The sequence below is a fragment of the Chlamydotis macqueenii genome, chromosome 6 (assembly GCF_036417535.1).
Source record: "Chlamydotis macqueenii isolate bChlMac1 chromosome 6, bChlMac1.mat, whole genome shotgun sequence".
Classification (NCBI taxonomy): Eukaryota; Metazoa; Chordata; class Aves; order Otidiformes; family Otididae; genus Chlamydotis; species Chlamydotis macqueenii.
This window is the reverse complement of record NC_141561.1, coordinates 24,181,477-24,321,945: the sequence shown is the minus strand read 5'-3', so window position 1 is coordinate 24,321,945 and position 140,469 is coordinate 24,181,477. Positions and strand designations below refer to the sequence as shown.

The following is a 140,469-nucleotide window of genomic DNA, read 5'->3' as shown; positions in this document are numbered from 1 at the left end:
TCATTTTGCCAATGGCCATATATCACAGAGCGTTGCTGGTTGGGACCTGCAGATTGCTGTCTACAAGCAGAGCACCTTTGATACGGAGGCAGCGAGGATGGGAACACCCCATGGGACCACAAATACAGCTCTTGTAGCCTTCCTCGCTGAGGCTGTCCCACACAGTCTGGCTGCATTTTCACGTGATTAGCACCGAGCTAACTGCTCCAGAGCAATCTGCGTTTTAAGGAGAAACAGCTTTGGCAGGCCATCAACTTTCCTCTGTTTGTTGTTGCTGCATAGTTTATGTTACTACCATATTACCAAATGAATACTTCGTATTACAAATTTAATATTGGAAATGTTTTCTCTGCATTTTATGGACTTTATTTGTGCTTTATTTTCACACAATTATCTTACTTTTGTCTCTAGAGAATTAATAGTATTATTATCAAGGGTAAACAAGCCTGGAATTAATCTGATTGAATGTTTAATTATTAGTTACTATATTTTTAGATTACATAGCAGCGTTGTAGAATGCCATTTTAGAAGCTAGCACACAGAAATACACAGTAAACTGGGACAGTGGGATTACTCTGAAACCTCATCAGTGAGGTTTGTCAGCAGCAGCATCAGCCATTGCGTGGTGCGAGGCTTAGTTTAAATTGCAGTTGCTCTAATCAAGGGAGCAGGCACACCACTTGGACAGGAAGCTGAAAAAATAATAAAAATTTTAAAGCTGAGCTGAGAGGACCCACCTGGGTAATTTCGTACTGAGCACAGCTCAGGCCTCCCAGCCTTCCCCTTTGGCAGCAGCTGTTGTCTGGAAGATTACACCGAGCGACTGCTATGAAAAGGAATAAAAAGGGAACTGAAAGAAGATTACTGCACATGTGTTTAGTATCATCTATGTGAACGCAATGGAGTATTTCTGTGGCTTGAAAGCTGATAGGGTTGGGTTTCCCCTTGAGCGTACCTGGCTGCAGAAATCCTGAACAATATAGGTGAGATTTTGACCTCTCTGAAGTTCACGAATACACTACAGTTGGTGTCAGTGAGAAGGAGGGAGTGAGACTCCAATTTTTGCCTAGACCTTACTTTCTGCCTGCCCTGGGAGCGAGGGCAGGGATCTGGCTATGTCAAAAATCCTCTTGGCATGTGGCACTCGTGCAAGTTGGGCAGCTGCAGCCCTGCCGCCTGCCTCGCTCTGCAGCCATGAATTTAGGAAAGGCCTGTGCTGAGGAGCCCTGCGTCAGCGAGATGGACCCAGCATGACACACAGCAGTGCTGAGGTCTGCTTTGAACCCTGAGGATGACCTGAAGATGTTCAGTGCATGCCTGTGAGCAATCCCTTCCTAGGAGGAGAGTGATGGAGCACAAGTGAAGCAGGGCTTTCTTCATGGTGTAGGGCTCTGCAGTAGGGGAGGGGACACATGATAATCTTTTGAGATCATTTCCAGGCTTCCAAATTTGTGTGTGGTGAAACTCTGATGCTCAGCATTGTGTAGGCATCAAAATCAATAGCAGGGCAGCACCATCCTGTTAAAGACAGGCTCGCTGGGGTAGTGCTGTCTTGCAGGGTCAAGCTGTCTGCATTATTCCAGAGTGAGGAGGGAGCTGGAGCTACGTCCACAGGTCTAGCAAGGTTGGAAATATTCAGTTTCTACTGCCTTTACTCAGAAGAAAAAGATTACTTTTGTATTTCTCTTTTTCTCTTCTTCTTTAAACTTGAAGAGTGACAGTAATAGTGGAGCTAAAGGGTGACTAAACATTGAATGCAAGTTGTTTAATTTAAGTTAGAGTTTATAACTTCCCAGCAAGTTCCAGACAAATTGTTCCTAAAAAGTCTTTATTAAACATTGCTTATTGTTGTCCACATTTGAAATTTAGTTTGCATAAAGATTTAGGGGTAGTGCTAAATAATTACGTGGCAGGATAATCTATTCTTATATATGGTTATAATCATTTAAAAAAAAATCTATCCATGGAGTAGTTCAGGAACAACTATTCTTCAGCAGCTATTTTGAGTCAACTCAATGCATAGTCTATTAGAGTTACGACTTCTGCTGCAGAGTAATGAATCATATTTGCAGTCAGGAAGTCACTAATGTAATTGTCACTAAATATAACGAATACAGGGCTATTTAAAGGATTTGGGGATTGTCTGATATTCTGGAAGACACTATTTCTCTGGAGAGGATGGGTAGAAGCCTCTTATTCCCGCTGTTTTCAGTGGTTTAATACAGAAGAAAGAGAGCCATCAGGGTTTGTGCAACAGGATATTGTGGCACTTTTGCAATTCCTATATAAAGTGAAAATGGGGCTCCTTAAACTGGAAAATTTACTTGTAAGCTAGATATAAAAGTATAGCAGAATTCCTCTGCATATTAAAGCCTAGTTTATCAGTTTTAAAACCATTCCCTTTGATTATTTATTCAGAGTCCTGTATTAACACAGGACTAACCTCCTTGTTGCAAATCAAAGCAGAGGCTCTGAAAATACTCTGATTGTTGCAGACAATTTCCCTGGTGCTTCATTTGACAAAAAGATGGATTAGTACAAACTCCAGAGCGTTATTATTACCACCTACATGAAAGATTGTTTCTTTTATTTGTATTAATTACTGATTAGTGCTTTCTGTATCTTCAGCTCTTTCAGATGTTTTGAATGAGATGTATTGTGCTCTATAGTTTCTTATCTAAAGGGAGTCCTGACAGAAAACTGGTATCTCAGCCACCGTGCACGAGGAAGTCATTGATGTGCTCAAATGCTGTACTTCAGGGAAAACCCTGGTGAGATTCTTGAAGAGGTAAAAATAAGTTCACATATAATACTGCAGACAGCTAATTTTCCACCCAACAATAATGTCGTGAGTAAATACGCTGATTTATTTTAAATTGGAGCGCAGAAGGAAGAAGGAGCTTAGTGTGTGGGGCTCGTTGGGCGCCCAGAGCTTGCAGGATCCCCAGCTCTGGAAGAAGAGCAGGGCAGCCCCTCTCCAGACGGCTGTCCAACCCAGCAGGGCTGCCCGAACAGCTCCTCCGAGCAAGCTGGCATTGCCAACATCGTCTGCCTGCGGTCATGCTCAGGGGCTTCTGTTTATTTGGAAAGAAACACAAGCGATTTGCTCCTACCCCATTGGATTTGTGTGCTAACTGGGACCGAGAGCGTGTGGGAGATGACCTAGCTGAAGGCTTTGTAGACAGTGTGGCTTCTTACTGCCCAGTCAGACATTATGGGTCAGACAACAACCCTTGGGCTTGCAGCTGCTGATACGGCTCGCAGTCATTACAGCGTCGTCGTTGCAACAATCTCAGCCAGGAGGGCCTGCTCATACAAATCCTCTTGGTCTTGCCGTTCAGGATGAGCATGGGTCTTTTCTTGGCTGGGAAAAGACACTGGGAGAAGCAGCAGTTACAGAGGTGGGTGGAGGAGGTTGTGCTTAAGAACCTTAAAATGTTATGGAGCCCCTCGCTTAGCCTGTGGAGATCTCAAACCAAAAGAACCCAAGGCAGGTTGCCAAGAGTTAGGGCTGCACTTCAGCATCCTTTCTGAGAAAAAAAAAAGAGGCTTCCCGAGGTTCAGGCATCTCACTTTCATACATTCTGAGCATAAAAATGATCACAACATCTTGGATGTGAGGAAGTGAGGCAATTATTTAAGGTATCAATTAACGTGTGACCAATATTTTGTCAGATGACCGCATGAAATTCAGTGGTGAGCCTTTCATGGCCTGGATTTTGTTAAAAAGGGTAGTTTTAAAATAGCTTGTGGTACGTCGTCAGCTGATCTGTCATTTTCCATAATTCATGAGCACTGGGGCAAGATTAAACAATGGAGTCTTGAGTGAGAACTCATTAATTTCCTCCATGTTTTTAGAAATGTCAGAGGTGTAAAGCTGAGAATAATAAAAGTCAAACTCCTTAGATATATCTACTGTGCTAGGAAGAATATTACTCTGAGCATCTCTGATAGTATACTGTGTCTTAGTGTGCATGTGTCTTTAATTGGTATGCAAGGAGTTTATCTGTTTTACTGCCTGCACTTATCAGAAAAGATATAAAATGGGATGGTGATAATGGCTGCCTTCAAAGAAAAAGATATGTTCTTTCAAGGGTGTAAGTGCAATAAATCTTTCTAGTTTAAGGGCTCAGTGGAAGCAGAAAGATTCTGTTCTGCTGACAACTGAATGCGAGGAACTTTCCCAGGGGAAAACAAATCATGTTTCTCTATTCAAAATATAGTAAAAAGTCACTGAAATGTGATACACCAGAATGTATATTACAGTAGTTCCTACGACTCCTTTACCAATTAAGACAACTTACATACTAATATGTTTCTCAAACAGTTAATATAAGGTATCTGGCACTGAATACACTTAGAATGCACTTGTGAATGACTCCCACGGTAATCTGCAGTTCAAATTAAAAGAAAAAAAAAAAGACTAAAAACAAGCAGTTGGCTTTAGGTATTTTTTAAACTATACCACAGAAATTAATTTGCCTGGAATAAAAGAGACAATGCTGAGTTCGTTGCTATTCCAGAACCATTCTGCACGTCTATGAAAAGCAGATATACTACAGGCACCTACCAGGTCTTGAAGGGATCTCTTCTGAGTTAAAAAGAAATCAGTATATTTACTTTAGAAAACCCACATTATTCATAAGAATCAAATGTTGTGCCTCACTGTTACAGAGAAACAAAACAGACAAGGCTGTTTTAAATTGATCTGTCAGTGTGCTGCTTTCCAGTGCTCACTTTGTTCATGCAGCCAGCAACTGATGTTAGCATGAATTTAAATAATTCCTCTTGCATTGAATAATGACCAGGAAAGTTGAGTAATGGTATCTAGGAAATATCCTAACTTTTGAGGAGCTGCCTCTTATCTAGGACTGTTTGTTTCCTCCCCATCTCCCCCCACCCCACCCCTAATTGCAGGGAGGTGCTCCGTGCAGCATATGACTAAGCATAATACAATTTGATTTGTGTAGCAGTGTTCTCCAAAGAACAAATCTGTAAAATTACAACATGTGAAAGCTTAACACAATGATATAAAATGGCAGTGGCACGGTTCATATCTTAAACTGACAAACTGATGGTGATTATTGCAAGGACAATGCCCTGTGTATGTCAAACGATTTGCGAATAATTTATGTCACCTTATCCTCCATTATTGTTTTTGCAGAGGACATAAACTGTGTCACTAGTATTAAACTGTTGGCAAAAAAAGCCTACTTCAGCTTTTTCCTAGCTGAGAATGCAAAGACATCTGCACAGAGACAAACATGCATATGGCCATCATTTGTCCAACATCTTACACATTGTGAAGGTTTTTTACTTGAAATGCCAACCTATGTGGCAGATGATGTATGTGTTTCTTCAGTCTTGTGATTACCAGCACAGAGCTGCTCTGCAGTGCTCTTCACCTCATCAGTTCCACAAGCTGCACTCCAAGGTGTGTGAAACATTTGCAGGGAGATGGCATCTGACATGCAGCAAGGCAAAAGCATTCTGGTGTGAATATTTGACTCCAGATTTTGTTCAAATCGGGGTCAGATTCTGACCTGGAGAAATTAGTGTGGCTAGAGATTTAGCACTACAAAATAGCAATTTGAAAACGGGAATGAATATATTTTAAAAATGGGGATGCAGAGGCAAGTGTTGCTGTCTCCTGAGTGACTCCCAAGGGACTGTAAAGGAGCGGGGAAGGGGGAAGGCTCTGTAAATGACCTGGGCTTTATTCTTTTGGCAATAAGCAGGGGATAAGGCAATCTTAGTCATTTCTGTTTGTTAAGTTGCATCATCTCAACTGCTGAGTTCTTTGTTTAGGTTTGATGGTTCATTTATTACTACCAAGAAATGCCTTTGAAGGGTGATTTTCAGAGGCCGTTGTGGTTAAAAAAGCAGCAAAGAATGTGATGTGGTGGTTGGAGTGTGGAGCTGGGAAACCAGCCTCCAGCTTCCTGCTCTAGATTTTGCCCTGCTCACATTTGGGACAAATTACTTGCAACTGCTGTGGCTTGACTTACTCTTCTGTCAGGCAGGTTTTTCTGTCTGACTCATCTACTTGGCTAAGTTTGCCAAGGATTTCATAATCTTTGGCTAGAAATCACTCATTTGATTGCAGATGGGTGACTTTTCAAATGGGATGCATCAAACAACTTCTGTTGGTTCCAGTGTAAGAGATGGCTGCAATTCACTGTGGTGAGTAGGACAATATAATGAGAAATTCTGCTGATTTAAGGACCGAAAGGGAACTACATTCTCTTGTTGCTACCAGTTTTTCCCCTTTTGGAAGCCTCATTTAAGCATTTTGCACTTTCAGCCCCCTCAGTAGTAAGGAATCTGCTCCTTGCCCTTCCAGGCTTTTCTCAGCCAACTTCTCAGTAAATCACAGTTTATGACTAAACTGATAATTTCATTATTATTATACAAAACTGCCTAAGAAATTCGAGGGAAGTGCATTATCCAAATAAGTTTTAAGCTTACTTTCCATGTTTCCAATGCTGAATTTCTTCAAACTTAAAAAAAACACCAGCACTAATTACCTTGTTATTGAAATTGTTTGTGATTAGTAAATTAGAAAAGCAGATTTTAGGCATCATAGTTTATGGAAAGAGTTTCCTGTGGCAGTAGCATTTGGACTCACTAGAGATACACAGAGCAGAAGGCTTGCAGGATGCTTCTCTCCGCCTAAACAAATCCTAGAAAGCATGCTGGTTTCTCTATTCACACTAAGGTGGTTTTACTGGCACAAGGAATCTCTTTTGAAGCAGAGGGAGGAATGCAGTCCACGCATGTGAAAGCCTTTCCTAAGGGTGAGCTCCTTCCTTTTTCCAGTGCAGGACAACCCTGAAGCGGCAGCAAAGGCAGAGGGATCACAAAAGGATGTCAGGGAGAAGAGGCAGCAGGACGGGCCCCAGGAAGATCCACTGAACCAAATGAAAGTGCCAAACGAAAGCGCCAGATGAAACAGGTCTGCAGGGGCTGTCCTGTGTGTGTCAAAAGCATTTCCATCAGATGACAGGCAGTGTTTTCCACAGCAGTGTTTTTAGGCTTTGCTAGAAGTGTGCTTTGGCATAAGAGCAAGACCTTTGCACTCACGCTTGCATGTAATACACAAGTCACAGTCAGGTCTGTGATCTTTACACATACATGCAGAAACCTACCTGCCTTTTACAAAGCATTATAACCTACAACAAAATATGCTGGAGATAAGTTTATTTACGTAGATAAAAACATCCCCTTCCCATAATGCCGCCAAACTACTGATCTTCATCAAATGGCTCCTTTAAACATGCCACAACACAGACTTCAAGCTGCAAATGAAAAGAGATCGTGGAGATAGGCAGTAATCTCAGCTATATAACTTCTTGGCTAGGAGGCATCGTAGATCAAGATGCTATGTGCATTTCTGAGGGAAGGAGCTGACAGAAACTGCAAAGGAATTTTAGAGAGGAATGCACAGGAATCGAGCTAGAAACAGCAGCAGACCTAAAGGAAAGATTTTATTGTCCTGACAAGAAAAGAAAGAGGGCAGCTCTTAATCCAACAGTCCAGGTGATAACATCTAGGATAATTTTCACAAGATAATCTCAGGCAATACTGCTGTGCATTAGTGACAGAAGTGTTGGTCTTGGCAGTGAGAGACTGGTATGACCAGCAACAGATAGCTTCGAAGTCTAGAAAACCTGGCCAAAATTGTAGCTAAAAGTAGAGAGAGAGGGGTCACCAGCCATGAGAGGCTGACAGAGACGACTTGAGATGCATGACTAGGGATGTGGACTTGCTGCTGACAAATCTTTGGCAGGAAGAAGTGTTAGAACGTGTAAAATAATGCTGAGAGAAGGCAAACTTGGAAGAAAAAGATGCCCTGGGTCATCCTGCAGTTTGACTGGACCAGCTGGGTGATAGCTAGTCTTCTTTCCAACTCCACAGAATTTGTCATGGCTAAGCTGCACTGGTTCTTTCTGTGGCACCTGCTGCAAGGGTCATTCAGCTACCCTCTGACGGCTGCCTGCTTAGCCTAGGAAGACAGTCTTCTGTTTGCCACAAGCCGTTTGCTGCTGCTTTTATTTCTATGAACGATCATCCTTGTCATGCTTGTTTCAAATCCTTGTCACTGAACTGAGGTCACAAACCCTAGATGACTGATGATTTGAGCAGTGCTTGTAGGGAAGGTGACCACCATGCCCTACATCCTCAAGATCTCTAATTTTTTTCTTAAATGCAGACTAAACTTACTTTTAGGTATTAATAAAAAAAAATCTAGATGAAAGAGCATTTGTGTGACATAAAGCTTACTTACAAAAATGTCTTTATTGACAAACTGGGTTACTGTCAATATTAAGCCAAATAGGAGAGGCATGAGTTCATGTTGACCTCTTGTGTCAGCTCACTATTTCAAGTCAGCCTCTGGGCACACTGCCTCAGCAGACAGGAGTTACTCTGGCTGCCACAGATGTAAGTGGGGCAGTCCGTCTGTGTCAACAGTGAGAAGCTCTTCACCTCAACTAGCACCAAATTTGAAGTCTGCAGCAATAGACGGGAACGGGTGATGCTCTCTATGGAAAAAGCCTGTGCCTTCTTTCCAGCAACTGAATTTCAAAAGGTCTCTAAAACTCTCGCTATTTTTTCTATTTTTTCTTATAAGCCTCAATAAGCAAACAAAACTGTCCCCAAAGTTGTTGCTTGCTTTCAGTGTTGGCGTGTCTCTCTTGAGCTGAGTTCTTTGACCACATTCCAGGCTAACAGTCATTTTTCATATCTCATTTATGAATCCAGAAAATAGTGTTTCTGTGGCCATTGCTACGCAGTCAGCTCCTCAGCTCCTCACAATGGTCTTGAAGGGAGAGGACGTGGTATGTCACAGTGACTTGGTGGCTTAGGGTTATAAGAGCCCACACAGACCTTATTTCAATGTGTAGGCCAACCCTTTTTGTATTTACATGTGAAATACTGCTGATCAGGCAGCTGGAATTTGTGGGCTCTTTAAATCCCATAGGTGACTAATGGCCCCAGTATGGATTCAGTTACCTGGGTGTAAACTTAATTCAGTTGATTTTGTTTCCTGCACCCCTATTATTACCTTCACACAATGGTGTTTTGCCAGGCTGGTAACTGTTCCTATGGCAAAACCTTCCAGCCCAGACAAGTCCTAGAAGGTTAAAGTCATTTCAACGTTTCTTTCGAGGCAATTACACAATAGGTCTTGAGCTCCCTGCCAAATGCTACTTTTTTTACAAAGTTGGCAATGAGGATGTGAGCCAAGCATTGCAAACGTGTGATGCAGATAAGTGTATGTTAGCAGTTAGTGAATGACAGCAGAGAGATCAGCCAGGAAAGTTTCAAACTACATCAGGTATAGCCCGACTTTGCTAATACTTTCTACTTCCAACTCCTACTTTTATCCTAAGATCAGATAACAAGTAGCACTTTTTCTTTGTAACAATTCATTAATCAGAGAAATGATCCTTGCTAGTGTTTAGATGTTTTACTTAATTTGGTACTTCTGGCCTGCTGCCCCAGTAGTGCCAAAATTATTATTTCTCACCCAGCAGGTGATAAATAACAACTTCAGTCATGATTAATACCATGAATTTCTCAACCTGACTAATGCAAAAAACTTCAAACCTGCAGAACAAGTGGGTGCTAATTGTTGTGAGAGCCATTGGAGCTGCACTCTGCTTGTAAAGAAAGTAAGCCACAGGAAATGAAGCGTTTTCTAGCAGCACAGCTGATCCTAAGAGGCATCATTAAGTGCAGCTCAGCAGCATTCTCCATGTGCAGGGCTGTGCTAAGCTCTTTTATTCCACATCACTGAGCTTTAAGTACGTTTGAAAAGCAGGAGATCACCAGGTTATTTTTCTTTCCTTGGGGAGGAAGAGGGGAAATAAAATAAAAGGCAGAGAAAATGGCAGATTACTATCTCATTAGCACCACTCAATACTATAATTTTTACTAACTGATACATGAAGAGTGCTAGATCCTAGCAAAAGCTGCTACCACCAAAGATCTTTCACATAATGTCTGTCTTGAAATCTCATCACAACATCATAAAATGCAGGATCAGAGATTCCCCAATCAAGGAGAGGGTCAGGAAAACCAGGGGCTCAGGAAGGGTTGTCAGCTGGGAACAATGATCCAATACTATAAATCAGCTGTGGCTGAAATCCTGGCTACTTTCAAATCACAAGCTGGTTTGCTAGAGCCTGTGGTGCAGCATGATGGTTGCTTCATTTTCTGTGGCGTAGGGTACACAGGAGCCACAGTTTAGCTCTGTGTCAGTGCTGTGCTGCTCAGGCAAATGAGACCTCCACAATGCCTGGGATCAGCACGATGCGTTTCTGATAGGAGCAGACACCAGAATCCAGCAAGGACACAATCAGGTAACTGTGGTCTGTGCTGAGCAGATCAGTCCCTTCCACGACCCCAAAGCAGCATCTCAGGAATGGAAAAGCAGTCTTGTTTTCACTGGGACTTTCCCAATTGTTTTAGCTCCATCAGGTAAGGAAAGCATCTGCTACTTCCCAACTAGCATTTAGTTCAACTTGAGCATCTCCATATGAAGCTATTAATTTGTGGAACAAAAAGACTACAAGAAGCAAACCACCATGGGCAAGTTTATACATTGTTCAGACTCAGGAATGTCTATCCACTTGTAGTTATGAGAGCTTTTATGACTTTGTGTACTGTGTTTTGGCTGAGTGACTCCTGCAGTTCCTGATGGGGCATATTCAGAGGATGTATATTAAGCCATGGTGCAGTTGCTCCTGACATTCTGTTTGTCTTAATTTTGGGAAACTTAAGTTCCAGGTGTTTGCTTTCCTCACTCAAAATAGCCTCTGTGAGCTTGGGACTTTTGAGCTTGAAAAGCTAGGAAAGAAAATCATGATCCAAGCTGTCCTGCTGGATGAAACAGACCATAGGCCTTCCTGGCCTGATTCCTGCTGCTGGTGCAGCAGTTGTGCTTCAGTCATGGGAGATCTACAAAAACACACTCCCCAAGAGTAAAATTCTCACAGACTGCACTTCCACGGTGCTGTCTACTAGAGGGCCACTCAGGCTAATACAAAGCCCTCTTTACTTGGCCGTAGATAAGGCAGGTTGGTTGTCTTGCTCAACTCCCTTGCTAGAAAGATTATTGGGTTTGGGTTGGTTTTGGGTTTGGCTTTTTCCTCCCTTAACTGGTTTTATTGCTGGTTTTGTTTCAACTTTTCATTATTTTTCTTGAACTGCGCACGGCCTTTCAGCATCAGGACTGCGCTTCCCAAAGTTTAAACCTGGCGTACAAGCTTTGGTCTCGGTGCTCAGCTCAGTCTGCTCTGCAGCACTAGTCACGCTAGCTCTGTCATTTAAAGAAAAGCATAATGGTTTCTTGTATTTTTGAAGCACAAACTATGTCCTTTGTCTATGATTTTAATAACTATTTTCAACACTGGTAGCAAAGCCAAGATTTTCCTTGTAGTTTTAAGTTTAGGTACCACCAAGAATGAGGTGCAGCCTGAACTACAAACCAGCCCTGTGGCAAACATGCCCTATAGAAAACAGGCTCTTCAGTCAAGGAAGTATAGAATGATTTTTCCCATTTAAATTTTGTTCTACTAATTAAGTTATCAAAGTCACACTCAAGGAACGAGGGGTGGTTAAACTTGCAGAAACTATTCAGTTTAGCTTCCAGAGCTCAGTCTCTGCTTGTCCTCTCACTTCAATATTGAAAACTCCACGTAATTTGCCTGTCTCTGTATCCTTAAGTGCAGTCTGAGTAGCTCAGGTGGATTTACACAAACTTTGTTTGTAACAGATCAGTATCTTTTGCCGAACCACTTCCACAGCATTTGAGTATATTTTCTAGATGAGAAATTCAAAGTGGCTTAATGCATATGGCTACCTCAGTGGTTTGGGGTTTTTATCCTCTGAAGTTAAAAAGCTTGCTATATGTTACCACACAAAATTTGCAAGAACTATCTGTTCAGCATTCAAAGCGTTGTATTACCAGTGCTTGCTCTGCCTCACGGAAACCTTGCCAGAACAGAAGAACATGGTTTCATCCAATGCTGTTTCAAAGCAATTGCTAAAACTTGGTAACAAGCTGAATAATGGCCACCACAGCCCTAAAAAAAAAAAAAAAGGAGAAATACATGCCCACTCCACTTTTCAGGCTGCGTATAAGTTAATGCCTGTGCATAGGTGGGTTTGGAAATCCATTATGTAAATTACTCCTGTAGTTCAGTCTGCTGGTAGCAGAACTGCCAAAACCACAAAAACTAGGTTAAAATCTTTACTCATGAATGGTGCTCTGTAAATAGCAGGCAGTAAAAGGCAAGTTAAAGATTAAGATACTTCAGTTTTCACAGAGGATTTTCCCATCACTGTGACACTGCTAGCTTTAGAGACTATTAGAAAGTGTTTTTTGCTCAAAGTAGTGTATATCATAATATTATTTCCAAGCTAAGAAAAGCCCTGTAACAAATTCTTTTCCAGTTTTTTCCAGAAGTTGCACTAATGCAGAAAAGGAGGTTCAAAAGCAATATCTGGGTTCTCAGCTACTGATTGCTTTGAGAGCAGTGAAGACTTGATGGGTTTCAGTTTGAAAAGGAACTCAACATACACATGTGAAATTTTAAGACTGAAATGCAGGATAAGGGCAATTTTCCTCTCCTGGCAAGAGTGATTTGATAAGAGGCCAAGACCCCCTCATGCACTGACACCGGTATCAGTTTGACTCCAGTAGGACTGCTGTATCAAAAAGCAGGAAGTAGGAACTCAGCTCCATTTCCCAGGTGAGCTAACAGTGGTCCCCCACAGCAGGAATGAGTAAGCAGGGTGGTTCATGAGCCACAGAGTCAAGAGACCCAGCCAGTCCAAGGTACACAGCTGCTTTCTGCTCAGTTTCTAAGAGAGAACGAAATGGCAGCCAAAAATCTCATGACCATGACATAACCAGTTCAAGCCACTAAGTACTTTGACACTGAGGAGTACAGTCAAAAGAATTCTATTTCACAGTAAGAAAATACCACAGTTCTAACATGCCAGACAGCCTGAGCTGGTTCCCAGTATGGACTTACCAAATGCACTTGGGACTGGTTTTGCCACCAGCACATTCCTGAGGTTGCCGGCTCTTTTGGAAAAGTGTCAAGTACAACTGATAAAGCAGAACACAGTGGTGCCATTTAATGTGTTCAAAGAAATACTAGTCAGATCGAGTCCTGGCCTACACACAGGTACCATCCCTGGAAAAGTTACACACCACAATGATATTTCTTTGTTTACTGCTGTATTATTGTGCCTATGTGGGTGACAGGACAATTTAGAGGCAAAAAGGACCAAGGCATGCCACCCACAGGCTCATACCAAGTCCTTTTGCTACGAGAACCACCCCAGCAAGTACAAAGTTCAGAAGGAATGTTAACACACTGGAATTGGAAATGGTGAGACAGATGCTTACCTAGCAAATTCATTTCTTAAACAAAGAGGAAGAAAAGCTGAGGATTAAAACTGGGAAATCATAGGAAGAAAAAAAATGTAAATCCAAAAATTAAAAATGAACAAGAAATAAAAGTAGAGGGAAGACACACATAGTAGAAGTAATGACAGCCAGAAGCTACTTTGACACAAAATCAGAACTGACTGAATAAAATCACATAATTTGTGTGCTGCAGAGTATCAAGACTTTTTGTCACTCAATTCTTGAATTAATTTTGGCTGAGGCAAGCGAACTTAAGATCTCTAATGAGTCCTTTCATTCCCAGCTTAACTAACTAGTTAACCATGCAACTGTCTTCTAGGTGTCCTGCCAACAGGACATTAACTACATAGACATTAACCCCATAGACATAAAACTTAGTAAGAAAGGCATTTAGAAAGTTCAGAGATAAACATTTAATGTATTTTACTTTTTTAAATACAGATACAATGTATTTCCAAGGACACTTTAGAGTAAATGGCATACAGGCTATTAAAATGGAAGCGCCCATGCAGTCATTTCAGGTTAAATGTGCACCGTATATTCTACAACACAAAAACTGCATTTAAGAGGTTTTTTCCTTGCTCCAGAGTGATTTGGCAGCTTCAAAAAGCTAAAATACATTTCCATTCTCAAAATCAATAACAACAAAACCCAAAACTGAAATGCAATCCACGCCAACCACCGAACAACACGCTTATCTCAGTAGGGATCTCTTAGCAGATCGGGCTGCAGCAGTTGCAGAGCTGTCTTTATCATGGCCCTCAAAGTACTGCTGCTCTATCCGCCGACAAAAGGCTGTGAGATTACTGTAGTTCTTCACTTTTTCAGAGAGTTCATCAGTGGTTAGCTGAGTAGTAAGGATTGTGAACAGATGTCCAAATACCAGAGCGTCTAATTCAGTTGGTCTGTAAAAACAAATAAAAAAACAACAGGGATTTTAGAAGGCAAGTCCTGATCAAGAAAAACCCTGCTGTTCTCAGTAACTTTTAGATTAGCCATGCAATCTAAGAATTGGGAAGAAATCAGGCAACACTGAACTTACCACATGCACAAAAAATATGTATACAGTGTATAAGCATACTGCTAGTTCTCAGTATGACATCTTTTTTTTTTTTTCATAGAATCATAGAATCACATGGTTGGATGGGACCTATAAGATCATCTAGTCCAACCGTCTTCCCACTACCATTGCTGCCACAGCTACTAAACCATATCCTGTAGCTTCTCATCAAGCCGCCTCTTGAACACTGCCAGGGACGGAGACTCCACCACCTCCCTGGGCAGGCCGTTCCAGTGCCTTACCACTCTTTGAGAGAAAAAGTTTTTCCTCAAGTCCAATCTAAACCTCCTCTGGTACAACTTGTGGCCATTTCCTCGGGTCCTGCTTGTTGCCTGGAAGAAGAGGCCAAACCCCTGTTCATCACAACCTGCCTTCAGGAAGCTATAGAGTGCAATGAGGTCTCCCCTGAGCCTCCTCTTCTGCAGACTAAACAATCCCAACTCTCTCAGCCGCTCCTCATAAGACTTGTGCTCCAGACCCCTCACCAGCTTTGTTGCCCTTCTCTGGACACGTTCCAGGGCTTCAATGTCTTTTTCTGCTTTTGGTAGCTTGGAAATGTGGAAATAACACTTCTTAGAAGGGGCAGAGTTACTGATCCAATACCAAACCAAACCTTTTAGTTCTGTAACCAGGGCAAATGCTTATCAGGTCTTTGGGGTTTTTTCCTTTTCCCCTGCAGACCTATATATAAAAAAAAAAAAAACCAACAACCCAGCTCTCATCTCACAAAGAAGAAAAAAAAAAAAGAGGAAGAGGAAAAAAAGCATAAAATTCCTCTTTTCCTTTTGTCCTTTTCAATAGTCAGGAACTATTCAACCAGGAGGAAAAGGAGATCCAGGGTGAAAGCAGCTGGAACCATCTCTTTTTTGAAAGGGGACTACACAGAAGAAAACAGATATTTTGCAAAACAGTGGATGTTGAATGTTTTCAGTCCTACCTTATTTTAGGTACAAAGCCTTCTGAATTGTCATCCTAGACCTTTGCATATAAGTAGCCCATGTGCAAATAATATTATTTTTTTTCAAACATATTAATAACTTAAGAGTCCTTCTTTACTAGTGTTCAAGATAAACAGCGTGAGGGTTTCCTAACTGATAATTTTTTTTGCCTTGTATTCGTGGATCCCTAAGAACTCTCGAGTGGAGATGAGGACCATTGTATAACAAACTTAAATCTGTCAGCAACAGTCTGCCTTTCTTATTTACCTCCTACAGACTCCCAGAAGTCACTGACTGAAAAATACTGGACTAAGAATATATACTTTCTTAGTAATATTTCAGATAGCTAAAAAGCTCAAAGGTTGAAACTGTACCAGAGAAGTCTGGTTAACAAACAACAAAAACAAGATCCCCAAGCTACAACTCTTTACAAACACAGAAAAGAAATTCAGGAGATACTATGTTTAAGAATGGTTTTTGAAGATGCAATTCAAACTTGTCTTCTATAATGCATATTTCTGTATCCACTCAATTTACGCTACCCACCTAGTCTCAACTTGGAAAAGATTAAAGGGCAAAGACACATGTAGAAAAGTAACCAAGACCATCTGCTGTCTTTTGAAGACATCTCCCTGTCCAAATGTAGTTAACTGAAGTGCAGATCTGAGCATTTCTAGTCTGGTCTATGCACAGGAGAGAAGAGGCAGCTAGTGTGATGTTATTTAAATCTGTATCATTTCAAAAATATTGAATTACTGGAGAGAGAGAAAAAAAAAAAAGGCATTTTGCAATTGGAAGAAACAGGTGAAAGCAGAGGACATCGCATGAAGGCCAAGTTGTTCCTTTTTTCTTCCCTGGGAATGTGAATCTTAGCTTTCACTTTGCAATTGATCCCTTGTCAATACAAGACCAGCTTCTCCCCCAGTTCCTACAACTCACAGGCATCTTCACGCAAATTCAGTTCATTCGGAGCTGCCCCCAGTGTTAAGAGGCACAAGAGAAGCTGTCCTGGTCAGGACAGCATGAAAATGTATTCACTCCCCTGTACCCAGTACAGAATGTTACCCAAGAAATACAAGTAAAGCTTTAAATGTATAATTTTTTAATGAGAAACTAACTGTATAAAGGTGTACATTTGCAGCCTACGTAAGTTGTGGTAGACTCTGTAGAGAAGACAAGCAGGAGTAAAACTAAATCGTAAATAGAAAAAAAAAAAAAAAACAGAAACTTATAGAAACTTTCCTTTTCAAGCTTTTAATTACATATTTCTGAAATTTCATGTTTATATTCCAGTCACACATTTGTATTTCTGCAACTAATCACACAGCATTAAAATAAAACAGGAGTTTTCCATATATATATGTGGATATATATCTATATCTCACAGTCCTGGATGTAATACTTCAGTAGAGTAACTTACTGCTTATTGAAGAAATATGGTTGTGTTCCTAATCTCTGGGAGAGAGCCTGACAACACTGATCTACATCTTCAAGCACCTATCAAAACACACAAGAGATAAAAGATCCAGACTGTCAGGAAATAGCAACATCGCAAAAAATAACCTCCTTATTGTATTTGCACTGATGCTGGGAACAAGAAACACACAATGTTGGAACATCAAAAGTCAGTAAAACCTACACAGTAGGCAGGTAGCTATGTGTTACTTACCTAATATTTGATGTAAGGCAATTCTGAGTGAGTGGTTCCCATAACATTATAATTCAGCTTAATGAAAGGTACTAACTTATACCTCAGAACTGCTTTGCTTTTTTTTCAGACCTCTGACAAGGGAGCCGCAAGGTGTGCCTATTAACATCATATAGGAAGTGATGGCTGTAACTGACATCCTATTTTCAGAACTTCGGTCTAAACTAACAACACCAGAGATGTACACTCATGGTAAAATATCCTCCTCCCACCCGACCAGGTTATACAAAATTTAAGATTTATTGCTGCTGAAGGCAAGTACCTGACTCCAGACAGCATTTTGAGTACAGAATATGTCTTTACTACTTCTGTTTCAAGATAGTTAAAAAAAAAAAAAAGAAAAAAGAAGGCAGAGTAAAGAAATAAAATTCCCTTTTCATCCTGACCTGTTCAAGCGTCTTGCCAGCCCATCCAATGGCTTTCATCTTTCGTCTCACCTCCCATTGCTTCTGATAGGACAAAATGCGGTTAAGAGGCCACGGGTAAGGGGAGCCATACCTCGGGTGAGTAATCTTTGTTTAAAAAGAGTAAGGTACATCGTTAGAAGAAAATACAGATACCTCTATGCACAAAATAACTAATATTCACATATTTCTAACAGAAAGAGAACTGTAAAAGAGAAAGTGAGTTGTGTGATATGCTGTAATTATTTGCACAGAATTTAGTTTGAAAGCAGAACCATTTAAAACTATTACTTCAGAAACGTACGCAAAACCTGTATGTATTTTGCAGTCAGCTACCTCCAGTAATGACACAGCTTTCCTAAAATGTATATGCAAGCAAAATTAAAGTGAAAAGACTGTATCACTAATGGTATAAACCTCAATGTTTCATTTATGAGTAGGGACTTCCAATTGTGAGCAAAAGCGTTTTCTCATTAAATTTTAATCAAGATAAATACTGCAGAACCACTCACCTCCTCTACTGTAACATCATCACACCATTGGAGATAGAGCTAGGAACAGAGAGAATACTTACTAAAACTTCCAAATAAAGCAAAATACAGAGACAATCATTTCTCACTAGTAGAATTTTCTTTTCTATAGTAGATTAAATTTCCATTTAATTTCTTCTGTTAGACTGCTGAATGTAGAAAAGAAATTAAAACTGAAAGGCAAAAGCCCAGTTGCTAGTCCTTACTTTGCCAGCACCAGAAGCAAGCTGAGACCAAAGGCCCACTGCCATTGCCCACGCTGAACACAACTCAGTGCACAGGTTACCAACCCTCAGCCACCTGCTGCTTGCCAGCATTTCCAACATTGTTCCCACACTGGAACTGTGCCATGTTAACTGTCCACAGACACAAACCACAGGGGATCCCAGCCTCCCACTAGGCACATCAGCATGCATGCTGTGGAAGGTGACAGCAGGGTGCCTGGCCAGCTGTGGGGTGGGGTAGCATCCCAGGAGCCAATGGCATTTTCCTTCTGCAGAAATCAGTTATTTCTACAGCTATGCGACACACTTCAGGTAGGTCTGGAGAATCATACCTATGGCTTGTGTCTACAGCAACATTTCAGCAAGCACTCCAAAGGGTACAAAGAATTTATTCCTGCCTCCTTTCACCTCGAAAGTTGATGACCTATTCTAAGAACAAGCAATATTTCCAATATAGGGAAAAATCCTAAAGCTTTCTTGCCTATAGTCACTTATGTAAGTGTGTGGAATTACTATGGTTTGCTGTACCTCTGCTGTCAAGAGCATATTATTGACTAATTCCATGTAGGCTTTCATCTCAGCTTTTTGGACTTCATCTAACCCATCACTGAGAGAATGGCCCTAATGGGGAAAAGAGAAAAAAAAAATTAGACAGACACATGTAAGAAAGGATATTGGAATATTCAGCAATGCCTGACCCAAGGACCTCTGAAGTCAATGAGCTTTGGCTCAGATCCTGATCTCTTACATAGTTCAATAACAAATTATATATGCAATTTTTAAATACAGTGTCCTTTAGAATTAAAAAGAAATCATTGTAACGTAACATAGCTAATCTACAAGAAATGCAGACTATCATCAGTTATAGATGAACACAGTTTGAACATACAGCCTCCTGGTTACTGTTATCTTTATGGCAAGAAGTAAACAAAAATTTACATCTGTCATACCACTTTATCAACTGCTCAGTGAAAAGACAGTATTTTTCAAAATATAGAGGAGGGTTGTGGGGGGAAGCAAAGGCAAATTTGAACAGTATCTGATCCTTTAGCATTCAAGAGCTCTGAGACCCAGAGACAGAGCATGTAGAAAAAGAGTCTCAGAAAGTGGCACTGGTATGCAGCATAGAACTTACTTCCAGAATTTAAGTAAATATCAAAAAAAAAAATTTCCACCTCAACAAACTCCTACTCCAGGATATCTTTATTTTAAAATGGCACTAGATTTCTACACTGTTTTAACAAACTAACTAACATTCCAGAAGAGCACACCAAATCAGCACAATGCTAAGCAGGATTAACGTGCTATTCAGTAACTGATGGAAACAGCGTACTGTTATTACCTTGGCTTTTACAAACTGGACTATGGGCCCCAGTTCAGATACAACTTGATTTCCCACATGAATAAAGGGTACTTTGCCTGTAAAATGAGAAAAAATATTTAGTACAAGGTTTTTATACATGTAAAACATAATTTCAAATTTTCAAAGCAATTAAACATTGCAAGTACACCTGAACATCAGTGGTTTTTCTTCAAATGAGCACAGGCAATGCTCTAACATCATAGCTCACCCAGCGAACATATGCACTAACAAACCTCTTCCTCAAGATCTTCCTCCTCCTGAATCTCTTCTACATGCAATACTTGCAATTGTGTATTTCAAAGTTACTGAGTGAGATCTATTGACTTGTATTTTAATAATGCATTTTGCTTTGCTGAACAGACTTAATTCAATGTGTCTCTGAAGTACAGCTGGGAAATCCCAGGAGAGCAGACAAGCCCTTGGCTAGTTTTACGATACAACATGTTTCCACCCTCCCTTCTAACTCACTGTTGGGGAAAGGGCTGCTGAAAGGACGACGGGAGATGCGGCACTGTGCCCAGAAAAGCAAGCAGGGGGAAGTGTAAATGCACACTCAGCAAGGCGGGGTCTTCACTCCCCCTCCTCCAGTCCTTCAGATTTCCAACGACTGGGCCAGCCACCTGCCATTGGCTGCCCCAATCTTCACCCTCCAGTTGTGACCTGGCATTTTTAAGTCCTCACCATCCTGGTGTCAGGAATAGGTTCTCAGTTTGAGACCCGCAGCTTCATGATCTGGGGAGCTGGGAGGGGGGAAAAGCTGCTTCATCATCATGGAAGCAAAATGGCGTTAAAGCTTAATACTAGTGAGGCTCAACATTCACTCTATGAAGCTGAGCCCTGAGTGTCCAGCATGAAGCAGGGCTAAAAACAGCCAGTCCTCAAAGGGAGACTGGGAAATGACTGTCACTGGTGGGACTTGTGGAGTGTGAAGGGCTCCCAAGTCTGTAAGCACCACCTTCTCTGATTGTTAAGTTTTCTTACATGCAGATCTGAGCCAAAGCTTTAAGGCAGGCAGATACAAGAGGAAGCCCTGTTAAACACAGCAAACCACAAAGCATGGCAGAAGTTGCCTTATGCTCCTTTTTCCCAGCTCTCACACATGAAGCTGAGGGCTCCTACTCCAATCCACCCCAAGCACATTGGTCATTCTGAAAATCTTCATCCAAATGCAACTGACAAACATCAACCTTACATTTAACACTAAATCTTTTTGGATTACTTACATGATTGAAATCATTCATAAAACGGAGAGAAATGGTGGATGGTTTGTGTTACTGAGAGCGTCCTCACGCCCAAAGCCTGCCCTGTGCAGCGGGGCACAGCACACTCACCTTCCTGCCTCTCGCTGCAGGCAAACTCTGCTTGTGATGGACAGCCCAAAGCGCAAGATCAGTACCTGCCTGACTCCAAATATCTTGCTAGCAATACATTCACTCTTTTCACTAAAACACAAAAAACCTACTGTTGAGCCTAGCACAAAAACAGTTCATGCTAACAGCAGATTCAGTCATGCTTTTTATCATGAGATTCACTTCTCACTGGCTCGATCAGCCTAAGGGTAATAAATGAAGTGCATCACATCAATAAAGGCTTCATCTGCATTCACACTGTTGTGGAAGGAAACACAGACCTCCTCGAGCTGCAGAATTCAGTGGTTTCAGTCAGACTGTACTTCACACACCAAGACAATCCTTTGGTATTCTGCTTTTGACTCCCTCAGAATGGGTTTTGTCATTATGATGACTATGAGACAAATAACCATCCCCCCAAAACAATGAGATGCAGATCTGTCTGCTGCTGCTGTGAGACAGGGGGAGGTGGGGAGGGAGAAGGGAGCAAATGAAAACCTGCTCTGAATTATCATTAATCAAAATATTCTAAAGAAAGGAAATTGGGAAAGTAAATAAACACAAGGACTTCAGGAGTAAGGGCAAAAAGAACACATGTATGTCTACCTACATTTAAAACTGAAGCAGTATAATTTTCCCTCTTGTGCTCCTTGTTTTCAGCAGAAGGAAGGAAGGGTTCAGATCCACATTATAACATCAGATGCCAGCAAATATGGACATGGAGTGCAGGTGGCAAAGAAGAGAGAGTATGCAAGCGTCACCAGTCCTACTCCTGTGTGTGCAAGATGCTCCCCTGTGCATGGATTCAGCATTTCAAAGGTACCTTTATTTACTAACAAATAATTTATATACCTCCATATTTTGCTGCATTTTCACTGCTGCCCAGCAACTATTTGTCTGGTTTGTTTTTGTTTTTTTTTTTTTTTTAATAGCATCATTCCAGCTGCTTTGACTGAAATATCAGTAGCAGCGCCAGAATCCATACAGTTGGCAGACATATATTAACAGGCATGTGGCAGGCATCAGCCAAAGCCGAGTAATAGGTAAATAAGTAACTTCTCACACGACAAAAATCTGAGGAGTGCGAGGATTACCAGACACTTGCACCCAGCAGTTCTCTCTGATTTTTACGAAACCCTCTAGAGTCGGCCTCTGAAGGTTTTTAGGCAACTCGTCACCTCCAGCAGAAGGCAGACTCTGTACCCTTCTAATAATTTATTGTTTGTGGGTTTGGATTTTTTTCCAGACAGTCTCATGGATCAGAGGAAGATTTAAAATCACCTGTCACCCTTAACAGTGACAATGTACTCTTTCAGTCTTCTCCTGTATCCACCTCCTCGCAATCATCTTCCAGACAGGGTAACAAAAGTACTCTTGCAGTGCTGTCTCACCTCAGCACTGGGAAAATATAACAGCATTCACTGGAATATTCCCTGGATGCAGAACAAAGCCACTTTTGGAAACACAAGTCTTTCTGCTTCAGGACACAACAACTCTCAGGCATTTTAGAGAAGGTTTCTGCCAGACGCTTGAACTGTCTGAATGCTATATATAGGTACGGCAGTCGCAGGCGCGGTTACACATGGTGCCAACGTTACTTTGCATTCGATTGTTTTAATTGTTTAGAGGAGAAACTGCAGTGGAAAGGAGGGGGAAGGCAACCCACACACAGCAGCACTGACCGACTGTTATCTGCAAGACAAGGCGCAGTTGCCATGGTATCAAAATGGAGGTGTAACGTAGTAATCTAAATGAAGGCCACACTTACCAGATGGGGACATGTACTCGGCATTTGCCCTGCAAACCACCCGGATTGGCAGATTGCACATTTGCAAAAAGGCCTGGAAACAAAAGAGTAGCATTTTAAAAGCATTAATACACCAGTGACAAATAAGCATGTTCTTCTCAAGACATTTGACTACGTTTTAGCTAGCTCTTTGCACACATTTATGAAGCATAGCTCCTTGCATCCTGCTTTTAGGACGAAAGAAGGGTAGGTTAAAGAAAAATACAGTTTTCCAACTTCTTTAGACAACTGTTTATCATCCAGTCATTGACTAGAATTCTTCTAATGAAATTTCACCTACTTTTACTGTTTTTCTTCAAGACGAGCAAAGCAGCAGATTCTGACAGAGACAATTAGTGCTGTGGCTGTACAAAATTAAGTGACATTTTGCCCCTTCTGAAAATCACAGTACTTCTGGCTAAAGCTGGCTAACCAAGTTCACACTGTGTAACAGAGGAACACCTCACACATTATATTCACAGAGCACCTTCACACATTATATTCACAACAGCTGCCAAAGTTCTGCTCTGTGATGCTGTCAGAGCACAAGTCTGCTTTGGGAGGAAGTATTTATTATCTGTAATTTATGTGAATCATGGAGAGCGTGATTGATTCACTGTTTCTTTCTATCTGTAACCTTAGATTCAAAGCGTTCTCAGTAGGATACTGATTTTTGTCAGCACCTGCCATCACCACAAAATACTTAGTGTGTTTCTGTTGAAATAGCCAAGCATCAAGAAAAATACTTGCAATTTGGACAGAACATGGCAAATAAGGAACTTCTTAAACCTCTAGAGTCTCTCGCAACTCAGCCCAAGTCCTACAATTCATTTTGTCTTTGCAATTAGACAGATCAGAATTCCAGATTCCAAAATTACACTTATTTATTATTTTACCACACAGCAGCTTGAGTTTAAAAAAGCCTACATCAAGAAGGCTACCACCATGAAGAAAATGCTGCTGTAACTTGGCACTTTCTAGATGAGCCTCCTCCTACTCTACAGATTGCCAGCTCTGGCAGTAAGCTGCACCCTCACACCTTTAGATGCTCAGACCCTAATCGTAGACATCACAGTAACCCAAATCCTAACCTTGAGATTGCTCATCTCTGCACTAAACGAGGCCATAAGGCATGAACTAACACTGGCATCAGTCCTGTTCCTAACTCTGTGGCTTCTGTAGTACCCATCAAGTACACAAAAATAACCCAAACAGCCCCTCTCCTTTCCCTTGCACTCTTCAAGTCCTTTATTCCCAAACTCTAATCCAAGCGCTGATACTAACTGTATCCAGGGAAAAAAAAAAGCCAAAAGCTTTGGTCCTTTTCCAACCAAATCCAAGAACTGCACAGTTCATTATGACACTTGGCTCTTGCAGGTTTAGACAACTCAAACCCAAATCCCAATTTAAAGCAAGCAACTATGGTCACAAGCTGCTAGGCAAGATCTTGATTACAGCTGATGAGAGCTCCAGAACTGTAGAGGCTCTGCAAAACTCACCACAAACCTGAGTTTCTACAGCTTTTTATTTCCTCAGCCTAACTCTAGTTTAAAGCTCTGCCTGGGAGCCAATTCTTATACCTACACATGCAGATATACAGATAGAACGGGATAAAGAGAGGGTACTAGTCATGGTGAACATCAGCCAAATACTGGAAGTCCTGCACTACTTAGCAATAAACTGGCCTCTCGAATGCCAAAACCTCGTCCTAACCAGAACCTCTACCACTGCTTAACAGGGCAACTATGACCCAAAGAAAATACAAAGCACTGGCCACATCTGACGCTATTCCACTTTCTAAGTCTGTGCATCCACCAGAGTCCACCAAAAATCAATGCTCCTGCTGTCTTAGCATCCCAAACTCCATGCAAACAGTAATAACCAAAGGGCCAACTCTTAAACAGGAATTTAAGACATTGGTCTGTCTCAGTCCTAGATCTCTCCGTTTGCCTGCTGGTTCTGTAGGATCTAGCAATGTCCAGACTGTTCCAGCTACTGCCATTCGCATCATGTCTTCTGACCCAAACTGGGGCTTCCTTTGCAACTTATTTAGAAACAGCTAAAAGACAAGAATGCAGAGACTTTGGTTTAGATTAAATACATACCTCTACATCATTGCTTTGGTGTAACCCACAAAAAAAACATCACTCTAACTCAACTGGTACAGAGACTTGGTTCTTCTGAAAGCTCTACCAGTAGCTAACAACATCTCCTCAACAGTACTGTGCTGCAGTGGAAGTGACGGCATCAAAAAACAGCTTGAAATAATTTCATCTTTGGGTAGGAGGAGCGGATTGAATTTGTACCATACTACTTAATCCATAGCTGCTGAATTTCATCTCAAAAATACATGAAGTTTTATTTGGTCTAGGCTTATCAAATTAGTTTCCTTCGCAGTAAGGCACTAAATTAACTCTGCAATTCTGCATTAAGCTACAGATTAATTTTGTAAGCGCCATGTACTACTCTCGCTGCAAGGTCAGAAGAAAAAAAGTCTGAACTGCACTGGAGTTAGGGCAACACATGAATAACTGAAAAGCTTGTAAGTGAAGAGACATATTGGAGCAAAATGAGGTGAATTAGAGAACTAGTTTTACTTTGTCATAACAGCGTGTCAAAAATGAGACATGCTGGCACAGAAAACGTAGGTTACATCAGTTGCTTCAGCAACTGTACATCATATTGTACACTGGCTTCTACACAGTATAAGGTTTCCACCAAAAACGCAGTTTGTGACTGTGACAAACATTCCTCAGCATAGAGGCTAAACTATAAATAAATCTTTTCAGTGTAAAGAGTTCAGCCAAGTTTCCATCAAAAATTTGAATCTGACCTTTCTCTCTCTCCTCCTCAATAAACATCCACAGAACAAGGAATATTGACCTCTATTCACATTTGGCAGGAAAATTCTAACTCAGTTTCTGCCCTAGTGCAAAGGGGATGGAGAATACATTGCCATTCTGGCACCTTGGAAATACAGACACACTGGGTCCGTGTGCCTTTTTTGCACTTTGTAAAGAAAAGAGGAGAGAGGAGGTTTAACTAGAATTGAGCTCTAATATGGGAACAAATATTAACTAAATAGAAACTTTCACTACTCTGCATAATAAAGAACAGATTCTAGAAAGCTTAGAAATAAGTCAGTCTACCCTCAGAAAGATCAAAAAAAGAAAAAAAAGAAAAAGGAGGAGACCCTAAAGTAAACACCAAACCAAAAACCTGAGAAAACTTCCCTGGAATTGTCATCTCCAGTTCCGATTAACATTTTGTAGATGGGAGACGAGAACCAAGTTTGAGAAACTGAGGAGTGATTCAAGATTAAAACTGAGCAAATCCATCTGGTTCTGCGTTCACCCCAGCAATCCTCCTGTGAGGCTCAGAAACCCCGACCACCGGAGCTGCCTGTCCAGCAGCACTACAAGGCCTGCTCCAGCAACCCCCTTCAGCACCCATGTGCCAACACCTATTCCACTTCAGCCCTTGTCTATAATTAGGATCAGCTTTAATATGAGTGGTGAAATAGTCATGAAATACAAAAACAAGTGAAAACAGAACCGTGTAAGAGTTGAAGACAAAATCATTTAATGCCATACAATAAACCTAATTTAAATTAAAAAAAAAATTAAAAATTAAAAACTACTATTCCGTCTTTAAAAAGATAGAAGCCCAGGGAATTAAAAGACTGGTATGCTGAACTGTAATTTGCACCCAAAGCATGACCTATTCAATTTTAAGTGCTCCTTAAATATTATTCTGCAGGAAAACGAAGGAAAGCTCCAAAATATGAGAAAAGTTTAATCATTATTGGATCTACACCACTGAACTAATTGAACCTTACCTAGAGAAGTAGGCCAGTATCCATTTCTTGATCCAGTCGACTGGAAAGCCTTCAAGCGGACTAAAAATACATGTCAAATGACAAGAAGAGACGGTACTATCCCAGACTATGAGGGCTCAGCCCAAGAAATAAGCCTTACAATTTGCATTGCTGAGAGTACTTACATTCTTTCATTGATGTGACTGACAGGCTTCGGAAATTATTAGTACTAACACCACAGGTGTTTTTTACTTTTCCAGCACAGTGAATGTATTTCATATTTATGGAAATAATGGTTTCTTTTAGAAAAAGAGATGGACAAGGATCATGACCAATGCATTCTTATAAATAGCCACTGCAAGAAAATCTTTTTTTTCTCATACATTAAATTAGATAAATTAGATTTTAGACAATAACTGATGTTAGACAGTAAGTGGCATGAACTATTCCCAAAATAGTTAAAATTGGCACAGATCAAAGAGTTCCTATAGAGATAATATAGGACAAAGCAGCAGTTTTTGCGAGTCTTTATCTCATTTAACACTTTAGCCCAGTGATCAAGGAAGGATTTGTTCCCTTTCTGACCACTCATGGAGAATGTCAAGAACCAGCACATTTGGTGTGCAGATGGTATCAGACCGCCATGGCTTCCAGCTCTGATAAAAGATGCAGTGGAACACTGATTATTCCAGCTCAGAGCATCTCGTTTCCCTTTGGGTACTTCACATATATAATTTGAGCAGGCAAGTAAACTCTTGCTTTTCTTGTGAGAGAAAGCATCAGCAAATGGGAATGAGCTCAGCTCCTTTGAGTGCTTTTGGAGTGAAGAGTGAGAGATTGAAGGCTGAAACCACTCCAGTGCAGTTCCGCTGAGATTTATGAAGATATCAACACCCCTTCAAAGACACAGCATCAAAAGCTGAGCAATCTGAAAGATCAAGGGCCCTGGCTTATTCTAGTACATCAGAGATTATTGTTAACATCATAAATTTGGCTGATCAACTTAAAAAGGGATTGAAAGGGGCCAACTGAATTCCAAGTGACATATAAGCTAGTTAATCAAACCCTTGTGAAAATTCACCTAAAAATGGTAAGCAAGATGGTAACAGCAAAACCAGAAACAAGACACTTAACTGAGCACAGACTAACCATCACACCTTGCAAAGATGCTTGTAATTCCAAAGAACAGCATTAAATTTCCTGCTCTCTCTTCCTCTGGAAAAAAATGTACTAGCACAGAATGAATAGGGTGACTACTGTAGGCCACAACCTGCATCTCCTCCAGCATCTAGGATTCTCACACAATAATACTACAGCAATTGTAATTCTTCAGAATAGGAAAAAAAATAAAAATTGCTCTCATGTCTGTAGTAAAACCGGTACACATTACTTCACCTAAAGTTTTCTGGTCCAAAGTAACTGTAAAGATGTTCACTGAAAATGTTTTTTGATACTTTGAAAACAACTCTTCTGAACAAACTCTAAGCACGGAAAGGAGAACTGAATTCCTGCTGGAAAGGATAAACTTTTTTTTTATGCTTAACACCACCAAAGAGTTAACTATTTTGATCAATTCATAAAGAGGAGAGACTAATATTCTTATTTACCCTGGCTCATGTTACAGAAGATCAAGATATGACTGCCCAATAGACTTTACACAAATAAAGGAAACTTCATTCAAGCATAAATATACAGAATTCACTACAACTGAAGGACATCAAACCAAAACGCTCAGGCTTTTAAAAGGAATGAGTAATTTCATGGCTCATACTACTTAATGCAGCATAAAACAAGGGTAATGAAATCTTGGATTGAGAAGAACTGAGTTTATTCCCCTGGCATCAGCAGGAGTGCCTCCCTTATCCATATGTTCCACTGATTATTTGCATTTCTGTAATTTTAAAAACAGGGTCCCAATTTCTTGTGCAATATCAGCATTGGTCAATAACTGAAGCAGACGCCTGGAAAACCGTCCAGTTTAGTAACTTATGTTCAATAAAATGTCTGCTTCTCTAAGTTATTTCTGGAACAAAGTGTGTCCTTTCTTTGGACGAGGTCGATGTAAGAAATAGATAGAGGCATTAAAAAATAAAGATTCGGCTTAATAGGGTCTGTCAGCTTCTCTCCCACGCATACTCTCTACCTTTCTTCCCTGCAGGCTAACAGTCTCCCCTCTCCTCCTTTCAGCCTTTCTATCTGTAGCATCACATACTCTTCTGCCACCTGGGAAGGGAGAAATGTGAATAATATATTTTCAGCAATGCTACCTCTCTTCTTCAAGACTGAAAGCATTGAGTCTACAAAGTTGCTACTGCCTCTGTGCACCTTGTTTTTAATGGGAGACCTTGCTGTAGACAGGGAGATACAGACTTCCTGGAATTCCATGAGGAGAAGCAGAGGACAGGGAGGAAAAAAAAGGTGCTACCAGATGAATTATGTTGTTGTATTATGTAATATGTATCATGAATTATTAATCCTTCCCTGCCCTCCCAATATTTACTCTTATAGACTACGGAAGAAAGAGTGCGGCAGTGAGAACAACAAATTGAAGAAAAAGCATGGAAAAGCCTCTTGGTGCCTTTCCTGCCCTACCACGCGTTGATCCACACAGGACTACGGTTTGCATCGCACTGCCTTCTCCTCCCAGAGAGCAGCAGCATGAGCCACTCTGTTTTCAAAGTCAACACCAGTTCCTGTTTTTGCAGAAACAAAGTATTAGTAGCTATGTGAAAAGGGCTGATAGGAAGCTTTGAGGTGACACTTGTTACAAAATTAATCAACAATCTTATGCCCATCATTCATTTCAATCATGGCAGGTGACACCTCCCACCAGAATTAGAGAGTACATTTACAACAACAGCGTTGCTTTAAGGACACAATTAACTTAAGGCTTGTTTTATTTTCTTATAGCCTGTCCAATTTCAAATCCAAAATGTGGGCAGTATGTTAGATTTCAATTATCTAAAAAATAATCAGAGCAATCACCTTTGTGCTGCTTTAGCACAGCTCAAAAGCCCAGAGCCCAGAAAACACAGCCAGCCACGGGGCAACTCACCCCACCCTCCCCTTCCTCCTCTTCTTACACAGCTGACATTCTCATCTCCGCTGCTGCCGCCCTCGAAACAATGCAAGAAAGTGATGCCATTGTGTCTTTCTATGATGACAAGGACGGAAAATGACTGTGCATGAAATACAATGGGAAGGAATAAGAGAAGGAAGGGGGGGACTTTGTACTTATTCCTACAGTTAATTGGCCTAGGTGCCACTTTTACTCTTGCTCTCCCTTCCTCTCTGCTCTCCCCAGCTAAGGAAGGGCTGTTTGGACACCATCAGCTGGAAACATAATACACATCGGGCAGTGAATCGCCCTGTCAGAGCGCCATCACAACACTCTCCTCTTCCCCTCCAGTCCCCTCTCAGAATAATACATATGAGCAAACACATATACTCATTAAAAATGAGTTACAACTTGATGTAAATTATATCCAGATTGCAGTTTCTGAGATCAGAGGCAAGAATGAAATTACTTATGCCAAGACTCAAACAGTTCACAACTTACATCCCCACATGAGGAACGCTATTTTCAGATGGCACACTCCAGGCTTCATTTGAAGAAGATATATTCATGATTAGTTTTTAATAAAGAACAAGCCATTCCAAGCCATCTCTTGTTCAGCAGCACTTCTAAAAGCATTCACACAATACTGTTGTGAAGAAAGAGTGAAAGGCATTTTCTGTTTTCATTTTTACATTATTTCATAAGCATACAAAGGACAGTATGTGATGACAACTAAAGAGTTATTCTCTACTTTATTGCAGGAACACATTTTAAAATTAAAAACCATGAACAAATCTACAGAATAATTCAGTTTTCATATCAAACAGCTGCAGACCCTGTAACTGAAATAGTGTGTCTAAGGTTATAAATGAAAACTGTTCAGTATCATTCTTTGAGTGACAGATTAAATTCCTAATCCAGTTATGGTAATAGCCACATTTGTACTTTAACATAAATTAAGAGCTTAATTATATTTGTGACTATTTTAAACAAAATAACAAATTCCTTTGTACCTGTGAACATAATTTATAGCAAAGCCACGTTCATTCTCCAAAACAATCTATTTTACACTGCAGCACAACTGCAGTTGGTATAATGTAATTCTTGTTGTAGAATGTGGAAAGAGTAAATTCACTGGTAGCACAGAGGTTTTGAAGATAAATGAAGATGCTATTCATTCAGGGGTAATTTCATCTTAGAACTATATGAAAGATGTTTCACTCACAAACAGTACCTGCATGGCTTGGGATTTAAGCATGTTTTCAGCTACAACGCAATGCTGCTAGATTGATTATGTTGATACTGCATTTCTCATCATGAAGAATTCCAGCTTTTATTCTCTTCAAAAAAAAAGAGATTGTCAGATTTTCATTTCAGTATTAAGTCTTTGTTCAAGCCTCAGCAACAAGTTCAAATTTCTGCTATTGTTTTGTCTAGAGAAAAACCAAACCATAATTCATACACACACACACACAAAAAAAGTACAAATCTGTTGAGGGCAATTAATCATGGGTGATTTACACATTTATTTGATTACTTGTTGAAGTAAATAAGCAGTTGGTCTGTGTAACATAATTTTGAATTGCCCAAACATCCTTCTGTCATTCAAGACTAAGAACAGACAATTCTAAAGTGCACTTTCCTGGAATCTATTAAGACCATTTACAAGGACATAAATTGCACAAGCAATTAATACATATCTTAACATAATGAGCTGCAGGCTTTATAACCTCAGGATAGCTATGAGAATTTCCACAATCCCGAACATTTTAGACAGCCTTTTAAGCAAGACTCTGGGACTACCTGCAAAAAGATTTCAGAAGAACCTGTAATAACAGAGGCAGTCTCAACATTCCTCCTCCCTACAAGTTGGAACACTGCACAGAGATGCTCTGCTGCTATTTGAAGCCAGAGGCCTGGCACAGCACAGCTGTATTAACCCCCTCCCTCCTACTCAGCCACGCAACTTCCACCCAGGCACTAACAAAAAGGCTTTACCTGCACCGGGCATCAATAAGGAGACAGGGTGTGGACAGGTTCTCTGCTTCAGACTGAAATATACTCTCCTGTAGTAATTCAGTTTTAATCCATTTAAAACTCCATTTTACCCTCCTTGAAGTTTCGGAGTTGTTTTGTTATTTAAATATACTTCTCTATTCACTTCTGGGTTTTAGTGGCTTTTTTTACTTTGATAAGACCAATAAGCAGGAATGCCGGGTAACGGAAGCTGTACAATAAATAAGCGGAGAATGGTTTTAACCGTGAGTCATGTTACCCAGGAGGTGTGTCTGTTTTCATTAGCTGTAATGGGAACGGGGCTGAACATCTCACAAGAAGAACAGAGCCTTCATTCTACACACAACGTTCTCTTTCCTGTAGCTGGATAATCGTTACTGATTACTATTTTCCCTTAATTTTAATTCCTTTGCAGTGAAAATAAACTTCATTCAATATCAAGATTTTGCAGCCTAAGATCAAATAGGCTTCACTTTCAATAGGTCTGCATAATAGACTACTTCAAGTTAACAAAGGAGTACAAACACCAAGATGCACCTGAGGTAATGCACTAGCTCATTTGAAGTTATGTTGCATTGTCAGCAAATACAAAGAACCTGAACCCAGTAAAAGACAATGGAATTGTTAATTTAGTCTGTTTCCAAGAACAACAATGGGCAGAAGAGGAATTAAAAAACAAACAGCAACAAAAAAACCCTACCAGTATCAGCAGAGAGGTTCCACAAGATGAGAGGGATTTTTTTTTTTTTAATCGGTTCAGTTGCTTTTCAACTCTTGAAGGCAACACCACAGTTAGTTAGCAATTCCTGGAAGACTCTGTCCTCCCCTCTCTTATCTGCCAGGTAGCTATAGTCAGGAGCCCAGAATTCATTGCACAATGAGAGGTCGTAAGTACAGTCATTACTAAAACAGTAAGACTCCACCAACTTCTATGTCCAATCTGCAGCCCTCACTACTCATTAACTCAAACAAAATGCCTGCAACAGGCTGTTACACCTGCACTGAGAGCAACCTCCTCTGCTGTCTGCTTGATCTGCTCTGCTGGCAAGGGGTACACGAAATGCCATCTGTATTGCAGGGTCGCCCACTGTAAACCAGTCAACTTTTATGCTAATTACTTACTATGGCACTGGATTTTATTATTTATTTTATATGTAGCTATCTGCACATATATTCTCTGAGAGCTACTCCAGAGCAGCATTATGAAGCGGTGCTGCAAGGAGATTTGGAGAAAGATCTGAAAGGCCAGTTGTAGCACATTTAAAGTCTCAAAATCCTGGTGCATTTTCACCACATGGAAGTTCAACAAGCCATGAACAAGCTATGTATCTGCCCTGGTGATATTCATGTGCCCCAAATCAGTAACAGGGGGAAAAGGAATGGCAATAGTGGGGAAAATGTCCTAGGTACCAGCTCCTACTTCTCCTCCTACCCCCCATTCCCATTTGTTCTTCAGGAAAAGAACCACATAACGCATCTCTCCTCAAAAAAGAAAAAAAAAACAAAAACAAACAAAAAAAAAAAACCTTACCAGTAAAAAGATAAACAGGCTGTTATCAAAATAGAAAGTAAATTCTCAAACAGAGGAACTCAGCAATTTCTTTATGTAAAATACATCAGTGTATTTAAAGCTTTCTGATCACTAAGCTAGTAATACTTAACTACACATCCTAGTATCATTTCAAAATGAATCAAAGACACCAAGGATAGCTATTCTTTTGCAGTCACAACCATGTTACACAGATTCTTCATAACAGATATAATTCCTCAATACAAAATTGTTCTATAAAGTTTAAGATCAGATATCTACCGGAGCCATATTTATAGTCATGGCTACTATCAACTGTCCAGCTAGAGAATATTGAAGAAAACCAAGCATTTTTAATATATTATAGTTAATTTATCATCTAAGTGACATTTGTAGGATAACAATGGACTGGAAACAGTAAAGCAAAATGATGCATTAGAAAAGGAAATTCTAGGGTTATGTTGTTGTTTCTTTTCTTGTGTATTTTAAATACAAGCTACACATATAAGTATTGTTAGATGGTAAGAAAATTCATGAGAACCACAAAAAAATACAGTTGCTGGAGTAAAAAGGATCACCAAACACTCATCAAATGAGTAACAAAAACACTTATTCACATTACTGTGAGGCATGATATAAAACACACCACCCAAACAAATAAACATTGCCCCATTTATCTGGAGTATCAAAGATAACTGACTCCTCTTTCCAACAAAGGATAAAGGCATCTTCTTGCTGTGACAGAATTTACTATTATGGTATTTCCTAGATTACCAGAAGGAAAAAAGTTAGAGATCCTGGAAGTAGTTACCATGATCAAATGATCCTAACCCTTTTACCGGTAATGTCAGTTACAGTCTCCAAGTGTCCCACTTTGGCTAAATGAGATGTGACCTTTTTGGACAGCCCTCAAAGACTGCTTGCTCTAGCTTCCCTGACCTAGACCACACAAAAAGCAAGAAGCACAGGAACAGTGCAACTCCCCACTATGCAAAGCAGCAGCAAAGTTGCTGTGAAGAACAGGAACCTCATAGACATCCTGCTCACCACCACTTCTGCCAGGCCCTCTCCTCCTTGAGAGGAAAAACATCCTCTCAAGATTTGGGGTACCGAACCGAACAGGTTAATAGAGTTTACACGGACTTCACAGACACAGAGGTGCTCTTAAGTCAATTAGAAATGCAAGTTTGGCAGTTTGATGGACTATTTCAAAAAACCACACTGGATCTTAACTCTGTATACATGATGAAATAGAGAAAACCTATCAGATACATACAGAGGTTTGATGCCCAAAGCACAAAGCAAATATGCCTTGAATTTAGGGCAGTACTCACTTTGAGAATTAAATAACCAGCAAGCATCATGCAAGGTGTTACAAAAGGAACTAGCATAGCAAGCGACAAAAGACAGGAACCACGCACAGTTCCCAGAGCAGACAGACAAGCAGATACTGTACAAGCACAGACCAATATAAATACATGTACAAGCAGTGGTGCTCTATATAGGGCTCCCAAAATCCTCATGCCTTTTAGGCTCTGGCACTTCAATAACAATATAAAGTACATCAGGTGCAGGAAATAATTGACAAAAATAATTCTTAAACTATTCATTTAGCTAAATCAGTTACTTTTGCTAGATAATCATTCAAAAAATAAAATGAAATTAACATCTTTAGTTTAGAAAATATGACATTTTACCTGAACAGCAAGAGAAGATGCATTATCAGAAAGCAAAATTTGTTCCTCTGTTGAAAGAAAAAAAAAAACAAAAAAACAGAATTACAAAAAACAGTGCCCATTTAGCTACTGACCTGTAACTGTAAGCCATTCGGGGTTGCATTTCTTACATGTAAAACAAGAAGCACATAGAATTATTATGCAGCTGGATTAGAAAATCTGTTATATGAATATTAAAAAGAGGAAAAAAAAAAAAAAAGAGTACCAGGAATATTTCTCCTGCAAACATAACTCCATTTATCATAACCAACAACGTACAATAAAAAATGCTCACAACTAAAAACCAAACGCTTGAGTTTTATGCCAATTACTCGTCTTCTAATCAAAGTTAAATAAAACTGCATTTTCGTAACTCCTCTGGCTAAAAAGTAAAAGCATTCAGAAACCTATAAAAGCAGCTTGCAGTTAATATTGCACACTGTGTCTAGGTCTGTCACACAAAAGAAAGATGACAAGTTCACTGCAATAAAAATTCCATGCTTAGAAGACTAGGGCTGCTACCTATTAGTCTTCATTACTTTGCAGTCTTCTGACAACTGTAGCAGGCTGCTGAGCCCCAAATGGGGGCCATAATGTGATCTGATGATATATGAAGAGCTGCTAAAGGGAGCCTGAACCATCCTAGCCTATACATTTTAACAGTTCCTTTTTACTGAGAGCCCACTTTACCACAAGACTTCAAAAATCTGCTGCCTCAGCTATTGGTGCAGTAAATCTGCCAACTGTGCCTGCAACCACATCATTTTACACTGCCTACAGCAGCCAATATAATGAGTCAATAATAAACCAAGGACCTTATAGGCCATGAATAGCTGGTTTATATTGGCAGATGCAAGCGTAGCTAAAACCTCTGACCAGACAAACAACACAAAGGACTCTCTTAACAGTTTCTGTGCTTCCTTGCAGTTAATTATCTTAGTGCATATTTAATGTGTTTTCTAAAAATAAAATAATTATTAATTGCAAAAAAAGAGCATACCCACCCTTCAGTTGCTGATACAATGCAGCGTTTTCAGGCCAAGGCTCTGCGGCTGTGGAAAGAAGATGAATTAATTAAGCAAGCCAAACAACAATGTGCTTGCAGATGCTAACTGAACACAAATGTTACCCAGAGCAGGATATCAAACTGCAAAGGCGCTGATGCAAGATTTAACCTGCCCTAAAAATGTCCCACTGTCACTCTCTTCTCCCGTACTTCTCTCCTGCTCACAGAGGGACAACACAGAGCAGAAACGAAGTCTCAAAATTTAATATTGCAAGAAAAGCTAAAATTCAAGCTACGTTACAGAACGGCCTTCTAATTCTCAAGCAGCTATTTTCCCTCCACCATAAAGACATCCTTGTGCACGTTCCCATCACAATTCTGGCCACTGTCAAGAGCAACTGTGTATTAAAGTACTAAACAAAGAATTCGGGAAAGAACAGAACAAGACACAGAGGAGAGAGGCACAAACCTCCAAACCAAGTGTGAAGAATGCTTTAGGGAAATGGGAAAGCTTTCTGCCTTTCGAAGTTGTGTCCTCACTGGTCCTATATAATACCCACAAAGCCAGGTGCTCTGGCATGTCAGAAGCCCACCCACCAGGACGACTGGGACTACCTATTGCTTTAAATGATGTACTGGTCAACCCTAAAATGGGATTGTCAACGTGCATTAAAACACCTGCATCACCATTTGTTCAAAACAGTTGAATAGTTGTACTAAAAAAAAAAAAAAAAAGCAAGGAAATAAAAGACAATCGCATCTTCCAGTTGAGAACTGTTACACTTAAATCAATCATACACTACTTAAATTTATGGGAAAGTAAAAATAATAATCAGTACTGACTTACTGTTAATGGCAGCACTAAGATAACAGGTCATCACCTTGTTTTGTCTCCATTACATTCCTTGTTAATGTCTGATTAAAAATCTATTTTTAAATAACAATTCAAACCTTGCATTCTACCCAAACTAGCTATTTGTAAACCAAATTAATGTTCTAATCATGTAAATAAAAGCAGTAATGTCTATAAATAACTATGTGTAGTTCAAACAGAAATATACCACCAGCTTCAGCAAGGTCATTCTTTGTGTCTTTCCCCTCAGAACTCCAAGCAAAAAAAAAAAAAAAAAAAAAAAAAAAAAAAAAAAAAAGCACAGTTGTCTAACTATCATTCTTTTTTTGGATACTGATGAAGTATTAACTTTTATAAAGTCCCATAGAACTGTAAAGCTTATAACACTGTACACAGTTCTGCAAAGGTCATTGCCTCCAACATTAAGGCACAGAGCCTATCCAAGCTATACTAGTACGGGCATGAGAAAGCAACTAATCACATTTAAGTGTCATGAAAAAATGTTTTATGTTTTATTGTAGCAGTTACTGGTTTTACACCCCTCCATTAAAGTTTTGCCCTGGAGTAAAAATTCTTGAGGTGGAAACACATTTATTTCTTTAAATAAAAAGAGACCAAAATAGTGTCTGTGGTACTACAGCCTTAACTGTTTAAAATAGTTTATCTAACATACATTTCTCCAGATCCACTGAAGTCTTGCAAGAGCAAATGGAATGAAAAAATTAAGATTGTTATTACTGTACTTCAGCAAACTTATCAGTGCTGGACTCTGAGATACTTACAGAAGTAACTAAGTCACAAAGGCACATTGATCTCTCAAATACCCCAGTCAACCAGTGAAAACATCCTTTTTACGTGCCCAAAATGGTATGGAGAACTTCAAATTGCATGGGCCCATTTCTACTGAAAATTTTTGCCTGACCCCCTTCAGACTGAAATGTCAGACTTGTATCTAACTCTTGGATTCTGGCCCAAACTGGAAGTGGCCTATTTTTACACAAGCCCTGAAATGTTTCAGGCCCACAAAAATCAAGTGAACTTTTCATTTTCCAGCAAAAGAGCTAGGTATATTTCAAGAAATTCAAACATTCCAGTCTGATCTTGGCACTAAGCTATATGCAGCTGTGGAGATATATATATATAAAAACAGCTTCTTGGCACACTGAATCCAAAACTACACCGCCGCTAAGACATGCCATAGCCATGCCATAAACCAAAACACTAGTAGAATATTTTTTGTAACTTGTTTGCCCTTAAATTTTCCTACACATTCTACTGACCACAAGCAGACTTTAATGAACCATATCTGCCGACCCAGATTTCGTTAGTCATGATATGAAGTCTTTATCCCACAGTCTTAGTATAAATAGGGGCACACACCCACCTTAAGGCAAGGAAAGGACAAGGGTAGTTCAAAATCTTTGCATTCATTCATACACAGTTCAGTTGTGTGTTAACGTACGTCTTTTAACAAGGACATGAAACAAGGACAAACAGCCACATGAAAATCTCAGCCTTCATTATTAGTACACCTTAAACTCCGAATTTCAGCAGTTCCAAGAAAATGAACAAATAATAACCCCTGCACTTGACACCTGACGGTCTCCAGAGGGAGGTCACCACTTTGGCTGCGTTTGGATGAGGTGGACACATGCACAGGAGCCTTGAATTCAGGCCTTCAATTGTCTGCATGCAGATCAGATAAAAGATAATTGGTTTTGCTAGCACTGTACAGGCTGGATTTTAAAACAACGAACTTCACACTAAGGCTCACATACTATTACTTAGCCAAAATACTCTGCAGCATGTATTCAGAATTGCATGTAGCAGACCATGTTCCAACGATATCAGAGGTATATCCACAAAGCCTGCACAATTCCCTGAAATCAAAGCATTAAATATCTGCTCACTATCTGTCCCATATCTTACCACTCCTACTCACTCTTTTTCTCCCAAGATGTTTAGAATACAAAATATTTTTTTTCTGATGGAGTAAGAAGTTACTGCTACATGAGAGGCCCAGGTTCGTAAGGTGCAAGTTAAATTCAAATATCAGCTCCCAAGCTGCCTTCAACGAGTTGCAAGGTGAAAACATGCACCTAAGGGAGACCAGAACCCCACTGGGGTAAGAGGAGGGACTGCTGAATGGATGTCACCTGCCTCCACAAGAGGAGAAAGCGCATAACATCTTTAATGTATGGCAATGACTCTTGCCTTATGAATGTAGGTGAAGACATAATTTGTAGAATAATAGGCACTAATATTACACGCTGCTTCAGTTCTGTCATATTCCCAATCCATCAAGTTGATTAATGCTATAATAACTCCTCACAAACTTATCATTTGTACACTAATGAAGTCAAACCTAGTTTATCCTTCGGCAACTATAATCTTCTGGTCTGTAGATGTTCATTTCCCCGCTAACCACAGCTACTGTGCTGGGCACTAGCACAGAGAAAATAAAGAGAAAATTAACAGATGTGATATCAACTCAGTTTCAGAAGCTTTCAACACAGAATCACATTTATGTGTTAGATCCTACGCAACAGACATTTTTACCATTAGCTGCTCGCAGGATGAAATAACTGCCTGGAAGCATGCCCTACAGGAATAGCTTCTCTACGTATCTTAGGAATAAGGAACTATTTCGTTCTTCCTTCTGCCTCCATAATCACAGGAATTACTATTGTGTGGTTTGCAATGGGTCTGCCTCTCAGGCTTGCAGTCTTTAGTAAAAGTTGTTTTCCCACTCTACTGAAACTTTTCCCATGCTTAATGAATTCAAATATTTAGTCTTTCATGTGAATTGTCTGCTGTTGGTTTAGCACAAGCAAACCTCGTAGTCTTTCCCTACTTCTCCCCTACCACACTGCTTGTTTTAATGCCAGTTATAGGAAATAACCATCTGCAGGATCAGTCCTCCCTGTTAGATTTGTCTGAAATGAGCTTTGAGTTCAAAAGTTACTGGGAAGTGAGAATTAAAGGGAGATGGAGACAGAAAGCATCACTGCATAGGCCTTGTTATCCTAGGAGCTGAGAATTCTGCAGATGTAGCATCACAACAACTGGAGAAGTCAAATGGCAAGTAGACAACCTACATAAAATCTTCTTTGGTTTTGTGGATGACTAAAAATGCATGAAAATTTCACTGAGCTCAACGTGTTTGTTAGTAAAAACATTTTACTTATTAACAGTTTAGCATAGAAAATGCAGATTTCAAAGTGTGAACAAGGTTCTTGAGTGTCAAATTAGACTTTTAGAAGAAAATTCTGTGAACTGGTGCGTTGCATGTTCCCAGTGGAGTTTTAATTACTCAGGTTTGTAATTATTTATAAAAACACATTCCTAGACTACTCACATGTCATGTCAGAGAATTACTTAGAAAATACATAATTTCTGCTCTTGCAAAAAAACTTCTCCAAAACACAGAATGAGGCATGCCAGTATTGCATTAGGTGCATTTTTCAGATTTTGTGGTGAAATGTTTTACTCGAGCAACATTAAAGCCAGAGACAGATAGTCAATTAGCATTTTGATTTCAACATTTCCAGCTGTTTCATTTCAATAATAAAAGACTTTATCCACCCAAATACTTTTGGGACAGCAAGAGAGAAGAATGCACATATGCTGTAAGAAGTGATACTTCCAGCACTGGACTCCACTATCAGCAGGGAATCAGGAGCTCACCTGAGGCCTATGCACATCCCAGCTCCAACTAATGCTCTCAAAACAGGACATATTCTACTTGCACAGAGGTGAATTCCAGGTCAAAGAATGAGAGGCTGCACTAATGTTCCTCCAGTGAAGTTTGGGCAAGAGGGAGCACCACATTTCCAAGACACTCTGCAGTGCCTCAGCCCCACCAATTCCTTGTCCAGGCTGCTCAGAGTCTTTTTATGAGTGAACAAAACTCAGTTTCAACTCCCACACTCTGAATTACTGGGAAACTGTTCATCTTGTGTTAGTGCTGCCTGGATGGACGGGGGGGAAACAGACATTTTCATCCACCTTCCCCAAATAGGTTCATGATGATGAAAGAGCTGTAATGAAATAAATGGTTTACAGTTATGCCTTTAATCCTGCTACTTAAAAAAAAATATATATATATAAGATTTTGACTGTGAAAATGAGAGGACATGAAATACTTTGCATGTTAAATTGTGGAATATGCTAAACAACAATTCAGCAGTTTCAGCAGTCTAGTCTGAATGGCCAGTTTCAAGCAGTAGGGTATGTGGCACGGTTTGCCCTGCTAGTCTGCCCCTCATTTAGCACACTTGTCAAGCTGCAGCATTCCTGAGTATCAGGCACAGACAAATGCCAGATACCTCTGGATCCAGGCATCAGGATGTTCCCTCCTCCATGGGAAATTAAGTTATCAACAGGTTAAAAGTTTCTGTAGGAAAACATTCAACTTGAAATTAGCTTGTTCCCAGCTCTTAGCAATATCATAAATTCCAGTGGGGGAAGAATATTTCTGGAAGACAATGCAGATAGAAATAATTTTCTGTTATAAAGCTAGCCTACGCCTAATAAGAATCACAGCTAAAGAAAGAACATCAAATGTTACTATCCTCTTGATTATTTCTCAGGTACTGACACTATACAGGGAGAAGTAAATCAAGTCAATCTCTGTCTCAAATCTCCTATAAACTAAAATTTACTGAATTCTCAGTATGCCAGCAATTTATCATTTGATATCTTCTTTCCACTTCCGTAAATGAAGTACTCAGTTGACTAACAACCTCTTCCATGCAGTTCACTGCATGCTGTTGTGTAGGTGAAGCCAGGACCTGGCCCAGAAACACTTGATCTTCTCACAGTGCAATTTCCTGAAATGTTAAGAAGTTGTTTATGAAAAATAAAGACTACTCTTCCTCTGAAGTCACCACATTTGCATGGATCAGTTTCCATTCTGTTATATTCTTCTTAAACATGTTGATATTAAACTTGCATAAAAAGGAGGAAAGATAAAACACCTGAATTTACCAGCTTGGTTCACATGGCATTAAAGACCTGTTAAAACAGCCAAGAGGCAAGATATCCTCTATTAAAAACAACAAAAAAAAAAAGGTGGCATTCATTTGAATCACTCTATTGCAATATTACAGCTGGAGAGATTAACTTACAAATTGTTTCCACACAGTTTCCTTCAGCCTCTCTCTAGGTACAAATGTGATTAAATTATAACGAGATATCTAAAATTGTTTTCTCACAAGAGTAAACACTAAAAAGAAATTTAGTCTTACATTTGGGCAACATCCACATCCAAGAACACTACTTACAAGTCTCCAAACATTATGCAGCAAACATCGCAACAAACAGCAGGGGAACAGTTGCCCTTTCTGGCTCCCCATGACTGGTGCTATGGAGGAACCTGCTGCTCACTATGTTCCAGATGTAGTAACCCAAAGAAAACCACATGGAAAGCTATCACAGACTCCAGAAGGAAAGAGGAAAGCTGCTTGATGTTAAGATGCACCAAAAAGAAGTAGATGATCACTTCATTCTCTTTTCATAATACAAATCAGTCATATTTTCAAGTAGCAATACATTGTTTAAAAATAAAATGCCGGGAATTTATTTGTTTCTATATCCTTATTACAGTAAATAAGTGGAGTGGTATATTTGATTAACACAGTGAAGCTGCAGCCACTTTGGAACCAAAGCAGTTAAAAATATACATCTCGTACATTAACAGTGATCAATAAAGGAAGTATAAGAAAGTTGTGAATTAGCTTCCTTAAGATCCACTAGTTCAACCCACCCACGCTGAGTACAGATCAATTTCATGTAATTAGCCTGATCCTGTAAACTAACAAGGGCAAAGAAAAAAAATGAAAGCATCAGCAACTCCCTGGCTCTACGACAAAGGACCAAAAAGTGTTTCATAGTGCCTCGCCAAATGAAAACTGACTTTCACACAAGTTACAAAGTATACATTAAATCATGTATCAAATAATTACATCATTTGCTTAAATCCATCCCAGACCTCCTTCGTAGAGATACTGCAACTCAGATAAATCATGACTGTTCAGTAATTATTGATCAAGCAGACTGTCAATGTAAAGACTCCATCTCAGCAACAATTCTCAAACTTGAGTTTCCTGTGGCTGCACCACTAAGAGAGTCAGCGTGTGACATTGCTGCAGCAGCCATTTAGCATGACACAATCTGCATATTCACTGTCCAAGAACGCTATTAATTGCATGTATTTAAGCACTAGTCCAATTCTGTTACTGTCTTTGAGTTGACTTTCCAGAGCATACACATCTGCAGTTCAACCCTCCAGGGCGCTCAGCGGTCTCGCTGCTGGGGAGGCCACGGGAGAGAGATTGCTCCCATCTCCGCACTTGCAGAATCATGCCTCCTGTCAGGAGAGAAGGCCAAAAAATCCAAACAAAATCTGATCCATAAATAAAAAGTTGTTCCTAAATCAACATCTGGATTTCTTCAGAAAAATCAGAGCGTGCCAGATAAATTATCTCAGAAGTTTTATTTATAAAGTCCTGACAAGCTGGAGCTATTTCACTTATTCCTGATATTCAACATAAATGCCCCATCTCAAAGAAGCTCTGTAATTCTTAATTATAGCTTTTTCTAGATCTCTAAATCAATCCCTTCCCTTTGTGCTACATAAGTCCCTTGCCCCTCTTTGGCCCTGAATCAAGAAGTGAAACTTCAAGCACAGGAGTTGTGAAGAGTAGGACAGTGGAGGTATGATACTCAAGAATGCCTTAAGTGCGTTACTGGACTAGGACATTTCTTAGCCATATTATCTACATTTATATACTTTAAATTAGTCCTTTGAAAGCTCTCTTAGATTAAGATCCTCTCTTCCTTGTGGCAACCGGAACTCCTGCTCCCCTAAGGATGTCTGGCAGGCAGTCCGAACATCACTTCTGCAAAGCGCCCCAAGGAGCTCCCTGCTTTCTCAGCAAGTTCACTGATGACACCAAGTTGTGTGGTGCCGTCAACACGCTGGAAGAGAGGGATGCCATCCAGAGGGACCTTGACAGGCTGGAGAGGTGGGCCCGTGCCAACCTCATGAAATTCAACCAGGCCAAGTGCAAGGTCCTGCACCTGGGTCATGGCAATCCCAGGCACAAATACAGGCTGGGCGGGGAATGGATTGAGAGCAGCCCTGAGGAGAAGGACTTGGGAGTGCTGGTGGATGAGAAGCTTAACATGAGCAAGCAATGCACCCTTGCAGAAGGCCAACCTCATCCTGGGCTGCATCAAGAGGAGTGTGGTCAGCACGTCGAGGGAGGTGATTCTACCCCTCTACTCTACCCTGGTGAGACCCCACCTGGAGTACTGTGTCCAGTTCTGGAGCCCCCAGCACAAGAAAGACATGGACCAGTTGGAGAAGGTCCAGAGGAGGGCCACGAAGATGATAAAAGGGCTGGAGCACCTCTCTTATGAGGACAGGCTGAAAGAGTTGGGGCTGTTCAGCCTGGAGAAGAGGAGGCTCCAGGGAGACCTGATAGCGGTCTTCCAATACCTCAAGGGGGCCTACAGGAAAGATGGGGAGAGGCTGTTTAGTACGGCCTGTTGCAATAAGACAAGGAGTAATGTAAAATAGTGGGGGGTAGATTTAGATTGGAAATTAGGAAAAAAATTTTTACAATGCGAGTTATAGAACACTGAAACAGGTTGCCCAGAAAGGTGGTGGAAGCCCCATCCCTGGAAACATTCAAGGCCAGGCTGAATGAGGCTCTGAGCAACCTGATCTAGTCAGGGATGTCCCTGCTCCTTGCAGAGGGGTTGGACTAGATGACTTTTGAAGGTCCCTTCCAACCCTAACCATTCTATGATTCTATGATTCATCTGCAGCACCCCTGCTCTGATCCACAGTAGAGATCCAACACATCTGTCCCACCAGACAGGACCTCAATATCCCACACCTGCTCCAAAAACTGCTCCCCATACACACAACTCCTGCTCACCCAGCCCTGGCCCCTCTGGCCTTTCGTTAAGCCTCCCCTTCGTTCTTTCACTCCTATCTTGCCCACAGCCCTAAGCGCAAGAGGACCAGGAGGTACAAAGTGATGACAACAGAGACTCTGTGCTAGAGGCCAGCAAAGGGGCAAGAAGAGCTGAGATCTCTAGGCAGGAGGCCTCTGCAGAGTAGAAACGCAAACAGTTAGCAATGGTGCAGTCAGCCAGCCCACCACTGCCGTTAGCAATGGGGAAGATGCTGCCCAAAACATTTTGTGGTATTTGTGATAGCACCTCTCAGGCTCTTCCTCACCTCTGAGAAACAGTACCGATTCTCTGCTTCAAAATCTGAAAACATTTATCCTGTTCTCTTAATCATATCCTCACAGACTTCCTCATTTTTTTCCCCAAGGCTTTCAGTGAACACATTCCAATGCATCCAGGGTTTCTCCAAAAACAAACAAACAAACAAACAAGCAAACAAAAAAAAAAGTGCAGCTGGAATCTGAAAGTTCTTGTTAGGAATACAAGCATTATATTGGCTTCAATTTCATTACACAATAACAAGAAGGCAAAACTGTTAAAAATTCCCATCTCTCTGGAAGAGACCAGGTTCGTGCCTAGGACAGTCCAGAGAACAGAGTACCCAAGGATCAGAGAGCAAAAAGGAGTGAGAAAGAGAAGAAAAAGTTGGTTTCTCTCCAAAGTCGTTCTTCTGTGACCTCTTGTGAACTGAACAGCTAGGCTGCTAAACAGCACTCGTATCTGAATCATTCTGCAACGATGAAAGCCCACTTGCAAATCAAACTGGACAATTTCAAAATACATGTTATTTTTAATTTACTTATTTTGTTACTGTTATTTCCAGAGCAATCTTATTTCTGGCATGAGAAAAGAAGATATTACTTTAGCAGAAAACATGTAACAATAAAATGCTGATTAGAGAAAGACTGCTTAGTCTTAATGGAGCCAGAAACAACTATAGAAGCATCCTCTATCATAAACTGTAATTATATTGCTTCTTAAAAAAAGAAATAACAGTATCTCAAAATGAAGTATGTACTGTACTATAATAATTGTGAAAGTCATTTTTCCCTGAACTAAAAAAAAAAAGATTAGATAGGCAATCCACTCAGAGGACTGGTTCAAATCAAGTCATAAAACATATGTGTCTGAGCACCAACTGGCAAGAGCAGCGCTGAGAGACTTGTTTATTGAAACTGACCAAGAGTTAAAGGGATTCCTTTTAGCGTGATTATAAAAAAAAAAAAAAAAAAACCCACAAAAAAAAAACCACACACGCATGTAAAAGAACACTGCAAGAGAAAATTATACAGCCTGACAAATCTGGTATTTTCAAATCACCTCTTTTTGACTTCAAGCACCTCTGCAGCAGGCTTAAACAATCTGTGCGGCAGAAAACCTATTATTAAGCAAAAATAACTACATTTTTTCAACTTAGCCATGCAGGAAATGTTAACATTTACCTATACACGTTCTGATGTACAAAAACCACACTCAGTTTAAATGTTAAGTCTTTATGTGCAGGAACAGTTCAGGTGGTCAGGTTTCATTCCCTATGTATTTGTTCTCATCCAAATTGCAGCGTGTCACAATACATAAAACATGCACGTCAGAGATTTATTTTTGCTCTGGCATGCCACATTGGAGGCAGACTCACTAAGAATGTAAAATATCTGAAGGCAGAAGGGCATCTGTTTTTCACACTGCATTAATTTCCCTTAGTATTAATACTAGCCTAAGACCCTTGGACGTAACTCAACAGCAATAAACAGAAGTAATTTTCCAGAGATGAAAGGACAAACAAGGATATTATTTTCTCTCTTCTGACCACTGATCTAAAACTAATGTTTTGGGGGAAAAAAAGTAAAGCATATTGAGTAATTTAGTGATCAACTAAACATCTTTTAAGCAATCTTTTATAGATTATTTGAGCAGTCAGCTTCTTAAAACTACTAGACTTAGAAAGATTAATGTTCTGGACCACTTGAAAGCTGGCATTCTAATTCTTCTTACAGTACAAACACTCATTTCCTATCCCGTTAATACATGATTGATGCTGAGTTACTCTAAACAAATTCTCTACGATATTATCCAATTAATAGTTTCTACAGTTCAGAAATAGATGATTTAAAATGTGACATAACACGCCTGCAATTCATGACGCTATGGAAATACCTGCTTATTATTCCCTGAGACACAGCATCAACCTCTTTACATTTCTCAATAAGTGAACAGTTGAGTGACATTAAAGGAAGTGTTCTACTCCACATAACTGATTTAGTCATCATTTCATGTTTAATCATTAACGCATTCCAGCAGCAGGCTATGCTCTGCATGTCCAGGTGAATGCACGTTGCACAGAGAGGGTGCTGAATTACTGCAGCAGTGCAAAAGGACTGAGCAACTGATGGTCACAGCACAGGTGAGGCTGGAAGGCACTTCTGGAAGTCCAGGGTCAGCTGCAGCAAGTTGCCCAGGGCCATCTCCAGTTTGGTACCAAGCATCTCCAAGGATGGAGACTCCACAACTGCTCTGAGCAACCTCCTCCAATGTCAAACCATCCTCACAGTGAAAAAAGTTTTTCTTATGTCCAGATGGTATTTTCAGTGTTTAAATTTGTGCCAAAACAGTGAATAGGCACATTAGAAGTGAATGCACAAGATGCAGGAAAGGCAAAGATAGGCAGTACTCTAAAAATATATATATATATATTTCTAACACATACACAAGCAAGTCAGCATGTAAAAGAAAGTTACGATCCTCTTCTCTACTAAAACTCTCCCCTCAGCTTTTAAAACATTTCTAGAAAATTAACTATGCTGGGATAATTGTCTCCAAACACCTGCATGCAAAGACCCATGCCTTATAGCAATTACATATTAGAGCAGCTAACATGTAATGCACGTTCATTGCAACTGCCATAACAAAGTGACCGTCTTCACGAACAAGACCCTCCACAAAAAGCCAATCAAATTCCATTTTTATGGGCATGGAAAAAATTCTCCATCATTCTTAGATTTCCACCCATATGTAACAGAAAGGCAGTATTCACAACCACAGATATGGGGACAAGACACTATTAAAACAAGTTACATTGTTAAGTGGTATTTTTTCCTTGCAGATACACCATTTTTCTTCTTCACAAATATTCCTGCATTTGCAGGACATTTGTATCTTCTTGGTACCAGAATGAAATATTCTCTGTGACTGTGCAATGTCTGAGGAAATCCAGAAGTGTGGTGGTGGGTATTGGCAAAGATCTAAGATTTTTTTTTTTTCCCCTTCTCTAGAAAAATCTTCCATATGAACAAATTGAGTGATTTCGCCATTACTTCGTTTCAATCTGGGAATGGTACATAATACAGATGAGCTATGAAGGCCACAACCCACTGGCAAAGGTATTTTTTATTTTCAAGGCAGATAACTGCTTTTGACACTAATTTGCTTTTGGGAAAGCAAAGACAATGCCATAATTTTGTTTTAAAGAATGATTCAGTGGACAGGTCTGCAACGAGGATTTGTACTGTACCTTGAGTCACAGCAAGTAGCTGCGTATCCAGCAGAAGCACAAGATTAATAAAATAAGCACCAACCACTTCTGCTCTAGAGAAATAGAGGAGCATTGCCAGTATTTCTCTATTAGATCTCTAAATATTACTCTACCTAGAAAAAGAAAATGAGCATCACTTAACCTATGACTGACAGGTAAAAGATGAGGTGCTACTGTTTTAAGCTTATTAAATTGTAGGAGAGTCCAGAAATACTTGAGCAGTTGTGATGCCCTCAAAGCACCACCTTAATAGTACAACTGTTAATAGGAGAGTCTGAGACTAGTGTAAACAGCATCCACCTACCCAGAAGGGAAGGCAAGAATCTCTCCAGGAACAGAGGAAGAACACTTCAGCAAAGAGGGAAAGAGCCAGTTGTTGCAGAACTTTGTCTTCTTGTTTCCAGTTTTTCAAATATTGCATTTTCCTTCCACTATATTTAATTTGTATCTGTCATTGCTGTATTCCACAACAATTTGCTTGTTTAGTAGGACGCTGTTGCCAAAAAAAAACCCCAGCATTTTCAGTAAGAAAGCAGTGAGATGCCTACCTACAGTATAGTTTTGAGTTTGTATTTGTAATTCCAGAAAAAAGTATCAGCAAGCTGTCACTCTAAAATATGCATAAAGGTCACAGAGCAGAGGAATGCAGCAGCATCAACACCTACTCACATATGTCATCACCCTTGTGTTTCACAATAGATATAAAATCTACTAAAGAGATCATAAAGGCTACTAAATGGCATGAAGCAATGCTGATCATGACTGTATTCTCCACATACTGAGGACCCAGGGCTCTGGTCCTTAGAACATAAGCATGGCTTGTGCTAACATCCTTGAATTAACAAATGCCAACTCAACAGTGCAGCACAACTTTCAAGCTTGTCTATGGGTACCTCTGCGTGGCCAGAGTCAAGATTCACCATCTTCACTTTACCTACCAGTCAGGGACAAGCCTGCCCTGGAAACTCTACATTCATAGTAGAGAATCCAACTCAGACTCTTACATTAGAGCCTCTACCAAGTTGCAGAAGATGCAGCTCCTGGGACAAAACACCAGCTTCCTCCTGAATAGGACAGTAGCAATTAAGATGCTGTTTGCTTGCAGTATTTATTGCTTGTGAGCTTGCATAGCAGCAAGGAATCAGGAACTGAGAATAAGTAAGGAGAAACTGGCCAATGCACTGATTTTCAGTGGGCAACATGTACTTTGAACTTCCCAGCCAGGAATTATCTGAGGTGCGTGTTTTCTTTTTCCCTGGGAGCAGATTAAGTTAGTTACTTAGCAGATCTTTGCTAAGTAACTCCACAGTGGCACACACTTCTGGTTTATGACAGGGCTCACATCCAGTTCACGCGGCCCAGCTGCAGCAGATCACAAGAGCACCAGCAAGCAGCAAAGGCACCGTTACATTTCTCAGCTTCACAAGGGCAACCTAGGAAACACGGCACGCGCCGTGGGGAGCGGGGAGAGGACGGCACCGCGCTGAGCTCTCCCGCAGAGCAGGACTCAGCTCCAGCTGCTGAAGTCATAAACACGATGCACTCTTCTGGACTACTGAAGAAAAGTAAACAGTTTTAAAGACAGAAAAGTGATTAAATGGAAGTAAAGATGTGCCCTGGCATAGCTAGGAGGTAGGGACCCCACAAGGGAGGGGCCCTGGTGACCGCCGTGCCCTGCGGGGAGCCGGGCAGGGTGACCGGCCGCACCCGGGAGCGCCAGGCGGGCGACGCGAAGGGAAACGCGCCCGCGGCCAGGCTCTGCACAGCGCCCCGACTCCGCCGGCAGCCTTCCACAGCCGCCCCGAGGCACGCGTGGCCGGCTCCCTCCCGCGGCGCCCCAGCCCCGTCCCCAGGGGTCACCCGGGGGACCGGGACCGCGAGGGCTCGGCTCCGCCGCCAGCCTCAGGCCGCCACCCCGAGCGCGGTGCTTGAGACGAAGTGGGGCCCAGCCTGGCCCTGCCTGCAGCGGCCCGCCCGCTCCCCCGCCCCTCACCGGCCAGCTGGGTCACGAAGGCCTCCGCCACCAGCGACATGTCGCGGAGGGTGGACCGCGGCAGGCCGAGGGCACGCACAGGAACCGGGCGCCGCGCCGCCGGGCCAGCAACTGCATCCGGGGCCCGGGGCGGGGCCTCGCTGCAGGTCAGCGGGGCGGGGAGCCGGGACCGGCCGCCTGCGGGTGTTGGGAGCGGAGCTTTGAACCGCTGACAGCGCTTGGCGGGCGGAGGAGGGAAACCGCTGAAAGATATTTACGAATAAAGCAGTATTTTGGCATATGTGTGCCTCGGTCTCCTCAGTTATCCCACTCTGAGGAAGAAGTTGAACTTTTGTCCCATGGAACCGTTACTGAGGTACAGCTGCGTGCTTGGCCATGGTGCAGAACTGAACTTAGAAATAAAATCACAAGGACCATGAAAATGAAATTCCAGTCTGAAATGGTAGCCAAACACACTGGCCAATATCGTGACAGATGAGAAGGTTTATTGTGATTCTGTGCTTGCAATGGGTCCCTGGGGTGACTGCAGGTACTGTTCGGGCCAGCGAGCAAGGTGAAGGCCATGCTCAGGGAACTCACAACGGGCGCCAGACCCTTCAGCACTGTGAACATGGCTGGCTTCTGAAATACTGCTAACAGTTCGGCTTTATTCTAGGAGAAATAAAAGCATATACAGACGGATAATCTCAGGCATTTTGCAGCTCTTTCTTGGCAATATAGTATGTGTGTACAACTTAGGCTGTGGTCCTGCAGAGAGGATCTGAGGGCAAGGCTGCACTGGATCAGTAGAGAAATATTAAAAAAAAACACCACCTTTAAAAATACTGTGGGTCAGACAAAGTCCACTGTCATGAGAATTTCTACTGTTGGAAAGCAAGCAAGCTTACCATGCTCTGAATGACATGTAGAGGAAATATCTTAAGGAGCCAAAAGATTCAAGTTCAGAGTATTTTACATTTCTTTTTCATTAAACAATCCCAACAGGTGGGTTTTAGAGTTGAGGGGGGTGTGTTTGTTTTTAAATTCAGTGTAAAAAGAGCTATTGGGAATGCTGTAACCAGCTCTAGGGTCTCCCAAGAAAGGTGACCCAAGCCACCCTCAGTTCCTCTACCACTCCCCCATGTGGGACTCTGATACCTGTGAGGGTTTAATCTCATTAGTTCTCTGAAGATAACAAATAACTAAATATGGCTTAGAGCCTGAAAGCAGGGGAAAAAAAAAAAACAAACAAAAAAAAGGTCAACCTCTAACTGCCTGAAAGTGCCACACTAATTCCAAGTTAGAATTCTTCCCTGATACAAACATGAACAAAAATGTTAGTTCTGGCTATACAGCTTTGGAATATATTACTCCCCTGAATTGGTTCAGAACAGCATACCAGTTGGACCATTAATTTTTTAACCTTTAAAACACAAATGATGGAGGAGAGGAGACAAGGTGGCCATAAAATGATCTGAATCTGAGAGGAGGCTGTGCTGAGAACACTAGGTGCTGTCTTTACTGACCATACTGAGTATCTTCTTTCAACATCCTGGTACCAAAATGCTTCCTGAAGTTATAACATTTAGTTATAACATTAAGTTATAACTAAAGGCACTCAGTAAAGGGTACACCTGCCTTGACTTTATACCAAATTAAGATTCCAAAAGACAAATTCTGCATTTTGAGATGTACCTCTTGCCTTTAAACAACCATTAATTTCTTAGCTGTAATTCCATAATATAAAGACCACCCAAAGTTTGGAAAAATGCAAGAAAATTACGTTATGCATACAATAGGTACATTGCAGAGAAGATAGTGGATATGTGAAAGACTTGTTCCATTATTCTACAGTGCCAATGGGTCCTCATTTCTTTAGCCACGCTTTAGTAAGAATTACAAATATTTCATTTTATCAAATAGACTTAATCTATTGTGAAGGACAGGTAACACTATTTCACTCTTGTGAGGTAAGATCTTAAATCTCATAAGTAGTACAAGATATGTAACAAATATAGAAATGTATTAACATTTGCAAAGTATGTGAAAGTCCTCTGGTGACACTTACTACTTAATCACTACACATCATTACTAAATATATGCTTCACATCGTAGCGGAAGCATGCTATTAGAGCAGTAGCAAAAGCAGAAGAGCCAGTAAATACATTGGAACAACAGACTGAGCACTGAAAACAGTGGTGTGGAAGAGGACTGATTATTTTTAAATGCTAATGAAAGCTACATTTCTAGTTACAGTTGTAAGTTGAATAGCACCAAAATTACAAACTCTGAGCAGTCTTGAGAAGCTGAGTGGCTTTGTATTCAGAGATTACAACAGTCTAAATTAAGCTGATGTGTCCTATTTGAGTCTTTTCATCACCAACAGTACTTAGAAGGCTAAAAACACAAGGCATGATTCAAATGTTGCCCTGATAAGGCTGAGCATGAACTAGGTATAAGCTAGGGCAAATCCACATTAGCACCCAATTAAAGAGGAAGGTTTCTCTGTAGAGCTCAGTTTGATAAAAAGAGCTCATCTCCAGAAATGGAGGTGAACGATGCAAACTAAGTCAGGGAACAAAAATCAGGAAGTAATCCAGCAACAGCAAGTATCAGCAAATACATACCAGCAAAAAAAAAAACCTATTGACAAATCCAAACAGTTAGCCAAAACAGGAAGAAAAACAAGTGGAGCACAGCCCACGCCTGCAACATGTGGCAGGACAGATGCTAGATTCCCTTCTTTGGGACAGGAGATCAGGGCAATGGTTTTGGTTTCTGCATTCCCAGTCCTCCTTCCTGCTCACACTGAAGGGAGTGTTTTAGCAGAGTATCTTGTAGTATATCCTCCAGGGAGATCTCCAGTGATGACAGATAGTAGCAATGAAACCAACTCCATCACCACCTTCACCTTTATTCGATACGCCTCTCTCCTCCCTGAGCTCTTTGAGGAAAGGCATCACTCTTGTGTGCCTGGCTTCCTGCAGGGCCTGCATGCAAATCATTTCTTCAGCTGGCCACACCATTAAACTTATTTCTGATAATTCTTGCTCCACACCATGGAAAGCTCCCCAGCTTCCACTGATTTTAAAGGCATAACAGCAGATCCCAAGGTGCTAGTACCTCTGATTTCAGTGCAGGAAGAAGGATGCATTTCCAGATAGGATTTCAAGGGAAATCAAAAGTCAAAATTAGGCTGTCCCTTGGGCTTTGCTTTTCAGAACATCAACCAAAGTAGATTTAGCAGAACCATTACCCCTTAATAAGGGTCTCACCTTACATAGACATGCCCAAAAGATGGAGTACAGTTTTCTCACAGCCCACCTCTTTATGTGGGCTGCCTTTACCAGCTAAGGTATTAGTTGCTAGGGTTAAACTGTCTGCTGGGGAGACAGGACTAGGTCATATATACATACACTCCATTGTAAATAGAATGGAATTTGAATAGGATTAATCTTCTGCCTAGAAAAAAAAATACTGTTCTTATTAGTTCTCTTTATACTATATAGACAGGGTTTTTTTTAACATGTAAGTTTCATTTGTATTGTTGTTTTGTTCCATGTTAATATTGAATAAAATGTATGGCTAGCAACAGTGCATACCTATAGCTGCAGTATAAGACCTTTGCAGATAGAATATTTTTACAAGAGGAACTGGCAAATGGCAATTAAAGACTTTTGGTCTCCTGCATTTTTTTTTTTAAGCTGTTTGCTTTTTAACACATGCACTACTGCTGGCCCTTCAAATTACAGTCCAGCTGTCCAAGTGTATGACAGGACATAAGACTAAACAAATAACCAGAAAGCAGAAGCATTTGAATGAGTTTCTCCAAATCTGAGTTTTGCTATGTATCACATGCAGTTCTCAAGTTGATGAAGCACGTTGTAGGCTACGTCCAATTTAAGGTGGATGGATACAATGTTACTGTGTGCCAAACACTGATGGCAAACGTTCCTCTTTGGAGCACTGTTGAGGTGGTAGGGGACACTGTTCTGTGTTGTAATATTACCTTTCTTCATCCCAAGACAACTAGCTGGGGCCACATGCTTGACAAACTTTGTCAGAGCACTTTCTCAGCACACAACTGGGGAGCTCTGCCCAAACTGCAGCTCTCCATTTCCATGAAGCAGGTCTTTAACAAGTCAGGACTTTCCAAGACACAGGAGGAGTGCTGACAGTCATAGATTCAATTAGGAATCTGAAAGAGAACTGCACAGAAATTTCACTGACAAGTGAAACCTCTGAAGACTGCTTGCGTGGCACAGCTGGTGTTTGAGAATAGGCTAAGTGCTAGCAAGAGGCAGCAAACAAACCAGCACTGAAACGCCTTCCCCTTGCCTGGCTTGTGGCCAGGCTGCCCCTCTGGTGTAGCTTAGGGCATCCTGGGGGCTGCTTGGCATTATGCTGCCTGTCAGTGTCTTTAAAAAGCCATTATGGCTGCTGAGAGTCTCTGCAAAGAAGAAAGACTTGAGTAAGTCCTTCCCTGCCAACATATTCAGCGCTGGGCAGCAGCAGGAGGGTGTTTCTAGCAAGACTTCATGCCAGAGGTTCTCTGTACACTAAGCAGTCTGGCAAAGTACACAGAGCAACAGAAACAGATGGATCTGGACTACTGTGACTGAATGGATCTCATAGGGCATTCAGTATATCTTTAATGAAAGTCCTTGGCTATCAGCCACTTCCTGCAATCCACTGTTCTTCAGTGTGAGAAATGGTGCCAAAATTGCCCAAGTATGAGTCAAGTTGCAAGTTTTTCAGTCACACACCAAGTACTGTGAGTTTACTAAGGAGGTACTCATTTTATATGAGAACCTGAACCCAAAATTGAGGGCAAACTTCCCCCTTTGCAGCTCCCGTGCACTTCCTTGGGAAGCTGGCATGTATATCTTGTGGTAGCATCCATGACTGAGTAAGAACTGCAGGTGTTTTTATGGGAGTTCAGGTGTACCTTAAAATAGATTTTCACACTATGATAAAACTAATTGCATGTGTTAACAGTATTCTCTTATTTTCATAATCAGGCAGGTACAAATTTTGGTCTAATAGTTGTGTAAACAAGATAAGGTATGATTTCTAGAAACACAATTCTATAAAAATGCAATAGTCAGAGCATTAACACTAACTACTTTGTACTTATGGAAGATACTGCATACTTAATTGACAAATCAATTAATGCTGATGCATTTCCAAGAACCCACATGAGGATAGAAAGAGTTTTCATTGAGTTTTAAGAGGCACAGGAATAACATTTCTGAAAGCAAGCAGGGGATCTCAAACTGTGTATGAAAACCATTAGAGGAATAATTTTCTCTTCCCTTTCTCACTTACCTCCTTTCTTGTCTTCTTTTATTCAGCAGGGTCAGATTTTCAGGGGTGCCAAGTCTATTTTAGCACATCTGTCATCCTTGCAGCTGCACTGAGCAGGCATCAAAGCAGCTGTGCAGAAATTATAACTTCACTGTTTTACTCACTGGAGACATTACCAGCCCCCAGGCTCTTGCGTATCCCTTGTCACTCACAGAAGCTGCTGAGGAAGATTTCCCCATGCTCTGAAATAGCTAAGGTCTTCAATTCAGACCTTGGTCTTTCCAGCTTTACCTTAGCTTTCGCGTAGGGGCTCTGCAGGTCAGAGCCTCTACAGCCACAGCCTATCCCACTGCTCTCAGACTAGGGCATCAAGCACATCCATAGATCAGAGTCCAACTAAACAGGAACCATAGCTAAGCAAAGACAGCAACTGCCCTGGGCTGAGGTTTAAATAGATCCCCTGGGCCAATGGGCAGGGTGTGGTGGGGGTTCCAGGTGTGGCTGGTCAGGCCCATCAGTGCCCCCAGGACCCTATCAGTGTCTCAGCTGCACGTGGAGCACACTTCCCCATCCAAGCGGTGGATTTAAAGCAATAGGTTTCACATAACTTACGCTATATGGGACCAGGATTTGGCTTTTGAGCAAAATCTCTGATCGAGGGGCCTGCGAGCAGGAGCTCCCAGAAGGGAGAGCAGAGCTTCAATGCGCCTTTGCCCTAGTTTCCCTGCCCGTGCTACCTCACAGGTCTGCACTGCCTTCTTCTATCCTCCCTGCCAAGCTGACTCTACCTTTGGCTCCCCTGGATCCAACCTGTGTTAATAGACTGCTTCCATACTTGTCTATCTTTTTTTAATCCCTAGTTGACCAGACACCAACAAACCTTTTTTTAAATCATGCATCAGGGCTGCATTGTCAAAATGGCATGAATGTCAAAGCGGTCATCGTGGTTCCAACTTGAAGTAGTGATGGCTGTAAAGGTTCATCCTGATATTTGTATAGCTCATGCTGCCACAAAATCCTGGTCCCTCTTGTTAATGAAAGTAACAATAATTGCTCACATTTTGACTGTAGGTACTGGTTAGGCAAGTCTTCTCAAACCCTAAAGATGTTATCTGGAAAATTAAGGAGCTGCAATTGAACTTAGTTTCTGGACAAGTGTGGTAAATACTGAGGAGGTTTATTAATTCATCAAAGCTCCTTGTGAGATGGTCTAAATCCTTCTCTGGAGGCCGGCATAGAAAGAATTAACTTTCTCCTTCTTCCTGTAGAAATGATCAGAACTGCCTACCCTGCATGGAGGGAAAAGGCAGCTGTAATGAATTATTTATCTGTAGCACACTGTAAGAGGGATGTGCTGTGATTAATTGTAGAGCTGGGGAGGAAATGGTTTCCTTGTCCCAAAAGATTTTTGAGATTAAAAATATGTTGCTATTCCACACTGGGACAAAACCAAAACCCCTTTAAAAGATCTTAGAAGTAGAGAGCCAAACCCACCTACAAAAAAACATCATCAGTCGTATGTGTAGGACTCTCTTGCAACATGGAAGCCCAACAGAACATTTTAACAACTAAGAATAAAGTTTGTTAGAGAATTCATGGGATCCAAACCATCCCATTCAACCTCCATATCCTTGAGGAGCGCTCTAGGGAGGAGAGCAACACGCTGGAGCGGGGACATGAACCTTGATAATCTCATGTGAATGCTGTAAGCCAGGATGGGGCTCAGCTCTTGGCTACTTATGCTGTCCATCTCACTTCAGCAGAAGAGTCATGACTGGTTCTACATGATTACTTGGTCCTCAGAGAAGCAATCCATTGTTTATACTGACTTTTCTGGTTTTACAGGTAAATGCTGCAGAGCTGAATAACCTTTTATAAACTTTTTGCCTCCAGATGGGAAACCTCCTTTTTTGAAAAGCTTACATGAAAGTCACTTTTTATTTTCTAATCATTTCCCCCACGTGTCTCATAAATAAGAAGCTTTTCTCTAGTTTTTATTGTCAACACTTCCAGTTTAAACACATAGCCTGGCCATAAAGGAGTGCCCTGCTATATTTTTAAGGGAAGATGAGAATTGAATCACTAGATATGACATAGCAGAAACTTCAGAAGTTGAATCTCCTCCATCTAAAATCGTTGTCTTGTTCCATAAAAGGAATAAGAAAAGCTTTGCCATATCTTCATTACAGCTGTAGAAGTTCATACTTGACATAGTTTCTCCCCAGGGTACAACTGTGGCAAGGAAAATAATTATGCTGACGGAAATAACTTGAATGTATATAGATTAAAAACATACGGTCTTTTTAGTAGTGGGTATGAGGTGGTGAGGCTGGGTACCTCCTGAGATTTGTGAGGAGATGTGGCAGATCAGATTGATTCTTTTCCTGGCACCAGTAGAAGGATGTGAGAAAATCACCAGGTGTCTCTTTTGGTCTTTTTTGAGACCAAGCAGCCAGAAATACAAAGCAGTGCAGCAATGATTTCAGAACATTTTGCAAATAATATGCACTTTGAAGCTTTCTGAACACTGGGACATGGAAAAGAAATGCCTGATTGAGAAATATTTTGAGCCACATGAGCCAGATTCAGTTTCAACGAGTGTGCAGAAAGCCTAGTCCAGCTAGCAGCCATGTGTAAGTGTGACATCCCCAATCCATTACCTCCTCTCAATTCCCTGAAGGCTGGCAAAAGTTACAAGAGTAATGTTGTTAGGATCTGAAGCCTTCTTAGTCAGATGTTCAGAATTAAATGTGTTTCGTAAAATGAATGCCTGGGCTTGCCAATATATCTCAGCTCTGGTACAGAAGACTTAGACTGATGAGTCAGATGGCCAGTCAGTCTGACCTGTCAGCGTAGTCGAGTGCAGACAGGACCAATGCAGAACAAGCCCAGAGAATGACAAACCCAGCAAATGTGAGCAATTGGTGGCACTGCTTGTATGTCCTGTGGCCACCAGTGAGGCTCAGGCTAGCCCGCGACTCATGAAGGCTTTAGGAAACAAACTGCAGACTGGCAGTGACCACAGATCTGGGTGTCCGTGTCTGGATGTGCTCGCTGCTGGCAACATCCAGATATACTATCCCCTTTTTATTAAACACAGTGGATTAAAATCTTCAGAAGAAGAAACCAGAGCCTTACTCTTCCAGTTCTTCAATGTGCACGCCTCTGAAAGCACGACTGTCTGCGTCTGGGGTGGGTGAGCTCTGCTGCAGGCCTTGGAGCACAGGTGACAGACACAACAGCATCATAGATGACACTGACAACATGCAGACAGGATGTAATGCTTTTTTCTTTTTTTTTTTTCTTTTTACATGTATGATTAGCCCCAGAGTTGTGATAGTCCTTTTCTCATGTAGCTCTTGCTGTACCAATTCACACCTGTGAAATCCCAAATCAGATTACCAAATCTATTTGATTTGGTACTACATTTGAAAAGCAACCAGAAGCACCAGGTGGTCCGTTTCTTAAGTGAGACGTGACATTAAGAGTGTTCAACAGTCCTGTCCCATTTTTTTTGAACTGTCTGCCTGGTCACATTAAAATGAAAGTCACAGTGCTCACAATGCTGGTTACCACTACAAAATTTTACAAAATCTCAGACCTATTATAAGACATCGCTCTGTTGTGTGCACTGTGTTTTGGGGTCTAGTCTCTCCGCGTGAGAAAACGAGTATGATAACTCATTGGTGTTATGTACCTACCACACTTCTACTCAACTGAATTTCTAAAGGGAAGGAGAGATGGGTTTTACTGATAGGCTTTTCACACTGTTTGATAATTATCATTGGATTTGATGCACTTGGATGTTGAAGAAAATGTCACCCTGCATAAATAGTATAATTATAAATCCATGAATGTGTGGGTTTTAAAAGTAATTATTCCAATATCTATGCATAACATGTGGATCTGATACTAGAGATTGCCAGGATTAGAAACTCTATCCATTATGTGAACAGTAACTGGGCAAAATCTGATCTGAGTACTCATTAAAAACTGTAGTGAGATTTTTATCTATTTTCAAATGCCACTCTAAAATTTATTGTGCTTAATCTGGTTTGCTTGTTAAAGGGACATAAAAAGGGACATTAGGAATGTAGACTTAGTGTAGCACAACCATTAAGATGAAGAGTAATGGCTGGGAAGCCTTCGGTCTCAGGTTCTCCCGTTATACTAATGTCACAAAAATCGTATTACTAGGATGCAGGCATTTTTCATAGGCTGTATGGGCTGAAGGAACAGTTCCTTTCACCCAGCAGAAGCAGCTCTCCCAATCCACTGAATTCACAGGCGGGTGCAATTTTATGCACACCCACAGAAGCGTGGATCAATGCATTGCAAAGCTCTCTGTTCTCTGTCCAAGGGCACAAGCACCCAGGTTAGGTGTGTCCCCACACTGGTGGGTGAGGGGGTCTTACTCTAAGGACAGCGTCATGGCCCAGACTGCTTGAGTTAGACCTGTTACGCATTTTCATAATGCATGATATGCCATCCTGGTTAAAAATGCCTCGATTTCCAGAATAAACTGAAATTTCTTGTGGTTTATTACTTGTAACACTCTGTGTTCTGATGAAATGTAGTAAAAAGATCTATTTTCCAGGTGGTGGGGAGTCTGATAGGCTGGTAGGGAAGGAACTGACTGTATTTGTTTGTGTATTTGTTTGTTTGCTTAAACTGCTGGTTCTCAATCTGCTAATCACCAGGGGCTGTTGTTGCCTTTTGAGGAACCAAAAACACAAGAAAAACAAAATTGTTTATTAAAAGCTCTTTGTGAGCCAGTGGTCTAATTTTTTTCAGTATAAAGGAAGCCTCATCGTGCTTACAAATTGTTCTCAGGACTGTATCTCTATCTGAGATTTTAGCACTCTACGCAGGCGTAAGTTTAAGTCAAGGGAGATTCACATGTTACACAGCTGAGAGTTGCTTTGTTCACTTGGCTGGAGCTCAAAAATAGCAAATGTTTTCTGGATAAAACTAAAATACAATAAGACACTGACTCCAGGAAGTATCTTTTCCTATATATTGTCCAGAATTATTTGGGGGGCATTTTAGAGATATGGTTGGGGAGGGCGGTGAATAACAGACATTGTTATGATAGGGAGCAGAATTATTTGTCATTTGGGTCACCTTCCTTTCTTTCTTTCAACAGGGTGCCTTTCCCTGGCCAAAGACTCCTCTGGTTCACTCACATTAGGCAAACTAATGAAAAATCATGGTTGAGATTGAGTGAGTCCCATATACATACTTGTAGCCATTTATCGCCAATAGAAAGGAATGCATTTCCCCTAAATGTCCGTCACCTCTTAATGATAAACTGGTAACAACCGTGTCTTATTTGGGGTTTCTCCCCATACCTCTTTCTCCTTGCCTGTGAGGGATTTGCAAGTGGTTTTGGGATTTCCTTGGAATTTAGGCTAACAGAGCAGTGCAGGACAAATCATAAGTATGATTTATTAGCTGTTAGAGACAAGTGTTTGGAACTACAAGGAGGTCTTTCCATTTTGTAATTTTGCCTACAAAGATTTTTCTTAAAAGAGGTACTAGTCTGTCTCCTCTACTAATAACCTGTACCGTTTTATGCGTCAACCACCGTTCCAGGTTTTACCAATAAACAGAGGAAATGGCACACTTTTAAAAGGAGATTAAAATGTGGTGATTGGGTTGCATATTTTTGTTTTCTGGCTTACTGCTGTGTTCTTTCGTCCTCAAAATAAACCTGTATATGCAGCTGACACCATAAACTGGAGTCACTGTTGTACCTGCAGCTAGTAACATACTCATCCTGTTCCGCATGGGGAGCCAGATACTCAAGCAAGCCTAGGTACTTGCCTAAACTTGGTTTTCAAAGAGGTGTGATTTTCTGTTATCACTTACCTATCCAAAGGATATGAAATCTCTACATTCACATATACCACTTAGGACCAGTAATTTTACAACCTTTTTCTCCTTGGAAGCCTTCCAAATCAATATTTTTGTTATGTTTCAGGCAAAATGGGAACATATAAAAAAATTATTTTGTTCATATCCCTTTGCAGCCTGTGGCCTTTTGAGCAATAGTCAGTAGGCAAAAACTAATATATGACTGAAATAGAATGGTCTTTCTGTGGTTTCTAATGACTTTGAGGGAAGATAAGGCCAGGAAATAGTATTTTCATAATTTGTGATAAATTATATGATGGTGCGTATACTGAGGCAAGTCTGGAACATTTTGTTCCAATTGCAGTGAGAACTGCAGCCGGTGCTCTTGCCTCTCTCTGCCTAACCTCAAACCTGTTTCCAACACTTAGGCATCAAATTGAACATGTGTGAGACACAACTCTTGGGATTAATGTTAAATGAGTGAATCTTAGACCTTATCTATCATTTATTTGTCTCATGTGTGCACCCATGTATATCACAGGCATTTTTATTTAATTATTCAGGAACTGGCACGTGACTTGCATTATCTCCTTCCTCTGGGTATCTTGCTGACAGAATGGTGCAAAGGAGCAATATCTAATCCTCATACAGCTGAAACTGTTTGTGAAGAAAGATCCTATTAAACTAGCCCTGTCATGTGAGCAGAAATCACACTTAATGCTAAGTACTGGTTCTTAAGACAGAATATAGTTGTGTTCATACCAGTAAATTGATTCAGACTGCCATAAAAAAGTTGTAAGGTTTCATCTTAATTTGCAAGTAAATCTCTATATATTCAGGCTGTGTCACTTTGATGGATACAGAACTGTGCACTGCTACAAGGCCAGCACAAGTATTTATTTATTCAGGAAAATATACGGCATGAAAACATTCATTATAAAAGACTTAGTGTGCTCTAACGGCCTAATCCAGCACCACTGAAATCAATGAGAATCTTTCTTTCCATGTTGGTAGCACAGGAACATGCCAGCAGTGTGGAAAACGTTCCTCTGGCCTGAAGTGCCTAGCACAAATGTCCAAATCATTAGGAAAATAAAAGGCTGACAAACCAGCGACCCTATAGACATGTGACAAATTTGGAGGCAACTGAAAACACAGCTGTTTTCTAAAGTTCATATGTGAACCATATGCTCTTAGAAAGATGCATTTTTCTGGCTACATGTCTACGCTTATTTAAAAAAAAAAAAAAAAAAAAAAACAAGGAGTACTAACAGGACACTTGGTAAAAATGTACCTTAATAGCAGCTGAAAAGAGTTGGTTAGTAGTGACCTGCCTTTAATATTCAGCTTGCAAAACAAATTTGATTTACTTGAATTTTCATGAACTTTAACAGATTTTGCTTTATTCTGCTTTAAATAGCATCTTCTCAAAAACAGGTGGCAGAAATATTATTTCCTATTTTTTAATGAATGATGAGCCTGCGGTATAAACGCTTGTTGGTGTCATTACTTTAATAAGGAACTGCAAACAACATATTTTGCTTGCAACTAGTTTCACATGAGTACTTTGGTCCTGAGAAGTTTTCCGTGATAACCCATGTAGTATTCAGCTGGCGGGACGTGAACCATAACACCATATACAGAACAAAAACATCCCTGTGTGCACGCACAACTGCGAGCCTCTAGCTTTATTGTAGTTTCCAGGTACAGTCGGGATGTGTAACCCAACACTTCTGTGTTGGGAGGTCCCCTCCCTCAGATGCTCGCTGCGGGGGCACCCGTTTCCTTGCCAAAAAGGCCTCCTGCCCCTGCTCAGCCATGGGCCTGCTGCCGCAGTATCATCCCAGGGTGCCTGCCCAGCTTCGGAAGCACGCCTTTTCCTAGGGCTCCCACCTGGGAGCCTCAGCTGAAGCAGCCATCAGCGGTGGCTGCCCAGCCCCTCGGCAGAACAGAAGTCTTAATGAGAAAGCCTGTATGCAGAGGGCACCTTGGGGAAAGGAAGGTATTACAGAGAACACGTGTTCCCTACACTGCTGACTTTCTGACCCGAGACATCATCTTCTCTCTGTGTTTCTTTTGCCCAGCAAACATCCAGCAAAAACCAGCAGCTGCTGGTGTCTGGGGCTGACTTCCAGTCAGGGACCCAGTGTTCACAAGGTCCCCTGAGATCCATCTGCCCTTGTGCTATGATTTGTTCTTCACCCCAAAATCCAGTACCCAGGTGAAATCCAGAGCAAAGGGAAAGTTGTCCAAAATAGTTTTGTGCCATCAATAAATAAGACTACATTCCTGTAAATCCAGAAGTCCTCACTCTCTGCATTGCTGTTATGCTTTCCTAGTCACATGCCAGATGCAGGAAGAGAGCTCCTTTGTCCCCTTTGATACTGTTATTTTACCTCCAGGAAAGATGAAATCGGGAGAAGTGAGGTTCACTGGTGAATTTTGCACTTGTGTGAGGTAATCAGTCATTGTCACTCATTCTGAACAAGTACTCCAAGTAAAAGACCCAGGAATCTTCTTGGTCTTTTGCTGTCAGAAGTCTGTGGCCAAACCCAAACGTCCTTCTGCACTTCAACAGCTCTTGAGGTTTTGCACATGGTAAGATTTGTTGAAAAGTGATATATTACGATGCATTTCTTTAACCATAAGGTACGATGAAGCCTGGGAGAGCTGGACGATCTGAGAGTCTGGCCCTAGACGCTGTAGGAGGATTCATGTTGTCCTGTCCTTACCCAGGTACACACAAGAGGCGCTGGGAGCCAGCAGACCGGGTGCTACCCTGTCCCGGGCAGCCCCCAGCCCTGCAAATCTGTGCTCTGCAAGGAAAATCCCAGCACCCTCACAGTTTCAGTGGGAGGGAGCCTTTCTCCTAAGACTTCATTTCTTTTAAAACCTTCCCGCATGGTTACTAAATAGATTTGGGACTAAATCAGCCACATCAGGAAAAGGAACTGGAACTAATAAGGAATAAATACAAGCATTAAATAGCCTCTTCTTTTGCAGCAATGTTGCGAAGGGTAGGGCAGAAGACAAGGGCACTTTTTTTCCAAAGGGGATCATGGGCGCATATTGGTAGCGGTGAGCCATCCCTGCCCCTTCCCGTGAGAGGAAGTTTTCCTTGCTCCCCTCTGCTCTGCCTTCTGGGGGTTTCTCCCCATCTCCTGCATGACCTCTGCCCCCCTCCCAACGGCCTCGAGCAGACACCAACCCTCTCGTTACCCCGTCAATCTATCTTTTTAAATATAAAAGGAAGAAGGGGTCGGGAGCTGGGGGTAGCCCCCGCCTTGCACCCACGGCCCCGCAGATCTCGGGGGGCTGGCAGAGCCCCTCTCCCCGGAGAAGCGGCAGTCCCGTCAGCTCCCAGCCGCGCCAGCGCGCTGCCTCGGCCCAGCCCCAAACTGAGCTGCAGCAGCTTTCCCTGAATCCTCAGAAATAAAACTGCAAATAAGTTGCAATAGGGAAAAAAAAAAAAAAAAAAAAACAAGCGGAGGTACATCGCCGCTGTCCCACGTGAAACGAAACCCGGGTGCCCCGCCGGCGGCAGCTTCCAGCCCAGCCCCGACGTCGCCGGTAGGCTCCTCCGTGGGGGGCGGCGGGGGCCTCATGCGGGGCGGCCCGGGGCACCCGTGGGCGCGGCGGCGGGGACGGCCAGCGCCTCCCGCTCCCGCTTCTTCTGCTTCATGCGACGGTTCTGGAACCAGACCTTCACCTGGGCGTCGCGGAGGCGCAGGGAGCGGGCCACCTCGAGGCGGCGGGCCCGCGACAGGTACCGGCTGAAGTGGAACTCCTTCTCCAGCTCCGTCAGCTGCCGGGTGCTGAAGCTGGTGCGTGCGGGGCAGGCGGGAGCTTCCCCCCCGCAGGGCGCCGCGCCGCCTGCAACGCAGAGAAAAAAAAAAAACACCGCGCTTCAGCGGGGGCGGGGGTCAGGGCAGAGGGGAGCCGGGATGGGAGCAGCCCCCGCCCGCGCCCCGCCGCCCCACTCACTTCTCCCGGGCGGGCTCCGCTTCGCTCGCATCCACTCGAAGGTGCGGGGCGCCGCCGAGGCCGTCGCGGGGGCCGGGGAGCCGGGCGCGGAGGCGGCACCGGGGCAGGACGAGAGGCGCCGCAGCCCCCCGCCGCCCGCGCCGGGGCAGGGGGGGCCGGGCTCCGCCGGCGGCGGGCAGCCGCTCCCGGGGACGATGGACGTGGCGTAGCCCGGCGGCCCGGCTCGGCGGGGCGGCCGGTAGCCGGAGTCCGGTGCTGCGTGGGGAGCGGTCGCGTACCCCACCGGCCCCGCGCAGGCAGGTGCGGGGGGGAGCGCGGCGCTGGCCGCGGTGCCCAGCGCCAGGAGGGCGCCGTCCACCCCCCGAGTGTAGGGGGGCTGCGGGGCTCCACGGCACAGCGCCGGCGGGAGGGCGAGGGGGAAGTACCCCAGGTCCATAACCCGCAAAGCAGCACCACTCCCCACACCTGACCCGCGCCCCGCCAGGGCAATATTGCCCTAATATAGGGCCGGGAGCGGGGCGGCACGTCCCGCCCCCAGGCCAATGGGAGCCTGGCGAGGGGGAGCCCGCACCGAGGGTCCCGGGCGCGGCCGGCTCCCCTGCCCACGCTCGGCTGCCCTGGGCTGGCGCGGAGCTGCGGGTGGGCCGTCTCCCCGAGCCTTCCCGGGACACCCCGTCCCAGGACAGGGCCGCTCGGTGCGGACTGGCCGGAGCCGCCCCGCAGCTGGCAGCCGCTCGCCGGGATTTCGGAGGGTGGGTGGGCCGAGCTCCCGTCCCAGGGCACCTCTGGTCCCTCCGCTCGCCCCGCTGCCGGCCAGGCCCCCGGCGGCCCCCACGGGAGCCCATGCAGCCCGAGGGAGCAGCCGGGGGCGCGGCGGGCTGCGCGGGCACCCCCAAGCTGTCCGCACCCGGGAGGGGGGTGCTGCACCTCGCGGCTCTTAACGGCCTCGCTCCGTCACGTAAGTGCTCTGCAGCCTCTCGAAAGTGAATCCCCGGGCTCAGCCCGTTAATGGGCTTTCATTTTTCCCTCGGCGATTTGCCGTTGTTTCCTGAGCATCTGCAGCTGTCGGAGAGTGCAGCAGGTTACACTGCCCGGCCAAACCCTCCAACTCTCTCTTGCTTTTCATCCCCCTGAAATGGCAGGGAACAGGAACAAGCGTGGAGGATCTGACACCTGACTCCAAAAGTGATTGTCTTTCCCTAAATGGCTCCAAGTGGCACTTGACCATCCAGTTTGAGCTGCATATGTGCTTGATTTGGATAGTGATGGGTTTCATCCAACTTGTCAACTGACAACCACATGTCAGTGAAGGTCAGAAGAGCAAAAGGGTGTGCTGGGCAGAGCATGCGTGGGCTTTGGTGACCTGGGACTGGACAGACAAGGAGCACGAAGAAAGGGCTACATCATGCCGCTTCGAATTAGACATGTAACCTTCTGAGTCTTAGGAGGTGGATGTGGACTGACCTGGGAAATGCGAGGATGGTAGCTTATAAAAAAAAATATTTTATTTCTGAATAAAAGCATGAAATTGAAATGCCTTCATCCATCATGGAGTACCTTCCACTCAACAGCCCAAAGAGCTCTACAAGCTCCTGTCCAAAGGGCTGCTTGCTGTGGTCAGGAAGAGGCCACAAATTTTGCAAGGATCCGACATGGTGCTAACCACCCAAGCACAACCAGGATCCTGAGAGAAGGAGAATCCCACTGGGTCTTTCATGGATTTCAGAGGGGTGGACTGGTGGCAGGGAAGAGACACAGGTGGGGAGACACATTTCACTGACTCAGCCTCAACTCTTTCACATAGAGACTTGTGCTCTGTGGCTCAGCCCCAGCTGCCCCACCATTACGCCCAGCTGACGGTTCAGAGCAGGCCTGGTTTTCTTTCCTGCATAGGCCGAGAGGACACATCCCTGGGACAGGCAGACACAAGCCCAGACACAGGAGCACTTCCCTGCACAAGGGCTCTGACCAGTGACGTGGCCTTCTATCATCCCCACTTGCTCCTCAGCCCATCCAGCCCATCCGCTATAAAGCAACAGAGCAAGGCTGGCTATACAGATTACTGCTTTAGCGTAATTAGGACTCGGAGTCTACAGACAGACCAGTTGCTGTAAGGGCAGGGACCTGAAGTTAGGTGTTCTCCAGACACAGTCGTGTTCACTGGTCTGAGCTGTGCTACCCTGCTGCACTAATAATGGGGTATCACCTACATTTCCATTTGCAGAGGATGCAGGTATGAATTAGAACAGTTTAAATCGAATACACCTTGTCAGGAAACCTACATTTTGAGGGAGGGGTTAAAGAGTTAAATTCTGGATGATAAAAACTTGCTCAGCACACCCATGGCAATCAGAGCAGTTTGGAAAATGTCTTCTGACAAAACAGAAGCCTGGGAACACCAGGCTTTCTCTTTACCAGAGAAAGGCTGTCCACACAGGAGAGCACCTGTGCTCTTCAGTCTCCCTTGCTGTAAAAACTCCTGCCCGCAGTGAAGCAAACAGCACTGGCTCTGGGGGAGGGCTGCTGCTTTACGCGAGTCTTCTGTTTGCAGAACACAACTGGTTTAATTACACTTAAAGCTGTGTTTTAAAAGCTAGAAGAGCTGTCCGTGGTCATAGCAACATACGCTCTTTCCATTCACCCAGCTGGATTCTGTCACAAACTTTCTTGTTTGTTACCTGTTTGTTTTTGCAGGACTGATCAAGGATGAGGAAAGCAGAAATCGGTGGCTAAACACAGGCAAAGCCTCTCTTGCTGCTCTGGCTTTTGAGGGGGGTGCAATTTTCTATGCTCTTGAATTTCACAGTGCTCAGAAATATCTAAGTCCCAGTGACATGAAGTTGAGCCACTGCAGCTGTCTTTTTGGAAGAGGTCTAATGGGAAAGAGTCCCTGAAAGTCAAAAGAGGAAAAAGAAAAGTGGGTTAAAAAGAAGAGTGTGAGGAACACGATGCTGTCAAAGGCAATTTGAGAATGGCTGGGAGGTTTAGGGACGTCTGTGTGAGCAGGGCAGTGATGGTACAAACAAGGGGAGCTGCTGGGGCAGAAACCTCTGCGAGAACAATGGACCAAACTAGCCCCTGAGCCACCACACTTCTGGAAATGTGTGGGCCACAGCAAAGCCTGAGACAGCCACTGTGAAATTAAGACGTGATGAAGGAACAAGCCCAGCCAAAAAGCCCCAAGCCCTGTTGGGTACAGACCCTTACCAGCGGTGCCCTGGGGAGGCTGCCTGAGCTGCGCCTGTGGTGAAGGCAATGGCAGCCCTGAGCCACAGGGACCACTTTGAGGTTGGGGTGTGTTGCCTTTCTTCTCTGGAGCAAGCCGCCACTCTCTGTGCTTGTCACAATGACTAACACACTGGAGATTCAACAGATCCCTCTCCAGCCCTCATGAAAGTGATGCAGAAGGTCTGGTTCAAGCATGACTTTGTCCTTGCCCCTCTGCTGTCACAACACTTGCCAGCCGGGGTGAGCTGGTTCCCAGCGGTGCACAAGGATGTGCATCCACGGTGTGGAGACAGCCAGGGTGTTGGGTGGGCATCCCACAGAGGGGTGAGCAGCACAGGGGATTTAAGCAGTGGCCCTGTTAACACAAGCAAACCATTAAAGGCCCTTGGGAGGAAAGCTATCAAAGAAGAAGGAGGAGAAGCTCTGGGGAGTTTATTTTGTAAAGTGTGAATAAATCCAGGGATGTACAGAGACCTCAGGGCAAAGAAGGGGAATAGTCCTGCCGCTCGGGGGGAGCCAGGCTCAGCTCCGGCACAAGTACAGCCCTTCCAGGTGGGCAGGGCACTTCATGCTCTTCCTGAGGAAGGTGTGTTTCCTTCTGCCATTGGTATTTCCCTGCTAACCACTGGGGCAGTTTCACCAGGCCTGGGACAGGGACCTCTGCTCTCCCAGTACGTGGGATTAATTACAAAGATCCTCTGCATGAACACAGATAAGAGGAAAGCCTCTCCTGTTTTCTGTAAGGATTTCCTGGGAAGAGTGATTCCACACAGGCCCCTGTGCCATGTAATGCCCCGTTTCCTATCCTGTGGATGTGAATTTAGTAGGAAGGAAAAATTACACGTCGGTAACCAAAAGGTATCAAGGTAAGCCATACTGTGTGCAAAACAGAGATGTCAAAGGGTTTGAAGCCAAGATTTCAGCCTCACCTAGTCCTTCTTGCTCCCAAAGATCCTAAAAGGTCGCCCAGGTTCCTTGGAAGAAAGATCAAGGCTACACACCTCACTCAGCATGGGGTTGTCTACCCTCTCCCAAAACTTCTGCTGTTGCAAGAAAAACTGCACATCAGCAAATAAAGAAAAAATGAACCCAAGTGTTCAAATTGTACATTCAGGAGTATTTTTACCCGGAGGACTTCCATCCTGCCTGGTATATATCCCATGCTAATTTCATTCAGCTTTGTGCTTATGGTCATCGCAACTGAGCCTTGCTAGGGTTCATCCCAGAGGAGTTCAGGGAGCTCTGGGACCCTGGGCTCTAAAGGTGGAGACAAATGCCCACCTCTGCTCCAGAGCAGCATCTGCAGAGGTTTGGGTATGTGCAGACACAGACACCTCGCTCCGTCCCGTTTTGCATCTCAGCCTTTGTGACCAAAGGGGCTCGATCCTGTCCTGCCACATTACTCCATGGCTCTGGGGCTCCAGGACTGCACTGTGTTTTTGTTGGCAGGGGTGTCTGGTCGAGTCCCAGCTGGCTCAGGCCAGAGCAGAAGTAGGAGGAACCGCTGTTGAGTGAAAAGTGCTCATCATGTGATTGATGACCCTTAATAGAGCCAGCCCCCTCCCTCCCCCACCAGCCCCGCTCCCAGCGAGGACCACCGCATACCCACTGCCACTGCCACACAGGAATGGAGAGCCGTTGCCTGTTCAGGGATTAACCTGACGCTCAGTCCCTGGAAAATGACTGTGGCCAACAGAGCTCTGGTCCAGCCCGTCTCATGCCTTTTAAAAGCAGAAATAGCCAGTTCATCAATATATACCATCACGTGGCACCCAGCCAACCACCACAGCCCTAACTGCCCCCACAGCACCAGCCCCTTTGTGCTGCCCGTCTGGCTCCAGCTTTTGTTCCCAAGCAGATCTACGGTGGCCGTGCCGGACGCCTGGGCCTCTCCACTGTGTAGCACGCTGCGCCTTGGCCGGGCTACCATTGTGTGCAGCCGCTGGGCACACACGGCAGGCTGGCACGTAGAAGGATGGCATCGCAACCCGCAGCTCCTTCCCTCCCTCCCCAGCCGACAGCTGTCAGTGAGGCACCCTCCCAGTGGTAGCCCAGCAGCCCCATCCCCTTTACTCTCTTTCTTCCCTTCTGTGCCTGGACCTCTCTGCAAGCTGTTTCATAGGGCTTCCCATGGGGCTGGAGGGGCGCAGAGACCCCAGTGGTGGATCCTGCCTTCATACCTCTTGCCATGGAGCTCCAGTGACCCAGCTGGTCCCCAAGAAAGTCAGGGGGCTTCTAGTTGGTGCTGGTGGGCTCCCTCTTTCTTAGCCAGCCTCCTCCCTGCCTGTCCTTTCCTGCTGGGTGTGCAGCCAGCTGCCTCCTCTTCGTCGCCTGCAGCCCCCGAGTGACCCAGGCATGGTCCCATGGTGGCAGCCACGTGGGGTGCCCCAGAGTCCCTCCCCAGCCTTCCCAGGGACCAGGGCTGGGGGGCTGCAGCCCTCTGCCCAGGGAGCACTTGCTAATGGAGCAGGAGGCATTTGACTTTGCTTTTCCAGCCCCACACAAGTGGCACCTGCAAGACGGTGGCATCCCTGGAAGCCTCTGGTTGTGTCTGCCTAGGTTCCCCTGCCCAGGTGCTGCTCACCAGGTCCTAGACAGAGGGATATGGATGAGACGCCCCTCAAAAGAAAGAAGGTGCAAAGGGGCAGCTCAGCCCTGCGCTGACTGCACCTAGCTAACACAAAGGTCCATCTCCTTTTCGCAGCGGGGAAGCTGCTACAGGCCCATTAAAAGATGGGTTACTGCAAGTGCCAGACCAACAAGTGGAGATCCAAAACCCACTAATCTGAAGAGAACCTGTATGGCCTCCCTGGAGCTCGGTGCACCCCTGATGCCTATCAGCTGGTGCTGTTGGCAGCTCCCCATCCAAATCACCGCTGCAGCACTGCTGGCATTTAGAGGCCCTGTCTCAGTGACCCTGTTATGGGTCTGGAGCAGATGGAGGGAGCAGAGAAGAAGGGAAGGGGTGCTATGGCTCCTATTTGCAAAGAAAGGCGAGGCTGGGAGCACCGAGGGCTGGCCTTGGCTGAGGAGCTGTGTTTTAAATGGGTGACCAGAGTTCAGCACATCAGATGCCGTTGCAAAGGAGCTGAGTTCCTACTGAGTGTGAAAGGGAGTTGTTTATAATTTATGCATTTTAAATGATGGGCCAAGAAAAAGTCTGGCTTGTGCCAAAGTGTCTCTCTCCTCTAGATTGCTGATGCTTGTACAAACATTGTAAAAATGCCAGCGGTCTTGCTAAAGTAGCATTACTTCTAATAATTAGGTTATCATCACGGACTTCTGTCGCATTACAAACGAGACGCCTCTGCCAGAGCCACGGAGAAGAAAGTGAATTTATTTACAAGATTTCCCCTCGCACATGCTCCTCCTCCTCCTCTCCCAGTGGAAACCAAGTCTGTAAAGCGCATCTTTCTGCAATACGAAAATAATTCAGGGCAGTGTGCCTCCGTAACACCGTGTTTGTGGTCAGGGTTCCTCTGAAACCCCCTTCTTCCTCAGATCTGGGAAAGGGCCATCTATAAATGGCCTTTTCTTTCTCAACAGATGTAATGAAGGACTAATAGTGTAAGTCAGAGCAGACACTGTTTGAAGAACAGCCTACAGAGCATGAAGGTGGAAAACACCTGGGAAAAGCACATGGGGTTAGAGCAGGGATGGCCCTGAAGAAATGGTGGTGCCTTGCTGTTTCACAGGCAGAAGCAGGTGATGCGAAATGCATTGTGTTTTCAAGAACACACAAAAAACCTACGTGGACAATTTCAGTCGTGGGTACATTGATTACAGAAAGTTTTGGAAATACACACATATATATATATTTACGGAATATTATAGAAGTATAATTCCCAAGTGGTGTTTAGCTTTGCTTTTTGCATTGTTTGCATGTTTTGTTTACTCCTGGATGGAGCTTCTAAGACACAACTTGTGTGAAAACTTCCACAGAAAACAATTTTAAGGCTCAACATGGTTAAAATATGTCTCCGAACAAAGTAGTTTATTCTGTTCTGTTTTGTTTACAGATCTACAACACATATATCCAAATTTGCTTGGGTAAAAGTGAAATTTAACAAAAGATACACTTCTCAACGTAACACAACATTGTTAAAATCGCACAGAGGGGAAAATAAAACCCTAAGCAATATTTTGAATCGTCACTGTCCAGCCAAACACAAATACCAGGGGGAAAGGAAGAAAGTAGGGAGGAGAAGGAAAAGAAGAAGAAAAGAAAGAAAGAAAACTTGTCTGTGTTGAGCAGAATTGGAGGAGTTAAAATATTTCTCACAATAGGAATGCCAGGTCCTGTCATTAGAGGATGGAGTAGAAGCTACAGTGTTTGTCAAACTGGGAAGTGTCACGGTTTGGGGGGGGATACAGAAGTTCGGATTAATCTTTAACTCGACACTTCTAGAAACAGGTAAGAATAGTCTTCTCGGAGCGACATGTACCCTTAGGAAGAGACTTTAATAACAACGTTTACAAAAGAAGTATCTCTGTAAATCCAGTGAGGGATTCAACACAGCCGTTTTACTACAGAGGAGGAAACACGAGGGTTCAGAACATCGTTCTTTTTTTTTTTTTCTCCTTTTTTTCCTCTCTTTTAATTTTTTTTTTTTTTATTTCTTCCCCGTGTTAGCTGTCCCGTTGGTGGCAGGGAGAGGCGGCAGTGCCGCTCCACCGCGGGCAGAAGGGACCGGACCGTCCTCGCCAGGCTTCCCCTCGGCTGTGTCCATCTGATTGTCAATTTTCTCTCATAGTTTATTTTTATGAAAAACAAGAGCAAAAGCCCGGGCTTCCAAAGATGTCTAAAAAATTGATTTATGGTTAGTATAAAGACAACAGTATAAATAACAAAGGAGGCGGCAGCTGCTGCGCAGATTGCTATGGAGACCCTAATGAAATTAGCACTATCAGAGGGTTTCTAATTTTTTGTTTGCGTTATAAGCTTCTAATTTCTTTCCTATTTCAGATAGCCAGAATGTAATTTAAAAAAAAAAAAGAAAGAAAGAAAAGAGAATAGCCACCGAAATAATAATAATAACAATAATAATAATAATAATAATGTGCGATAGATACCCAGTCAATAAATAAACGTTAACCTCACCGAGGTTTTTGTGTGCCGGAGCCGATCTGCAGCAGGACGGCCAAAGCCCCCTTTGCAGATCGCCTCCTGGGAGCGGCCCCCTCGGCCCAGCCGGGCCAGCGAGGGGCTCGGGAGGGGCCAGCCGCTCAGAAATAAATACTTTAAAAATACTTTCGATAATTTTTTTTTTTCAAAAGTGTAACGGCTCTTTGTGTGATGTCACAGTTTGTTTTACTCTAGTAATGACTTACGTCTTGCTGTCTTAATTAATCCTTACATAAACTACAAACACCAGCCACTGGTACAACTGTTCAAGACTACTCTCTCAACTAGCTCAGACCGAACATACTAAGTAGGTGAAATGCAAAGTCACCACGGACCTGATTCGCTCTCCCAAAGTATCGGTGAAGAAACTCTACGAATACCCACATAAATACATTAAGACGAGGATAAATAATCGGTGATATAAAAAAAAAAAAAAGTTCTCGCTTAAAATAATAAATACGTATCGTTTAGTCCGATGCGATCCATGCGCTACGGAAGAATCCGTAACTAAACTTCTCTGGAACGAGCTCAGGCGCGGGCGAGTCCCCGCCGCTCCCGGCGGGTCCCAAGCACCTCGAAGGGCCGCGCTGCTCACGCCACGGCATCTCTGCGGCTTACCTGCGGGCACGGCGGGCCGGGGGGCCCTCGGGTTGCAGTGCGCTGCCCTGCCACGCTCACCGCAGCTGGAGAAGAAAGGCTGCTGCTGGCGGCCGTGCCCTCGGGGCTGCGGAGAGCGGAGGGAGCTGCTGGGGGAGACACGTCCACTAACACGGTCGGCACTCGGGAGCGCGGCGCGACTGTCCCGCCAGAAAAGTGAGGTAATAGAGAGGGGAGCGGGCCCCGCCGGCCGCCGCCCCCGCTACAGATGCGTGAGCTTGGGGGCCTCCTGCATCCGTCCCTGAGAGGTGTGGTGGGAGGAGAGGTCCGTGTAGGTGGGATGGGGGTCGCACGGTCCGTGGTGGTGGGTGCCGGGGATCTGGGCGGCGCAGCTGTAGTCCACGCTGGCGGAGGAGGGGTGCGGCAGGTGCCCCAGGTTGAACATGGGGCCCGAGGCCGGCATCGAGTCCACGAAGTTGCCCCCGACGTAGACGGGGCTGCCCTGCAGGCCGGCGTTGCCGAAGCTTCCGCCGCTGCCGCCCCCACCGCTCTGCATGGGGTGGGGGTCGTACTCCGCGCCCGCGTAGCGCTTCTGCGGCGGCAGGCAGCTGCTGAGCGGCGCCGTGTAGGCGGCCAGCCCGTACATGTTCTGCTGGGGTTTGGCAAAGGAGGTGGGCGAGGGCGCGTCGTAGCCGAGGCTGCTGACGCTGGGGAGCTGGCTGGAGTACCCGACGTGGTTCGGGCCGCTCAGGGGGGGGCTGCGGTCCGGGGACTGTCCGACGGGGGAGTGCATGATGCCTTTGGCTTTCTGGTCCTTTTTGTACTTCATCCGGCGGTTCTGGAACCAGATCTTGATTTGCCGCTCGGTCAGGTTGAGCAGGTTGGCCATCTCCACCCGGCGCGGCCGGCACAGGTACCGGTTGAAGTGGAACTCCTTCTCCAGCTCCACCAGCTGCGCGCTGGTGTAGGCTGTGCGCACCCGCTTGGAGGCCGGGCCGGGGGGGCTCTTGTCCTCGCAGCTCTCTCCTGCGGGGAACAGGCACGGACAGCCGTTGGTTCCCCCTCCCAGAAAGCCCCCACCGGGTCCTCCGGAGCCCCGCAGCGCCCTCCCGCTCTGACGGCGCCCGGGGAGCGGGCCCAGGGGGCGGCCTCCCACCCGACATATCCCACCCCACCCCCCTCCCGCAGCTGCCTCTCTCTCAAGGGCCCCCGGCAGACCCGCTGTCGGGACCCGTCGGGGCCGCGCCTGCCGCCACTGGGCGGGCGGGGGGAGCAGGGCGGGACCCCCCAGCATGCCCCAGCTGCAGCGCCCGGCGGGGCTGGGAGCGGGGTGGGGGTGGTGGCAGCTGGAGGACTAGAGGACAAGGCGCAGGGTCGGGGGGCTCAGTCTGACTCAGCCTGGTTCCCCGGGCGGGCACTGGGCCAGGACAGGGGGTGGAGGGGGGTAGGATGTCGGGCTACCTGAGGGGGCGCAGGTGCTTTTCTGCTTGGAGTTCTGCCGGGACTCCTTCATCCAGGGGAATATCTGCTTGCTGAGGGTGGCGGTGGCCGAGCCCGAAGAGTTAGGGCCTCCCTTGGCTTTCTTCGGAGGGGGCGCGCTGGGAGGGGGGTTGGGCGGGGAGGAGGGCGGCAGCGCCGGGGGCTGCTGCTCGCCGATACCCGGGGGCTGGCTGCCCCCGGGGCCACCCCCACCCGTCCGCATGCAGCTGCCGCTCAGCTCGCTGCCCTTGTGGGCCGGGCCGCGGCCAGGCGCCGAGCCCTGGACGGAGCAGGCGGAGCCGGGGTACTCGCCGTCCAGGCCGGCCTGGCCATAGGGCTGGTGGGCCGCGCCGTAGGGGTAGGCGTCGGCCTTGCTGTAGGTGTAGCCCCCGAAGAGCCCCGCGTTGTCGTAATACGCAGCTTTCTGCATCCTCCGCTCTGCGATCGCCGAGGCCGGCAGCCCCCGCTCAAATAACATTGACCGCCGCCCTCACGTCGTCGGCCCGGGCCACTCGCAGCCACCTGGGGAGGGGGACAGTGGGGACACAAAAGAGACCTTCAGTGGGGGGGCACTGGCTGGAGGAAGCTGGGTCGGCCCTGGCACCCCCTGCATCCCAGCTCCCCCAGCCTCGGGTGGGCCCAGGGGCAGTGGGCTCCGAGTGGAGGCACCAGGGATAGACCAGGAGACACCAGGGAAGGACCAGGAGACATCAAGGAAGGAGCAGGGGACGTCAAGAAAGGACCAAGGAACATCAGAGAAGAACCAGAGAGCATAAAGAAAGTGCAGGGGACACCAAAGAAGGACCAAGGAACACAAGTGAAGGAGCAGGGGACACCAGAAAAGGAGCAGAGTCACCAGGGAGAGAGTAAGGCACACCGGGGAAGGACCCGGGGACAGCAGGGAAGGAGCCACCCGAAAGCGGTGGTGCTGGAGGGAAGAGGGACACATTGGCCTCCCAGAGGCCCCTTTTTTGAGGCATTTTGGGGAATGTATTTCGGCCGAGAGCCCCGCGGCGCCCCTGGCCCACCCGCCACGCGTGCGCACGGCCGCGCAGGGCTGACATGATGGATTGACCCCGGGCTGCGGCCGGGCAGCGGCAGAAAAAATCCCGTCCCCTTTGTAAACCCGGCCTCCTTCTTCCCCCAGATTCCTCCGGAGTTAAAGTATAACCGGCGCCATTCACTCCCCCCACTTTGCACTATAAAAGAAGTCGCAGGTCAGCTCCCCTATTTTAATTCTGTGATGAATTAAATTCCCTCACCCGACGTTTCTCGTCCCTTTTATTTGTCCCGAGTAGAAAGAACCTGAGACACTGGAGATCATTTTTAGGGGGTTCTCTTCTCTTTCCTGCAAACTCCTGGCGCTCCCCCCTCACCCCCCTGCCTACCCGATCAGGCTGCTCAGACCGAAAGCACACGGGCAGCCCGGCTCCCCTTCGGGCAGGGGGCTGTTATCTTGCCGCACCCCAAACTGCTCTCCACCTCTTGCAAGATGGAAACCCTTCTGCAATTCTGTTGCGACCTTTTAATATTCCCTGTTCTTATTTTTGTTGTCGGAGAGGGGTTTTCTCTGACATTTTTAGTAATTTTGTAAATTAGCACATACTTTGCCTAATAGTATAAGTCTGTAATTCAACGTATCTTAAAAGTTCATTGTATTTCTTTGGAGTTTAAGCCTATTAGCATACCGAAGAAGAGCAGCTAGACATTTTTGAACGGTGTCCGATTATTACCATCCTCCAGCCTTAAGCGATATTACCAGGATACTGCTCTTTCTCCTGCAGCAGTTGGTACCGCCAAGTACCGCCACTCTGCTCCTTCAAATTCACCGGGAGGCACGGCCGTCTAACTCGGAATAACCTCAGCGAGCTGCCGGCCGCGGCCGCTCTCGGCGGTTTATCCCCTGTCACAAACCGCCGGGGTCCTTTTCTTCCCTGAACAAAAGCTCGGGGTGATCTGCGAAGCTGATGGAAATGGGAAAAGAGCTATTTTCCTCTCCTGTAAATTTTTAGTTAAAAAAAAAAAATGTCTATGGAAATGGACGGTGACGATGCAGATGAGTTTTAATACGCTGTGATAATCTTAACGAGTCTTGAAAGTATTTCTGGGCAAAATAACTCTTTCACTCGTTTTCCACTTCTGTCATCCACATTTTTTGGAACAGTCGGGACTGAGGACTTTTGTTAGCACAACACTGCCTTAAGCGCGGGCTTTTATGTGCCTTGTAAAATATAGTTCCCAAAAGAATACGCAGAATCTTAAGAAAGAATATTGCTGTTAAGCTGTTAAAAGCCTTATTTCTTTTCTGAAATACCAACTGCTTGTGAACTCTGCTTGAACCTAAAAAGGAGGCTATGGGCCATAAATCACATGGACAATGCTCAACTGTTTGGTGGCTCATCTTTAGATCTTAAAAAGAGAGCGAAAGAGAGAAAAAGAAAGAGGGAGAGGGCGAGGGAGGGACCTTTCCAGGTTTTGATTTTCCACGAGTGCGAGGCCCGGGGTGATGTTTTTATAGGTAACACCAAAGCAAGGGCTCAACACTTGGTGGTTTGGCCAGAAACAGCCTTCAGGAGGGAAAAAAAAAAAAAAAAAAAAGAAGAAGTGACATCCAAATGGTGAGGCCGAGCCGTGGGAGGTGGGCTCGGAGGCACCGAGGGTAGGAAACCGCAAAGTATCCGTGCCTGTGTTTCAGATTTCCCTTCCTCCTCGCCAGAAAGGCTAGCCTTGCCTGACCTGTTAGGCGTTATGCGCGATAATGGGGCTCTTTGTCCCGCCACGGGTTCCAGCGCTTTTGGAGGTTACCGACCCTCTCAGGGCTCTGCCCGGGAAGAAATCGGGAGCCCACGCGTGTGCATGGAGCGCCGCCGGCCCACGTGGACACCAACCCGGCACTGCAGACCGCTTCCTCCCGACACTTCCATATTAAGCAGCTCTCTACTAAAACTTCCACTACACTTAATTCTGCCGGGGATCAATATCTAATATGATACCGAATAAATAAGAGGCGGTGAGAGCGGCCGGCGGAGCGGTTATTAAAGCAGCCGGAGCTCTCAGGGTGCATATGAATGCACCTGTCACTGCGGTTTGTAACAAAATTTATGACTGCCAGCGCCGTGGCAGTGAGCGCTCCGGCCAGGAATGAAAAGGAAAACACTTCCCAAGCCCCGGCACTTTCAGAAGTGCAAAGCAGCCGGCGCGTAGGAGGGAGCCCGGCAGAGGCATCCCCCGCTCGGCGCGTTTCCCGGCCGCCGGCTCGGGCCAGCCCCGTATATAAGGGAAGGCTGGAACCGCCGCCGGACCCGGCCGCCGCGCCGGGCCGCGGGGAACCCCTGTCCCGTGGACCCTCTGCCCGGGCGGGGGGCGGGCGGCCGGGCACCCACCGCCGGGACTGCGCCTGGGCGAGGCGTGGGGGAGGTCTCGCCTTTTAGGGGCAGCTGAGAGCACCCAGGGGGGCCCGCGGATAGAGGAGCGACGGGGCAGAGGGGCTGGCTCCGGCATGGAGCGGTGGCCGCCGTGGAGCCTCTTAAACCAGCTACGCCCCCCCGCCCCACAACCCGGGGAGCCACCCGTTCCCCCCGGCTGGATCCAGGGCTTGGCTGTTCCTTAGCCAAGGGGCTCGGCTCCCTCTGACTGCGGAGCTTTCCGCGGGACTTTCCGCGGGCTACTGTTTGCTTGGGCGGCGGTAGGGCCCGGGCTTTGCTCCCTGCGCTGGGGCAGCGAGAGACGGGTGGAAAAGGAAATTCATAGAACTCACCACACTTATGTTTTTTCTTGATTTGTGACTTTAACTGTGTGGGGAGGGTCTTCAGATTCCTTTGGATAATCCTTGGGCACGGACCTGCAACAGAAGTGAGAACTCTCAGCGGAAACTGCTTTGTTTTGGACTTTCTTCCTTAGGACTTTGTTAATAAATGCACCTCTCGTCGGCAGCCCCTCACCGTGTCCCTCCGTCTGCGTCGGATCTTTTGCCAGACAAAGGGCAGATGCTTCTCTTCATTTGTTAATAGCGCTTTGAGAAAGGCGGGGAACAAAGAAGCGAGCGAAATACTCCGGCTGCGAGTTGGGCCCGGGCAGGGCGGCCTGCCGCAGCCGCTCCGCCGGGCCCCGCGCACCAGCCGCGGCGCCGCGCCTGCCTCTCCCTGCGCCCAGCCTGGGCCGAGGCGCGGAGAAGGAGTGCACGGGGGGACGGGACGGCCACTGCAGCGAAGCTGCCGTTACCCCCGTCGATCACGGCCACCGCTCCCGCCTCCCGCGCTGACGGCCCGCGGAGCGCTCCGCGGGATCAGAGCTAGGTCGGGTCTCTCCCTTCCTCCCTCCAGCCCCCGGTTCGACAGAGACAAAGATAAGCGAAGAAACCCCAGCGCTGAAAATAAGCCGCAAGTATTTGCGGCTCGAAATGAGCGTTTTGCGTTTGGCTGTGTAACTTGTCAACTCGGGACTTTAAGAACTTAAGAGTGCCAGAGAATCCCCCCCAAAGAAGCCCAGGTCATTATAAAGACGATATCTAGCCACCATAAGCCTTTGAAATGACCTTTGGCTTATATAGCAATAACTCACCACTTAATGAACAACCAACGGAAGCGCCTCCAATATCTCACAACACCAACAGACCTTACAACTTTCCACCAAGTCTTCTCTCTCCCTACCTAAACCCAGTAGGATGCAACGTTCCCCTTCTAAATCGCCTTAATTTATGCTGGCAAACTGGAGTTAGGGAAGTGGAGCTTCATGATTACACATGATGCTCGCTCAGGTCCTCGGCCCAGGCCTGTCCCAGTAATGTCTTATATAATGTATTCACGTGGGCGTACGTCAACTTTAAGCGGGTTTTTTTTTTCTTTTTTTTTTTTTTTTTTTTTAAAGACAGTTCATTAGAAATAGCACTTTACAGGGTGTATGAAGGCAACGTAAGTTGGGTTGCACCTTAGCCCCTGAGCGAAGAGATCACAGTATTGCAAACCGAGTCATTGTTAGCCGCTGTTGATTAACACGGTAAGTTTTCATTTTGTGCCTAATTAATTATCGACTTCTCATTCCTTTCCGAAGCAGCTCCTCAGCCTCACAAGCGACAGCCTTCTTGCTCTAGACAGGCTTTACTTCGCGGGAGCTTGGCGAAACGCCGAGATTTCTGTGGCCACAGAGACAGCCCCGCCACCCCAAGTTTGCGCTGCTGAGAGGGGAGTCTCGGCACGGTGGGGTCATGCTCAGCTCCCAGCACTGCTTCTGCAGAGCCCACCTTGGAGGAAAGGCCACCACAGCTAAACCCCGGGAAATCTTTAGAATTATCCAGGCATGGGCCCAATATAGGTATTATTGAAATTTTAGGTGAAGTTATAAGTGAGTGCTTCCATCGAGCCAAATGAAATGCTGCTTGCAGTAATTGGATTCAGCTGACTAACTTGGCAGGCCAGGAGCTTGGAGGCATACAGCTAAGAAAAATGTTCACTGCCTTTAACGTCTGATCGAGTAGAGTAACACGAAAGAAAAAGTAGAAAAAAAAGATCTACCACCCCAACTTTCTCCCCATCCCCTTGCCTCCCTGTCCCGCGGAGCACCCGGAGCAGCCCTCCACCCGCTCCTGCTCACCAGCGCAAAGCCAGGCTTTACGCGGGGGGTCTCTGGCAAACGCAGCCGAGGGCTCGGCTGGGCTCCGGGCAGGCCACCAGCTGGTGGAAACGGGCGCTCCTGGGAGAACCAAGCTGGTTTGCGGGAAGGAGCAGAGCTGCAAATGGGTGCGCGGCCCCTTCCACCCCCTCAGTCCGCCCAGGGGCACCCGTCTCCCCCCCGCCCCAGGCGCCTTCCCACCGCCTTATTGATCAAACCGCACAAACGCGGGGCGAGAAACTTCTCGGTAGATTAATATCAAACAGCGTGTGTAACTCGAAGGCATGAGCGTACCGGTAAAATCAGGGCTAAAACAACTAGGGGAGGAAAATAGCAGCCACTGAGGAGCACGAGTGCACGGCCAGGGAAGAGGCACGAGAGAGCACTTGGCAGGAATATTTGAGAGACCCTTCTATGTAGGGGTTACTTTAGCGATGAGCCTGTTTTAAACGGCCCTTTACAAACCAACACGGCTACCCCCTGCCCGGCTACCCACGGCAACGCGCTAACGGGATGCTCAATCTTACTTTGGCAATGGGAGCATCCAGCAAAGTTGTCTCTCCCTCGTTTCTTGGCTTGTTTGTAACTCCTTTCCTGAAACCACCACAAACTGGGAATAGCATAGGGATAAACGTCGTCCCCTACCCTTTGGGAAGGAGTCCACTTTTTTTTTCATTTAAAGAGCATAATAAAAAGAAGATGCAGCTTAAAGATGCAGTTCAAGGCGGTGGAGACCACTCCATGCATTTGCAGCCGCTGTGGGCAGAGATGGCAAACAAATTCCAGATGAGTAAAGGCGATAATGCAGCCCCTGTGGTTAAAGGTCCCATTTTGTCATGCAGTTGCTTACCTGTGTGTCAATTTATCATAAACCTGGGCTCCTCACTTTTCAGGATTTGCGCTTGCAGTTCTTAGAATATATCCTTCACCCTTTGTCTGCAGACAATACTCTCCTAAACCTGGTCTTGCGGTTTTACAGACATTTCCATACACCAGAATTCCCGATAGAACGAAAACAGGCTCAGGCTCAACTACCAATAATAGAGAGCGAGTGGAAATTGGAATTTGTTTGGCTTAAAAAAAAAAAAAAAAAAAAAAAACAACACACAGCCCTTTAGCCATCAGCCTCCTGGAACCAAAGGCAACAATTGGCCCGCTCGTGTTTTGTTTTGGTTTTAAACCGTGCGGCCATTGATGAATTTGGGGAGCGAGCTGGAGAACCCCCTCTATAATCAGAAATACAGGCACTGCCTTAAAACCCAGGCACATCGGCCCACGTGATGGCCGGAGCAGCTCGCCGGGGCCACGGCGGGCGCGCTCCCTGCGGATCCCGCGGCACCGGCCGCCCCCCGCGCTCCGAGCACCAGCCGGCCCGCCCGCCCCGCCGAGCCCACTCGCCTCCAACGGAGCTCCGCGCCGGCGGCGCCCGCACTTACACGCCCCGCGGGGCCAGCGGAGCCGGGAAAAAGGTGAATTCCGCGGGGTGATCCCAGGGCACCGAAATTCCCGGCGGAGAACGAGGAGGTATTTGGGGCCGGCTGCAGCCGGGGGCAGCTCCGCAGCAGCGCTGCAAGGCGCTGGGGCTCACCGGCGTGCTCGCATCTTTGTTTTCTCCTTCTCCGTACCGGGAAGATGCGGGGCAGCGGGGACTACCCCTGTCTGGAGGCTAAAGAAGCCTTGGGGAAAAAAAAAAAAACAACAAAAAAAAAACAACAACCACCAAACCCTGATGACATTTGTGCGTGTGTGTGTCTGCCCTCAGCCTGCCTCTTCTCTCTGTGTGTATGAAGAGACATAGAGCAGACTCGATGTGTATCCGTCATGTGTGCCCACAAAGCTCCCCAACAATTCCAGTTCGCCAAAAAAAAAAAAAATAGCTCCTCCGTTTGATTTTTCTAACATATCTGTAGCTATAAATACACCACACCTAATCTAACATCTGCTGTGATTTCATTACCATCCAAAGCACGGGGATGTGACAGTAATGTATTACCTTGCAATACTAACCGTAAGTGCATTGTAACATTTATCTAAATTACATTGCTTTTCCTGACTTTGCAAACCAGTTATAAAAAGATTGGAGTCCAGTGATGGAAACATAAGTTCAGTGTAAATTATTGTGTACGGCTTCGGATTTATAATACTATATTTCTTCGAAATTATGCACTTAAACCTCGCCTCAAGTAAGAGGTAACGGTTCTTTATATCCTTTTCTGTCAACCATATATTTCGACGTCCGGGCGGTTTTGCAGAACCCCCCGCGCTCGCGTGTCCGTGTGTACACACAGCAACCCCTACACGCACAGCGTGTCCTGCGTGCTTGTGTACACATACACAAAGCCGAACACAACTCTGGCCGCTGTTTAGACATTTTGGATGACGGAGAGGTCTTGGGCTTCCTACACAAAAGTGCGAGGGAAAAGTTGGGCACTGGTGGAGCAAAGACGCGAGGAAGATTCGGAAGCAAACGCCTTTTTGGAGGGCAGCTTGGAAACCTCTGGGAAAAAAAAAAAAAAATCCCACAGCTCTCGGTTTTCTTTTCAGAGTCTACGGCTTGGGGAAGGAAAAAAAAAAAAAAAAAAAAAAAAAAAGACTACATTTAACGTGAAAATGGAGGACGGCTGAAAGAAAGGAGCACCTTCGCCACCGCCACCCTAAATAAGACATCGTAAAGGGGACTGAAAAAGTCTTAAGGAAATGTTAATCCTTTGGCTGGTGGGACTCCAGCTTTGCGTGAATTTGTCTCCAGTAAAGGATCTAAGACTTCTTCAATCGGAGCATATGTTCATAGAGCAATAAAACAGAAAGATTTACAGTCCCCGCCCGCCCCCCAGCAGCCTCGCACCCTTTCAGGAATTACTTATGATGATTTATAACAACAACTCCGGCAATTGTCAAACTGATAAAATAGCCCGGGCTATATGCGGGAATAAACGCTGTTATGAAAGGGCTGCGATTTATGTTCGGGTCCATTTTACTGCGTGGCTTGGTGGAGTTTGGTTTCTTTTCCGGGCCAACAGGCTAACATAAAACTTCATTGATAAAAACGTAGGAGTTCTCCTGAAGTAGCAAATCTATTCCTTGGTCACTACCAAAGCACATAAACATTTGTCATCTTTGAATAATTGAATTAATGTGTTATTGTTTGAATGTATAATTCATAACATAGGAAACTTTGTCTCTGTCCTGCCACCGAAACGGAAGTAATAAAAAGCTACAATCTAGGGTTTTTTAGAAATTACTCCAGCAAGGGATAATAAAGAATATCCTGTTTGCAGAAAGTATTTCCAGCTGACTCTGGGGTTTCACGGCGAAACCTCAGTCCGTATTCCGCGGAGTTTACGGAGAGGGGCTTTGTACGAAACCCCAAACCTGGCTTCCCCCTCGCCCAGGCTATCGATCGGGGGGCTCTAACGGCGGCGTCCCCCCTTCAGGGGCCGGGTGCGCCCGGGCTCTTCCGCGGCCCCACGCCGGCCGACGGGGCCGGGGAATGGGGCTGGGCTTTGTGTGGGCGGCGAGGGGGGAAGGGGGGCTACAGCCCCTGCAGCCCGGCTGTCAAAGACCCCCGGCAAAATTTACGACCCCGCTGGCAAAGGGGCTGCGGGCCTTTCCCCGCCGGTGGGGCCGGGCAGCGGCAGCCCCGCCAGCCCCATTGTTTCTTCCTTCCTTTCGCGCCGCTCCGCGCAGCCCCGCGCAAGCGGCCGCGGCCAGCCCCGGGGGGCGGGCGGGCGGTTAGCCTGCCTCCACCGCGGGGCTCCGCGGGGCTCCGCGTTGCTCCGCGCTCGCCCTCTTCCCCCCGCTCCCTGGGAAGCAAAGGTCACCGTTTGCGCCTGGTCCGGCTCCTGGCCGCTGCCGAGCTGGAAATCAGGAAGCAGCGTGCCCTATTTGTCACGTCTTTGACAGCTGAGTTCATTAAGGCTTAAATAAGAAGGAATAAAAGTAAAAAATATTTACGTACCGGGTGTCTCTTTTTTTTCGGCAGCTACCAAAGCGCTAGGTGTGCAGAGAGAGGGACTGCGCCCTTTGTATATTATATTCTTGGGATCTCTTCAGTTTTCAAGTCTGATAGAGTCCTTTGCTTGGCAGATTAATGACGACTCCGTGTTTCTTAAGGGACGTGCTGAATTAATTATTTCGCAAATCACGTGGTCAGGACTTGTAGAAATCTATTCTTATCATCTTCCTTGCACTTTGAAATTCTGCCTGTTATGACTGTTCCTAGCAAGATTATTTTGGTCTCTAGGCTTGGGGGAAGGAAGGAAAAAAAAAAAGAAAAAGAAAAAGAAAAAGAATCAGGGGAAAGGGCTAACAAACATGGCCGTTGGAAGCGGTGTGGCTCTGCACCGAGAGGTCCCTATTTACTGTACTGTACAGTGAGTGGGGTCTGCTATTGACTCTGCCTTTCCTCTCCATTCTTACCTTAACGACTAGCGGTGGTATAATATACAGAACCGTATTGATGTATCGGGAGTAACAGGAGGAGCCATTGAAGGAGAGAGGGAAAGCATAATCACGAAATGTGCCTGGATGTTGGAACTTGGCGAGCGTGTGCGGAAAAGGGCACAGGCTCCCTCCCCTCCGCGCAACCCGGGCGGCGGGGGCACACGCCTGGCTCTATACCCCGGGCTCCTTCCCCGGGCTGGGCGAGGGACCGGCTTTTTGGACACCTGCCTTGACCACGCGCCAGGAGAGGACAAGTCCTCAGTGACAAATGCTTATGACAAAAATAGTGCTATCGACTTCTCCTGGCCAGAGGTATGTGTTATTGTCTGAGGTGCTTACACAGGGGAGAAGAAGGGGGAAAAAAAAAAGTGTTTGCCTTAGGTGCACGGGAAAATTTAAGCTCTCCAAGTTTGTGTTTTCTTGTGATCTTTCGTTTAGATTGGCTAAAAAAGTGGAGCTTAATGCTCAGGGAAAGCTACTTACTGCATTTCATTCTCAAATTTCCATTTATCTCTTGAATTTATTCCTTCCAGGACTCACCTAAAAGGCGCTCATCTGTGTGGGGATCGAGGTGACTTCAGGTGTGGCTCCTTGCCTCCACCACACATGCATAGATCCAGGAGCCATTCTAGGAGGGCTTGTTAAATGCAAAGCAGTAGCAAATGGATGACAGGCACTTTTAACTGCAGCCTAAATGTAAATATAGACTCTGGCTTGGCCTGGAGTCACACCATTATGGCTGGGGCAATCAGCAGACCTGTTCAAAGGGACATTTGGAAGGATGCTATGCAGAGTCACCCATATTTTAACACTGCGATGGTGGGAGGGACCAGCATTTTCACAGGAGAGAGACCCACCTTGTAAGGACTGTTTGTTCAAGGTACAAGCCAGAATCTATTTCTCCACACCTTTTATTTTTTCAAATGTATATGGAGGGCTTACATCAAAACTACAGGCGACAATTAGTATAAATAACGCTTTAATCAATGGCAGCAAAACAGTGGCAAAGTCTATAAAAAGCATCACATTCTGACAGAGATTAAAGTATTGCTGGACAATCCGACCGTTTAACAAAGGCTCCAATGCACAACGTTTCACCCATGACAAATAAAAATAACCGACTTCCCTTCCTACACAAAATAACTCTGGAAGAGTGTTACAAACCAACAAAAAAAAATAAACCTGAGGTTCGTTTTCCACTGGAGATAGTGACCAGTGGGTGCTCCTGGTGGTTATTACAGACATTCCTGACCCTGCAGAGCATTGACAGCTGGAAACCCTTTCTTTTGGTACTTTCTGCCCCCAGTTCACATATTCTCCGAGCTTGCAGCCCAGTTACAACTACCTAAACTCACAGTGCCCGAGCCTTGCTCAAAGGGGGCTTGCAAACAGGGTTGTAAGAGCTGTGCCTGCTGAACCCAACACTCGTCCTGGATATATTAACATTTCAAAAGGCGATGAGACAAATTCTGCTTGCAGCTACATCCCTGTTTGACATGAGCGGGCGGGGGAAGGAAACCTGGGAGCAGAATTTGGCCCTTTAACTTCGGGAGCCATCTCGGTCGCTAAGAAGCCCAAAGCCAAGATTTGCTTATCCAAGGCCACTATTTTCCACAACTGTACCACAGATGCCAAAGTTGGTAGCTCTCTCTCGAATAACACGTTTGCCCTGTTCCCAGCCAACTTATGACAGACTTTAAGTAAACAGCGGGTGTCCAGGAGGGCGATTTCCAAAAAGAGCAGCCAGATAAGCTTTTATTTTCCTTTTTATTTTTATATTTTTTTCTTTCTCTAGATTCGTATGAAAACCAAAGGGAGGGCTCTGGGCAACTCTGGAGACGAAAGACTGCTACCACAGGAACCGAGGGTAACAAAACTTGAAAACTCGTCTCAGGAATTCCCTCCTCAAGCGCTGCTGCTAGCTGCTCTCCATGCCAGAGAAAGGGAAGGGTAGTTTGGGTCCAAAAGGTTAAGGGTTTAGAGGTCACTCTTCCCGGCTGAAATACAACTAATCGAATAGAAAATTTGTCCTCTGGATGAACCTGTTTGTGCAATTTAGCCGAACTTCAGTAAAATACCTTTTCAGCTTCTCAACGTGAAGGCGTCAGAAAAAAGACGTCTTTACTATGTATGAACTCGGTGCTTTTTGTCATAGAAACAATGATGCGAATAATGTGGGAATATCCATCTTTAATATCACGACGTGGAGATATTCAAGTATTGCCATGTGCAAGTCTGAGAACTGGGGTAACCCTAAGGAAGAACAAAGAGTTTTCTCCAGGCTCTAAAACAAAAGACCAAGTCTTACAAGACACTTTGCGGACTTCTAGGGATGAGAAAAGGGCAGAAATTAACCGCTGGCCACAGTTAATGCAGCCGAATACACTCCTGTTGAAAAGCTCGCCTTTTATTTTCGCACTCATTCAAGCCCATTTTGGCCAGCGTTTTCCTCAGCGAGCCCAGAAAGCAGTGAGTCCTTGGTGGGAAGCACCCAGCCCGGAGATGGGCACCTTCACTCACCCCATGCTCTTCCCACCGCCCTTCAGCCTTCTTTCTGGGTTTCCTTCTTTGCCCTTCCATAAAGGGATCAGCTCGTTACAATTTCCTTGATATGGTCCCTCTCCCAGGCTGCCCTGAGGGTACAGGAGATAAGGGCTGAGCTTTAAAATCGCCTGAGTGGGGGTGTAAGTGGCTGAGGGAGCTGGTTTGGCTGTGTTTGGTTACAGAGCACGAAAACTTTGGCAAGATGCAGCCAGCAGCCAGGGACAATTCCACGGGTATCAGACCAGCTCTGCTCCCATGCAAGCCTTTTCCCTTTCCCTGAAAGCTACTTGCTGATATTTCCAGCCATTGCAGTCGTGTGTCATGGTCTGCTTTAAAAAAAAAAAAAAACAAACACAAAACTGTTCTTAAAAAAAAAAACCAAACTAACGAACAAGCAAACAAAAAAACCCCCCCACACACAAAGAAAAAAAAAAAAAGGAAACCCAAACAAACTAAACCAGACCAAGCCAACACCAAAACAAAACAAAGCAGTAACCCATATAGCCTGTCTCTGTCTTGGGCAGAAAATAGATTTAAAATTTAATTGAAACAATGCATTCAGCTTTCAGCTTTGAATGAATCGCATTATTTTTTCACTCGAGTTTTTTCTTTTTATTTTTTCTGGTGTAGGAGATGTGTTTTTGTGGTCTTTGCCCCCCCCCCTTGCTTTCCCCCCAATTTTTAAATGAGGTATCGATGGTTTAAAGCACAGTGCTGAGCAGAGCAGACTTTGGAAATAGATTTCAAGCCTGTTAGCCCTGGATGGCACACGGTAAGGAGCAGGGACGCTTTTTATGTTCACAAAGAAGGAAATTAAAAAAAAATAAAAAAAAAGAAAGAAAGAAAAAGGGACGAGAAAGTTGTGTACGTTCAAGACAAGTAAAGGTTATACATGTGTTCATGAGACTGGGAAGGAGAAATACTGCATTTCAGCTTCCCCTCCCCATTTTTGGTTTGACTATTTTTATCTTCACTCTTCTACGTTTCAAATAAATAAATATGCTAACACTATCAGTACACAAAATAACCCGTTTTCACTTAATTCCTATGCACATCTTCTGAGACGTTATGGAAATGAGCAAGTATTTTCATTACACCAAGAAAGGCAAAGCAGCACAAAAAAAAAAAAAGTCCACAATTACTAATCTTTATGTCAAAAAAAAAAACCCCTACGCTATAAATTTCCTGTCCTCAGCTTGCCCAAATGCATCCTCCCGAAATTGCACGGGATAAATGGACTATCAAAAGTAAAAATCCCAGAATAAAGCATCAAACCTTCACTTTTGAATTCAAAACTGAAACACAGGACAGTTTCATTTTAAATTATTTATTACTTTTTGTGGACAGAAGGTCTCGTTTAATATTTTCCCAATTCCCACTGCCTGCATGATGTTTTTTTCCCACCCTTTTCTTTCTTTACCCCGCTTTTTTTTTTTTTACCCTTTTTTTTTAGGTTGTGCTAGCAGAGGCAAATAAAATAAAGTCCAAAGTAGCGTCATTTTGTCTCCTTTGTACAACAGTACCTTAAAGAAAGATGACAGTTGCTCGAGTCCTTAGCTGCTACATGCAGGTTCTGCTTGGGCAGTGTCAGTTATGTACAGTACTGGTCAGAAGCGAAGGATGAAATGGAAAATTTCACCTCTTCTACAAAGTTGTCAAGTCAGTCTGATGGTCCTTGGAACCAGTCTGTAAATGGGGGTTGGAACCAGAGGAAGAAGACCTGCCCTTCGTGTTGGGCAGTTTGTGATCTTTTTTCCACTTCATTCTTCTGTTCTGAAACCAGATCTTGATCTGGCGCTCAGAGAGGCACAAAGTGTGGGCTATCTCGATACGGCGGCGCCTGGTCAGGTACCTGTTAAAATGGAATTCTTTTTCCAGTTCTAGGACTTGCTGCCTGGTGTAAGCAGTGCGGGAGCGTTTAGGTTCCCCTCCGTTGTAATTGGGATTCACTGGGAAGAAACATACGGACAACTTTACAAAGCTAATCTTGACCTGCCGCTTCGACTTTACAAAAGAAAAACCTGACCGGGCTGCGAGCGTGTGGCCGGGCTGGATGCGTCCCAGTTGCTCACAATGGAGGGGCTACTTCCCCCCCCACCGCCCCCCCCCCACCCCCAGGCAGGCACTGCAGGCGCACGCAGCTAGGTAGGCTGGGATCCTCCAGCAGGCTCCTAAAATGGAGTTTTGGTTGGGTTTGTTTGTTTGTTTGTTTGTTTCTTTTCCCTCCTGCACGGCAAAGCTCCGCATGGCCAACAGCCTATTTCCTCAGCAATAAAAATTTATGACGAGTGTAATTGGGCTACCTCGGCTGAAAAAAAAACCTCGCCCAGCAGCCTGGCAGGGACTCGAGCCAGCGTGGCCGAGGGCTGCGGGGAGCAGGGGGGAAGAGCAAAGTAAGAAGAGGATCCTTACCCGAGTTAACATGGACTTTCTTCATCCAGGGATAAACTACTGCTGGCTGCTTAACTGCTGGCCCGTGGGGGGCTTTGAGGGGCGGCTGCTGGCTGCAGGCTCTCGGGCTGGGCACCGGAGGCGGCGGGCAAGGCTCTGCCTGGCCGGGGAAGTGGCTCGCCGGGCCGGATCGCTCCTGTCCGTGACCCCGCGGCTGCACGGCCGAGCCCTGGGCATTGCTACAGCTAAAGGGCTGCTCGCCGTAGTTTGAGCGTGGGTAGAGTCCCTGGTGCTGGAAATCGGAGCCCTGTGAGGCACCATAGTACTCGGCCCCCTGCTCGCCTAGGTAGCTGCTCTGCAGATATTCCTCGCAGGGAGGAAATTTGGGATCCACATACTTAGAGTTCACCATGTACGAACTCATGGCCATTAATTTCTTGAAGGTAGAAAATACTAATTTTTCTCGTGTTGTCTTTTTCCCCCCCTGCCATAGAGCCCTCCTACTCGCTGTCAACTGAATAAAGTTAGGCGGGCATGTGACCGGCCCGGCCAATGGGGAGGCGGGAGCCCATCACCGCATTTCTCCGCAGCTCGGCGTTTCCACCGATTTCGCTCAACAACACCCCCGTAACCCATCGACCCCCCCCCACCTCCGGCGGGTCGCACCCTCCTAGACTGGGTCCCGCAGACGCAGGGGTGCCCCCGGGCGCCGGCCCTCTCCCCGGCCCGCAGGTAGGGCCGGCCTTTTGTCCCCGCTCCCCTCCCGCAGCACCGTGCGTGATGCCCCGCTGCCTGATTCACCGACCCCCGCCACCGGCGGGGTTTGTTACCTCCCTCTAAATAACACAGCGAAAGAAACGCGCGGAGCGAGGGGCTGAAGTGGGGTGAGGAGGGAGGAAAGCGGTCAGGAGTAGAGGAAAGGAACAGCCATCAAAGAAGAGGGCAATATGACGTACAATAGGTCTGTCCTGTCTTTGTCTGGCAGAGGTCATCCAAAAGTTACCAGAATTTAGTTCTGCTGAATAAAATTAGGCAATCAGTAACTCCTCATTCACTTCCAAGCCTCGATGTCCGTGTGTGTGGACGTACGCGCGCACTCACGCAAATGCACACGTACATGTACAAATCTACCCGCGTACGTACGCGAAATCGTATAGATGGCAAGAAACCGTTCACTTGTAACCACCAAAGTTCGATCAGTTGAACCAAAGACGGCATTTAACCAGTTTAAAAATATCACGGGTTTAATGAGATAAATTCGGTCTTCATTCATCAATATCGTTCCTGAAGCACGAGTAAATACATCCCAGCGAGACGAATGCTGCTTTGGCTGCTGTCGTAAATGTTTTGATGCTATCTGCACCCTTGACAGGAAAATTTTGCTAACGTCTGGCATATCTAGCTAATTTATGAGTGTCTTTTCAAAGATTCACTCACTGACTGGTAGATTTTTTTTTTTAACAGAAAATTTGTAACTTCTGATGAGATTAACTGTTTAAATTAACATTTTTAAATGTCAATGAGAATTACGACTGAACGACAACTGAAATTTTAAGAGATGTCCTAAAACCTAGCGAATAGGAGCAAAGTAGCAAAACTTTCGTAATTTCTGAGTGTTCAGCACGCCCATGCCTTTTGATTCCGCCCGTATTTAAACTTCTAACCATTTGCAGAAAGGTGAAGTTTTTGCATCGACCATATATTCCCCTAGAATCGAATCTGTGACTATATAAATATCACACAAATTCGGTTCTACAGGGTATATATAGACAACGTAATAACGTTCTGTTTTCATCTACAATACAGCAGGTCTTTGCAATTCTCTTAGTCCTTACTGTCTTCTGAGGAATGCAAACTATTCTGCTGGGACTTGGCTCTGAAATACGGATTTGCAGGAAGGTGGGATTTCAGAAAAGATTCGCCCTTGCTATTATTGCTGCAGTAGTTATACCACTCTCCACCAATTTATAGTGACGAATTTCGCCTACCAAATTCTCAGAAAGACCTGCTGCTCACTTTAAAGGCTCTGCCGTTTATGTCCTCGCTACGGAAAACGGACGTTACCGGTCAAATTGCTCTATTTAGAATAGTAGTAGTTAAAATAATTCAGAAAATAGTTTTTAACTATTTAGGCTAACATGAATCTGAAGAGATTCTCCCTAATTAGAAATCGCCCCTCCCCTCCGAAATAAAAAAAAAAAATCGAAACAGAAGTAAAATAGCCGACAACAGAAACAGCGATTGGTGGAAAAGAGGAGGTTAAAGGCTGGAATTAGTTGCTCTTGGAAGAAGAGAGTTTCCCCGTTTACCTTTATCCCTCCGTGCTGGTCTAGCTACCATCCCGGGAGCTGCTGCCAGCCGCAGCCTCGCACCCTCCCAGGTTCTCCCCGCCGTAGCGTTTATGGTGAAGGGCAGGGCGAGAGGTCAGCCGAAATAATTTACAAATATATCACAAAGTTTCATTATTTTTACTTTGTCGACAGCAGCACACAAGAGTACAAAAGTTCATTAATCGTGTCTGACCCAGCTCCTCACTGCTGTCCTGCGGTCAACCTCTCCCTCCACTCGTTAAAACAGGCACCATAAGGACAAATAATGGGGCGAATGTGATACATCCATCCGCTGTGGAGGGCAGATTTGGGGGTGTTGCGTTTACCCGAGCGATGTGTACCAGTTTGTTTGCCCGGCTCCAGCTCCTAGCTGCCTGATCTGGGGGGATGCTATTTTTAAACATCTGCTTTCTTACCGCCGCGGTGGTGTCTTCTTTACAGCAAGTGCAACCCGAAACGACTTTGTGTCCCTAATTTATTTTTACCCCCCTCCTCCCCCCGCACTAGATTATTTAAATCTCCACCCAACTATTTAAAGCGCCTCGCCCCGCATTCTCCTCCTTTCTCTGAGAGGAGGGGGAGTACCTCCCCCCTGGGGAGGTATTAACCACCCAGCTGAACAGGCAGAGTAACAGCCCCCCACCTCAAAGGGAGCTTTCTTTTGGGGCAGCCCCCGGGAGCGGAGAAGCCCGCCGAGGGCTGCGCGGGGAGAAGCGGTGGGGCCGGGGAATCCGCAGCTCCCCACTCTGCTTAGTTCCGCACATTTTCATATTTGTTAGACGCCGTGACCTGCGTTTCACCTTATTGCACGACTTGCTTAGACAGGTCAAAGCCAAAGAGTTATTGATGAACAAAAGCGTTATATATTCACCTCCTGTTCAACTGCCCATACAAAACGCTTTTGATCTATCAGGCTTTTTGTATTCTGCTTCATAATCAGTATGCTAAATGTACGTTGGCAGAAAACAAGTAATCCATACGTTTAGGGCCAGCCCCGGAATAAAATGCCAAGGGTATCCACATAGGGCAGGGCTGAGCTAAGGGGGGAGGAAGGTGACCTATGGAATACGGTTAAAACTGCGGGGCTGGAGGCGACTCTGCCGTTTGTGTTTAAAAGGCTCGAAAACCAATATCTCAGCGCCAGGAAAAAAAAAAAAAAAAAAAAAAAGATAAGGAGAAGCCTGGTGGAAGCAGTGAAAGAGATTATTTATCAGCAAGCAGGGAAAGGAAATGGGTAGAAACGCAAACACACCCTGCTCCGCGCCTGTGCGTGCTCCCACTCGGAGCGGGGCTTGCAGGAGCGGGGAGAGCGGTGTGTCCCTAAAGAGTCGCCACACATTGCAGCCTTTCTTCTCCTCTTTGCGAGACAAGAGCCGGTCTCAGTCTGAGGCACCAGCACTCAGGCTCTCAGTCCCTCACTGCAGCCAGAGAGGCTCGGCAGCATTTCCTGCGGCACGCTGCTGCCCTCCCCTCGCCCCCGGCACAGCCCACGCGGGAACAGCGGGGATGCCAAAACCCCTACAGCCGAAGGTTTCCCTCCTAAGCTCAGACACCCATTCCCTTCCGCGCCTGTACAGCATTTAAATCCACGTCTGGATCTCGCTTGCGCGGACAGAACCGGTAGCGGGGGATGAGCACAAAGCACGGCCTCGCACAGCCCGGGCTATGCCAGCCCAGGTTGACGTTAGGGAGCAGGCACAGCTCTACCCTGAGTCCCCTCCGGAAGAAAGAGGAGGAGCAGACAAGGTGGTGAAGCGCTGGGACACGGTGTGACCCGGCCAGGGCTGCGCGTGGAGGCGCTGCGCGGCCCCGCGAGGTGAAAGGGGACCGGTGCGCAGGGCTGCGCGGTGCTCGGGAGCGGCAGGACACCTGCACAGCCCTTCGGCCAGCCCCCGGGAGACTGCGCCTCTGCTCTGAACGCCAGCCAGGATTATGACATGGTACCACAAACCAACTCCACAAGAGCCTTCCCGTGCTGACACAGACTTTCTTCCTCTCATTTATTTGTTTGTTTGTTTGTTTATCTATTTATTTATTTATTCCTTTTGTCAGTATCAATGTTCAGCAGGGATACGTCAATTTTAACTCTTCCAGTCCGAAGGGAAGAAATGGGATTTTCAAGCAACGCAAACTCTACAAGAAACGAGGTTACTTACTGTGGATGCCCTTCCATGCTGCCGAACCTGTTGCAATAAAAACGTTTGTTACTGTTGTATTCCACATACGGGTGATATTTCTGGAAAACAGTTACAGACCACGTTTGACAGATGAAGGCAGAGCGGAGCTGGTGGTAAATCCTGCGAGCAGCCGAGTAGTGGGGTGGAAGCCCCTTCCGAATGAGGACCACGTTGCGGTCAGGCAGTTTCTTACGAGCACATGCTTTCCCTGTGCCTGGAGTGTGATCTTTCACTTTTGATATTCATAGTCGAGATTTTATATCGGATAATTTCTAAAGGGATGAAAAGTCAGACCTCCCTCTTTCGCCGATGGAAAAAAAAAAAAAAAAGAGAATAACAAAGGCCTTTTTTTTTTTCTGTTCTGTGGCAGTCCAGTCACTTACAGATTAAATATTCAGATCACCTTTGCTAAACCATTGCCCATAAAATGTCACAATATGCCATGCAGCATTGTATCCATGCTGAGCAGTGAAGGAACTACAATTTTGTAAGAATAAATCTCTAATAACTCTAGGATAGGTCCCCTTTAAGATCACCTAATTAACCTAACAGTAACCACGAGACATGTGTCTTTGTTTGCATTGTAGAAGGACGGATTTGACTTGACTTTCCTTCAAATCTTGTAATAAATAGACTCAAATACCACGTTAAGGAAAACAAAGACACAAGCTCAGTCTGATGCTCCTGAAGTGCATCATACATTTTAGAGGGGGTTCATTTTCTGTAAGCGAATTTTCACCCCTTACGGTATCTTGGAGAGTTATTGTACTACACACAGATCATCTGCCTCCGTGTTAATAGTTCGCTAGATAGAGCTTCCCGAGACTGTTTTTGTCAAAAAAAAAAAAAAAAAAAAGGAAGGTTTTTTAGTTCTGCCCACTCTTGTCAGCATTCAGAGCTTACTAGAGCAGCGGAATATTATCATTCCCTTACCATTCCTTTCCTCTCTATTTTTTTTCCCGAATTAAAAAAAAAAAAAAAGTTGGCTTCTAATAAGACGTCCCATCAAATTCAGAAGCCTCGGATGGGGAGCAACCCGCTCGTCCCGGTGCTGTCCTGTCCACCTGAGCTCTCCCTGCCCATTTTCCCCAACCGAGCTGTTTCGCGCAAACCGAGCCAAAGCTGGTGCCCATTCCCATGGAGCTTCCCGGGGCACAGGGAGGGCGGCGGCGGCAGCGGGGAGGCCGGTACCAGACTTACTGCGCGCTCCCCCCGCGGCCGGGGGGACCCGAGAGCGGAGGTGCCTGCACGGCCGCATTCCCGCAGACGGTTCCCTGCTAACACGTTTCCCGATTACTGCTTCCAGGAACGAAAGCATCTGCACTTGTATGCTCTTAAACTAATTTATGGTGGGAATTATATTTTGGCTTGTCAACTCTCAAGCCATAAAACAAAGTTTATTGGAATCACGTGCTCCTAAATAGCCACTCAGGACCCATCTCTGTGGAACCATAAATAACCTTCGGCTTTAAACTTTTATTCGCTAAATAAAGGTTCCCTGAATCTGCCCTATAAAACGGGACAGGGGCGGAATAGAGGAGGTGGACAGAAGGTCAGCTCCGCCGCGTTGTGCCGGCCTTCTGCAGAAGCTGCTGCGAGGGGAGTCGGCGCTCCCACAGTGCTCTCGAGATGGCAGCCGCGCTGATTTCGCCGTGGGCAGCCGTTCAAACCTTCCTTTACATCCCCTGGGGGCCAGGGAAGCCCACCGTCAGGAGAAAACCCAGAGGTGCTTCGAAGAGAGGAGGATCCCCTTCTTCCTTCCCCGAAAGTTTATGGCATTTTGGTCAGGAACAAAAAAAAAAAAAAAAAGGTTCCCCCCGGACGAACTGTGCCCGGGGCTACGCGCTCGCCAAATACCCGACGGACCTTTGCAGGTGACCAAACTGCTGGAAACAGCAAGGGCACCGGGCTTTGGAAAGGGAGAAAGTGTGAAGCCTGCCACAATAAGATCTTTGAGGACTGGAAGTTTAAGGAGGGTTATAAAACAATAAAACAGCACTGGTGTGAAGGGAGTAGGGTGTGAGTTAGCAAACGAGAATTTCAAGGAGCCCGAGCACAGGAAGTCAAATGTCCCTGGCAGTCACACAGCATAAAGGAACCCGGGCACCAACTCCCAATCTGTCATGGCTGAGACAAGGAAATCGGGGCAGCCAACAGCTCCCGGTGCCTCCAAGGAGGTGTTCGTCCCTTCCCCAGAGGGCAGATAATCGTGTCCGCCCCGTCGGGGACAGGTCGCGGACAGCAGGGATGGACCGCTCCCCTGGCCCGCGGGTTGGGATGTGCCTCCGCGCAGAAGCTCTGAAAAACGAGACAGCTTCATCTCCTGGCTAGGCGGTGGCACCAGCCGGGTGGTGCCTCTGACATCAGAGTGAGGTCCCTCCTAGTCTGCTCTCTTCCTACCGAACCCAGCCACAGAGGTCTGGCGTTGCCTGAAAGGGGCAGCCTGGCTCTGACCGTGCTCTTCAGGTGGCTCAAACCACAGCTGATCGATTCGTTTATTCTCCCGAGAGCGAGAGGCGTCCTGATCGCCTCTCCTGCTCCCTCTTCCCTACGCGGGGTGTTTTCGCATCCCGCTATTTTCCTTGCCCTGCGTGAGTGCTTTAATCCCACGGCATCACTTTCGTGCTTTACTAACGGCCTAGGAGGGGGCACGGCCCTTTCTCCCCGTGCCCTCCCCTGCCCAAGACGGCGGGCAGGGGCTGACTCGTGGGTGGCTCGCAGGCGGACCACGGCCCCGTGCCAGCGCGGGGAGTGTCATGTCCTCCCCGCGTGCCTGTGACCGCTTCTGGGCACATCTCGTGTGCAAGAGAAGCTCACGATTTCGGGACAGGGTACTACCCCTCAGCTATGCGCAAGGGGATGCGAGAAGCACTGCGGGGCGGGCGATCGGAGCATCAGCCCCTGGCAAACGGGGTGGGAGGGGAGGTCCGGGCCGGTAATGTGCTTGTGGCAAACTAGTCTGGGGGACTGGGAAAGGTAAGGCTGTGGGAGAGACAGGAGTCGATGAGAGAGAGCCATCTTCCTTGTGATCCAGGGACAAGACGAATGCTTCTGCATTTGAAGTCATTCTAGCCCTGAGATTTTGGAGAGGGGATTGGGAGGATTTTCACATTTCCTATTCTAAAATGCAGATGTGAAAGTTGACTTTGAAGCTCTGGGCGGTTCGTTCTCCAGGCTTTTACACGAGTTCTCATATTCGGGGCTGACGATCTGGAGGTGGATGAGATGTGGAATGAAGTAACCCGGTAATAAATGGTTTCCCTCTGGTAGTTGTTGCGATAAAAGGGTTGGGGAAATTGAATCGCATGTGTAATCACATGCTACTTGACAAACACGCAGGTCAGCATCCTCCCCCGAGGACCACACTGCCAGAAGATGACAAACTCCGTCTCTGACTTTTAAGATCTACCCAGAGCCTCAATAGCATCCAACGCACTCACCCTCTCCTCTTTCATCGTAACCTCGGCCTCTCAGCAGTCACTGCACAGCCCGTGCCCTCGTCGAGCAGGATGTGGGCACGCAAGGGCCCCTGCCCCCAGCACCCTACGCCCGCGGGGGGGGCCGGCAGCGGCAAAGCTCCGGGGAGGGCAGGGCGGCGGCTAGCCGCACCTCGGCGTCCAACCGGGGCACTCCTGGCTGCACCTCGGGTCCGGGGGAGTGGGTGGGGGGCAGAGGGCGGGGAGCTTGGGGCAGAGAGGGGAGGCCGTGGGAGCACCTAACTGGGGCAGGGACGGCCCGGGGGGCAGGGGGCCGGCAGGGTCGTGCCCGGACGTGGCTGTGGAGGATGGGGCCTGGAGGCAACAGGTGAGGCGGAGGCAGGGAAACCTGCCGGGCCCTGGCTTGCAGCGGGCAGGGGGGATGTGCGGGGGCGGGGGCCTCTGCCTGGGGGAAGGGAGGCGGGTGTGGGCCGCCGCGGTGCTCTGGTACCCACATCAAAGTGGCAGGGAAGGAAGCGGCGGCTGCCCAACATCAAAGGGCGGGCCGGTGAGCGGGAGGACGGTGGGGCACGGGAGGTGAAGAAAGCAAGGAGCTCGGAGGTGCGCGCAGGGGTGCGCTGACCCGGGGCAGAGGAGAAACCAGCGCACTGGAGGCAGTGGGACAACCCGGGTCCAGCTGGGGAGCGCTGCGGGGCACCCGAGAAGGGCGGCTGAGCCCGGCCCGTGCCCCCTCCCCGCCGACGGGCCTCCTCGTCGGCAGGCGGGCGGCTGGGACCGGGGCCTGGGACAGGCGGCGGGGGGCGGCAAGCCCCTCGCCCGGGCGGGGAGAGAGGCCAGGCTTGTCCTACAGCGCCTTCTCCTGGAAGAGGCCGCGGAGACAAAATGGCTGGTGGTGGCGGCTGGGGCCTGTCGCGCCCCCGGTGGCCGCTCCGCTTCTCTCCGCGCCCCGGCCCTGGCATCCCGAGGGCAGCAGCCGCAGGCAGGTGACCCCGGACCGGGCCGTCGGGGAGGGCGCCCACCCGCCAGCAGAGGCGGTGCAGCCGAGCCTCGACGGCTGGGCCGGACGGGCGGCGGTGCTGTCCCTCGCAGCCTCGTGGGGTCCAGCTCGCGTCGCCTGCGGCGTGGGGCGCCTGGTGGGCGACGCGGGCTGCCTGCCCCCGCCCCGCCACCCCCTCTCCAGCGGGCGGGGGGAGGCGAGCGCTGGGTTTGGGTAAAGCCCGCTGCAGCTGAATGCACTTTTATGGCCTCTTGTCTCTGGCAGGGACCCTTCCTCCGCGCCCCGCCGGGCCCCCACGACCTGCTGCAACATTTATTGTGCCTCATCTTTTCCTTTCGCTTCCTGTTTTTCCCTCTCCCGCTCCGGCAGTATTGAGTGCTGCACTGCAGTAGAGCCGTAAATACCTTTAACAGCTGCCTGCCAACCGAGGGGTGAAATACTGTCTTTGTTCGGTTTTTTTTTGTTGTTGTTGTTTTTGTGGGTTTTTTTTTGTTTTGTTTTCTGCCCCCAGCGCTCATATAACACCCCTTGAGAATTATATTTGTTTGGGGCAAGAGGAACAGCATTGGGAAATAAATGAATCGGCGGAATTCGCTGTTCTTAAGAGGGCAAATTCAGCGTGTGTTTATTTCTTCGCTCAGTCTTATCAGATTTCCCGGGTCCCCTGCCCGCATCGCCGCCCATCCTTGCACCAAACCCCTGCCAGACTCGGGGAGCAGAGGCTGCGGTTCTCCGGGAAGCTTGCGGCTTCGAGCGGGGAGCCCAGCCCAGCTTCCCAAAGGGCGGCTGGCACCGGCGGTACCCAGGCACTGCCAGGGAGCGCAGGCTACCCTTCCTCGCTGGCTATTTTGGGGTGTTTTTCTTTCACTGCCTGTGCGTCAGTAGAGCGTGGGCTAGGGATCGCCTGTTTCCTTTCGACAACAACAACAACAAAAAAAGAAAAGGGATGAGTCATAAACTCTGCTGAACACGTCGGGAAACGAAGAACGAAGCAGGTGTGAAAAACGAGAATTCTGTATTCCGAAAACTACAGCACATCGACATATCTACACACATACAGGCTCTCGCGCTACATAAGTGGATAAATATATATAAAAATACAGTCATTTTATGCGCCATATGTCTATGTGCACATACATACAGAGTTTGTTCTGAATGCTCACACACATCGGTATATTTAAGAGCATACACATACCAATGTGTGCTTCAATGTTAAAGAAAAAAAAAAAGAAAGGAAAAAAAAAAAAGAAAAAGAGAAAAAGCAAGGAAGGAAGGAAGCCTTTTAGCAAGGGAAAAAGCCGAACTCCCACATAAACCAGTGTTATCATAAATGCATATGTGTATCCGTATGTGTCAGCATATGGACCTGCAGAGACACACATGCACATTAGAATTCGTTAGAACATCCTGCTTTTGTTTTCTTCTTTTCCCCCAGGCTAGGAATAATTTCAAAACAGGTCAAGGACGAGATTTTTCGAAGTTTTTTGGTTTTGTTTTTGTGGGGGTTTTTTTAGAGATTTACAGCCGAGTATCTATCATTACTGTGTCACCTAGGAGGGATTCTGAGAGCAAAACCTCCCGCAACATATACTTTCCAAGTTACTCCTGAAGACTGTTGCTATGTTGAAAACGATTCTTCTCAAATAATCCCCAAGCCCTTCGGCAGCGCGGGGCGGTCGGCTTATGGGAACAGCCAGAGTAGAAGGGAAAGGCATCCTGTCGCTACCCGTAGCGGGGCTTGGGCTTAGCGGGCTGGGGAGAGGCTCGGGGGTGGATTAAAAAATAATTTCTTCTGCCGCTCCAAAATATGTACCTGGGGCACGTCCCACGCCTTTCCACCCTCATCGGGTGTCCTTTAATCAGGCGGTTTGCTCTACCGTTAAATTAGTGGCTGCTTTTTGAGGTACACGGCAATTCGGTAAGTTCCTGCAGTGCGGCAGCACGGTGCGTTTCCGTCACTGAGCAACGCGTTTCCATCACTGACCAACGGTGCAAACACTACGCACCAGGCAGTGGGTTGTGTACTGTGCCTGAACGTCTTGAAAATTAGGAGATGCGTAAAATACACATACGTTCCGAATGATACGCTTCGAAAGACTATCTATTCTGCAGAGAGAAGCAGAGGTGTAGATACACACCTATATAGGCAATGCGGATATGGACCTGTACGCGTGAAAGGGTAACGCAGATAAAGTTGACGTGAGTGTTCTATCTCCTTTACATCATTCAAAATAAACTTGGGGTTTGTTGATTTTTTGTTTGGTTGATTTGGTTTGGTTCCCCCCCCCCCGGTAGCCAGTCCCCGATTTAGCCCCGCGTGATTTCCCACGCGGGTAAGTGTCAGTGCTGCAGGGCCGCGCTCCCGGCCGCTACTCGGCGCAGCCCCCACTCCGCGCTGCCCGGCGAGGAGGAGCCCGCGGTGGGGCCGAGCGGGAGACCCCGGCCCCATCGCCTTGCCCGCGGCCCAGCCTGGCTCCATGTGCCTCCCACCGAGACCCGGCGGGGTGGGCGGCCGCTCCGGGACCGGCCTCAGGCACAGCCCCCGGCCCCACCGCTGCCCCCGGGTTCTCCTGCTAAAGCACCTGTCGAGCTTTACAGTTACGGCAGCGCCCTTCCGACGTGGGGCAAACAAACAGCAGCGCCGCCACACCGCACCTCAGACTCGCGTGGTGGGGGAAGCAATCCCCCCCAAAAGGCCTTTTACTGGAAGAAACCCTGTGGCAGGAGAGGCTCTGCCTTCCGCTTCTCCGCGCCCCGCAGCCCCTTCTCCGCGCCCTACCGCGCAACGGCCGCACACACCCCGCGGAGTGCCCGCAATTATTATCTGTAACAATAACAACGACAACTACAGCAGCAGCAACAGCAGGGGCAACGGTGGCGATGACAAGGACAGTGAGAATAAGGGGGGCGGAGGGACAGGTGTCCGAGCGGGGCTGAAGGGCAGGGCAGCCGGCGCCCTGCGGGACGGTGCGCGGGCGCGGAGGACCGGCGGGGAGGCCCGCGAGGGAGCCGAGATCGCTTACCGGTTGGCGGCGGTGCCCGCCTGCCGAGGAACCCGGGAGGATCGCTGTAATCCATTTTTTCGCCCGCGTAGCAATCCGTATGCCGGAGGAGAGAACGGCAGCCAGGAGGGGGGGCCGGGGGGCACCGAGCGGCTGGAGAGGAGCGGGGGGCTGGGAGGCGGCACGGCAGCGGGCGCGGGGTTCCGCGCATCCCCCCCCTCCGCGGGCGCGGGAGAGGAGGCCGGGGAAATGTCTGCTCCGCGGTGGCGGGGCCGGCAGCTGGACTAGGGGAGCGGGGCGGGAATGTGAGGGCGGCTGGCATACACCTCAGCCCAGACAAAGGTTAGGAAAAGAGGGGCTGAGGCTCTCTGAAGGCAGAATGCAGGGGGAAATTCGCCAGGGAAATCAGGAAAAGGCCATGAAAGCGCTCGCTGCCTGCACATGACCAGCCGCAGCCAATGACGAGCCCAAATAGGTCATAAAAAGGTCTATTACCAAGTTGTAAATTTTCTTCAAACAAAAAGGAATTTACTGCAATTCCTTGCGGATTTTGCACATACTGCTTCCCAGCGCCATGTTTCTTTCGCCTGCGCGCTGCGTTCTTGACGAGCCCTCGGTCCCGCCTGCCCGCGGCCTGCGCGCACCGGGCGCGGTGGCGGGTCCGCGCGGGCACGGCCGGGCCGCGGAAGATCCGCAGAGGGGAGCGGAGAGCGGGGCGAGATCCAGCGGAGCGGCTGCGGTGCTGCACAAGGTGGGGGGGGGGAAAACAAACGACACCCCTCTGTCCCGGTGGGTCCGTGTCTTGCCCCAACGAAAGGGGGTTTTACACCCACTCCCCGTCCCGTCCCCCCACACCCCCACCCCACCGGGCCCTAAAAGAAACCGCATTTCCTTTAGCGCCCACTACTGAGGCCGAAGCCGTCGCCCACCCAAAACCTGTCCGAGCCGCCTCCCCACCCCGAGGCGTGCGGTTCCCATAGGTTGGGCCGGGCGCTGTCACCGCTCCCCGGCTTCCCGCATCCCCCCTGGGAGAGACTGCCTCCGCCCCCGAAGGAACCTTCCCGGGGGCACCAACAGGGAAAATCCGATCCTCAGAAAGTACTCGAAGAGAATAAAGCCGGCCCCGTGTCTACAGGGAATACTCGGCTCGAAGGGGGAATTTTCTAGGTGTTTTTGCTCGGTTTTTGTTTCAGGAAGAAGCCGGGGCCCTCCGTCGGTGGCCTTCGCATTGATTGTACCTGCCTCGAAAAAAAAACAGCTAAAAAAATAGAAACGCTCTGAAAGACGTAGGATTTTTTTTTTTTAATGCGCTGCTTCGGGCAGTTAAACACCCGTGAATATCACACGCGTGCGGCGTGTCCCTCGGCCGAGGCAGCGGCACCTTTCGCGGTGGTTCCGCAGTACCCGCGGCCGCGCAGAGCCGCCCGACGCGGGAACGGATAAATTCGGCGGAAACCAAAGGCGCGATATATTCGCGCTGAGGCCGTCACAGGTGGCCTCCGGGCACCGCTGCCACCGCGACCCGCGCAGCCGCTGCTTTTCCCTGCCAAAAAAAAAAAAAACAAACCTGCTTGCTCCGGAGCTCAATGGCTCCGCTTTTACCGCGGGCGAGCTGAGAGCCCGGGCCAATTTCTGTCTCGCTTTTATTTTTCTTAGCGAGACTCCAAGCACAAGCGAGGGAGAGATTCACCAGCCAGGCTACAGGGTGGAAATATCTTAACAGCTACAGGGATTTTTTCCCCTCCTTTTTCTTAATAAATAAGGCGGGGAGGATGGCTGTTACCGCTAGGCCTTCGGAAGTGATGTACGCACAAGGAAGTCAGTTTTTGCCTGCATGGCTGCGTTCCCAGTCGGCCCAGGGAGAGCGACGCTAACGGAATCTTATTCGGGAATACTTAAATTTTATTATTTTAGTCTGGAAATTAAAAACAACGACTGCAGCAGCTTCTTCCCAGACAAATCCTGGCCTAGGAAGCGCTGGGATGTGGAGGTCTGGGCCCCGCGCTCCCCCGCAGGCAGCCCGCCTTTGCAGCAGGGCTTTCTCCGCCGCCGGGCCCCCGCCGTCCCCAGCCTCGCCCGCAAAGACAGCAGAGGAGGCAGGCTCACACCCTGCCCGGAGACTCAACCTGCCGGTGCCACTGGTGTTATTTTGAAAAACGAAAGCTTTTTTTTTTTTTTTTTTCCGCGTCAGGCGACCGGGTTTCCTTAAACCTGCCGCCACCAGCCCCACATCCTTCCGGGACACTGTGGGTATCGGTGTATTTATGCAAATCCATGCAAGCGAAATGTCTACTTCACCGCTTTGCTGCAGTTTCCCCGCGTTTACAACCTTTAACCAACGCCACGATGAAAACAAACACAGAACAATAGCTCCGCTTGCTTCTGCCTCCCTCTAGAGCTGGCGCGCTGCTGGAGTGGAAGCGTGCCTGGCTCGGTGGGGCTAGGAGGCCGGAGAGGAAGGGCAACGAAATTAACCAAATCCACCGTACGAATCCCGACCCCGCTCCCGCCGTGCCGCGTCCGTTCTCAGGAACAGAGCGGTGGGTGCGGGAGAGTGACGCAGCATCGGGCAGGCACGGAGGCCGCCGGACCGCGGCACCTCCCCAGGCCCTTGGATGGGGGTTTCCGAGAGGTTTCTCGCCAGAAAAATCTAAATTTATGGTGTTTGTCGCAGGGGCTGGCGCGTCCCTGCGGTTCCCTTCGCGGAACTGTCACTAGTGGAGGCGTGAGGCGGCGGTGGAAAAAGTGACGCAGAAATCTTAGTGGGGATTTACACCTCGTACCTCAGCCTAAAAAGGACAGCTCTCCGCCGTCCTCTCACTAGACCGCGGTCTGCGGGACCCCGCCACGGCGCGGGAGGAAAGGGTGGGAGGGGAGAGGGGGAGATAAATTAAACTCCTTTACTGATCGGAGAGGTATACCCATCCCGTGGCTGAGGGGAGCTGTGCGGCAGCCTCTATCCTCGCCGGCTGCGGCCTCCGCCGGGAAACGCGCCCAAACGGTCCGATAAGGTTTAGGTAGGGGGGGAAAAAAAAAAAAAAAAAATCAACACAAAGCAAAATCAAGAGCTCTATTTTTTTTTTTTTCCCCGTTTACGCGTGGTTTGCATCCACAAACTATTACAGCCCCGCGCAAGGTCACAAAACCTGCACTTTTCTCTGCTGGCCGGCCATCCACTGGGGAGACTGGGTCTGATTTGGGCGCGGTTTGCGTGGGGGGATTGGAAACCCCGCACAGGTCGGGAGTCGTCCTCGGGGCCGGGGGGGACACCCAACGCACGGCCCGGTCCCGTCTCCCTTAGCTGGGCTGGCAGCAGGCGGCTCCGCGGGGCGAGGGGCCGCGTTTAACGGCAGCGACCCCCTTGCTCCGCAGCCCCAGGGGGGAGGTGGGTGTACAAGAAAAGGGGAAGGCAGGGCTCGGGCGCACACGTCGAGGGTGCTCCCAGGGCCAGGCCGCAGCTTGGGCTCAGCCCCACAGAGCCCATGGCTGGCCATCCCTGGAATGGCGGTGGCAGGGCACGCAGGCGGCAGAGAGCGAAATCCAGTCTTTGTGTCCAATGTTCCGATTCCCAGACGCCACAGAAACACCCGGCGTCGGAGGAAGGACGGGGAAAAGCACAGGGGAACGTTAGTCCAAACTCGGCTCTGAGGGCTGCTGGAGGAGTGGATTACAGAAAGGATATCAGGAAGCCGATAGAATTTATATTCGAATAAATTCGGTTTATTTTAATCAAATATCAATAGCAGAAGGTTAAATATATTTCTAAGATATTTTCTTCGAATTTATTAAATTTATTTAATTTACTCAACATAAGATAAGAACAAGATTTAAAATAACACAAGTGCACTTGTCTTGATTAATAAAGCATTGTTAAATGGCTTGCTTATTGGTACATATTATTAGGAAGTTTACGTCGTTTCCCGCAATCACTGTCTTTTAAGGTTGCAACAAAAAAAAAAAAAAAGAGAGAAGTATTCATATATATATATATATCATTAGAAATACATTGCTACAAACTCTGTATCAAATTTCCAAAAGAAGCAGATCAACTGGTAAATCTAGAGACTGTTCCGGATACAGTTAAAAGAAAAACAAAACAAAACAAAACCAAAAACAAGTGAAGCACCCCAAGCAGAGAAATGTCAAGCAGAGGGACACGGGGTCACTCGTCCCACGACGGGACCACGTAGAGGGTGAAGCGGGCCGAGGTGTCGGGCTGTGGCGCTGGTTATTTTTTATAGCCTTTCACAAAGACTTTTAGGGCAAAAATTAATTCGTCTGGCCTTCAGCTCTGTCTTCTTCCAGATCATGTGCTTCCTTTTTGGCCTCCCCTTCCTTTCCCTCCTGTCTGGAAGCAGGGAATTTGTCCTTGTTGTTCTCTTTTTTCCATTTCATCCTCCTGTTCTGAAACCAGATCTTTACCTGCCTCTCCGTGAGTCCTAGTGCGTGGGACACCTCGATCCTCCTCTTCCTGGTCAGATAGGGGTTAAAAAGGAACTCCTTTTCCAGCTCTAGAGTTTGGAATCGGCTGTATGTTTGTCTTCCTCTCCTCCTACCCGGTGCTGCTGTTTAAAACAAAAACACAGGGTTTTGGAGGTCGGCGTGGTCCTTCAGAACAGAGCGCAGGCAGGGAGTGGGGCTCGGGTCCCTCCGGCAGCCCCCTCGGGGGGAGCCCAACAGAGCCCAGGGAGAGCGGAGGGCCCGGACGCGCGAGTGCGGGAAAAAGAGCGGCAACAAATGCACGAAGCGCCCGGATTCTCCCCACCCCACATCGGGGTTTGCGGGACCGAGTTCGGGGGGGGGGGGGTGTCACTTTATTATAATCTGGCAACCGACGGCTCCCGGCCCTGCACCGTTCCCGATGGGGCGGCGGCGGCGGAAGCCGGGCAAGCGTCTTGGCTGCGGCTCCGTGTCCGAGGGGAGACTTTAAGGCCGCTCCGGGGGCAGCAGCCGCCCTCCGCGGAGGTTTCTGTTCGCGGACCGTGGGGCTTTGCTGCCGCAAGGCACCGCGGGGAGAGGAGTCGCAGGGAGAGAGGCAGGGAAAGCGTGAGGCAGAGGCAGGGAGCGAGAGGCAGCGAGGAAGAAGCGGGAGGAGGAAAAAGAAAGTTTCAAACTCAGACGTGAGATGGAAGCAAATTTTTGACTGCGTCCAACCTTGTGGTCTCATCCAGGGAAACATTTGAGCAGGAGACGAGCTCTGATTTAAGTGGTCTGGTTCCTCGCCAATATTAGCACTGGACGATTTACAGTCAGGATATTGTACCAGCTCGGCCTCTTGCTGTGTCGTAAAAATCTGCTGTCTCTGTAAGTTATCGTATCCGTAAAATTTAGCGGGCTCCCCGTGACAGGTAACCCCGCTGCAGGGGGCAGGAGGCGGAGGCGCTGCGGGGGGAGGAGGAGGCGGCTGGTAGGCGGCCGCGGGGCTCCCCCCGGACGGGTGGTAAAAGTCCGCGGCCGCGCCGCTGCCGCCGCCCCCGGCCCCGGCGGCTGCGGGGTGCGGGAAGCCGACGGCGGCCCCGCCGTTCCCGTAGAGCAGGGCGGCGGCGGCAGCGGCGGCGGCGGCGTGGCGGCCGCTCACCTCGGGCGCGAAGTGACAGTCGTAGTAGGGGGGACTGACGGGCTCCCCCCCCGCCGCTGCCGCCGCCGCCGCCGCCGCCTTGTACTTGGAGTACAGCGGGTTGACAAAGTAGGAGCTCATCGGGGAGGGGGCAGCGGCGGGCGGGGGCGTGGGCGCGGGCACGGGGCGCTGCTCCCGCCGCCGTCGCCGCCGCTGCCTCTACGCCGCGCTCATGCCGCCGCCGCCGCCCGCCCGTCCGCGCCCCGCTCCTGCTCTCCGTGTATGTGGTGACCGGGACTGGAATATAATCGCTCCCAAAATGACCTGCCTCACTGCTTTTACTATTTCCTATTAGGCACACAGCAGCCCGCGCGCGCACGCACACACACACACACACACACACACGCGGTCATGAGCTCAGGGGGGACTTTTGGCTTCAGTTTACATGTGCCGCTCCTCGGGCGAGACAAAAACCCGGCCCAGCCCTGCCCGGATCCACCCTAGCCCCGGCGGCCCCCCACCCCACCCCCCCGCCCCCGCCGGTGCGCGTTGGCCAGGAGCAGCCGAAAAACTCCCGCCGCACAGGGGGCGAGGCGGCCGCGCAGATCCCGCGGCGATAACCGTGGGCGCGCTGCCCGGGGCCGCGCCGTCCGGCCAGCCCAGGCTGCGCTTCCCGGGGCTCGGGGCCGCGGCTGAGCGCTGGAGCGCGGCCTGCACCCGCCGGACGGGGAAGGCAAGAACCCGGCCGGGGCAGCCGGTGCCCGGGGAACGGGGGGTGTCGGCCAGGGCTGTAAGGGGGCCCGAAGGGTGGCAGCGTGCAGCGGCCGGGGCCCCGGGCCCTTCGGGTCTTTTCCTTGCAGGCCGGCAGAGCGCTGGGAAATGAGATGCACATTTACCCTTGACGCCGTGCACGCATGGCTGAGGCTCCAGGTTAATTGATACTTAATCGAAATCATGCCTATGAATACACTTTCCATCATTTCACCCTTGGTGGACGTCATTACCGAGGCAGAAAAAGGGGGGTGGGGGGGAGAAAGAAAAAAGGAAAGATGTACGGGTGAGTGGTGTGCACCTCTCGGGGACGAGGTCCGAAATAAGCGGGCCCTGTTCTCCTGGAGGAAGGAAGGAAGGGGCTGCCTGGCGGGCTCGGCACTGCCCCGGCTGCTCTGGCCGATCGCCCCCGTGGGGGGAGCGCGGTCCGGCCGCCTGCGCGGGCCCTGCGTGCCGAGAAGCGCCGTCTACGGTCCTCTCTTGCCCGCTTGGTCCCGCAGCGAGAACCAGCTTTTCGGACGGACACCCCCGGGAACGCTGCAGTCCGCCCTGTTTTGAAGACAGACGAAAAATGTAGGTGAAATATAATAGGGGCCCCGCCAGAGCCGCATGTGACTGTCTGGTGTGAATTGACAAAAATATTTGTGGTTACATAAAAGGCATCGCAGGCTCCTTCCCCATCACAGCCCGCTCCCCCCACCGCCACCCCGCCACCCCCCTAGTTAACTTGCTTTGTCTGGGGGAGCAGCCCACCTGCCCCGCATATGAGCGCCCGAACGGGCCCCGGGCCAGCGGCGACACCCCCGCCGGGACAGGGGCCCCGCGGCGCGGGGCTCACGGCTTTAGGAAGCTGACGGAGGCTCGGGGACCCCCGTGCAGCCCTGGGCCAGGCGAGGGGGCGAGAGAGGCCCTGGGAGCGGGGTGGGGAGGCACACGGATTTTTGGTGCTGGAAGGACAGACAGCAGCAAAAGCCCTGGCAAGGAGAGCAGCGGGAAGGCAGGAGGCCAGGCCAGACAGGGCGGGAGAGGTGGCAGAGAAACAGCGCCTCACCCTGCGGACGGGCGCGGAGGGACAGCGCCCAGGATCCGCGTCGGCGCCTTCCCCCACCCTTCCTTCTGCTCATCCCATCGGGGTCCCGCTCCCGCCGGCACGAAACGCCACCCGCATGGGGCTGGGGTGCTGGCGGCGAAGCGGCGGCTCCCCGCGGCGGGGGGGGCGCGGAGGGCGGCGCGCGGTGTGCGGAGCGCTGCGCGGGGCGCGGCGGCCGCGACGCTAGGGTGGAGCGCGAGCGCCCTCTGGCGGGGCGCGGCAGGAAGCACCCGCCCGCCCCACGCCGCCTGCGGCCCGGCCAGGCCCGCCGCCGTCCGGTGGCTCCGCCAGAAAACTGGACCGCTCCGCGGGGCCCCGGACACGGTGCAGCGCGGCAGGGCCCTCGGCGGAGAGCGGCTTCCATCCACCTCCTGGTCTGGGGTTGATTTTCTTCCTCTTTTTATTTTTCCCCCTTTTATTTTTTTTTTTTCCCCGTTTGTCAGTCGGAGTTCACAGTACCATTTTCTTAGCAAATTTCGATGACTCTCTCTTTTTTTTTTTTTTTTTTTTCTCCGCCAGTGCCATAATTAAATGCATACGAAGAACGCGCCTCCTTTACAGATGGCAGCCAGGAAAGACGCCGGAGCTTTGAAGACCGCTGCTATCGCGTTTTCGATCGTGTTTCCCCACATATGTCACCGCCAGTTCTCCGTGTGTGGTAGTTCCAGTGTTACACGTTTTTGTCTCTAACATGTTATTTTTTTGCCCGTGCGTTTATGTATTTATGGATTGATTTATGCAAACGAAAGTAAAGATGAATCTTTGTTCACCCCCCCTTCACCACACACGCCTGTGAGTTATTCAGTATAATGCGTGTGCACGCGACTGTGCATATGTACAAACATATATTAACACAACCAACGGGTAGGAATTAAATTATTGTTCACTTTGACACTAAAAGTAATTTCCATGGAAGAACTGCTTTTTGTCATTCGAGATGCGTAGCTTTCTTTCTGCCATTTTGAAATAAACACACAGTATTAGAAATAGGTAAATAAAGGGAAGGGGGAGAAGAAAATATGCAAGGTAAAATCTGGCAATCTGACTGAGACAAAATATTAAAAAAGAAATTATGCGGGCTTGGTGACAACGTCTTACCAGAGCGTCTGCTAGAATCAACACCATAGCGTGTTATGTGGCAATAATATTGTTTAAGTGTTGTTAGTTATAGATCACCCCTCCTCCACGATTATTTTCGAAAATCTGGAGGTAAACACGGTAGGGTTCGTCACAGTAGAATATCCAATAAAGTACGTTTCAACAAATCAGTGGACTTTGTAAAATCTCTCAATTTCATGACCTTCGGGTCTTTTTTTTTCAGTCTGTTGCCTTGGCCCAAGGCTGACATATTGAAATTTATAGTCTAAGATTTTAAGACCTAGTTTGTCTGCTTTTTTTTTTTTTGCTTTTTTCCCCCTCTAACAAACACAAACATCAAAATAAGGTGGTTTCAAAGAAAAGCGCCATAGCATATCGTAAACTCATTAGGTCCAGACGTCTAGCCATCTCAATGGTTTTATTATACCACGGTTCTTCCTGTTTTAAAAGAATTATAGGTATCTTCTCGACAATGGATGGGAGGCAATGCAACACCTTTTCCTGGCACGGCATGCTTTTGCCTGCCTTTTTTTTTTTTTTTTTTTCCCAGAGGTAAAAAACATTAAACGCCAGGTCGCTCAGCTCTCCCCTTAATCTTGAATTAACCGAACTGCTCGTAAATATTTACGGGTCCTTCATTTTAATGGTTGCTCTTTAAACAAAGCGTTTTTACAATGAACTTCATCTCAATTATCGTGATAAAGTCACGTCTGTGTGTAAGCGCAGGAGGCACGAGAGATGAAGCAGCCATGTGTCCCTCCCCCGAGCTTCCCAACCTTCAGATTAAAGAACGCAGGGGTTGGAAACAGAAAAAAAAAAAAAAAAAAGGAAAATATAAAAATAAAATAATAATAAAAAATTAATTAAAAATATATTTCCCAAATCACCCCCAGAGAAGGCCGCTCTCACACGCCGCGGCCGGCGCACCTACTGCGCGGCGCGGCCTCTCCGCCACTGCCCTCCCAGAGCGATCGTCTGCAGGGCCGGGGAAGGAAAAGCGGCTTTTCCCTGGCCGTTACCGGCCGCCGGAGGTGCCTCAGCCTCGGCAGCGCGGCCGAGGTTTCCCGCGGCCCCGGCCCGTCTGCGCCAGGGGGCTGCGCGGCGCGGAGAGCATCGCGAGGGGCACACAGATTTCTCCTCTCACCGCAGCGCTTGTCGTTCGGTCACGGCAGACTTTATTGTGTAATAACTGACAACAATTACAGCAGGTCGGCAGCTCGAGACACGGGGCGGTTAATGACTACAGCAGTCACCGGGGGCACGGACGCCAGCGAGCCGGGGGACCGGAGGCGTGAGGCCCTTCGCGAACGGCTTCAAGGATGAGACAACCTCCTAACAGTGCACTAAAGGTGGGGGGGAGACCGGGTGGGGGCATAGCTCGTGGCCTCACTGTGGCATCTACTGAGAAGGAGCGAAATTCAGACCTAGAAAGCAGAGTTTTTGGGTAAGGTTTCCTCTAAGGAAATCGTGGACAGCACAGCACCCCCATTGATTTAAGCGACTGCAATTTAATCTATATTTCATTATCGCAGTTATAATTAATTTCCTTACCTTTATTTTGGCAAAGTAACTACCTAGACTACACCACTTCGAAGAAACATGTCGAACATTTAACATCAGATAGAGTTCCCAAAGCTAACGTGCACTCACAATATCACCAACCAAACGGTCTGGGAAGGAGGAGGGGGGGATGAAGCGACTCTGCAAAACACGTTGGCGAGCAAGACAAAATTTCCCAAAATACCTGACATAGACCACGTTTCACTTCTATCTAAAAAAAAAAAAAGAAAAAAAAAAAAAAAAAGACCAGATTGATTTAAAGTTCCTGGACGGTAGGGGGGGGGGGGGTGGGGGGGGGCAGGAGGAGGAGGAGAATGTATGGGGGGCTGAAGGGGCAGGAGAAGAATAAAACCAAACCGACCAAAAAAAAAAAAAAAAAAGAAAGAAAACCAAACAAATCAACAACCAAAAACCCAAACGCCTCAGACTCGAAACTAAAGGAATATTCCCCAACTGCATTTCTACCCCGGTGTTAGTCTCCTTATTGCCTTTCTCCTTGTTCATCTTTTTCATTTTCATTCTTCTGTTCTGAAACCAGATTTTGACCTGTCTTTCTGTGAGATTTAAAATCCTAGCTACTTCGTAACGGCGGTCTCGGGTGAGGTACATGTTAAAGAGAAATTCCTTTTCCAGTTCCAGAGTTTGATACTTTGTGTAAGGACAACGCTTTTTCTCGTTGAACGAGCGTGGATCCAGTTTGCTGCAGGGTTATCTGGAAGAAGGGAGGTATACGGGGGGGGGGGGGGGGGGGGGGGGGGGGGGGGGGGGGGGGGGGGGGGGGGGGGGGGGGGGGGGGGGGGAGAAAAGGTCGTTAAATTAATTTAACGAAGGATGGACTGTTTTCACAACTTTGGCGGAATTATCATAAAAGCCTTAATGCCCCAGTCTGTTTACTGTACAAATGATGTCTTGATGGTAGGTGGTTATGTGGAGTCTTTTATGGGTGCTTGTTGCTGCTTGCGCTGGGGTAGGCGTCTAGACGTTTTTATAGGTTAGTAAAACTATCAGTTTTGCACATTCGAGCCTTACAGGTTTCGGCAATAAATCAAAGGGGCAATTTCTTTATTTCTTTCATTCTTTCTTTCTCTCCCTCTCTCTCTGTCCCTCTCTCTGCCTCTCTCTCCCCCCCCCCCCCCTTTTTTTTTTTTTTTTTTACTTACTTGGGTCAAGTTGCTGCTGTTTCTCCTCCTTCAGATCGCTGCTCGGGCTGGGATTGTGGCTGCAGGCGGCGGGGTCCTTGGAGCTGCTGGCGGCCGCCTTCTCCCGGGGCTCCGGGAGGAAAGAGCCGCACGTGTACTCGGGCACACCGATCCCCTGGGACTCCCGGGACGAGGAGCACTCAGTCCTTTTGGAGGAGGAGGAGGAGGAGGAAGACGAGGAGGTGGCTGCTCCCGTCTCCGGCTTTATCCCGTAGTGGCGCCCGTTGGAGGAGCCGGAGCCGGACGTGGAGCCGCCGCCGCCGCCGCCGCCGCCGCCGCCGCCCGGGAAGCCCGGGAAGGGCTCGATCCAGGAGCGCACGTAGCGGCCGGCGTCGGCTGCCCCTAAGTGGGGCTGGTGCATGTAGGGGTGGTAGATGCCGGTCATTGCCGCAGACGGCTGAGGGTGAACCGCGGACCAGGAGGTGGAGAACACGGTGGATTTTGGCGCAAAGCTACAGGAGGAAAAATCTGAACTCTCTGCAACACCTGATGGCCTGGAGGTCGCACTGTGACCTCCCTGGACGAATCTACTCCCGTAAACTTCTTCGCTTTCATGGCCTATGAGAGAATCGACATAATAGTTACTTATGGTGCCACTAGACGACATTTTAGGCTCCCCTCTTAGTCATATAAAAGGTTACACTGTTAACTGTATATGATACCCTCCCGGAGAACAATCGTAGTATTTTGCAGACTGCAACCCTCAACCATTGGTTGCGGAGCCCACGTGATCATATTTACCAATACTGCGAGTAAATCAATCCGCTAAACTGGGGCTGCTGTGATTAAAAAAAAAAAAAAATCATCATCAACAACGGCTCCGCACCGACTGCGCGCTCGGACCTCCTGTCCTACCCTGCCCTGCCCTGCCCTTCCCTACCCTGCGTGCCCACCCGCCTGCCCCGCTTGCCCGCTCGCCCGCCCTGCCAGCCCTGCCCGGCTTCGCTGCTAGCCCTGCCAGCCCTGATAGCCCGCCTGCCCGCCCCGCTCGCCCGGGGCGCGGCGGGCGTGGCCGCGCTGGCAGCCCACGGCCGCGGCGGGCGCGGACTATTTCTTCACCTCCTTTGAGTGATTTCTGCCATTCACTTCTTAATCAATGAGAGGCAGGGTGTTTAAATAAATCCAACAGCCTTGGCTTGCTAATCGCACTCCAAGCTGCTGAGGAAACCCGCTGGGAAAGGGGGATTCTTGCCTGTAAAAACAAACCATCGCAAGCTGGGACTGTAACGACTTCTCATAAAACAGGAAAATGTTACAGTAAAAGCACATTGCGGTACTTCCATATTTCAGAGCATGTGCGGGTATTATTATCCGCTTCCCTCCCTCCCACCCCTTCCCCGGACAGAAAGTTTCCATGGAAAGGACACACTTTTCAAAAGAGATGCCCATTGTGTTGTTTTAAAACAGGTGGAAGACCTCTGTAATGATTTTATGCCTTTCAATAAAAATTTTATGAGGTGTATTTGATTATAGATTAATGTGTCCCTAATAAAATGGACGGATGGAAACAGCACAGCCTGTGTCTCCGAGCACGACTGACGTGTGGCTGCACACATGCTCCTGCCTCTGAGAAACTTTGGGGGCTACCCAGCCCCAACGCAGCCCCCCTTGCGGTGCCCGGGCGGGCAGGCTCGGCCCCCAGAGGGGCTCGGGGCTGCCGCTGGCCCCCGCCCGCCGCCGGAGCCGCCTCCTCCGCCCCCGGTGCCGGGGGAGCCGGGCCAAGCTGGCCACGTTCAATGCCTACGGGAGATTTTTGCCCATTCTGCTGCTTTTTCCTTCCCTTCCCCTCTCCCTTCCCCTGCCCGAGTGTCCTTCCCTGAGCAGCACGGTGCCCGCTTAGTACCGAAAGCCTGTTACCGGTGCTCCTCTGCCCGCGCCCGCTCTCCCGAGCGAGGGACGGCGGCCGCCGCAGGATCCGGAGGAAGCGCGCACGGTGAGCGGGGAGCCAGCCTCCAGCACGGCCCTCCGAGGGCACCGGCAGCTGCCCTGAGAAAACACTTCCTACACGCGGGCCGGTGCGAGGAAGGGGCCGAAATTCCTGTTTATTTCATGATTTATTACTCTCTTATGTTGTTTTCTTCCTTTATTTTCTTATCTTTTTTTTTTCCCTCTCTCTTTAATTTTTTTGTTGTTGTTGTTTTTAGGTTGCTGGTTTGGTTGTGGTTTTGCTTTTTTTTCTTTTTCTTTTTTTATTTTCCGTATTGCCATCTCACTTTAGCAGTTTGCTTTGCATTTTCGTAGTTCTCTCATATTTTTCTCCAGAACCAGGGTTTGTGGCACGGGCGAAGGATTGCCCCTCGCTTCACACAGATATATATTGATAGAGCAGGCAGATTACAGTGAGCCTCCTTTTTTTTATGTACGTTAAGCACTTGGTATGGAGCCAGCTAATTACTCCCCACTGCCGAAACTTCTCTGGTGATGTAGCGAGCATCTTTAAAGGAAAGGAAAAGACTGTTCAAATGTATGTAGTATTTAAAGAGGCAGGGGTTTTGAGCACCATTTCGTTGTTTGTTTTCGAAACGAGAGCAAACACGGAATACCTACGTGCTTGCGGCTCCCGCAGCTTCAAAATGGTGATGATTTGATTTGAGGAAAATATTCCTGTGCTCTAAGAGTAAACGTGCACATGAAAAACGTATTGGCTTAAATTAAATATCCGACAGAAGAGAAAAACACAACGCCACCAGCTGCAATGTGAGCAGTATCAGTGTCACCAAGTCAGGCAGCGTTGGCACTATCTTGTGTGTAATTTCTTGATTTAGAAACTGCTTAGGGGAGGAATGGGCGTTGATTGCGAGCAAGCTGGTTTCCCAGAGCAAACAGTAGCCACGCCATTTTTTCCAGTGCTGCTTGAAGCAGCTAAAGTACGCCCAAGTATTTGCACTTCGATTTGGAGTCATGTTCATTCGCAAGCCATTTGTAGTTCTGCTGAGTATTTCTGCTCACACAGACACTCACACCCACTCTTACACACGCACACGCCCTTCCTCAACTTCCAGTGCAGAGCCCTGCTCACAGCATTTTTCAGCTGCATACAGAATGGGTTAAGGGTAGTGAACTTCATTATCTGGATGTGTGCTACTAAAACGGAATTGCGTGAAATAAAACGATCTCTGAGCAAACAGAAACGGTGCACGGTGACAGAAGTAGGTTTGAAGAGGCTGGTGTACTTCTATAAGGACGCTTGGGAGCCTTTCTGCTCGAAAGAGCCAACCTTGCCAGATGTTTGAGGGAGTATTTTCCCGTCCACCATCTTCTGAAAGCTCTTGAGCTGGCCAAGAGCAGAATTCCTTAACGTTTACTTATACCCAGCTTTGCATTTGGTATGTTGGTTTGGTTTTGGTTGGTTTTGTTTTTGTTTTTGTTTTTGTTTTAGCGATTAAAGACATGATATCGAAGTCTACACGTTGTAAGCACGTAATGACTGATATTTTTAAAATCAACATACGAACGTCAAATAAAATGACACACATATTGCTCACAGCTTGTAGTAGAAATATATTTTTTATCACTTACCATTTATGAGTTGATTGGATGAGGATGTCCAGTTTAGGTCATAATACTTTACTACTTTTTTCTTTTTTTTTTTTTCTTTTTCTTTTTTTTTCTCTCTCTCTCTTTTTTTTTTCATTCAGTTTGTCAGACTGCGAACATCACACAACATTTTGTCAGTTAATCATTTGTTTACAGGCACAATTATAAATTAATTAGGTTTACATCATTTCCCGCCCCAGTCTCCACCCCACCCCTAAGAAGGAAGAAGGGAGGGGGGGAGATAAAAAATGAAACAAAAAGGGGGAAAATAAAGAAAGAAAACCAGGCACACACACACAAAGACTAGAAAATGGCAGGTACGTCAGTCCAAAGAGCTGCTGATAGAGAAAGATCAGGAGACCAACCTGCATCTATACTTTAAATATTTTAGAAAACCAAAGGAACCGCAGTAGTTTACAGAGTTTATTGCATTATACATGCGAACAGAACATGCACAAGAAGGACATATTGCTGCTGAACGACTACTATTCCACATATGCACCACAAGGAAATGTCTACAATGGAGAAGAAGGAAATATTCCATTTTACGAAGGACAATCTCTAAGTTCATTTGCGAGGATAGTTACATTATAATGTGCTTCTCTTTCCCCCCGCCCCCGAAGTTCCCCCCCCTCCTTTTTTTTTTTTCTTAAAGTATTGAATGTACTCAAAACGTTATGGCCCGTGTAACAGCCCCACATAAATACCATTTTGTTAGTAAAAACATGAAAAAGTCACATTGCTTGGATGTTCGACAGTTCCAATAAGTTAAGACCAAATTATAATATTCAATAATAGTTACCCTGCATTACGATGAGAACAAAAATAAATTACACGTGCTAGGTTTTATATATACTCATCATAGTAATACATATCCACTTGCAGCGCTAAAAGAAGGACGAAGAGTCACATTCTATCAGAAAAAACAAACAAACAAACAAACAAACAAAAACAATCTCCCCCCCGCCCACCCCAAAAAAAAAAAAAAAAAAAAGGAAGAAAACCAAAACCAAACCCAAACTGGAAAATGCCGGGTTTTGCCAGAGTCTCTCCTGCCTTTAGCAAGCGGCGGTGCCGTGCCTGCTCCTCACGGGTGCCCCCCCCGGGGTGAGGGTTTAAGAGAAGGTCAGATTAGCGGTCAGTTCTCGGATTCGGTTCTCCCTGCTCATCTTCTTGAGCTTCATTCTGCGGTTTTGAAACCAAATCTTGACCTGCCTGTCAGTGAGGTTTACGCTCTTACTGATCTCTAGACGGCGCTCTCGAGTGAGATACATATTGAATAAGAACTCTTTCTCTAATTCCAGTGTTTGGTGCTTAGTATAAGGACACCTCTTCTTTCTGCCACTCTTTGCAGTTAGCCAATTGCTTGTTGGAGTATCAGACTTGATTTCCTCTATCAAAATCAAAGAAGAAGAAAAAAAAAATCAAAAATCCCTCAGGCTGTTAGAGTGTACCCTTGGCCATGACCCCTCCTCTGCAGTGTCTGGCAGAGATGGTGGACGTGGGCATCAGAGACAGCCGGGGTGAAATGTGGGCGCAAAGGGGGACCCGCTGCCAGGCTGGGCTCGCCCCGTCCCCTCAACCCCCCGCACCCCCCGCACCCTGCCTTGCGGCCACCCCGTTCTCCCGGCCCTTCCGCAAACGGGCTCTCAAGTTTTCAGCTGGCGTTTAGCCTTTCCACCGTCTTTAGCCTGCCATCAGCCCCACGGCCACATTATAACGGGTCTAGCCTCGCCGTGGCCGCCTCAGGCTCCCACGACACTTGCTACGAAAATACCCCAATTACAGAACCACCCTCACATTGTATTTTGAAGCAGCTTCCCCCCAGCCGCCAGCGGAATTACACAAGCACACCTAGGAGCAGGCATAGACGTTTTCTCAGCCAAAAAGGTACACGATAAATTAACACTCTCTGCCTTGGACTTTTTTTTTTTTTTTAACCATTTTCCTTTTAGATTTTTTCCCCCCCACCAGAAACAAATCTGCCCCAACAACAACCTGGACCTGGGCTGTTAAATACAATTCATATAAATACAATCTCCATGCACACGTAGGGTAAAAATCGACCTAGAGGTTGCAAAGCACATTTTGATAGGATAAAATTTCTCGTTTTGGGATTTTCCGACACACGCCGTTCGAAAGGAAGGCTTTAGTGCACTTTTATAGGGAAAATAAAATCAAACTACCTCCACGTTCAGCTCTCAAATGCATTTCAAAATACTGTTGCACTTTTGGAGACCAACTCAAGGTTATCTAAAGCACCACGTTGAAATATTCCACCTTTGGACCAGGCAGACAGCGGGGCTGCTGCTTTCATTGTGCATTTATTTCCAACTTTACCCAGCCTGCTACCACCTATTGCTCACCTATTTTAATAGGATCGTAATTACCTTTAAATGCGATCAAACCGCAGTAAGGGTCAGTGAAAATAATTTAAAAAACAATAGTAATAATCAGCGAAATATTACGAGAGAAAAGTTGAGCTGGTCATATTTTACAACCTCCAGACGTGCTTTTTTAGAGGTATGGGGCTGCCTTTGGCCGCTGCAGCGCACTAGGGAGCACACACGGCTGCATTTCCCGCACCGGAGAGGCGGTCTGCACGCAAGAGAGAGGCAGACCTCCACGGCAAATCTGTGGACCCTTTCGCGTGGCATTTTAGCCTGCTAAAACCTTCGGAGGCACGGCACCTGCAGCCCGATACTCCTTAGCATCCAACGCGACGGCTGTGATGCTCGTTAGTATATTCGAGCGTGCTTTGCGGTGCTGGGGTTGCACCACGGCACGGCTTAAACTCGGTAATACAGACCTTTGCTCTCCTTCTCCTGGACCTCTGGGCTGGACACGGAGCCTTCGGGCAGGCAGCTCCGCTCGTCTTGCAACGTGGACTTGGGCTCGGGACTTTCCACTTGAGAGACTTTAGCGGTGCTGTCTTGGTTGTTCGGGTTTTCATTCATTTTCTTTTCCAGCTGAAGTTGAGCAGATATCTGCGGTTTGGAGCTGCCGCGAGGGTTTAACTGTAACATTACAGTTGAACTCGTTTCAGGGCTATTATTGTACTCTTGGGTTTTCCCAGTGGCGTAGGTCTGGCTCAGTCTAAAATATCCTGGGACGGGAACCTCGGGGTTCTCAATGGGGCATGATTCAGACACCAGCCTCTGGTAGGATGGGACGTCTGCAGAAATTAGTTTGGATCTCTTATCGGAATACATGCAGCAATTGCTTTCTTCCTTAATATTTGTAGTGAAGGAACAAGTGGGGACCTGCTGTGTAACAGGTTGCTCTATTCGACAAGATCTGTTCGGGTCTGTCCAAGTGTCTACTTGAGGTATATAAGGATGTACATTCATACCCATATTTTGGTGATTAACTTCTCTTTTAGCCAGAGACGGAAGGAGTCCACAGGTTTGCATCCCATACGTCCCAATGTCTGTGCTAGGTGGCATATACATGCTGGCGCTGTTGGAGTAGAAACTGTCACTCCTGCACGCACTGATGAGAGAGTCTACTAAAAAAGTATTGGCGGCAGGAGAGCTGTTGGGAAAGGACATTTTGGGGCGGAATTTGAGGAAGAGAGATTGTGTCCTTTGTAGGCTGACATCTCTAGGAAAACATTCCCGTGGAACCGCGGATGCCTCCGCGCGACCACATGACAGCCGGGCCAATGGCAGCGCCCGCCGCCCCGCGCCCCGCCGCCCCGCCGCTGACGCGCCCCGCCGCGCCGCCCCGCCGCGCCCCGCCGCGGTCAACAGCGACCCCTAGGCCGCCGCCGCGGCACCGCACCGCGCCGCGCAGCGCCCACCGCCCACGCGCTGCGGCAGCCGGACGGGCCCCGCCGCGCCGCCGCGGCACCCCGGGCCGGTTGGCTGGCCGCGTCCCGCGTGTCCCCGTCCCCTCACACCGCACAGCGCCGCGAAGGCTCCGCGGGCGAGAACACCCCCCCACTCCGTCCCATCCCGCCCCCCCCCCCCCGTCCAGGAGGAAACGCGCCCGCCCGCCATGGCCGCTGTAAAAGCCCCGCTTCTGACAAGTGCGGGGACAAAAGGTTGCGGGATTTATTAAGGCGTATTAAGGAGAATCAGGGGCGATCAATAAAAGCCTCATCTACATTCTTGGGCTACTTGGTAATTTTCTTGCTTCTGAAGCTTTTTCAAGAGTTATACCCTCTGTTGCCGCGCACGGGAAGATATTTTATTAACAAATCAATCGAGACTTTGTAAAGGATAAGATTAATAGTTAAGATTTAGCATAATGGTGTTCGCGTTATGAATTATTGAAAATTATACTATTGATTTTTTTCCTCGCTGCGAACCGAGAAGGTCAATTTTTGTTTTAACACAAATCGTCAAATATTAAAAGCTGGACTTTTGTCATAACTCGAGTTTTATATGGACGCTGCATTCCTAAAATTATTTTACAATGCTCTCTCCCGACAGCCTGGGAAGGAGGGGGGGGGGGGAAGTAGGGTTTTCTCTTGCCCTGGAAACTGAAAGCATCGCATAAAGGTAATTTCTCCTTCTGTAGTATTGCTAATTAAAAAACATACAGAAACTCCTCTCCTCACTGCAACTCTCCGAATAACTTTTTCCTTCTCTCTCTCTTTTTTTTTTTTTTCTTTTAGGAAGACAGACAGATGCATCTGTATTGTTAACAGAAATAAATACCGAAGGCAACACTAACTGTCTACATGGCAAATCAGACTTTTCCATCCCAACATTTTAAATGTGGTTTACTGTTTTTCCCCTCACTTCATACCCATGTTTACCTCCGAAGCTGTTACGTTTTGAACAGTGGTGGCACAAAATTGTTTATTACTCTTTTCCCTTTCTTTCCTTTTATTTTCTTCCCTTCTTTCTTTCTTGTCTTTTTTTTTTTTTTTAATGTTCTCAAACTGGAGTGTTTCTTATCTAGGACTAATGCTGTCAAGGACTCTCATTCAGGCAAAGCGAACTTGTTGATGATTTTTGTTTCGGGTTCGCCCACTTGTTTATTTTGGGCCTTTCTACCATCAAAACACCCTTTCAGTTCCCCAAGACCGGGCAGCACGTGAAAGGATTAAAAAAAAAAAATCAAAATACGTCTTTCCCACAGCTGAAAACACGCATTTTCCACCCGCCTGGATGTGAATTTTCCCCCGTTTCCTGGCGTTTGGATGTTCTGCACTTTACTGTTCACTCCGCACTGCCGGAAACAATAACCCTGTTCAAAATTTCGCTGTGGCAATGAGACAGACCTTTTAAAACCTTATCGCAGCTGTTCAAATACAACATCATTGTCAGGTTAAGAGCCAGTGTCTTTTACAGCCGCAGCCTCCAGCTTGCCGGCGAGTTTCCGCGTCCCCTTCCTCGGGGCGCTGCGGGGCGAGAGACTCTCCCGCAGCATCCCCCGGGCAGCCCCTGCCCTCCGCGGCCGAGCGCGAAGAGGGGGGCTCGGCCGGGCTCTGCCTCTTTTAAGATCACGATCAGAGCCATTGCTAAAGATTCGCCCGCGCCGGGGGAGAAGCGCCGGCCCAGCCACGACGCTCCCTCCGAGCCCACGGTTCCCCCCCCCCTCCTCCCCGGCTTTCTAGCAATTTCCTCCTCTTCAACAACGGCCCGGGCGACCTACCGAGTTTAAAGAAACAAAATACTATTTTCCTTGACGCAGCTTAAGGCTCGACTGTTAAATCTAATCAGGAATTTTATGCCCATCAAATGGCTCTTTCATAATCTTTATTTATACGTTACGAAAAGGGGGTCCCAGAAATATCCCAGCCGAAGTGCCAGCCCAGAGCTTTGCAGCAAAGTTAAAACAATCAGCCGGTGCTGAGCGGCTTTCCGCGCCAGCCCCGCTGGTGCTAGCTGAGTTAGCCTCTTGGCGCTTGATTAGACATGAGGGCTCTTTGATTTTTTTAAATTGAAAGTATGAATTTCTCGCATGTCACTACACGGAAACTCAGACGATGGCCGTGATGATGACGGTTTAAATATCGCACTCAGGGCTGGCAAAAGGCTGCGTAAGACCCTCTGCTCACGATAAATCATCAGGGTTTTAAAAAATGGGTGGCTTTTTTTTTCTTTTTTTTTAACTGAAAATGAACGGTAGGAAAGTTTAAGTTTGATGTAAATAGAAGTTGAATAAACATGCGAGAGCCGCTGGGGAACGAGGGGCTTAGGCTCTGGGCGTTTAATGTCACTCTTGTTTTAAATCATATTAAAATGGAATCAAGTAATTAACATTAATAAATAAATCAATATTGTGCAATAAATGAGATCTACAATCTACATTAATATAAAGGTTTTGCTCTCAGAGCCCCATATTTTTCCCAACGAAGGAGGGAAAAAAAAAAAAAAAAGACCCAACCAATGGGTCCATGCAGATGTAAATTACTATTTGTAATAAAGCATAGGTGGACATTACAGTTTTCTCCTCTAGCAAATGTCAGGGCTAAAAACTGGAGGTTACCAGACGTGACAGTGGGGCTTAATTTTCACTGCCTTATCTTCCTAAACCTGATTACTGGTGATATGATTATGTTGTTGGTTGTTGGGTTTTTTTTTTTCCCTCGGCTGTTCTGAGGACTCTTATAGTTGCAATTTTCTCTGTTTGTGTCTCATTAAGGGAGGGGGATGGGAGAGAGGTACGAAAGAGGTTAGATATTTTGCAGATGCCTTCAGTAACAAAGGTTGCGAGAAATCCCTTATTTCAAAAGCAGGCTGGAAACCAGGAAGCTTTTAATAAAACTCCTTTCATTTACTCGATTTCAGCATTTTTTTAGATTGCCTTTAAACGCGCAGATTGTATGTTTTATGCCACGCTGTTATATTGCAAGGAGATTGAATAATAGATTTTCTTTAAGGAAAAAAAAATGGCTACGATATTGCGTCCTTTCTTCTTTTAATAATGCAACTGTCACGTTGCCCAGATTTCTATGCAGCATATTTTCACAGAAAGAGTCTGCGTCTGGGCTGAGAGCTCGGATTCCCTGGCTTTTTTTAACTGAAGGGTGGCGGGGGGAGGAACATACTGATGACATTATACCTTTTCCTAAATATGAAAGCTTGTAAAATAAACAAAATAGCAAGCTGGCCGTTTCTTCGAAGGTGTCTTGTCTGAGGGTGAGGATCGCACGGTAGCACTGCCTGTACCCCCGGCTTCGCCCGCAGCCTCAGCCCTTCCTCCGTCGCGTTTCTGTGTTTCTGCGGACGCAGCCTGGTGCCTGCCCGGCACGGTGAGGTTCAGCCTGTAGCTCGGTCGCCGGTCCTGCCCTCAGCACCGCTATCTGGGCTGCACGGTTATCTTCCGGCAGATTCCTGCCGGGTTTGTGGTTGAATCAGAAAGTAAGCAAATGCCTTTTTCGTTCTCCTTAAAGGACAAGACCAAAGATGTTTGGAAATAGCTCATAGCCTTTTCTGTCCGAAGGAATAAAACACAGAAAGGAGTGGGGAAAAAAAATAAAAATATATATATATTATAGACTCGCACAGAACCATCACGTTTACAGGATGATTCAATCAAGAAGAAAGAGGTGTTTCCATATTCCAGTGTGGTTTTGGTTTTGTTGTGTTTTTTTTTTTTTTAATTAACAGCACATCCTGGCTGCCGTCCCTCGTTCCATTCGCTGGGATGGGCCTCTGTATACTTGCGAGGGGTGAAAGCACCTCGAACGAAGGCTGAAGGGTCTGGGGTCGGCGTGGGCTCTCACACGGAGCACTCTCACGCCAAGAAAAACAAACACACACAAAAACTTGGCCGAACGTTTCCCTCTCGACCAGGGTCCCTGCGCCGAGCAGGGGGTTTCCCCGGCTGCGGGGGCTCCCTTCGGCGTCAGGGGTCCGCAGGATTTCGGATCGTACAGTGCCAGTTTACCACCGACGGAAAGGTTATTTCTAGGAAACTGTTAACAATGAACTTCTAAGGAAAAAAAAAAAACCCAACCAAAACCCAAACACAACCACCCAGCAGACAATGTGCCAACAAATGCTTTCACGAGAGATGGGACTGTAAAAAAATGCGGAACATGGGTGAGCCAATGTGAAAGAGATTTCGATGAATTCTGGAAATAAGCAGAAAATAGCGAAGCCCTTTCTTTCCTCGGATTCTGACCAAAAGTGCGCACTGGAGGGGAAAAAAAATAAAATAGAAAACCGGAAAAACGGAACATGCTTGGTCACTGGAGAGCGTCCAGGAAATTCATAAGCTTCGCTTTAATTTTCTAATCTCTAGTTTCATTTTAATAGATCTCCATAGTACTTTTAAGGTGAGGGATTTAATTCAGCATTGCCTTGGCAAGATGATGTTCGGATATTAAAAATATATTCCTTTCGCTCTGGTGTCTCTGTCTCTCTTAAAAAAAAAAAAAAACCCACAAAAAAACCCAACCAACCAACCAACCAAACAAACAAAAAACAACCAAAAACAACACTCTCAGGATCTAAAGTTAATCTCGCCTTTAAATTAAATTGATTAAAAAATTATGCTCTCTGTACCTAGAGGTTTATTTAAGAAAAGCCTGGAATAAGAATGGGAAGGTAAACTGTGGAAACGCGTAGGGTTTATATTACTTTTGTTCTATCTGCCTTAAGGCTTAAGGGGTAAATAGATTTTCGTTCTAGGGAACGAATTCGGAATATCACTGTGGGTTGTGTTTTTTTTCCCTTAAAATTATGGGATTTTTTTTAAAGCTCTGATGCATTATAAAAGATTACGACCCAAAAAGAAAAAAAAATAATTTGAAAGTGGCATATTTCGCCAGCACGTCGCGGTTATGGGTTATTTGTTTAATAAATCTTTTTGATGCTTTATTTTCTCATTTGGAAGGCCCTGAAATCTTATCGTTACTTATACATTCGGTATTTTATTAGCGGCGGAGCTTTTCTGAGGGGGAGGCGGGGGGGGCGCCGGCATTGCCGCGCGCGGGCGCGCCCTCCGGTGGCCGATGGTGGCCGAGCCCCGGCGAGCCCCGCGCCCGCGGTCCGTCCCTTCGGCTCTCTCCGTCCCCGCCTGCCTCCTCGCTTTTTGAAACAGAAATCTAACCCCGCTACCGGTGAGCGTTTACGCCAGAGGAACGCGAGGGTGTTTGGGTTCCCGCGGCCCATCCGCGGCCGAGGGTTAAAGCACTGCGGGGAACAGAAAAAAAACAAACGGCTCGTTCTCGCCCTGCGGATTAAGGCTCGGAAGGGACAAGAGAATTTTGCTAGAAGGTCAGGCGAAACGCTTTGAGAGATCCCCCGCGACTTTGCGAGTTTCTAAATAACGAGCTCTGTGCAGAAACGCACACAGAAATATCATCTTTCTCCCTAAATCACAAAGCATTTCCTACAGCCCCTGCATTACCTTTTATTGAACGATTAAAAAAAATACACCTTCTCCCCCTCCCCCTTTTTTTTTTAAGAGCTAAAAAAAGAAAAAAGGAGATTTGGGGTTAATTCCCGGGGCGCGAAAGGGAGAGGGCGAGGGGAGCAGGAAGCCCGCCATGCCCGGACGGGAGCGGGCAGGCTCCCCGCACACCACGGAGGGCTCGCCTCCACCCAGCTGGGATTTTTCTTTGCGTTGTGCTGCATTTACTAATGCGGGCAGCTATGCGGTAGTAAGCGTGTGTGTGGTTGTGCGTGTGTGTTAGAGAGAGGGAGTGAGAGAGACAGAGAGAGAGAGAGTGGGTGGTGGTTGAAAATAACAGAGGAACCTTAAGGCGCCTAATTATTCAGAAGGGTTAAAGGTGATGACCTTGACATTTTGGAAGTTCAAAGGCATACACTTATGTTTTTCTTGCTAAAGGGTTTAAAACATTTTTTTGGTAGTCATGTCTCACTCCACTTCCATTTCTCGATTTTTTGAATTCTTGGGCTTTTCCTGACTTATTTGGGCACTTTTGCCTTCCCTGTGTGTGAGCGTAGTGAGAGCCACTGTGTCCTATTCAAAACAGGCAAATTCTTTCCTCACTCCTCGCCTTTATTGCACATTGCGGAAATCTCTTTTTCACCCACCAGAAGGTGTATAATATAACCCAATTAAGCTGTTTAGAACCTCGGGTTTTATGGTGTTGTCTAGACAGTTCAAGGTTTTGTAAACAGCCCCGCCAGGTCACGCAAGATAAAGCGGCGCGGAGCAGCGCGGTCCGGGGCGGATGCAACCCCCGCGCAGGGCCCGCGGCCGCCGGGGCACCGGGCAGCGCCCCCGGCCCAGCGCCGTGCTCCATTCGCCCTCTGAGGGGTGATAATTAGGAGAACCATCCCTCCGCTTCCAAATTTTTTTTTCTTTTTTTTTCTTTTTTTTTTTTTTCGCCCCACTAGTGCCAATTGTTTATAGCTCCCTCTTGCCTGACTCGCTCCGAGCCCTCGGTCTTTCTGCCTTACCCTTTACTAACAAGTAAAGTCACTGGCGTTGGGGATTCTGGGCTTACTGGGAGCCTGACCAGTTGAAAAATAATAATAATAATAAAAAAGCCTTTTTCGTTATTTGCAGTGAATGTAACACCACCAGAAGTGATGGTCTGCAGACAGACATATTGGCTCTGCCTCACAGCGGACAGGGAAGGCTGGGCATACCTACAAATTGAGAGTTAAACATCTAAACCACTAGTTATTTAAAATGCTTTAAAAAAACCCCGATTAGGCTTCCTCCCGTTATTGCTTAACTGAACTTGGCTCTAGCCCGGGAAGCGCTAGGATCCTTCAGAGATGGAAATCCATAGAGTGCACGGAAGTTATAACCTTAACTTTACTTGAAACCATTTATTCACATGAAAAAAGACAGTGGCCCATGCTTTTGGATGACAATAGAAACATATATATATATATTTATATATAGCGAACGTACATTTACCATCTCTTAAATAACCTGCATTCACTTAAAGGGAGGAAAGTGTTACCCTAGCTCAAAAGCAACAACAGACCCCCCCCGAACTCAATGAATTGTAAGCAAAAACTACTAGACACACTGCAGGTCCATTGCTGGTACTGTGGGAGAGAGGGAAAAAAAAAAAAAAAAAAAAAGCACCTTTGGCGAGAAACACTTGAGAGTGGACAGTTGGAGTTACCCTAGTTTCCCCTTATCAGGAATCTCCTCCGCCAAGCCCCGAAACCTCCAGTGGCCATTCAGTGTGTGGAGTTGCACGTGAAAATGAAACTTTGAGTTCCGCAGAGTGGATGTGTAATGTAAACCAATTTACTTTTGCATTCAGATGGCAGGTCAGAGGGACCAAGAGATTCTTTGTTTTTCTTCTTTCTTCCTTTTCTCTTTTACCCTCTTTTAATTTTTTTTCCTTTCTTTTTCTTTCTTTTTCCTTTTTTTTTTTTTTTTCAAAACAAGGGATTCCCAGTGAAATATTGGAGTCGATCTCTGTTCAGTTTCTTTTCTTTCATCCTTCGATTCTGGAACCAGATTTTAACTTGCCGGTCAGTGAGGTTGAGCATTCTGGACAACTGCAGTCTTTTCTCTTTGTTTATGTACACGTTGAAGAAAAACTCCCGTTCCAGTTCTCTTATCTGATATTTGGTATAAGGACACCTCTTTTTCCTCGATCGCTGGGGAATTGCTGAAATTCAAGAGAGAAGAAACTGTTTCATGCTGCTGCTACAACCACACTCAGCCAGGAAGAGATCAGAGTCTTTGACAATATCCCATTGCCTGGAAAGCAGCCCTCTAGCAGTTTATATATATATATATATATATATATATTCCTGGGGCTTTTACTCTCCGGGTGACTTAGCAAAAAAAAAGTGAATATTTCCCCACTTCTCCTTACAGGAGACCATTCCGGGCAATACGGAGAGATATTTAAATGGGCTGGAAAAATTCCAAGTTTCTCAAACTCCTCTCACACACAGCCCCCCCCAATCCTCCCCCTACCCCCGCCCCAAACAAACGAAGATCTCCAGCTCTAAACCAAAAGCAGCTCTGAGCACTACCTGTGAAATCTTCCCGTCCGCCCCCCTCCCCGCAGCCAAATCAACAATTTAATAACAATTAATATCCTCTTCCAAGAATACCTTAAGCCCACCTAAATTGGTTTCCTATCGTAAACACGCTTTACAACGGTAAAGGAAATCTTATAGGATATATAAAATCCTTTGGATGCTTATAAAATTGCACATAAAATGCGGCTTGACAAAGTGTTGGCCTTGTACTGTTGCCCCCAATTTACTAGTGATACCTACCTGAGCTGCTGCTCTTCTCCGCAACAGCCTCCCCAGGAGGGGAACCGGCGCTGGTGGCCGGTGGCACTTTCTTCTCCTGGCTGGAAGGTGTTTTACTGCAAGTGCCGTTCTGGGCTTTCAAGTCGCCCTTCTCCGCGTCCCCCTCGCCCTCCGAGTGCTGCTGGTACGGGGGTGCGGGGGCCGTCTCGTAAAACTGGTCGAAGCCCTGCGGCAGGATGCCGTTCCTCCCCACCGAGCTGTAGAAGTTGGGGGCGGCGGGAGACGGTCCGTGGTGGCCGCAGACAGGGTCCGTTTTGAATAACATTTCCGTTCTCCTGTTCGCAGGCTGCAGAAAGTCTCTGTGCATCACCTCTTCAGCAGAGTAATAAGGAGCGTAACTGCCCCTGTACTGCCATTTGCTGCGCTCTAATCCGTATTCCCTGAATGCCACTTCGCGCACAGGTTGGACATGAGGTAAATTAGAAGAATAAGGAAAAGTCATTTGACAAGACGACGACTGCGACAAAAAAGAGGGTTTCGTCGAGAAATCTGAGGGTGAGACGTAATAAGCGCACCCTGGCAGATACATATTGGACGCGCCGTGGCTGCAATCGTCAAACTCGGTCATGTCTTCCTTTTTGCGATTGCAAGCGACCGGGAGGCTTCAATGCATTGAACAAGATCCATCTATTGCACAAGAGGGTTTGGACAGGATCAACTAAGAAAAAATCCCCACCGTGTGCTGACGTGCAATTCATCTTGATTGATTCTAGTGGTAATTATGTCACGTGACGCGATGTAGAAATGTCCTTATATCTATATCAGCCCCTCGGAACGGCTCCTAAGATCTCTCCAAAGAGCCCTCCCAGCACGGAGAGGCGAGGGCAGCGTTTGTACCGACAGCGCCGCTCCCCCCCCCCGCCGCCGCGCGCCCCCCCCCCTTTCACCAGGCGATGAGGCACATGTAGGTGGCGGGGCCCATCACCTGGGGCCGCCCACCCCCGGCGCTTGCCGCGGAGCCCCGCGGGGCGCAGTCCCCCGCCCGCATCGCCCCCCGGCCCGCCCGACCTCGGCGGGCGGGGTTGTGGGGAGGGGAGCGGGGAGGCAAGGCAGCCCCGCCGTCGGGGAGGGCAGCCCTCGGAGCGAGGGGTGCGGGGTCCCGGTCGGGTACCCTCGGTTGGGAGGCGCGGCCGTTCCCGTTGAGAGGGAGAGATGCCGCCCGCCCGCCGCGCAGGGCGGTGATAAGCGAGGGTTCACTCAGGAGAGTCCGGTCCCATCCGCACGCCGGAGCGAAGGAGCGGATCTGCCCGCCCGCCTCCAGCAATCCATAGTTGGCATCCAAACCGGCCCCGAATTTCAAAGCTTGAGTCCCGAACACCTCATTTTCCCTGGCTCGAAAGCCCAAACACTGCGCGCTTGTGTCAGGGAACCAAAGCCAAACCGAGCAGAGAAACGCGCAAACAGAACATCTCTCAGTAGCCGCTTTTATGAGAGGGAGACACTTTCGGGCTCTTCTGGAAAGCAAAGGACCAGGGCAGGAAGAGAAATCCACGGAGCACGGTTTCCTTGGGAAGCAGAGCAGCACACAAAGTGACCTCTGTTCCCGTGCCTCCAACTCCCACCAAAATGTTCATTTTCATTGGAAGGGAAAAGCAGGGCTGGGAGCAGGCGACGCGCGTAGCACCCGCCGGCCCCGCGGCCGCCCTGCCTTCGAGAGCTCATTTTCCCCAATTTTCTCTTTCTCCTTGAAATCTGACTTTACATAGGTGAGTACAAACCGTGTCACAAAGGCTGAAAAGAGAAGAGAATAAATAATACTTGCCAGCCACAGCCCTATGCTCGAGCAATCTTTAATTCCAGAAACGCTTGCCAGCTCTCTATGGGAATGTCTTTTTTTTCTGCCACTGTACCGCATAGCCGGAGCAGCCCCGCCACATGCCGCTCTCCAAATAACCTGAAGTCTGTGCAAGCCCACCACGCCGGGCAGGGTCGCCCCCTGCCACCCACCCGGGCACTACCCGGCTGCTCCGGCCATGCTGCAGGCCTCGGATCACACCAGAAAAGACAGCCTCCGCGCCCCGCAGGGAGCCCGGCGGGCAGGGAACCGACCCAAAAGCCCGGCGGGCCAGCTGGGGGAAGGCCCGGGGGCTCCCTGACCCTGCAAGGCGGCCGCGCCCGCGGAGGGCTCGACCAAGCGAAGGCTGCGCGCCCCGTGGCCCCTCCGCCACCGGCGCCTCCTGCGCCTCGCGCTTCCTGCAGGCTCTGGATGCGGGGGCCCCGAGCCCAGGCTGCCCCCCGCACCCTGCCCCCCGCCTCGCCGCCGCCGGCATGGCCCCTCCTGCACCCCCCGGAGCGGGCGAGGGCTGCCCAAGGGGCTGCCGCAGCGCAGCCCAGCCTGCCCTTCCTGAAAACCAACAGACCAAAGCCAGCCAGATAGGATGACACTATTTTTTTTTTTACCCCTTTCTTTCCTTTTTTCCTTTTATTTGTACCCCACGGTATTTTTTTTTTTTTTTTGCCTTGGTGCCTCGTTCGCAAACCACCTCAGACGCCCCACATTGCTCCCGGCAGACAGACTCTCGCAACCAGGGCACAAACCCACCGTTCCCTCACTCCATCCGTAACTTTCGAGCCTTCTCGACTCTGCTGCGACACACACACACCAACAACCTCCGAAAAACGATGCCTGCGCAGTTAAGATGGCTCCTGCGTCGCTCACCACCCTGGGCTCGCAGCAGACGAGGGCAGGGATCCGCCTGGATCGTGCCCTCAGGTTTCTGATCGTCCGTCTCATCAGAAGAGATGGCTCTGGGAATCTATGGAGCTTCATTTTCTTTACCGTTGGAACAACTGCTTACTCCCTAGCCGGAATCCGTCACCTTTATTTTGACGCAGCAAGTCTAGCATCAGTTAAATTTTGGCGCAGGAGCCAACCGGTTTCAACTAATTCAAGTTCAAAGACATGGCGACGAGTTGTTAATAAAAAACCATCCCTTTTATGAAACAGTTCCTTAAAAAAGCGATGTAATTTGGGGAATGTGAGATTAACATCGTAGCAGAGACCCCGCTGGAATAAGGCAGAGCTGGGGGTCCCCGCCTGCCAGAGCATTTTCACCCTGGGGTCGGTTCCCAGCCCAGCTCTGAGCACTACACATCACCCCCCCCTTTTTTTTTTTTTAGTTTTTGCTTTACGCAGATTAAATAGCATCGAAACATAAATGCACATCATGTAGACAATCGGGCGAATACTTTACCGTTAGGCGTCTTGAAACATCTGCAACCGTCGCCCGGAATGACCAAATATTCGGCTCCAAGTGACATTTCCAAAATCCCTCCGTGGAGATTGCGGCGACTGGCGTAACATGCGGGTTTAAAAACCCGCCCGGCCCGGCTGGAGAAGATGCGGTGTTTTTGTGCCACCCAAGATAAGACACTAACTTGACCTTAACTTTGGTATGGCGCCCCTAGTATCTGGAGAACGTGAACAGACACTGTCTGGCAGCTCTCGTAAAAACCGACTGGAGAAGAGATTCTGAGTCATTTCATTTATTGCCACTACAGTTCTGCAAGAAAGCTTTTCCTCCCTGCCAAACTTTAATTATTTATGCTCTTTTAGGAAGCACAAAGGCATCCAGAGCCATTCCCGAAGAGCCGTGTTGCGTTTGCAGCCTTATCAAACAAGAGAGCCCCCTCAGAAGGGCTTTATCGCGTTCAGGCTGCGGTCGGAATGCGGAGATGTTTATGTTGGAGTAAATAAAGGGATGGACGGTCGCCTACACGCTGCGGGGGGACGCGGGCGTGGGCGCAGCAAGCGGGTGCCCGCTGCTCCTCCGCCCCCCTCCCGCACCGTATGCACCCACTAAGCCTGAGGGGTGGGAGGACAACGACGAAATACAGCTGGAAGGACACCCGAACTAATCCATCCGGGGGGCGTGAGTGCCCCCACCCCACTGGGGTGCGTCTCCTGCGCGCCCACCCGGCGTGCCGCACACGCGTGTGCACACATGTGCCCACGGGGCAGCTCAGGCGGGTGCGCGCAGGCAGGGCGTGCCCCGTATTCGCAGCTCTGCGCCACGCTTGTGTGTGCCTCCCCACGTCCGTGTGTGTTCCTCCCCACGGGCCCCGAACGGCGGCTGCCGCCCGCAGCCTCGGAGGGACAGCTGAAACCCAGAGCACGGGCACGCGTGAAATCGCGCACCGTTTTCTCCCGCCCGTGTGTCTATGCGCAGTACGAGCCCGCGAGTGTGGGCGCCTATGTGCGCACACGCGGTTACATGCAACGGGAGCTGCTGAAATAACTGCACCTATGATACAGCCATGATACACATACTTGTGCACCACGTCGCGTTTTAGATCCTACCTCCTCGGGTTTTGCTCCTTTCGTAGGCGATTGAGACTATACGCTTTACAGTAAGCCATCGTCGTGGGTCAGACACGTTTAATAAATGATACACTGCTTCTCACACCTTTTCAACCCAGGTTCTTCTTCAGGTTTCACATCACCCGTGTAATACAGGGACTGGTTGTACTGGGGCGGGTTAGGACAGGGGAGGATGCCATAAAGGGTCCATTTCTCATGGACCGTAGCCGGCTGAATAGTATTCCAGGAGGAATATCTGTTTTTTTCTTTTCTCCTGGCTTGCATCGTTAGGGTTGCTTCTATTTTTTTTTTTTTTAATTAGGGAAACGCTGCTGAATGAAGAGACTTCTATCGTCCGCAATGCACCAGCTCCCAGCACCGGGGCTGAAAGCCCCGAAGAGCTGGAGGGACCTGGGGATGGTGCCTCCGGCTTTCAGTGGGCACCCTCTTCTCCAGGGAGCTCTCCCCCGGGGCTCCCCCCGTCCCTCCCCCGTCCCCTCGGCAGTCACTCCACCACTGGGTTTTGTCTGCGCTGGGAGACGTGGTAAAAGTGGCCGTGCTGGAGGGGGAGAAATGCGCCTCCAAGTTGGACTGGTTTTCCTTTTCCCTCCAGAAACAGCACCCCAGGGCTACCTTCGGGGGTCTCTGTATACATAGGTAGCTGCTGTGTGCCGTTCGTGCGGTTTTGTAGCCTTGTTACGTACGCCCCAGACAACCTTAACGGAGCCGACGTTACAGACCAGAAAATAAAGCTCTGCCAGCGTAATCACCGTTACTGTCGGGAGAGGCAAGGCAAGGTTTCGCCTGTGGAAATGCCTCTTCATTAGAAAGAGATTTAGGTGGAAATTCCAGCCAAAAGGCGTTTTAATCCGAACACAAATTTTCGTTGTTTTTTTTTTTTTTTTTTTTTCCTGAAGAGTCAGACCAAGGCCGTACCAGGCATTTCCCCCGGCTCTGCGGCTCCGGCCGGCCCCAGTGCTCTGGTGCTGCAGGGGCCGGAGGCTCCCGGCACAGAGCCTGTCAGCAGGATATGGGGAAAATCGATTTCTTTCCCGTCCTAAAAACCCATAATCGAACGGCTTGGGCAATGCTCCCAGTCCCTCTGGTTGGGTTGTCCTCTGAGGTTTGTATCTGGGCAAGAAAAACAAAAGCGTTCCCCCCTTTCCCTCACAAAAACCTCTGTGGAAACGGCTCTGGGGACGTCCTCACAAAATAATCAAACCCACCAAAACCTCCGGGCTCTCCCCCCTCCTGCGCCTGCAGCACCTGGGGTTGAGAGGTGGGCCCCGGCCCCGCCGTGGCCTCGGCACCGCCCGCTCTCACCCTACGGTTTGTCCGGGGCAGCGCTTGGACAAGGCCAAAGTCAGCGGCGCGGGGAAAGCAGGGTCCGGCCGGGACACCTGGGGCGGCACCGGCGCTGCCGGGCCCGCCTGCGACCGGCTCCGCGGCCCCCGCGGGACCCCACGCTCCCGGCGGGCGGGGGAAGGGGGTTGAGGGGGGCTGTTTCCCGCCGAGGTGGGGGGAACTTCTCCCCTGTGCCCGAAGAGCTGCCCAGACCGAGTTCTGGTGGTCCCGGCTGGGCTCCCGTCCGCCTTTGCCCCCGCCGTCGGGGCGGGCAGCCCGGACCGGTCGAGCGGTTGCCGCGGAACTGGCGCGCAGGTTAAGCGCGGGCCTTGCGCGGCTGTCACGTGCCTCTTCCGCCGGGCTGCGGCCGGATCTGCAGCTCGGAGGGGGGGTGGGGGTAGGAAAGGAAAGGGAAAGAAAAAAAAAAAAAAAAAAGAAGAAAGAAAAAGGTTTATTTGCTAACCGTCTTCCCCCACGGCTCCCCGAGCAGGTTACTCCAAACCACAAAACAAGCCGGCGCCGCAGGCTCGCCCCGGCGTGCAGGGGAGCAGATGAAGGGAGCAACCGGGACTCACGGAGGTGACGTCTTTACTAGGCGTTATTCCTTTATTTTGCAGCAAAATGGTGTTTACATACAGATAAAAGACATCGATTTTAGTTTAGCACCGCTTATTCTCCGGGGAAAGAGAGGGTAAGAAGTAGAAGAAAATCTATATAAATGGAGAAAGAAAAGTAAAAAGCTGATAATACAGGTTTCCGTATTGCTTGCTGCTCCGGCTTGTCTTCTTAATTTGGGCTAAGAACTCCGCTTTTGCCACTTCACGCAGGGATCCTACGCGTTTCGAGAACTTGGTTTAAATGGCAAAAACACGCACTTCCCGCGCTCCACTCGCGAATACGCTCTACTCTAGGGGTGAACACTCCGGGCACAAGTTCATGCAGGAACGGGTGGACTCTGCTCTAGTACATAGAAAGCGCCTGCTCCCGCATCACTACTCTTTTCTTTTTCATCCGCCGGTTCTGAAACCAAATTTTAACTTGCTGATCACTTAAATTCAGTCTGTTTGATAGTTCTTTCCTCTTCTGTCGGTTAATAAACTCATTGAGGAGAAACTCGTTTTCCAATTCTGCAATTTGTTGTTTTGTGTAAGGTTTCCGTTTCTTTCTCGATCTCCCCTGGGTGGGGCACCAAGGCAAACCTACAACAAACACGGCGATAATTTAGTGGATCAGGTCTGGGTATTAAAAATAAAGCGAGAAAAAAAAAAAGAAAAAAGAAATAAAAGAAGGGGGAAAAAAAGGCAAGATAACAGGGCTAAACTGGGTCGGCAAACCGGGCAAAGCGCATCTGACAGGACAATTTCTATCTACCTCCGAGTGAGGTTAAGCGATTATCGCTCCGAATGGTTTACAGGGGGGCTACAAAGCAATTACAGACATCTCTTAGAAAGCATGTATGGCTGGGTCGCCTCTAACTAAAGCGAGATATTTAAGGCATACCATCCTGCACTGAAGGTCTGAGGCATGACTGGACTGCTGCGGGCTGAACTGTCAGGTTCAAGTTGACGGAATTCTTGATGTCCTCCTTTAGGCTGGAAGTGCAGGAGTTCACCTCAAAACCCGCAGCCGAGCCGTGCAGACTTCTCTGCAGGCTCGAGTGGTCGTATTTGACGGGCTTTAGGTTGGCTGTGTGGGTAACACTCGGGTCATTTGCAAAAGATTGCCTCTGCCGGCATCTCTCCTCTTGTTTGGAGCTCGCATCGTGGGCGTAATATTTACTGCTGTCTTCCAGGCACTCTTTGCTGCTGTTGGAGCTGATGCTGATTGGAACCGAGCCGGGGAGGTAAGGCTGCGCCGCGCCGCCGAACGCGTGGCCCTGCGGCTGGGCTGCGCACGAACTTGAGCAAGTCCAGGGGATCGAGCTGCGGGGGTAGGAAATGGTGGGCAGAGCCGCCAACTGACTGCCATTAGCCCGCAAATTGGGGAAATAAAAGGAATCGGGAGATTGCAGATTCAAGAGAGAACCGACGTAGCCAGATCTGTAGAGACTGCGATCACACATTTCCAACAAAGGACTTCAGCTGTTCTTACAGCAGTATTTAGTTACAACAGGGAATAAGCGGAAAGCCTGAAACGATTGGACGAAACTTTGCAGACAGGTTCTTCAAAGCCGGTAATTTCAGCACCGCCTCCAGCCACCGAGTCACAGAGTCCCCCTCTTTTTTTTTTTTCCCCCTTCTCCCCCCCCCTTTAAAAAAGTCTTATGATAACACTTGAAATATGAAAATACCGAGATCGCAAGGGGGAGGGGAAAACATGCTCTCCGCTTCTATAAAAGTGGCCTGGGCCGGCTGGCAGAGCTGCGGTACTAGCCGAAAGATGAGGGGGACCAAACACTTGCGGAGCTGCCGAGGGGATCCCTGGCCCGCAGCACCCTCGGGGCTGCGCCCGGCAGCTGCGGGAGCGCGCACCCCGGGCTGGGAATGACCTGCCAGGGCTCCGGGGAAGGGGATGTGACTGTGCAGGGCACATGGGTGCATTTCTGCCCCCGTACAGACCAGTACACCTTGTGCATATGTGTGCCCAGAATACGCGTTTTGCTCGGTTTATATCCGCATTTATTTTAATTGCGAGCAACGTGATACGCATCTGCATATGCTTGCAATTAAAATCCTAATTGATCGGATATTACCAGGAGCGTCATTCTGGTGCGTTGATGACGGGTATTCTCTCAGGTCCGCACGTTTGCCGTTTTTACCCCTTTTACCTCCTGTCCTCACTCCGAAGCGAAGACAAGTTTTCAAACAACGCTTCTAAAACCCGGGGTCTATTTTGCCTTTAAATACAATCGAATAAATATCAACAAACCGAGAATAACAACAGCGACAACAGGGCATTGCTTTAGCAAGCCGTAGAGTTAAAGAAATAAAAAAGTAAATAAATAAATAAGCAAACAAATCAGTATAATAGAATAGAACGACTGCAAGAAAGACGCCCGGGTCTGATCTGCGGCGGGGAGGATGCGAGGGCAGGGGCGGGCAGAGGGGAGCCAGTTTCGGATGGGTGCCCAGCTGCTGTCTCCCGAGTTGGAGTTTTTCTCCCCTGACGAGAAAATTATCCATTACAGGGTTATTTTGGGGGTTTACACGTTTGTTTTTTTTTAGTTAGTTGGTTAGTTTGTTTGTTTGTTTGTTTGTTTTTTGAGACTAAACAAGAGCCCCGTTGTCCTGTTATCGCTCCCATTTTCCCTGCAGCACCCAAGTGAGTAGCACTAAAGCCATATCTGGGAGCATCTCCGCGGAGGTGCTTTGTGCCCGTTGCCAAACCGCCCGGGTCGGGGACAGTGTGCTGCCCGGGAGACCTGCCGAGCCCAGTGTGCTGCCCCCTAAGACCGCCTCGGCGGAGCCCAGCCGAGCTCGGCAGGCCCACCCGCCGCCCAGACTGGGGCGTTCTGCCCTCCGCTTCTTTACCGGGGGTTCGCCTCGGCTCTGGGCCAGCCCAGCTGCCAGCAGAGCCGCAGCGCCCGGCCTTCGCCACTTCCATTACCTCCGTCAAAAACTTGAACCTAGTTAACAGGTAGGGTTACTTTTCCCTGTTATTGTCCTGTTAATCATAGTTTTATTATTGTTTTTATTTCTACGCCGAGATCAGAGGCGCTGCCCCTCTTGACATTCTCCTAATCAAAATCATCTTTCTGTTTAATGTGAAATTGGGGTAAATTCTCAGTAATTTCATTGCCCTGGAAGAAATCTTTAAATGATTGCTCTTCCCTAGATCACACAGGACCACACAAGCACCGCTGGAGGATATTACTGACCACTGCCTTTAATTTTAATTGTTTGAGTTATGTCTACCAATTGAATTTCCCTCTTATTAGCTGACCTGTTTTCTGTTTTTTTTTTTTTTTTTTTTTTTTTCCTCCCCGCGAGGATGGGTAATAGTTTATTTTCATAATCACATTTTATGAAAAAGCTGACTCTGGTTTTCGGTTCTCGGAAGACAGAAGGAACTTTTTTTTTTTTTTTTTTTTTTGTCTGTGTTCAAAGACTATATTTTTGCTAGCAATAAACACAAGGAAAGGACGCGGGTTCCCAGTTACCGGAAAGAAAGGTGACACTTCAAACTAACTTTTATGGGGTTAGAGAAAGCAGAGCTTTCAATTAATGTTCAACTCATCTGTGACGGCCAATTAATATGGCAAAAAAAAAAAAAAAGAAAAAAAAAAGAAAAGCAAAACCTGGAGACACTCGCAGCTGCGGAAAGCGATGTTGATGTTTAAATCTGCAGGGAAAAGAGCTGAGAGAAAGCTCTTGTTCCCAGGGCGGTGGCGCGGCCGCGGTGCGGAGAGCCTCGGACGGGCTGCTGCTGTTTTTTCCAGCCGCAGCCGACTCTGTCGTGGAGGGGGGCTAAGTATGTGTGTGTGTGGGGGGGCGTTTAATACGGCGGGTGTCCCCTGCCTGGATCCGCGCAGGAAATATCATCCCTGAGGGACAAGACAAGCCAGAGGGCTGCTTTCACACGCTACTTGCCGCTCTTTTTTTTTTTTTTTTTTTCCCCTCGTTTGTTTGTTTTTAAGCAGGTAACCGGATCGGCCCGAACACCCGATCTGACCGCACGCTGTCGTTTCCCTGGCATCGTCTTCCAGTTTACAGACAAGGGCTGCCCTGCCTGCGGCCCAGCACTCTCCCTCGCCCATCCATCACCCAGAAAGGCGGCTCCCAGCTCGGGAGAAGGCTTCCCCGCCTATGCCCGGGCTTGTCCAGGAGATGGCAGGATTGCCTCAGACATGGCCGGGAGTCGCCCTGCCCGGCAACCGCGCAGCCCCACTCCAGCGGCGGGCGGGCCGGCTCCGCACCGCCGTGCCACTGCGCACTGGCCGCTCTCCTGGGCGCTAATTACTCGTTAATAAGGAGCGCTACGTTTCAGGCGCACCTTTCCCTCAGCAGAGGCGGCTGTGACTGGCTGCGACCCGCAGACCGGGAGGGCGGAGCGGGGAACACCGGGGTCCGGCCAGGTCCCTGCCTCCTGGGGACAGCCCAGGTTG

At 47.3% G+C, this 140,469-nt stretch overlaps 9 protein-coding genes across 11 annotated transcripts; all 9 read right to left on the bottom strand.

Moving 5' to 3' along the window:
* Positions 1-13,847: 13,847 nt before the first annotated feature.
* On the bottom strand, positions 13,848-50,426 carry MTX2 (metaxin 2). Its single transcript, XM_086750918.1, has 10 exons — positions 50,311-50,426; positions 35,948-35,995; positions 34,926-34,972; positions 22,792-22,864; positions 19,654-19,730; positions 18,840-18,932; positions 18,070-18,108; positions 17,540-17,665; positions 16,866-16,942; positions 13,848-14,352 (listed from the first exon to the last, which is right to left on the bottom strand). The coding sequence occupies exons 1-10, from the start codon at positions 50,348-50,350 to the stop codon at positions 14,142-14,144; spliced, it is 831 nt and encodes a 276-aa protein (XP_086607044.1). The 5' UTR covers positions 50,351-50,426; the 3' UTR covers positions 13,848-14,141.
* A 14,627-nt stretch (positions 50,427-65,053) lies between these two features.
* On the bottom strand, positions 65,054-65,872 carry HOXD1 (homeobox D1). Its single transcript, XM_086751530.1, has 2 exons — positions 65,437-65,872; positions 65,054-65,325 (listed from the first exon to the last, which is right to left on the bottom strand). The coding sequence occupies exons 1-2, from the start codon at positions 65,870-65,872 to the stop codon at positions 65,054-65,056; spliced, it is 708 nt and encodes a 235-aa protein (XP_086607656.1).
* A 6,475-nt stretch (positions 65,873-72,347) lies between these two features.
* HOXD3 (homeobox D3) lies at positions 72,348-103,185 on the bottom strand. The gene is made up of 4 exons (XM_086750800.1): positions 102,815-103,185; positions 79,623-79,706; positions 75,848-76,387; positions 72,348-75,412 (listed from the first exon to the last, which is right to left on the bottom strand). Exons 3-4 carry the CDS (start codon positions 76,341-76,343, stop codon positions 74,649-74,651), a joined length of 1,260 nt encoding a protein of 419 aa, XP_086606926.1. The 5' UTR covers positions 76,344-76,387; positions 79,623-79,706; positions 102,815-103,185; the 3' UTR covers positions 72,348-74,648.
* Positions 89,876-91,280, bottom strand: HOXD4 (homeobox D4). The gene is made up of 2 exons (XM_086751091.1): positions 90,872-91,280; positions 89,876-90,408 (listed from the first exon to the last, which is right to left on the bottom strand). The coding sequence occupies exons 1-2, from the start codon at positions 91,278-91,280 to the stop codon at positions 90,104-90,106; spliced, it is 714 nt and encodes a 237-aa protein (XP_086607217.1). The 3' UTR covers positions 89,876-90,103.
* Positions 103,186-106,566: 3,381 nt separating the features above from the next.
* Positions 106,567-108,623, bottom strand: HOXD8 (homeobox D8). 3 transcript variants are annotated; one of them, XM_086750949.1, is made up of 3 exons: positions 108,372-108,623; positions 107,948-108,095; positions 106,567-107,358 (listed from the first exon to the last, which is right to left on the bottom strand). In XM_086750949.1, the coding sequence occupies exons 1-3, from the start codon at positions 108,489-108,491 to the stop codon at positions 107,063-107,065; spliced, it is 564 nt and encodes a 187-aa protein (XP_086607075.1). In that variant the 5' UTR covers positions 108,492-108,623; the 3' UTR covers positions 106,567-107,062. The 3 variants fall into 3 exon arrangements, with proteins under 3 accessions (XP_086607075.1, XP_086607073.1, XP_086607074.1); XM_086750947.1 differs by having other exon boundaries at positions 107,948-108,623; XM_086750948.1 differs by having other exon boundaries at positions 106,567-107,355; positions 107,948-108,623.
* Positions 108,624-113,302: 4,679 nt separating this feature from the next.
* HOXD9 (homeobox D9) lies at positions 113,303-116,009 on the bottom strand. Its single transcript, XM_086751090.1, has 3 exons — positions 115,926-116,009; positions 114,030-114,626; positions 113,303-113,581 (listed from the first exon to the last, which is right to left on the bottom strand). The coding sequence occupies exons 2-3, from the start codon at positions 114,451-114,453 to the stop codon at positions 113,445-113,447; spliced, it is 561 nt and encodes a 186-aa protein (XP_086607216.1). The 5' UTR covers positions 114,454-114,626; positions 115,926-116,009; the 3' UTR covers positions 113,303-113,444.
* A 2,711-nt stretch (positions 116,010-118,720) lies between these two features.
* Positions 118,721-121,156, bottom strand: HOXD10 (homeobox D10). The gene is made up of 2 exons (XM_086751049.1): positions 120,415-121,156; positions 118,721-118,998 (listed from the first exon to the last, which is right to left on the bottom strand). The coding sequence occupies exons 1-2, from the start codon at positions 121,154-121,156 to the stop codon at positions 118,721-118,723; spliced, it is 1,020 nt and encodes a 339-aa protein (XP_086607175.1).
* Positions 121,157-128,884: 7,728 nt separating this feature from the next.
* Positions 128,885-130,349, bottom strand: HOXD11 (homeobox D11). The gene is made up of 2 exons (XM_086751057.1): positions 129,743-130,349; positions 128,885-129,120 (listed from the first exon to the last, which is right to left on the bottom strand). The coding sequence occupies exons 1-2, from the start codon at positions 130,347-130,349 to the stop codon at positions 128,885-128,887; spliced, it is 843 nt and encodes a 280-aa protein (XP_086607183.1).
* Positions 130,350-136,385: 6,036 nt separating this feature from the next.
* Positions 136,386-137,487, bottom strand: HOXD12 (homeobox D12). The gene is made up of 2 exons (XM_010123212.2): positions 136,926-137,487; positions 136,386-136,624 (listed from the first exon to the last, which is right to left on the bottom strand). Exons 1-2 carry the CDS (start codon positions 137,485-137,487, stop codon positions 136,386-136,388), a joined length of 801 nt encoding a protein of 266 aa, XP_010121514.1.
* Positions 137,488-140,469: the final 2,982 nt, after the last annotated feature.

Excerpts from the sequence above, each read along its gene's own strand:
- MTX2 (XM_086750918.1), bottom strand. The coding sequence starts at position 50,350 with ATGTCGCTGGTGGCGGAGGCCTTCGTGACCCAGCTGGCCG. Across the intron at positions 35,996-50,310 it reads CTTCGTGACCCAGCTGGCCG|CCGCAGAGCCTTGGCCTGAA; the intron begins GTGAGGGGCGGG and ends TTCTTTCCACAG. Across the intron at positions 18,109-18,839 it reads ATATGCTCTTGACAGCAGAG|CTCTATCTCCAATGGTGTGA; the intron begins GTACAGCAAACC and ends CTCTGTTCCTAG.
- HOXD1 (XM_086751530.1), bottom strand. The coding sequence starts at position 65,872 with ATGGACCTGGGGTACTTCCCCCTCGCCCTCCCGCCGGCGCTGTGCCGT. Across the intron at positions 65,326-65,436 it reads GCGGAGCCCGCCCGGGAGAA|GCGGCGCGGCGCCCTGCGGG; the intron begins GTGAGTGGGGCG and ends TCTGCGTTGCAG.
- HOXD3 (XM_086750800.1), bottom strand. The coding sequence starts at position 76,343 with ATGTTATTTGAGCGGGGGCTGCCGGCCTCGGCGATCGCAGAGCGGAGG. Across the intron at positions 75,413-75,847 it reads AAGCACCTGCGCCCCCTCAG|GAGAGAGCTGCGAGGACAAG; the intron begins GTAGCCCGACAT and ends TGTTCCCCGCAG.
- HOXD4 (XM_086751091.1), bottom strand. The coding sequence starts at position 91,280 with ATGGCCATGAGTTCGTACATGGTGAACTCTAAGTATGTGGATCCCAAA. Across the intron at positions 90,409-90,871 it reads GAAAGTCCATGTTAACTCGG|TGAATCCCAATTACAACGGA; the intron begins GTAAGGATCCTC and ends GTTTCTTCCCAG.
- HOXD8 (XM_086750947.1), bottom strand. The coding sequence starts at position 108,491 with ATGAGCTCCTACTTTGTCAACCCGCTGTACTCCAAGTACAAGGCGGCG. Across the intron at positions 107,359-107,947 it reads TCCCTGGATGAGACCACAAG|CAGCACCGGGTAGGAGGAGA; the intron begins GTTGGACGCAGT and ends TGTTTTAAACAG.
- HOXD9 (XM_086751090.1), bottom strand. The coding sequence starts at position 114,453 with ATGACCGGCATCTACCACCCCTACATGCACCAGCCCCACTTAGGGGCA. Across the intron at positions 113,582-114,029 it reads ACAGCAGCAACTTGACCCAA|ATAACCCTGCAGCAAACTGG; the intron begins GTAAGTAAAAAA and ends CCCTTCTTCCAG.
- HOXD10 (XM_086751049.1), bottom strand. The coding sequence starts at position 121,156 with ATGTCCTTTCCCAACAGCTCTCCTGCCGCCAATACTTTTTTAGTAGAC. Across the intron at positions 118,999-120,414 it reads CCAGGAGAAGGAGAGCAAAG|AGGAAATCAAGTCTGATACT; the intron begins GTCTGTATTACC and ends TGATTTTGATAG.
- HOXD11 (XM_086751057.1), bottom strand. The coding sequence starts at position 130,349 with ATGACCGAGTTTGACGATTGCAGCCACGGCGCGTCCAATATGTATCTG. Across the intron at positions 129,121-129,742 it reads GGAGAAGAGCAGCAGCTCAG|CAATTCCCCAGCGATCGAGG; the intron begins GTAGGTATCACT and ends CTTGAATTTCAG.
- HOXD12 (XM_010123212.2), bottom strand. The coding sequence starts at position 137,487 with ATGTGTGATCGCAGTCTCTACAGATCTGGCTACGTCGGTTCTCTCTTG. Across the intron at positions 136,625-136,925 it reads CAGACCTTCAGTGCAGGATG|GTTTGCCTTGGTGCCCCACC; the intron begins GTATGCCTTAAA and ends TGTTTGTTGTAG.